This window comes from Glycine max, chromosome 11, assembly GCF_000004515.6.
Source record: "Glycine max cultivar Williams 82 chromosome 11, Glycine_max_v4.0, whole genome shotgun sequence".
In the NCBI taxonomy this organism is placed as follows: Eukaryota; Viridiplantae; Streptophyta; class Magnoliopsida; order Fabales; family Fabaceae; genus Glycine; species Glycine max.
The window spans coordinates 5,072,959-5,193,669 of NC_038247.2; the positions used below are offsets into that span (position 1 = coordinate 5,072,959).

At 32.2% G+C, this 120,711-nt stretch overlaps 12 protein-coding genes, 2 long non-coding RNA genes and 3 other non-coding genes across 29 annotated transcripts; 8 read left to right on the top strand and 9 right to left on the bottom strand.

Moving 5' to 3' along the window:
- The first annotated feature begins 5,042 nt into the window (after nucleotides 1-5,042).
- LOC100789515 (cytochrome P450 90B1) lies at nucleotides 5,043-10,009 on the top strand. Its single transcript, XM_003538803.5, has 8 exons — nucleotides 5,043-5,474; nucleotides 5,732-6,056; nucleotides 6,167-6,319; nucleotides 6,437-6,688; nucleotides 6,833-6,925; nucleotides 7,221-7,299; nucleotides 7,458-7,564; nucleotides 9,339-10,009. The coding sequence occupies exons 1-8, from the start codon at nucleotides 5,260-5,262 to the stop codon at nucleotides 9,582-9,584; spliced, it is 1,470 nt and encodes a 489-aa protein (XP_003538851.1). The 5' UTR covers nucleotides 5,043-5,259; the 3' UTR covers nucleotides 9,585-10,009.
- A 4,031-nt stretch (nucleotides 10,010-14,040) lies between these two features.
- LOC100818379 (succinate dehydrogenase [ubiquinone] flavoprotein subunit 1, mitochondrial) lies at nucleotides 14,041-20,948 on the top strand. Its single transcript, XM_003537534.5, has 16 exons — nucleotides 14,041-14,362; nucleotides 14,599-14,766; nucleotides 15,465-15,552; nucleotides 15,865-16,011; nucleotides 16,096-16,236; nucleotides 16,483-16,568; nucleotides 16,661-16,753; nucleotides 16,848-16,911; nucleotides 17,037-17,180; nucleotides 17,510-17,697; nucleotides 18,299-18,473; nucleotides 18,550-18,720; nucleotides 18,854-18,923; nucleotides 19,015-19,135; nucleotides 19,216-19,253; nucleotides 20,580-20,948. The coding sequence occupies exons 1-16, from the start codon at nucleotides 14,267-14,269 to the stop codon at nucleotides 20,680-20,682; spliced, it is 1,893 nt and encodes a 630-aa protein (XP_003537582.1). The 5' UTR covers nucleotides 14,041-14,266; the 3' UTR covers nucleotides 20,683-20,948.
- Nucleotides 20,949-25,131: 4,183 nt separating this feature from the next.
- On the bottom strand, nucleotides 25,132-26,062 carry LOC100819278 (uncharacterized). Its single transcript, XM_003537536.5, has 3 exons — nucleotides 25,699-26,062; nucleotides 25,491-25,597; nucleotides 25,132-25,354 (listed from the first exon to the last, which is right to left on the bottom strand). Exons 1-3 carry the CDS (start codon nucleotides 25,863-25,865, stop codon nucleotides 25,284-25,286), a joined length of 345 nt encoding a protein of 114 aa, XP_003537584.1. The 5' UTR covers nucleotides 25,866-26,062; the 3' UTR covers nucleotides 25,132-25,283.
- A 7,174-nt stretch (nucleotides 26,063-33,236) lies between these two features.
- On the top strand, nucleotides 33,237-34,736 carry LOC100819812 (uncharacterized). 2 transcript variants are annotated; one of them, XR_416670.4, is made up of 3 exons: nucleotides 33,343-33,526; nucleotides 33,619-33,665; nucleotides 33,763-34,736. It is a non-coding gene; the product is annotated as an uncharacterized lncRNA (long non-coding RNA). The 2 variants fall into 2 exon arrangements; XR_416669.3 differs by having other exon boundaries at nucleotides 33,237-33,526; nucleotides 33,619-34,736.
- A 5,568-nt stretch (nucleotides 34,737-40,304) lies between these two features.
- Nucleotides 40,305-44,005, bottom strand: LOC100305681 (uncharacterized). The gene is made up of 5 exons (NM_001248282.3): nucleotides 43,821-44,005; nucleotides 43,632-43,737; nucleotides 43,429-43,528; nucleotides 41,285-41,330; nucleotides 40,305-40,851 (listed from the first exon to the last, which is right to left on the bottom strand). The coding sequence occupies exons 1-5, from the start codon at nucleotides 43,930-43,932 to the stop codon at nucleotides 40,751-40,753; spliced, it is 465 nt and encodes a 154-aa protein (NP_001235211.1). The 5' UTR covers nucleotides 43,933-44,005; the 3' UTR covers nucleotides 40,305-40,750.
- Nucleotides 44,006-46,428: 2,423 nt separating this feature from the next.
- On the top strand, nucleotides 46,429-46,502 carry TRNAI-UAU (transfer RNA isoleucine (anticodon UAU)). Its single transcript has one exon. It is a non-coding gene; the product is annotated as a tRNA-Ile (tRNA).
- A 170-nt stretch (nucleotides 46,503-46,672) lies between these two features.
- On the top strand, nucleotides 46,673-53,598 carry LOC100775609 (vacuolar sorting protein 39). Its single transcript, XM_003537539.5, has 12 exons — nucleotides 46,673-47,200; nucleotides 47,577-47,788; nucleotides 47,905-48,036; nucleotides 48,265-48,408; nucleotides 48,598-48,710; nucleotides 49,702-50,128; nucleotides 50,520-50,843; nucleotides 51,409-51,630; nucleotides 51,853-52,095; nucleotides 52,171-52,614; nucleotides 52,782-52,880; nucleotides 53,120-53,598. The coding sequence occupies exons 1-12, from the start codon at nucleotides 46,795-46,797 to the stop codon at nucleotides 53,321-53,323; spliced, it is 2,970 nt and encodes a 989-aa protein (XP_003537587.1). The 5' UTR covers nucleotides 46,673-46,794; the 3' UTR covers nucleotides 53,324-53,598.
- Nucleotides 53,599-54,012: 414 nt separating this feature from the next.
- Nucleotides 54,013-54,188, bottom strand: MIR1520J (microRNA MIR1520j). Its single transcript, NR_048686.1, has one exon. It is a non-coding gene; the product is annotated as a microRNA MIR1520j (primary transcript).
- Nucleotides 54,189-55,053: 865 nt separating this feature from the next.
- Nucleotides 55,054-55,125, top strand: TRNAQ-CUG (transfer RNA glutamine (anticodon CUG)). The gene has a single exon. It is a non-coding gene; the product is annotated as a tRNA-Gln (tRNA).
- A 2,828-nt stretch (nucleotides 55,126-57,953) lies between these two features.
- Nucleotides 57,954-59,338, top strand: LOC100790046 (protein RADIALIS-like 1). The gene is made up of 2 exons (XM_006590624.4): nucleotides 57,954-58,234; nucleotides 59,194-59,338. The coding sequence occupies exons 1-2, from the start codon at nucleotides 57,954-57,956 to the stop codon at nucleotides 59,285-59,287; spliced, it is 375 nt and encodes a 124-aa protein (XP_006590687.1). The 3' UTR covers nucleotides 59,288-59,338.
- LOC121173018 (uncharacterized) lies at nucleotides 57,997-61,045 on the bottom strand. The gene is made up of 3 exons (XR_005887096.1): nucleotides 60,072-61,045; nucleotides 59,926-59,977; nucleotides 57,997-58,133 (listed from the first exon to the last, which is right to left on the bottom strand). It is a non-coding gene; the product is annotated as an uncharacterized lncRNA (long non-coding RNA).
- A 639-nt stretch (nucleotides 61,046-61,684) lies between these two features.
- LOC100305563 (ADP-ribosylation factor-like protein) lies at nucleotides 61,685-64,148 on the bottom strand. 2 transcript variants are annotated; one of them, NM_001250214.2, is made up of 5 exons: nucleotides 63,914-64,092; nucleotides 63,718-63,828; nucleotides 63,467-63,629; nucleotides 62,659-62,739; nucleotides 61,685-62,101 (listed from the first exon to the last, which is right to left on the bottom strand). In NM_001250214.2, exons 1-5 carry the CDS (start codon nucleotides 63,976-63,978, stop codon nucleotides 61,964-61,966), a joined length of 558 nt encoding a protein of 185 aa, NP_001237143.2. In that variant the 5' UTR covers nucleotides 63,979-64,092; the 3' UTR covers nucleotides 61,685-61,963. The 2 variants fall into 2 exon arrangements, with proteins under 2 accessions (NP_001237143.2, XP_014618955.1); XM_014763469.3 differs by having other exon boundaries at nucleotides 61,695-62,101; nucleotides 63,718-63,842; nucleotides 63,914-64,148.
- A 1,360-nt stretch (nucleotides 64,149-65,508) lies between these two features.
- On the bottom strand, nucleotides 65,509-73,548 carry LOC100776157 (nucleolar protein 6). Its single transcript, XM_003537540.5, has 26 exons — nucleotides 73,314-73,548; nucleotides 73,070-73,231; nucleotides 72,765-72,930; nucleotides 72,563-72,679; nucleotides 72,341-72,471; nucleotides 72,086-72,236; nucleotides 71,483-71,550; nucleotides 71,064-71,162; nucleotides 70,853-70,968; nucleotides 70,376-70,550; nucleotides 70,171-70,281; nucleotides 70,003-70,081; nucleotides 69,724-69,867; nucleotides 69,514-69,627; nucleotides 69,144-69,265; nucleotides 68,976-69,058; nucleotides 68,769-68,893; nucleotides 68,559-68,679; nucleotides 68,343-68,480; nucleotides 67,911-68,007; nucleotides 67,694-67,819; nucleotides 67,173-67,265; nucleotides 66,965-67,070; nucleotides 66,457-66,599; nucleotides 66,275-66,364; nucleotides 65,509-66,157 (listed from the first exon to the last, which is right to left on the bottom strand). The coding sequence occupies exons 1-26, from the start codon at nucleotides 73,470-73,472 to the stop codon at nucleotides 66,041-66,043; spliced, it is 3,153 nt and encodes a 1,050-aa protein (XP_003537588.1). The 5' UTR covers nucleotides 73,473-73,548; the 3' UTR covers nucleotides 65,509-66,040.
- A 6,230-nt stretch (nucleotides 73,549-79,778) lies between these two features.
- LOC100790571 (GATA transcription factor 18) lies at nucleotides 79,779-81,526 on the bottom strand. Its single transcript, XM_006590627.4, has 2 exons — nucleotides 80,655-81,526; nucleotides 79,779-80,505 (listed from the first exon to the last, which is right to left on the bottom strand). Exons 1-2 carry the CDS (start codon nucleotides 81,090-81,092, stop codon nucleotides 80,206-80,208), a joined length of 738 nt encoding a protein of 245 aa, XP_006590690.1. The 5' UTR covers nucleotides 81,093-81,526; the 3' UTR covers nucleotides 79,779-80,205.
- A 12,784-nt stretch (nucleotides 81,527-94,310) lies between these two features.
- LOC100777228 (uncharacterized) lies at nucleotides 94,311-101,810 on the bottom strand. 11 transcript variants are annotated; one of them, XM_041006399.1, is made up of 4 exons: nucleotides 101,505-101,810; nucleotides 100,863-100,972; nucleotides 100,147-100,746; nucleotides 94,311-94,758 (listed from the first exon to the last, which is right to left on the bottom strand). In XM_041006399.1, the coding sequence occupies exons 1-3, from the start codon at nucleotides 101,690-101,692 to the stop codon at nucleotides 100,154-100,156; spliced, it is 891 nt and encodes a 296-aa protein (XP_040862333.1). In that variant the 5' UTR covers nucleotides 101,693-101,810; the 3' UTR covers nucleotides 94,311-94,758; nucleotides 100,147-100,153. The 11 variants fall into 11 exon arrangements, with proteins under 11 accessions (XP_040862333.1, XP_040862331.1, XP_040862332.1 ...); XM_041006397.1 differs by lacking the exon at nucleotides 94,311-94,758 and adding an exon at nucleotides 99,053-99,083; XM_041006398.1 differs by lacking the exon at nucleotides 94,311-94,758 and adding an exon at nucleotides 99,053-99,191.
- LOC100776691 (zinc-finger homeodomain protein 6-like) lies at nucleotides 95,610-97,207 on the top strand. The gene has a single exon (NM_001317706.2). The coding sequence runs from the start codon at nucleotides 95,957-95,959 to the stop codon at nucleotides 96,965-96,967; it is 1,011 nt and encodes a 336-aa protein (NP_001304635.2). The 5' UTR covers nucleotides 95,610-95,956; the 3' UTR covers nucleotides 96,968-97,207.
- A 1,104-nt stretch (nucleotides 101,811-102,914) lies between the features above and the next one.
- LOC100777755 (ATPase family AAA domain-containing protein 3) lies at nucleotides 102,915-109,039 on the bottom strand. Its single transcript, XM_003537543.5, has 8 exons — nucleotides 108,607-109,039; nucleotides 108,420-108,515; nucleotides 107,875-107,985; nucleotides 107,061-107,370; nucleotides 106,019-106,109; nucleotides 104,820-105,162; nucleotides 104,318-104,466; nucleotides 102,915-103,815 (listed from the first exon to the last, which is right to left on the bottom strand). The coding sequence occupies exons 1-8, from the start codon at nucleotides 108,886-108,888 to the stop codon at nucleotides 103,302-103,304; spliced, it is 1,896 nt and encodes a 631-aa protein (XP_003537591.1). The 5' UTR covers nucleotides 108,889-109,039; the 3' UTR covers nucleotides 102,915-103,301.
- Nucleotides 109,040-120,711: the final 11,672 nt, after the last annotated feature.

Genomic DNA, 120,711 nt, shown 5'->3' on the forward strand with positions numbered 1-120,711 from the left:
GTCTGTAAACTATTTGACAAATTTTAACCATTATCTAAATTAATATTTTTTTCCCTCAATTGGGTCCTTAAATATGCATTTGCTTACTTATTGATCTTTTTATCGAACCATATATCGTTAGAAAATTTAACAATAGGAACATAATTAGTGCCTAAATATAGTATTGTCACTTCTAAAAGTTTGCAATAAGTATTCTCACATTTCCAAGTTAGTATTATTTTAACTTCTATAGGTTATAAACTCAATATTTTCAATCAGATTCTTCATCTAAAGTATTCTCACATCTACAAATCTACCTATCACAAATATTCTTTTACAAAACTCTTTAGACTTTGTCATACAACCTTTCTACAAACTCACAATTGATTCAAATAATTAATTTTGCGTAACAACAATTTAGAAGGACCTGATTAAAAAAAAACACCTTTTTAAGATACTAAATTTTTAAAAAATAGTTCAAATATCTAATTAAAAATTATTAATGAGTTCAAGAAGTTACGGAATAATTTAACCTAATATTTATTTTCTCTCTTTGATTATATTCTCATACATGATGCATCTTTTATATTTACTAGATGATAAAGTAAATATTAATAAAAAAAAATGAAGTAATATCAATCACTAGTGAAAAAAATCACCACTGAAGATTAAATATACATACTTAATAAATAACCAAAAGTTAGAACATTAGTTACTAATTTGCTCATTCATAATTAAGATTTACTTATTTACTTTCCTCTCACTCCATTAAAAGAATTTAATAAAATACACTTTACATATGTATATAACCAAGATATAATTATTTTGTAAAAAAAAAATATAATTACCCATAAAGACAAAACACAATACAGATTTTGTTTTTAAAAAAAAATCTGTTTTCATTTTTCATCAGAATTCGTAATTGATAAAGTACTTTTTTGAAACTTTAATCCAAACATAATATTAGTTATCCGCTTGATATAAATAACACAGACATATATAAGTAAGTATCACTTCAACTTCTTGACAGTTCTTGTCACCAGCTACCATACGCGCTGCAATGAGAATGAAAAACTAAGTTAGTAGTCTAGGATCTCTAATGAGATTTGAGAAACAATTTCTGGGGTCCATGCCCAACTGAATTATTTTCTGTGGGTTCCACGAGTGCCCATGAAATTAAATGTTATATGTTTCTACTATGTTACATGCAGATCAAAATTCATTGACGCCGACATATGATTAAGCCCGTGACTGGTGCTGTTTACACCATCGAATAGGTTCCGTGCAGTTTGGTTGGACCACATAGACAACCAACTATGTATATTTCGATATGTGTATCTCATACACTGCAAAAGAAAATATTATATACTATTGAATTGATCTCCATTAGTATAATTTTTATCTATCAATTCAATTATTAATATAAATATCACGTGTTTAACCATGTTAGTAAAACAATTCATTATGCTAACAAAAAAATTATCTATGTACTAATAGTTTAATTTGTGTTAAAAAAATAATTTAACATATTATAATTCATTAAGGTTATGTTTAATAAAGAGAAGTTGGTAGTCCAATGCTGAAAAGTTAACTTATTAAATTGGAAATATTTAATAAAATTATTAGTACTTAAAAAATGTTAAATAATAAAAAATAATAAAATTATAATTTATTTTAAAATATAATAAAAAATGATTAAATATATCAAGGTTACTAATATAAAAATAAGTAAAAAAATTAGAAATTAATGTTTTAAAAATATTACTTCCAATAATGTTTAAAAAAATATTAAAAGTTATTAAGAAGTTGTTAATTAAAAAAAATATTTATTAAACTATCAAATCAATTTTTTAATTAATAAAAAAGATTAAAAACTAATCGAAACATTTTTTTGAAGATAGCCTATATATTAATATATTACATCATTAGAATGGTTCCACAATGTATGTACTAATAGTTTAATTTCTGTTAGATAAATGTTATATGATAGAGACCGTTCTAACATTTAACATATTTGATCTATTATTAAGTGATATCTATCACTAGCATATACTTTTCCCGAGTGTACACCGTGATTTAAATATACTTTTCAATTCGTTCATGAAGTGTTTTTTTTGTGCTTGCAAACTTTTTTTTTTGCTTATTTATTTTATTTTTCGTCTTTAAAACATTTTAAATTAAATTTTAAACAATAAAAAATACTTTTAATAATAAAAAATTCTATTTAAAGTATTTTAAAAATAAAAATAAAACAAATATAATTTATAGAGATTAAAGCAACAAAATTATAATGATGAAAACAAAAATTGGAAGATAAAAAAATATTTAAACCTTTAAATATAACATTTTTCATATATTGTATTTATTTTTACAATTTATATGTTGATATTTTTATATAATTTTTTATTTACAATTGCTATGATTATTTACTTTTGTAATTTAGATACTATTTATGGTTTATATAATAATATATTTTCATGTAAAGTTTGTTTATTTGTATCACAGGCATTCTTATAAAATTAAAAAATAAATATACTTTCATATATTTTTTCTTATTATTGTGTAATTTAAATATTTATTTTAATTATTTGTATATTAACACTTTTTATGTAATGTTTCGATCCCGTATGATGTGTGTATTTATTCTTGAAATTTAATAAATAATAAATTTTAATGTAATAATTCTTTTTCTCCGCATTTCACACTTAATCATGAAATTTGTACGTGTATTTATCCGCGAGCACATGTGCTTTATGAAAATATTTAAAATAATGTAATTTTTTATAATAGAAAAAATATAAAATTTTCATTGTATAAAGAAATATCTAATAAAAAAACTTAGAATTTTGATATTATTCATCACAATAAATGAATGGTTTTAACATTTACGTTTTGAATAAATATTTTTTTAAGTACAACTTCTTCATTTTAAAATAGTTATTTAACTATTTTACCTTTTGTTAACATTTAAATTAATTCTATACACAATTTTGATACACCCCTTTTCTTATATTAGATCTTTAGCTAGTCACTCCAATTTTATTTTATTTTTATTCGCAAATTAATAATAGATTAATAAAAAGGCACAAGGGATGCCCAACCCATAACAGATTACAACGGAAGACCAAACCAAGAAGTGCTAGACTCCTCTACATCTACATATACAATGCTGATCAAATTTGAACCCTGACCCCTATAACTAGCCCTCTAATCTGTACGCAACTAAAACTTTCATCTTGTCTCAATATCGAAGCAATCAGCAGTAACACTAATATTTGGAAGATATCATTTTATTTTAAGTAGCTTTTCGTTAAAATTTGAATCAGAAATTTTTATACAGATTCTGTTATAATAAAATTGAATATGATTTTATTGATGGAATTACTTTTTAACTTTTTGCAGCAGAGAGGATTAATTTATGTTAGGTGTCATATTAAACTCAAATAAAAATATTAGCAATCTTTTAAGAATTTAAGTTTATGTTTTAAAAAATAATTGAAACAAATAATTATGGCAAAATTGTAAATTTAGTCTCCCTAGTTGTCTTCAATTTTGATTTTGATCTTTCTTTAAAATTATTCACACATTTTGTCTTCTTTTTCTATTTAATCATACAATCTTAGTCACCAAGTACATATTTAGAGACATTAACTATTACAAAGAAATGTTGATTATCATATGTCACGTTTTTGATTGGACGATGACTATTACATGGCATATTCTGTAGTCATCGTCCAATCAGAATGTGACACGTGACATTCCTATGTAACAATCAACATCTAAATCTAGACTTAAGGATCAATATTGCATGATTAGATAAAAAAAGGAACACAATGTATGAATAATTTTAAAGGAATACCAAAATTAAAAATTGAAGACGGGAACAAAAATATAATTTTGTTAATAATTATCACTTATAATAAAAGTGAAGAACTTAGCCAAGTCAAAGCCCTTCCCATTTTTGTCCGGGTATTTAAGCATAGAGGAGTGTTCGCAATATATTCCTCTTATTTGTTTCAATTATTTTTTAAAACATAAACTTAAATTCTTAAAAGATTGCTGATATTTTTATTTGAGTTTAATATGACACCTAACATCAATTAATCCTCTGTTGCAAAAATTTTAAAGTATTTTATCAATAAAATCATATACCACTTTCTATCAGTCTAAAAACATTGTTTGAAAAAAAAAATCAAACATACTCTTAATTCGTGATATATTTCCAAAAGAGCAACAAGTTTTCCTGTCTAACAAGCTAACAGAAGAAGATATCACTTTATAGTTTATACTTTCCATTCACCCAGCCATTTCAAAAGAAAGGGGAAGAAAGAAAAAAGGGAGAAAAAAAAAAGAAAAAAGAAAAAAAGATGAAGTAAGAAGGAAGCACAAAGGAAAAGACAAAGTATCGATTAATCCCTGCATGCCTGGAACCTCTCTCCGAAAATCAAAAAAAGAGAAGAAAAGTAACACTGCTTGGTAGTACTTAGTACTTAATAGGGTGGGTTTAGCCTAAAGTATAATGGAACAGAAGAAAGGTAGCACATGGATTTTTTTATTTGGTTAAATTAATAAGTTGTTGCCTATATTTTGATGATTCTGTTTAGTCCCTACAATTTACATTTTAATTCTTTTTAGTTCTTATAGTTTAAAAATATTATTTTTAGTTTATATAGTTTATATTTTAATTCTCTTTTAGTATTATACTTTGAAAAATACAGGACTATAAAGATTAAAAAAACTATTTTTAAAATTAGAGAGATTAAAAGAGAATTAAAATATAAATTATAGGGATTAAAAATCACTTTCAAATTATAAAGACTAAAAAAAATAAAAATTATGAAATTATAAAAAGCAAATAAGTAATTTAACTTTTTATTTATAAGAAAAGAAGAAATGATGAGGTTAATGAAATATAATTAATCAAACATAAACAAAATTAAAATTGTAAAGCTTACTGTTTTCCAAAGTGTAAAGCCAATTTGCTGGTTGCTACTTTCCGCTGTTTTCGGCTAAAGTCAGAAGAGAAGCTTATAAAAGCACCCTATTGGCTTCACGCTCTCATTAGCTCCGATTTCATTGAAAAACCGCCCTTCTTTGATAATTTTATTACGCCATAAAATGGAAGCTCCTTTTCAGCCCATGTTAAACCTTTTCTAGTTTTCTCTTTTCTTATACACACACAAACACACAACACAACACAAGTCACATTTTTTTGGCTTAAAACACAGAGAGAGAGAGAGAGGTTAGAAAGATCAGAATCGGACAGGCTAGCTTAGCTCCATGTCTGACTCACTCCTAACTTTCCATTCTCTTTCAACCATTCTTGCTCTTCTCCCAATCTTCATCTTCATTCTCATCAAAAGAAAGCAAAGCAAACCCAGGCTCAACCTTCCCCCAGGTAACATGGGTTGGCCATTTCTTGGTGAAACCATTGGCTATTTGAAGCCTTATTCTGCCACCACAATAGGGGAATTCATGGAGCAACACATAGCGAGGTAAAATAACTACCCACTCACCAACAGGAATTGGGTCTAGCGTAAGGGGCTAGTCTCCCGCATCCCGGTGAACTAAGGTTTAAATCCTTGCTGGAAGAGGTGTCCATATTTAATATCCGATGGTGTCTTGAATAGGATTGCCTCCGAAGGAAGAGACTTGTCTTGTCGGAAATATTAAAAAAAAAAACTACTCACTTAACACAATCTTGAGAGGGAACTCTATCACTCTAATTAACATGCCAAATGTTTGTTCTCAGGTATGGAACAATTTACAAGTCGAAACTGTTTGGGGAGCCAGCAATAGTGTCAGCAGATGCAGGACTCAACAGGTTCATTCTACAGAACGAAGGGAAATTGTTCGAGTGCAGCTATCCCAGAAGCATTGGTGGAATACTAGGAAAATGGTCCATGTTGGTCTTAGTTGGTGACATGCATAGAGACATGCGGGTTATATCGCTAAACTTTCTAAGCCACGCCAGGCTCAGAACACACCTCTTGAAAGAGGTGGAGAAGCAATCCCTCTTGGTTCTAAACACTTGGAACCAAAATTCCACATTCTCAGCCCAAGATGAAGCAAAGAAGGTACTTTTTTTTATTTCATATTTAATACACGAGTCAAGTAAAAAGAGCATAAAAGGGGTGTTTCATATTCATGTCACTTTCAAATTTCAATTGGCTTACATAAATCGCAGTTCACCTTCAATTTGATGGCCAAGCATATCATGAGCATGGATCCAGGGGATATAGAGACAGAGCATCTAAAGAAGGAGTACGTCACTTTCATGAAAGGGGTGGTATCCGCGCCATTAAATTTACCTGGAACTGCATACCGAAAGGCATTGAAGGTAACAACTAATAATAATTATTTAGAGAACTTTATTTATTTATTTATTTATTTTTTCTAATTTTAGTAGTGTTTTCTTTTTTAATATTGTCATGTGATATTTGTCCATGTTTTACAGTCTAGGTCCATTATACTAAAGTTCATAGAGGGGAAAATGGAAGAGAGAGTTAGAAGAATCCAAGAGGGGAATGAGAGTTTGGAGGAAGATGATCTTCTAAATTGGGTTTTGAAGAATTCAAATCTTTCAACCGAGCAAATTCTTGACTTGATTCTCAGCTTGCTCTTCGCTGGCCATGAAACTTCGTCGGTAGCCATAGCTCTAGCCATTTACTTCTTACCCGGTTGTCCTCAAGCTATACAACAGTTAAAGGTAAGCAAGTACAACCATGATGTCACGTGGAATATTATCTATTAACACTTTTCTGACCCTGTTCAGCTTCTTACACATATCCCCCTTGACTCAAAATTTTACTAGTCATAATTAGTTTTCTCATTTTTGCGAAAAAAATAATAGGAAGAACACAGAGAAATTGCCAGAGCCAAAAAGCAAGCAGGGGAAGTTGAACTCACTTGGGATGACTACAAACGAATGGAATTTACTCATTGTGTAAGTGGCATGATAATAAATGAATTATGGCGGTCTACTTGTCTTTTTTTCTATTTTATGTATAGTAATTGTTATTATTATTATTTGATGAATATGTTGGTAGTTAGCAATATTATATGGGATGATGAAGCCGTTTAAAGTGTTTACAACAGAACAGCATTATCAGTAGATTTGATGACACAAAATTATAAGGAATAAGGAAAAAATATAATATTTATGTAAAATAATTAGTTAGATTATGTGTGTAAGAATATAAAGTATTGTATTTATGAATTATTTGTTCCACTTTGTGAAGGTTGTGAACGAGACACTTAGGTTGGGAAATGTTGTGAGGTTTCTCCACAGGAAGGCTGTGAAAGATGTTAACTATAAAGGTATGTTTGGAGTGTATACAACGAGCAATTTTTTAGGTAGAAAGATGAAGAAAAAAATTATTTTGTGGAAAAAGAAAAAGAATAAGGAAAGATAAAAAAAAAAAAGGGGAATTAAAGTTGCCGGAAATCGAATTGAAAATGTTGTTTGTGTTTGAAAGGTTATGACATTCCATGTGGGTGGAAAGTCCTCCCGGTGATTGCAGCCGTGCATCTGGATCCTTCACTTTTTGACCAACCTCAACACTTCAATCCATGGAGATGGCAGGTCAGTTCTACTTATAACTATAGGCAGCACGCGTTGTATTATTATTATTATTATTATGCATCTTTTTTTTTTTCTTTCCTTAAAGCCAATGTCCAATATAAAATATTAATCTATTAGGAAAAGGAAAAAGAATAATAAGCAGAGGTCCCCAAGCACTTCGATTGGTCCTCTTGCAGTGGATCCCCACATGCAATCACTGCCTCACTGGCTTCCTTTCCTTGAAGGTGTGGTGTGAACAAAATTTAGTTGAATTTCGGGGTCCGGATTTTGCCCAAAATGTCACCCCGTAATAGTTACAATATGGTTTCTAGGTCGTGTAGCTCATTTAGCTTCGTGACTTATCTTCCTTTCCAGAACCGAACACAAACAAGTTTTTACGTTCGGCGCTTCTGAATCAGACGCAACATAACGTACACACGCCGTACGCTTTGACAAAACTGAAAATAATGCTTCATTTCATGCCATCCCTTTGATCACTCTAGTTGACTTGGTCCTATCTAGCTTACAGCCAATTAATACCTCCGTCCAAATTACCAAACGTAGCCTTATATATTAATTATTCATCACTAAACTAAGCACATGCTTCTAAAGTTCAAACCTAATAACTTATGGTAGCCCCCCACCCAACTAAATTATTCACGAAAGGTCAAGATTCAGATGATTAATTAATAAATTAATTAACGTATCACCTTAACAATGTTCATTGTTCAAGGAATGATTGGAGCTTATATTTCTTTTCAATTATTAATAACCTCTTTTTTTTATTAAAGAAAAACGTAGGACATGCTAGATATAGATATGCTAGTTTTTTGGGTACGCATTAATTGGCACCGTGAAGGTTTATTTTTCACTTGATTTAGTGATGGTAAGAAATCATTGTCCGGAATGGCGAATAATCAAAGGATGTGGCCTACATGCACAATGGAGGATCAAGTGGGTCCATTCCCATGCATCTCAAACAGTGGCGAGTGAAAATCTTCATCGTTTAAGGGTAGTGACAAGTTTCACGAATAGGAAGGTGATAAGGGGTGAAAGCGTGGTGGTAAGAGTTGGGGTAGTGCCAGCCACCAAGTATGTGTTTGAGAAGCAGTTGAATTTAACCTTAATGGACTTTCAGTAAAGGAACTAACATGTAATTACTTTGAAATTTTTGCATTAAAACGTTCAATTTTTCTGTTTGACGTGGTTACTAATAGTAATACCATTAGCAACGAATTAACGATGATGATGTGGTGGGTTGAGACTAGAGAAATGAGCAAGTGTCATGATCAGCGAAGGGGATGTTGTGAACAGTACGGACGTGGGTCCCAATGGATGCGATGATGATGAGCATGGCTCTTTTGTGAACGTGTGGGCAGGTCCTGAGGTTCTAGATCATTAAAGCCCATGTGGAAGTGGGCCTCACACGTGCACGTGCATATGTGCTTTTCTTTTTTCACAACCTGGTCCTGCCCTTTTCTCCCACATTTATTTATTTAATTAAAAGTAAGTAAAAGTAAAAATAGCGAACATGTATATATCCAAGTGGGGAAAGCGATGATCCAATTGAGGATAACAATATGATGGTGACTAGTACCGTAGCCCGCTACAGCACCAGAAATTAATCATCAATCTATCTAAAATTATTTATCCTTGGGTTTCTTGGATATATGTGTCCACGCTCTAAGATGTAATATATGTATCCTGCTACCTATTTTGTGATGTTATTATTTATCCTTGGGTTTCTTTTTCACATTTTAATCGGATGTTATTATTGATGTTGGTGGTGGTGCAGAACAATGGCAGTCATGGAAGTTGTCCAAGCAAGAACACAGCAAACAACAACTTTCTTCCGTTCGGAGGAGGACCACGATTATGTGCAGGATCAGAGTTAGCTAAGCTTGAAATGGCCGTTTTCATTCACCATCTCATTCTCAACTACCATTGGGAATTGGCTGATACCGATCAAGCTTTTGCCTACCCTTTTGTCGACTTCCCCAAAGGCCTACCCGTTAGAGTCCAAGCCCATTCTTTACTTTGAGAAAATCCACCCAATGCTTAGTTAGTTAGTTCACCCCAAATATGTAATAACTCCAAGCCTAGCCAATAATAGAGTTACACCTCAATCTAAATTAAACTACGTGAAGAATTTGAAGTTCCTCCAATGGCATTCCACACAAATTAAAAGTATTTCCGACTTTCTCGCGTACGAAGGGAAGACAAATATTAAGTACAATTGTACAAAGACAGGCAATTAGGACCACTTCCCTTTCTTCTTCTTCCGTTTCCTTCAATTCCCCCTCTAGGCTGTAGTAGATTTTTAATGCCTGTACCCCCACATTGTACATTTTTATATATTCCTCCCAAATGCCCACCACGAGTGAATTTTTATTCACCTTTATTTTCCCACTATTGTATTGTAATCTACCTTTCTTACTATCTATAATACGACTCCCAATTATCTCTTGTGTATAAATATCATTTACGTTCTGTTGCTTTCCTTCGCTCCTCCTTTACGCTAAGAGATTTGGTACACCACCGCGTATTGTGTGACTTATGTGCGAGCCGTGCTAGACACAATTATGGAATATGTTATTCACATTTGAATCCAACATCGTTTATCATTATATTCACACACACACACACACAGAGCTTGCAAATTGGTAGTATTTTAAAAACGAAGACCAAAGGTACTATTAATGCTGAATTCTTTTGTTTTATATTGTTTATTTTATCCGTTATTGGAGTCAAAGAAGGGGAGGTTTGCAATCTGGGAGGCAATTTAATTTGTTGTTGGGTAGCTAGTGGCTATAAATGTTGTAACGGGGTTTGGACAAACACGGCAGCCTTGGAAATTTAGTAGTACAATCATAAACAAGAAATAAGATCTGAACTTTATGCGAGAGGCGTCTGAGTAACGATTGCATTGGCATGGCACCAATTGCACGCTAGCTTTGACTTTGCTGTAACGTGATTAATTAAGTAGACAGCGAAATAGGAACTCGTCAAGGGCCCACTCCATTCATCAGCATTCAGAATGTCGGGCACTCACTCTGCTCCTCACCCTTTCTTTTCTTCCTTCTTTTTTAAGATTTTATTTATTTATTTATTGTTCACATCAATGCTGCTGGATTCATGAATCCTGTCGTATTTATATTCCATTTCAACTTTTTTATTTTTATAAAATTATTTACTTGGAGGACTTTAGTCATGTTCCATAATCAACTACCATAAACTCAAAAGTTGTGTGAACAAATTTAAGACGCACTTTTTTCTTTTTCTTGTTCTCTGTTATATCTATCATGAAGCATGCATTAATTAAAACATTAAAAGCCAAAAAATATTACTAGCGTTTACCAATTTTCGAAGGTTTTATAGAATGTCTGAATAAATCTTGTAATTATCGTTAAAAAAGAAAATGAAGAATCCTTATAATTTGGTATAAAATAGAAAGAAAAAAAAAATTAGCTCATTCGGTCTACATCATTTTGATAAGAGAATGCCAAAATGGTGCGAAAAACTTTCGTATGAATGTTTGACACGGAACAAGGTGTTCGTATAAGTTAAAAAAAGAAAAGTCAGGACTACGCACAATTAAACTTAAACACTTATAATTAATCATTGCTACCCCTAAAAATGATTATGATGTTTTACACAGATAAACTGCGTCGGCTGGATGGTGACTACTGACTACTAGAGGCCATGTACTACTATGTGTGAATGTGAATTCTGTAAATATATGTTGTGTGCGGTTAAAAAGTCAACGTTGAAGTCAGAAATGAGATTAAAATTTACTTAAATAGCAGGAATCTCCATGCATGAACAGTGCCATATTCTTGTCAGCTTATATTTGCCATGTAGCGTCAATAATGTTAGGTTAACTTTCGCTTTCTGATCGTATTGATTGATGTGTCTTCGTCCTCTATTTTCAATATCTATGGCATACGGAGCTGCACGTTATTACGGATCCAAATGGGGATTCTTCGAAAAATGATAAATACGTAGTTCTCGGTGTCATAGAAAAAGTTTGGAAGGAAAAAAAAGATAAAAGGAGGGGTTGATAGACTTAGTTAGGACACTATCAACCGTCTTCTTCAACTATATATAAAAAGCCAAAAATTGGCTGTTTCGTGCCTCTAACCTTTCAGGTTAAATAGTTATCAAGTTCAGAAAAGATCGACACTGTTTGTATTTTAACGAGGTCTACAAAAATATCCAGCCTAACAACAACAACAACGTGGATGGGGATGACCATCAATAATTATGCAACGAAGAAACTACTATTGCTTCCCTCAAAATAAAAAACAAATATTGAGTTCACCGACAAATCCAACCTCTCCTGGTCCCTGGATAATGAATCAAATTACAAATTACATACTTTGATATATCAGTTAGTTCTTTTCTGTTGACTTTCTAAACAGTTAGGATGCGTTTAGTATAACAGAATTCAACATACACACATTTTTATACATGTTTCGTGAGAAGTAAAAATTTAGGGTTTTTATTCAACTGCTGTTATCAAGTTTAAAATGAATATTTGCTTAATTTGCTTCACTCGCAATTTGTTGTGTATCATGTCCGATGAAATGCTACTCAATGCATCTAGTTTCACCAATTCATGAATCTACCTTTCTAATTAATTAACGAATTAGTATTATATCAGAGGGTTTGTGACTTTGTATATATTCCTATATGTTTAGTTGCAAAAACGCAGTGATATTATTAGCTTCGGTGAAGCACGACAAAGGTCCATAATACAAGGCGTAATTGGATAAGCGTTTTTGTTCTTGCCCACCCATAACCGCATAAGCGTTTATGAATTGACACCTAACAAGTTGTGGTGTTCTTTCCTTTGCGGTTCAATAATTCATGGACTTACATTAAGTGTAAAGGGACTTCTGGCCCCAACAAAATGGGAAAATAATTGGTGGAAACCTAAATACTAGCTAGATGATACCAAAGAGAAAGAAAAAAAAACATGAATGATAGATGTTATGATGCAATGTAAAGAGAGATGGAAAAAAAATAAAAGTGTTGATGAAATATGAGACATATGAGTGTTTATATATCCAGATGTGATTCAAGGATTCTTTAGATCTATATAGGATGGCAAAAACAAAATCTAGATGTGGTGTTGTAGATACCCCAAGCGGAAGATTAATAATTTAGTGACGGGCAATGAATTATTTTTGCAGAGAAAATGACTGTGTTCTAAAGTTCTCTGAATAATCTTTTGATTCAAAGTTTATATAGTTTTAAAATAAGTTCGTCGAAATACAAATGTGTTATTGTTAACTTAGGAGTCTAAAGAGTTTTTGATGATCTTTTTTGAATTTTTTTTTGCAAACAATACTTCCCCCTTAACATGCTATAAGTCTTTTTTCTTTTTTCTAGTTATTTTTACGGTAACAGGCCATAAGTCATTCAATAACAGTTTACACTTTTTTGTCTCAACTTATGAAAATAAGTAAAACATGAAAAATGGGTTTCGAGAGGCCTTTCTCTACTGGGCCTAGACCCTTAGCCTTTGTTAAAATACTGGACCCCCAGCCCACTTCAATTTCATGTTCCAATTTGACATTTAAAACAAAAAAACATTTATAATATACAACTTATTTTGGATTTTTTTTAAAAAATAGTTTAATTGATATATTGTTCTTTTAATAAATAAAAGTATTATTTATTTCACGAGAATAACCCCGTGACCACTTGCCAATGCAACTTGGAGCAAAACAACATAAAGGCACGACTTGAATTCAAGTTTTATGTATATAACCAGAATCTTTACAATCTTGTTGGGTGGTTGGGTGAAGGTGGTGTTGGACGTTTGACGGCCAGGGTTGTGGGTGAGGGAAGGGGGTGTTGACTACTACACAAAGAAGGGTAGTTTTATCCTTTAATTATTATTATTTGGTGGTGCAGGAACCAAAAAAGAGTGCATGAAGCAAAAACAGGGTGCAGGAAATAATTCCCCACTATCATAACTAAAACTACAAACCCATTAGCCATTTTGGTTGGGTTAATGCCTTTAACGTTACCACATAAAAAAGAAGGAAAATTCTTTCTTTACATTTGATCCAACGAGCTGTCTCATTTTAATTGATTTTGGGCCTTTGCCCGTGAAAATTATTCAGATTTCTGGGGCATTGCTATTGGCACCAGAACCCCCGATGACTGTTTAGACTTCCTACTTCTTCAAGAGCATTTTTTTTTACAAAAACATTCTTAACCTTATGAGTTTTGACACCTCTCATAATACAAGAAAAACTTGTTTTTATTGTGTTATTTTTGTTTTAATAAAATTAACACAACAAAAATAAGTTTCTACCATATTAAAAAAAAATAACACAGGAAATTTATTTTCATGTATCGAATAATATTAAATATTTTTATAATTTTGATATACCTGTAATTAAATTTTAACATTTTCACAAATAAACACACAGTTAGTTCTTAAAAATTGTAATTATAATGTAATGGTCTAACTATTATCACTTAATCAAAGTCAATTTAAATAGCTCCAGTGTTGCATTTGATCCACGTGTTCGCAATTGAAGCATCTCTCACCTTTCCCTTGGCGACGCCGTGAGAAACGAAAAGCGAACAAAAAAAAAACAGAGTGGGGTGGGAGGCACACGCACAAACGCAGAGTCAGAATCTCCAATCTTCAATCGGAGACAAAGCTAGCTCGAACGAACGAAGTAGAGTAGTGTGCTACGAAAAATGTGGCGGTGCATCGCACGTGGTCTCCGTGGACCTGCTTCCACCAGATCCACCTCCAATCACTCACTTGGATCTCAACTTTCTAGATTCTTCTCTGTATGACTCCTCTCTTTCTTAGATTTTCCATTTAATTGATAGTTAATCACTTCTCCTTTTGCTTTTACCTCGATTTCTTTTCATCTTTACCTTTTTGTATCTGTTAGATTAGATCTTTTTCCTGTCACTATATGTGGACGATGTTCTACTGAAGCTGAATCGTTTTACGTTTATTGCAAATTTTATGTGGATGATGTTTTTTACTTAAGCTGAATCGATTTTTCTGTGCTGTGTAGAGTGGGGCGAACTCCTCGTACACCGTGGTGGATCATACTTATGATGCTGTTGTCGTAGGAGCTGGTGGCGCGGGATTGAGAGCTGCTATTGGACTTTCAGAACACGGGTTCAATACTGCTTGTATTACCAAGCTCTTCCCAACTCGTTCACACACTGTTGCAGCTCAGGTATGGTATGAGGGCTTTGCTATCATCTTTTTTTTGGCTCGTTTCTTGTGCATATTGTGTATATGGACAGTTCTCTGTAACATTCGTATTGTGGCTATTTGTTCTGCTTTATGTTATTCCTTATTGGGTCTTTTGGTTGTTATACTTTGATGTAACTACTAACTAGTATCCATGTGTAAAAATTATTTCATTGTTAAGTGTAATTTATGAAGAAAAAAAAAGGAATCGTGAATGATTGCATGAAGGCTATTGAATGATGAGTTCAATCAGATGAAATCAACAGTAGCTTCCTTAGGTTTGTATTATAAATTTTCTTTTATGTAAGTCATAGTATGCTTTGTGACGTGATTTAACTACAGTCTTGGATCACATTCCCACTGTCACCACTTACATTCATAATTCATTCTTGTTTGACACTTCATTATTATTTTGGATACATGACATTTTAAACTTGGCTATATAATTATGTTGTGTATCAATGATGGACAACGATTTAATCTTTCATCTGCCAGGTTTGTGCTTTTAAAAAATCATTGAGATTACCCCATAGTGTATTGTTTTTTTCTGCTTGTACAGTTAGTCATGATGTAAACAGTATTGGATGGTGCACCAAAGTATATTAAGTTGACACTATCATGTCAAGCATCCCCCCTGAATATGCTGGCAACACTAATTCATGAGAATAAAATTCTGTATAGGGTGGTATAAATGCTGCTTTGGGAAATATGACTGAAGATGACTGGAGGTGGCACATGTATGACACTGTCAAGGGAAGTGATTGGCTAGGTATAAACTCACCAAATCTTTGAAATTTTACATCTCATATATCCCAAAAAATTTGATATATTCTAAGAGTTTGTTGTTAGTTGGTACAATATATAAGGCCTCTTTAGGGCTTTAGGGTCTTAAAATATGTCTACTTCTAATGGAGAAGATATGCCCTGGGTTTGTTTACCTGAAATTGAAAAATGAAATTTGGTACTTTTCTTTCTAAAGAAGCTTTAGGGCTTTTGCTGATAATCTAAGTCCTCTTTAGATGCCTGTGCTAGTTTTTTTTTTCTCTTGTTTATTAATTAATTCAAGCTCTATGGCCTACAGGAGACCAGGATGCCATCCAATATATGTGTAGGGAAGCACCAAAAGCAGTCATTGAGCTAGAGAATTACGGATTACCATTTTCCCGAACAGAGGATGGAAAAATATATCAACGTGCATTTGGCGGTCAAAGCTTAAACTATGGAAAAGGTTTATTCAGAACTGGTGTAAGTTGTTAGCCTTTTACTTTGAGAGTAAATTTAATCTTGACATCCTTTTGTTGCTATGATGTAGGTGGTCAAGCTTACCGATGTGCATGTGCTGCTGATCGAACTGGACATGCTTTATTGCACACTCTCTATGGCCAAGCTATGAGACATAATACCCAGTTTTTTGTGGAATATTTTGCATTGGATCTTGTAATGAATAGTGATGGTAAGTTGTTGCAGAAAACATCTTGACTACACTTAATTTGCAATCAATTAAACTAATTAAGTCTTAGCATTCATTGGCCTTGATGAGTAAATTTCCCATGTACTTCACATTACTTGATACAAATTGTAATTGTGTTATCTTTTCCAATGGTAATTGCTTTATTAAACAAGCATTCAATGGTAGAAAAAAATGTTTGTCTTGGTTGATGGTAAAGTTAACTATTTTCTTTCTATATTGGATATGTAGGCACTTGCCAAGGAGTGATTGCCTTGAATATGGAGGATGGAACACTACATCGTTTCAAAGCTGCTTCAACAATTTTGGCCACAGGGGTAACAATTTTCTTGTGGATGTTTGATGTTGATTTTTATTTTATTTTATTTCACTTATTTATGGATAGGTGAGATCTTCTATTCTGCTTCAGGGTTATGGTAGAGCATACTTCTCTGCAACCTCAGCACATACTTGCACTGGAGATGGCAATGCCATGGTTGCACGTGCTGGGATCCCTCTTGAGGTGTGCTTTTCCTTTTTGGTTGCTTTTCAATATTAAGATGATATCCATTGGCATTAGTCTTTTATCATTCACATGCTCACCATAAATTTTGTAGGATTTGGAGTTTGTACAATTTCACCCAACAGGTATATATGGAGCAGGTTGCCTTATCACAGAAGGTGTGTAGTTTAAGCTCTATTTGCTACTTTTGCATTCCTTTTTTTTCCACTTTACAAGCTCCTTGTCCAATTAAATTGGAATGCAGTGTTTTTCATTTTCTGATTTTTATTTTTGGAATCTTTAGGATCTCGTGGTGAAGGTGGAATTCTTAGGAATAGTGAGGGTGAGCGATTTATGGAACGATATGCCCCTACTGCAAAGGATCTTGCATCAAGAGATGTAGTTTCAAGAGCAATGACGATGGAGATTCGGGAAGGTCGTGGTGTAGGTATGGTGGCTTATGCTGATATATCCATGTCTTTGTAAAAAGTTATATTAACATATACGTTGTTTGATTGCTATTAGATCATAAGTAATTGTTGCAGCAGCGCTTAAATGAAAATCAGTGTTAATGCTGTATAACTTTTATGTAAAATTCTAGAGATAGTTTTTTTGTAAATCCTACAAATGAAATGAATCATCTGAACTAGATGAAAATCATGACCTCTCTATTCACTATATTGGAAATTGAAAAATATTCATTTATCGATTAAGTTGGACAATTGGATGTTTTCGTTTTTTAAGTAATCTTGTATTAACTTTGGAAATTATTTGCAGGACCCCTGAAAGATCACATCTATCTCCACTTGAATCACTTACCCCCAGATGTGCTCAAAGAGAGACTTCCTGGCATCTCTGAAACTGCTGCTATTTTTGCTGGTGTGGATGTTACAAAGGAACCCATTCCTGTTTTGCCAACTGTACATTATAACATGGGCGGTATTCCCACAAACCATTATGGAGAGGTATAGTTAAACAAGCAGTTTGAAATGAGACTTCCTATTGAAAGATTCAAAATATAAAAAGTAACGAAGAAGAGAAGAAAAACCTAGGATAATTAATCACACTGTAACTGTTGAATTTAAAGGGAGAGGAAGAGATAGAGGGAGATAGGGTGGTATTGCTTAAGTGAAATTGATTGGTTGTAGAGTACTTAGACTATGGGAACTATTTCCTAGGCAAAGAGTAAATGGGTGCTACTTCCTAAGAACTAATTTCTATTAAAACTGAATGCATTTAACGTGATGAGGGAACTCATTCAACATATGATACATGAACTGCACGTAATTCTAACATTATTTACGTGTATTGATTACTTGATGAATTAGTGCTCTGTGCTTACTTTTCTCCAATCTACAGTCTTTTGTCCTCTGTTCAGCTCTTCTCATACACAATATTTGAGTAAAAGCATGTTGGCACAAATAATAATTGCTTGGGTTTGTTTTGACAACAAAAGTATCAATATTGTCATTTCATTGAGTTATATCCCAAAGTAATTATCTAATATTATTCTATGAATAACAAAAAGAATACAAAATTATAATTTAATGTCATGTTGTTATGCAGGTGGTTACCATTAAAGGTGACAATCCAGATGCAGTGGTTCCTGGATTGATGGCTGCCGGGGAAACGGCCTGTGCATCAGTCCATGGTGCCAATAGGCTTGGTGCAAATTCACTTCTGGATATCGTTGTTTTTGGTAGAGCTTGTGCTAATAGAGTTGCAGAAATCCGTAGACCAGGCAAGATTCTTTTCCAGTTATTGAATTGTGTGCAGAGAAATTAGTTTTATAAAAGTGCCTGCCATCCATTTTGCAGGAGAGAAGCAAAAGCCTCTAGAGAAGGATGCTGGTCAGAGAACAATTGCATGGCTGGACAAATTGAGAAATTCAAATGGTTCATTGCCAACTTCGCAAATTCGGTTGAATATGCAACGAGTAATGCAAACCAATGCTGCTGTGTTCCGTACACAAGAAACATTAGAAGAAGGTAATCCATTTCTTGTTATGTATATTTTATCCTCCTACCAATTGCTTCCCCCCTGCCCCCTGACAAGATTGTGTTTAATTCTTGCTGATTCTGTAACTATCGTCTTACTCTGAACTTATCTGCTGCATTACAGGTTGTCAATTAATTGATAAAACATGGGAGAGCTTCCATGATGTCCAGGTGAAGGACCGCAGTTTAATCTGGTAATTCCTTTTTTTGTGAATGATGAATGTTCCTAATATTTCATGGATTCTGCATGTTTAGTTTTAAAGTTTATCGGTTACATGTTCACAGGAACTCTGACTTGATTGAGACTATTGAATTGGAAAATCTTTTGATAAATGCATGCATCACAATGTACTCTGCTGAAGCTAGGAAAGAGAGTAGAGGAGCTCATGCCCGTGAAGACTTCAAGGTCAGTTTTCCCTATCTCATTCAAATTTCATACCATTAACATGAATAGGGTACTTGACCATTTTATGTTGGATTCTGCAGGTTAGAGATGATGGAAGCTGGATGAAACACACTGTGGGGTAAGTCATGTTTCAGTATACAGTTATTTAGTTTGCTATTTACAAAAGCAGGCACTTAAGTAGTAGAGTTGAAGTGGAGCTTTTTATTTCTAGTAGGAACCTTGATCCTTTTAGGTAATTTGGTTTGATGGAATGGAATGGGAGTGAGTATGATTTATGAAACGGAAATGGAATATTTATTCCTATGCTTCGTTTGTATAGGAATGAGATGAAATGATGACTCTTTTCCAGTTTCATATCTGTTTTACATTTTTTTTTAAAAGACTAAGCAGGCGTGATTCAACCATATTTGGGCCGACCAAATTTCTGGGATTGGCTGGGCCTGAGTACAACTGAAGCTGAACTTGTGGATCAGATTGGTTGTACCATATTTTCATTACTTTGTATTGTGTTAATCTATATTCCTCATTCCATCATTTTTATAACGTAATAATTACTCTTAAAATTGTAAGAACTCCCTTAGAAATGGTCGTTGTAATAACTAACCATGCTAGTGGGAATGACCCATTCCTTTGATCCTCCAACCAAGCATGCTCTTGCTGTATTTAAGCTTTTTGTTTCTTAAGAGCTGGAGTGCTCTCGACTTTCATATTATGTTGGAGCATCCAAGTGGCTCATTAAGTTGACAAACTAGTGACTGGAACAAGATTGTCATTATCTTGTGTTTATATTGTATGGTTAAAAACATGATGATTTAGTCCCTCCAACTGATTCTTGGCTCCTTACTTGAATATCTTCGGTAACTGTTTAGTTTTGATGAGTAGTTATTGATCTATGCAGTTTAATAATTACCACTAATTTTTCAAGTGGTAAGATGAAACCCAAAATTGAGCATGCTTGTTTTTTTTTATGCCAAATTACTATTATTGTCTCTGATAGTAATCTTTTACTCAATGACAGTTAATTTAGAGACCTAAGAATCATGGTATTTTTGCAACCTATTAGAGTTGTTAACCTTAGAGCAACCATTTGATGTGAGGGAGATATGTTTATTTTGGTTATATTTCTGAATTCTGACCAACTATTGTAAGTTAAGAATGGAGGTGTGAGAATGATCAATACCTTATCACGTCCTTTCAACTAAGAGCTGTGTGAGCTTGAAATACAGATGACAAGGATCAATGTTTTTACCATGATCATATAAGGTTTGATTAATCGATTCACTATCAAGTAACCCACTATTCTAAAAGATAAAGTAGGTGGAGTCGGATAACATGGAGATGATTTTGATTAAGTTGAATTATTTACAATTATTCAATTGAGGAGAAAACACTTGTGATAGTAAGTTGATTATGTTAGCTAAAGCTTTTGTGCATTGACTTGCAGATTCTGGGAGAACGAGAAAGTCCGGTTGGACTACAGGCCAGTGCATTTGAATGTATTGGATGATGAGGTTGAATCATTCCCTCCCAAGGCTCGGGTGTATTAATATACTAGCTAATGGATGGATTAGACTTGTCTCAATGTTAAATGACAGGAAAAAAATGCAATAAAAGGACCTAGATGGGTGATTTTGATTTTTGATGATAATTGTTGCATTCATCATCAATGCTGATTGATATTCCTGGCATCCTCAAATAACAACACTCTGTATTTGCAGCAGAGAATAATAGCAACCCAGCAACACAGTTTCATTAACTGTTTGTATTTTGACAAGATTTTGCCTATTTATCATATGCACGTTTGTAGTTTTTATTTTCTAAATCCCTCATTCATTTTAAGTTTGTTTATCTAAAAAAGCACTGGATGGGAAAAGGAAAAATGGCTTTCCAAACTCACTTGTTCCGTTCAACCATGATCACAAAACTCTTACTTGTTACCGTTGTCATGTGCAACTGTTTAAATTGAGTATCTCCAATGAAAATTTCTTCATATACTTTTCGTGATTCACATAGTATTGTATTTTTTGTAATTCTCACGACACTTGTCATTATAAAAAATTTATATATAATTTTATTTCAATGATAAATTCTAAAAAATTTCAAAAAAACTCATTTTTATATTTTTTTTTTATTTTCACTTAATTATGGTGTTATCATGTGTCAAATAAATATTATTTTTTTATTGCTAAGAAATAGTTTTGTACAAAAGACATAAATCTTATTTTTAAGAAACTATCTCTATCACATAAATTCGTCCAATAGAAAAAAAGAAAATATATAAAAAATGATTGTTTTTACTTAAGAAATCCTTCAATAAAGTACTTTATGTAAGTATTTGAAGATCAGAAAAATAAATCTTAAAAAAGATTAGAAAAAAAAAGTATAGGACTGTTTGGATAAAAAGAATTATGAGTACTTATAATTATAAGAAAAAAATAAGAAGGAAAAATAAGTGTATTTTATAAATTAATTTGTTAATAAAATTATCTTATATTCATTTTTTGTAAAAGTTTATTTTTTAAGTTATATATTTTATAAGAGATTTTTTTTCTTATTTTTTGCTGTCATGTTTTATATTTGAATATTGTCACTAAAATCATGGATTGTGAACCAATCTGGAATCATAATCATAAACTAGAACACTGAGATGTGTTATCACATTGTCTTTAAAGATTCATCAACAGAATGCTTAAATCTTTTAAAATTTTACTGGCTCCTGATGACTATTATCGAACCTAGGAATTTAATAACTCAAATGAAGTCGGAGGAGTGTTTGAAAAGCTGGATGTCTCAATATGGATTTGGGCAAAAATCCAATTTTGCTTCTTTTATATGATTGTAAAAAATTAGTAACTTTAATTCATTGTTGTTAAGTTTTTAACAAAAATTGATAACATGGCATACTAACGATGACATGACAGTGACCTAATAATATATATATATATATATATATATATATATGAGATAATTAAATTTGAACCGTATAATTAGATATGAACGATTAAGATTTAATGTGTGATCATTTAAAAAGTCATTAAATTTTTTAAAAATTATATAATTTTTTGACATTAAATTTCAATCTTTTATTTATCATTGTATGATCTAACTTTAATTATTTTACTCTAATATAAAATATTTTTTCTTATAAGAGAATTATTTTTCGATCTCACTAAAAATGAGTGATGAGGAGGAAGAGTAATTCCAAAAGAGTTAAAGTAAATAATAAACATTTATTTTAAAAAAAATTAAAAAGTTAATTTCTCTCTTTCTCCCACTTATTCACTCTCTGTCTCCTCTCTAATTTTCTCCTACGTCTTCTGACTCTTCCCTTTTCTTTTCAAATTACAAACGGATACCACGGAGTCATGGGCAATATTAATATTCGTTTTAAGCTTTTAATGAAATCTTTTATATCAAAAGATCAAGAATTTGAAATCACACTTTTACATTGGAATATGAAAATCAACTCAAGAACATATCAAAAGGTCAATCGAAAGGTGTAAAAAAAAATGAAAATTGTTGTTTTAGTCCCTTCTCCAAGGTCCGCTTAAGCCAAATGGTTGGAAATGTTTAGGGTGTTTGCGGTTTGTTTGTTTTTGGTTTAATTTTTTTTATTGAAAAGTCATTTAAAATAAAATTAAAAACTATACGTGATTTAGTTTAATTTCTATTTAAAATAAAATTTAAATCAAATCAAACTAATAATTTGTGATTTGATTTGTTTTTACTAAAATATTATTTCATTAAAATTTATATACTTTCTTTCCATATTTTAAATAAAAATACATTAAAAAATTGTTGATAAAAATTTATAAATTTTATTAATATGTTAAATTTTCTATGATAAAAATCTAAAAAATTACATGTATTTTAAATCAAACATCTTAAAAAAATTATATGAAAAAAATAATATTTTATATAAGTTTTATATGTATAACATTATATCAATCAATTTTAAAAAAATCATCTAAACAAATGAAAAAAATTAATTTAATTTGATTTTCAATTTTTTAAGCAATTTTAAATTTTTATTTTGAATTTGATCACCCCTAAAAATGATCAGCTCAAAATCATGGCACATCCTCTCCGTGGCCACTTTGTTTCAACAATTTTTTTCTTTTTGAGGCTAAGAATGCTCAGAGTTCTTGGTGGCACAGTGAACCTGCCAAACGGTAATGTTCTGAACCATATGGACCTCGGCCCAACCCGAACTACTGACTTTCTAGACTTGTACAACCGATGCAACTGTTGGGAAGAGAGATGAATGGATTTTTTATTTTTCTAAAAAAAGGTTAAACAGCAATGTCCCTAAAATAAATTAACTAGAAAAAAAGGAAATGATGGGATTTTTGGTCCACTTTTTTTTTTTGTTTTTAGATTACTAACATACATACTTCAACTAAAAAAAGATAAAAATATATTAACAAATTCATAACATTCATCTAATCCTGACCGGTCCAAGTCTACCAAAAATTAGCGTGCATTCCAAAATCAGGTAATGTAAATATGTAATATAGAGAAAGTTCAACATAGGGGAGAAAGTCTGACATTAAAAAAAAGAAATTGAGGTTAGTTTTGTATCAAACTATTATGTCATCTACTATAACACCGTGTTATCTGTCATAGTAACATGTTAGTATTATGTGATCATCAATATTCGCGCAAATAAGTTTTGATAAAAATTAATGATAAATTAAAAATAAATTAAAATTATTAATTTTTTAAAATTGCTAAAGGTAAAATATATAATAAATTTTTTTAAAGACTAAATTTATACTGAAACATATATAGAGACGAAAATAGATTTAAGCTCAAGATTTTTTATTTGAAAGTAATTCACCGTCAAAATTCATTTTAAGATAGGCAAGACCGAATAAAAGAAAAAGTCTGTAAAGGCCACTATTAGGGAAACATCATTTTCTCCATTTCTTTCATCTCATAAAATTTTGAATAAATAAATAAAATAAAAATGATACAAACATTTATTTTCTCAAATTTTTTTACTAAGCTAAAAACATAGAATAATGTATAAAAATATGAAAACATATAAAACCAAGTACATGCGAAGCTTAAAAGAATAATTTGTAAAATGCTTAAAAACATATGAAACCAGCCAAGTAAAAATAGAAATATCCAATCACATATACAATAGTAGTTACATACATATTGCACTGGTTCAAGATATAGACACCAAATATGAAATATCTTACCACGAATGCACAAATTCGAATGCCCATATGCTAAAATTACCTATGGACATTTAAGCTTCTTAAACCTCAGCTTATGGTTCTTACTGATAAGAAAATATCTCTAGCTGTTCTGCTCTAATAATACTAAAATTTTCAGGAATTACTCAAATTTACAATAGAATTACTCAAACTTACTGATAAGAAAATATCTTTAGCTGTTCTTAAACCGAGTACATCTACGAAGCTTACAAGAATAATTTGTAAAATGCTTAAAAACATATGAAAGCAGCCAAGTAAAAATAGAAATTATTACTTCTCGATTTAATTAAATTATGATGCTATGAAGCATCATTCAAGTTCTGATACTTGATCATATCTGAAGGAACTTTGTTAAAAAAAAAACTGCCAATTTCACTGTGTGTTTTTACTTCGAAAAGACTATAATGAAAAATATTTTGGTGTGTAAGAAACTAAAAGGATCATTGCTACATATGAAACCGTGAAGGCTCCACAGAAAATAACGCTGATATATAGGTCAAATAAGCTTTGTTATTACGTTTAATTTAAACCAGCTAATAACATTTTAGCGATATGACGACTTGTTTTTTTACATTTATTTAATCTATTTTAAATTCTAACATTAATTATTCCTTGCTAAGGATGATTCTCCCTGAACAAAAACGTTTATGCTCACAAACAGAGCTGAGAAAATCAAGGACGATTAAAATTGAAAACTATATCATAAATTGAAGTTTTTCCGTGGTAGTATATGTAAACTCGCTGAATATCCATTTGCTATTAATAGTATGTAACAACGATCATGGTCCATTAATTTTTTTGTGTTAAAAACAAAAAAAAAAAAGAGCTGCAGGAAGGAAAAATCAACAAAAGGACGAGATATAGAACGAACGTTACATGCATAAACAACCCCTCCACATAACTAATAACCTAATTAAGCGTTAATTGGCGCTGGTCTGGTGCCTCGCTTTTTCCTTCTCCTTCACCTCACTTCCCTGCGTCTTGTCATAAGCTTCATGCATTTACATTACACATACCAAACAAACATATTAATATTTAGACATAGCCAATAAGACAAACAAATTAAACACAAAAAAGCAAGTATATATATATATATGTGTGTGTGTGTGTTTGACAAGCAAATTAACCTGGGTCCATCTCAGGCTTCGATTGGTTTCCACCATAAACTCCACCAAACCCTTCTTCGTCAGACCTCGTAGCGTACCCTTCCCCAAATGAATGAGACATCGTATCTCTTCACAACATTAATTAATATCAGTACATATAGAGTCAAATTAACCCACGAAATACACATACATGCATGCATATATTCCAATGAAATTAATTTGAACTCACCCTTGTTTATTTTCCTCAGTACTAGGCTTCTGAGTCTTGTCCATCTTACGAGCACTGTCAGTGCAGAATCTAACTGCGCAAGTTTCCCGACCAAGGTTGGAAGAGAGAGACCGTGCAGGGAATGAAACTTGTGGACAGGTTAAAACCGTTTTGATTGAGTGAAACATAATTTTTTCTATATATGTTGAGATCTTATAGAAGAGGCAGTGTGGTATAGGCTTATTAAGAGGCTGTGTGCATGGTAGTCCTGTAATTTCGACACGGGTTGAATTTGATCGCAACAATGCAAATCCTATTAATCCTCTGGTTCACTTGCTATACATGGTTCAGGAAAATGAAAATATCAAGTATCTCATGACGTGCCATCTGGTGTGTGTATTGGACGCTTGTCCTTCATTTAAACCCTTGCGTGTCACCTTGGGGCTGTTGATCTTTTTGCATGCAAATATAACTATTATTTCAATTGAACTTTAGTTTGAAGACTGTATCATCATGTGGAACAACTGAATAATCGCCACGTCCCGATCAGGTATAGCATCAGTGAAGGATATTAATTTTTATTTTTAGTACATTAGTACGTGTATCGCATATGACTCGTGAGTTGTCTAATTAATTTGAATTGCTCAACTTTTACCTTCACTAACATCGACTCTGACATAGCACACTTTGTCTAAGTTTTATTATTTTTTCCATCAAGTTGTTGGAAACAGTTCAAATTAATTCTTACTCCTTCAATATTTCAATGGAAAACTTTATAGTACGTGACTCTGAAAAATAATAAGGAAAAGATGAAGTACATGATGAAGAATAAGAGTCCATGCGCCGCGTTTAATCTAGATTGTCAAAGAAGGCGTAAGTTATAGGAATTTTTATCACTTGGTTGGATATGAAGTCAAAAAAAACTTTATAACTTTTCGTTTTTTTATAGGTAAGTCGTAAAAAATTCAACGATTATAATTTTTTAAAATTATTTTTATAAAATAGTAAATTTTTCATGACTTCAAATCTTGAGTAATTTTTTTTTCTTTTTAAAATAATTTTGAACAACTTTGAAGTCATCTTAATTATAATTTTATATTTTAATTTCTATTATTTTTTTCATGTTGTCATGTACGATAATTTTTTTTTTAAAGCAATGACTTCCAAGATTATTTTGATGATGATGTCAAAGAATCAAGAGTTAAGCAAATTTTAAAAAATCAGGAGTCAAAAAAGCTTCAAGAATCAAAAATAATCAAGTTTCAAGATTCAATTAAGTTTCAAGAACAATCAAGACTCAAGATTCAATAATGAAGAGAAGACTCAATCAAGATAAGTACTAAAAAAGTTTTTCAAAACATTGAGTAGTACAAAAAAAATTTCACAAAATCTTTTACCAAAGAGTTTTACTCTCTGGTAATCGATTACCAGAAGATAATAATCGATTATCAGTAGCTAACATTGTTTTTAAAACTGATTTACAAAGCTGTAATCGATTACCAATATTTTAAAACGTTAGATTTCAAATTTCAAGAGTCACAACTAGTGATAAAATATTTTCAAATCATTTTTAACTTGTGTAATCGATTATCAGTGTTTCTAAACGTTTTGATTTTCAAATTTAAACTTGAAGAGTCACATCTTTTGATGTGTAATCGATTACCAGTGACTGATTTTGAAAAATAAATTTCCAAAAGTCACAATTCTTAAAGTGATTTGTTTATGAAGAGTTTTTCAAAAGTCACAACTTTTTAAGTGACTAGTTTTCACAAAAATCATAATTCTTAAAGTGACTAGTTTTAAAGAAATTGTCAAGAGTTACAAACTTTAACTTGAGTCATCAAATGATTATAAATATGTGATCATGGCACGAATTTCATATACTGAAAAGACTGATTCCTTTCATGATTAACATATTTCTTTCATAGAGTTTTTGTTCAATACTTTCTCTTTCAAGAAAAATTCATTGTTCAAAAACTTGTGATACTCTTCTTCATTCACTTATTTCTCTTTCAAAAGATTCAAAGGACTAACCGCATGAGGATTCTTTTATTTCTTCTCTTCTCCCTCTTAACAAAAGATTTCAAAGGACTAACCGCCTGAAATATTTTTTTCCCTTTCCCTTTATACAAAAGATTTCAAATGACTAACCGCCTGAGACACCTTTTGTATCCCCCTCCAAGAGAATTTAAGGGACTAATCGCCTAAAAATTCTTTGTCCTAACACATTGGAGGGTACATCTCTTGTGGTACATCTACTTGGGTTGTTATACTGAGAACAAAAGAGGGTACATCTCTTGTGGATCAGTTTAAGTGAAAGGTATATTCACTTGGTTGTTCAAAGAGAACAAGGGATGGTACGTCCCTTGTGGATCTTTGGCTTGTAAAGGATTTTACAAGGTTGAAAGAAATCTCAAGAACCGTTGGTTTTTTTGGGACTGGATGTAGGCACGATTTGTGGCCAAACCAGTATAAATCTTGTGTTTATCTTCTTATTTCCCACACTCTATAAATTTCGTTGTGTACTTTTAATTGCCGCTTTTACTTTTGATTAAGTTATTGATTTTGTTCTTTACTTTCTTAACTTAGTAGTAAAAGCCTAGTTAAATATAGTAACATTAAGAATGATAATTTTTTAATTAGTCAAGACACAATAATAATTAATTCAACCCCCCCTTCTTAATTATTTCAATGCCACTTGATCCAACATTTTTTATATAAGCTTATTTTTTTCTTTTAACATATTTATTTTTAATACAATTAATATAAAAAATTGTATTTACACAAATAATAAATGTTGTTGTCTTTCTTTTATAATTTTATATTTCAGTGTTTTTATTACTCTATTTTTTTGTCATGCTCTTTGTATTTTTGATGTCATGTTATTATATATGACAAGGGTATGATATAAATTCATTTTTCCCTATTTTATTTAATATTTTTTACATTTGTGTTGTAAATTATTATTATTGGTTAAATTTAGAAATAAAAAAGAATCCAAATAGTATAAATTAATAATCTAAAAATAATTTCTTATTCATTTTATCTAATTATTATCGGTTAATAAAATATTAATTAAAAATAATAATGGTTAAGAATAAAATAAAAGTTGTTGGATTATAAAAGAATTAGTCGTTTTAATTATAATTATTATTTGAATGACTTTAAAGTCATAAATTATGAAAAAAATATTAATTGCAATTATTTTTAATTTTAAAAGAATAAAACAATGAAATATAAAATTATAATTAAAATAATTTTAAAATAAAAAATTAATCATGATTTTAAATTTCTAAAAAACTTACGACTTTATATAAATAATTAAAAAAACTAAAATTGTTAGATTTTTATGATTTTACTGTAAAAAAATCGAAGTCGCGATTTTTATGGCTTCATATCCAAAAATCGTAAATTTTTTACAATTTACCCATTTGAGAATTAATTCAAAAAATATTGCCATTTGATAAATTCCAAATGGAATTATCCATTTTGATGGAAACCCGTATAGGTTAAGATAAGCTTTCTTATTTATTATCTGTGTTTATTCTCGATGTCTCAGCCTAAAGTGGTTGGTTGAAGGTGTTTGGAAGTTGACATCTTTTAGTTTTATTGTGTGTATTTAAGCTGCTAAGGCTTATTTGCTTTTTTCTTTGTAAACATTTATAGCATCTATGGTGCGTTTAATATATTGTTGATTGCCCATAAAAAAAAAAAAACATAACTCGAGTATTATTTATTTTTTATAATAAATTATAAAAAAATTGAGTATATTTTATGTAAAGATTAATCGAGATTATAAATAGGTAATTTCAGACTGTCAAATAATTTCACGATGAAGGATTCTGACATTTTTAAGTTGACAAATGAAGACGTTGCTGTAATGACAAGATTATCACTAGATATTTTGGGTACATATAGTCCCTCTTCTGATTCAGTTGATAAAGCAATTTAGAGACAAGAGAGTCTGAAGTCTGAACTTCATTATGTTGAGATTGGTTAACGACCCCCCTATTTTGAGTATAAAGGGATTGAACTTGGTTTTCTGAATTTATGAAAAATCATAAGTTGTCCCTAATATAATTGTCTTGTAATTAGTTATGGTTTAAAAGTTAAAAACTAAATAAGTTGGCCAAAAATTAACCAATAATTCAAGCATGGAAGTCATAGAATAAAACATGTGAATTTTATTTTATATTTGATATATCTTAAAATTAGGGAAAGGGAGACACTCGGTGTCTCTCTAAAATTTTTAAATAGTAAAAAAATAGAAATTATACCGTTAATGAAAAAATGACAGAATAAAAAAGAATAATAATATAAAAATAATAGAAATCTAATGTAAGTTAAAAAAATTAAAATTTAAAAAGTGATTTTAAAATAAAATTATCCAATGAAATATATGCATGAAATGAAATAATTCTCATTCTTAATAATTATAAATAAAACAAAACAGAACATGGAATAAAAAAATAGTACATTTTAATTTTATATTTTACAAAATAGTATGTGTTACATACTAACCAGTAAACACCACTAATGAGTTGCGAGAGTCAGAGAGGACAAGGATAATTGCTCAATCTTGACTCATCCTCTGCCTCTCGTAAACTGGCATATTTTTACCTCGAATATATATTGACATATAATTGATCTATCAAAATATAATAAATACTGACAACATAATACGTCTAAAACATGCATAGAATTATGCTAAAATTCAGCAAAAAAAGGTCCAAAATCTCCGAGATTTGATGGAATCAGCACCTTTGAATATTTGACCCTGTATATGAGAATGATGTATGTTTTTGCCCATACTGCAGCCTTGACGAAAATAAATTGCATAGAATTGTTTCAATCCGCGTAAACAGGATTGAAAGTTAAATAGTTGAGATAAACCAAACTGTTGCTATGAAAACGAACAACGAAGAGATGGTCACACCAAAACTGGAGGAAGAGAATATTCGTGATACAATTAACACTTTCTATTAAATTGTGTGAAATTTATTTTATATTGACACACTCAAAGACGTAAATCTCATTCTTCTTTCAATGAATCTCATTTGTTATTTAATAAAGTTTACATGCATTTTATTCAATATTAAAAAATATGTTACCGGCATTCCTAATAAATCGAAAAAGAAAAATAGTATGACACACCATGCTAGAAGAAGTCCAATACAAAATTAAAGATTCTATTCGCCAATCGATGAAGCATAAATTTGGTGTTATTTTCAACAAAAATATCTCTCGAGTTCTTTGAAAGCAGAGTTGATGTATTCTACAAATATCAATATGGGATTTTCTAGAAAATTTATTGGAACTCCCTGTAGAATGGGTTAGATTCAAAGGAAGAACACTAGCCGCACTAGCCTGGAAACTAGAAAGAGTGATAAGCAAACTCGAAGATTCATTTTCTAACTGGGTTAGGAAAGAAGTGTTAATCAAAGTAATCCTTCAAGCTACTTCCTTTATATGCCATGTCTATCACTAAGTTTTCCAATATGTTATTATTTTATTTTTCGTTATGAATGCATGCGCAAATCGTCAACCAAGCAAGGTGAAAGAATTGAAGTATCCTAGAGCAATAAGGGTGAGATCATAAGATGAATTTATTTTCCAAATTACAATTTTCTGGAGCATTACGGGTGACAATTTGCTAAATGCCTTTTGTCTTGTTTGCTAAGTAACCCAAGAGACAATAGAATATACCTTCCTTATTTGTTCATGGAATAAGACGGCTAGTTTGCTTCATAGATCTGTATTCCATTTCCATCCATTTACGTGTGTGTGAACCTAATATGTTATCAATGATGGGAGAATATTCCAAGTATTCAAGGAGCAAGTTCTTAGCTTGCACTTTGGCCAATTTATAAAGATAGAAATACGATGTACATTCAGAAAAGAGAGCCGAACTATATAAGCTATGTTTGAATAAAGAGTAAATCACACTCAAATTTTCTGAAATTTTACGTAATTACGTATATATGACAAAACCCCACCTTCTTATAAATAAAATGATAATGGCTCACCTTATTTTTTCCCTAGATTATGCCGATCTATAAAACTATTGTGAGTGACAAGACTAAACTTTGGATTATGTCTGTAAATTTTGTTTGTTTGTAGTAAAATTGATTCCTTTCGGAGTTTCATTATTTTTACACGAGGAATATTGCATAATAATAATAATTTTTTTTCAAAAAATAATTTATATTGTAATACTATATTATTTTTAACTATTGACAAATTTTTAAATAAATCTTTATGTTAAGCCAGAGTTGCATAGCATTTTAATCTCATAAATTTAACATCTCATTTTATTTTCTATTTTTTATTATTTTAAAATGTATTTTTTAATTTAAACTTTAAATTTGTTTTGATTTAACAATTAATCCATTTTTAATCATATCTTCTCTTCTCTTTATTTGTTTATTTATTTTTTAACTACTTATCTTATTTTTAAATTAAATACTATATTTAAAAAAATTTCAATAGTTAAAAATAAGTTTATATCATCATACAATTGATAAGACAAGTAATGGAAGTTACTACTTGCACCTGCCGAAATACAAGTGTTTTTGCCACATCCCTCCTAAGTCGTAACCACCTAAATTTTGGCTTGACTCATCCTTATTTACCACTCCCTGTTTTGATCCATCTGTGAAAGATAAAATAAAAAGGTTATATTTTTTTTATTATTTAAAAGAGTTGCATAATTGAAATCAAAATATTTTATACATTGTTTCTATCGAGAAAAAAATCCATTATCTATGTCTATCCATATATTTTATACATTGTTTCTATTGAGAAAAAAATCCATTATATATTTATTAAAAACGATACTCGATATTTTGTCTAGAAAAAAAAGAATTATAATTATCTCTATAATAATATCTATAAAAACGGAAGTAAAATATTTATCTAAAAAATGTTATTATCTATTTGTCTTTGCTGTAAAAACGGATAAAGTTTGTCTAAAAAATATTATTATCTTTATAATGAAAACAATAAAGGGAGAACAAAATATTTTGTGAAAAAATAATACTTAAATATTATTATCTCTAAAATTATATTTCACCAAATAAAAAATCACCATAATATTAAAATATTATTTATTCTAAAGCTGGGATAATTTTATTATTATTTTTTATTAAATATAAAATATTACAAAATAACCTTATTTTTAATAAAATACCAAATAAACTTAACTATATTGCATCATTAATTGAGTAAATATTTTATTTAATAAATATTTAATAATAAATTAAAATATAAACGACCAACAAAATCTCTCGACCAAGTCAGTCAACAATATATATTGATATTTATTTTGTTACAAAAAATATTTATATTTATCTAGGACGTACAGATAACGATAAGTCGATAACGCAATGCGACGCGACTTTGTGCGTAAGGACCACGCAACGTTGAATTGTTGGAACCTGGAAGCCAGCGCGTCATTGCCGCCCTTGTACCATACCGCCATTACGCTACTCCTATTTTACCAAAATACCCCTCCATTATTGCAAAGGAAGCAGATAACAAACAGCTTTGCCCCACCGATAAATGAGCCGCACCTAACGTTACACGTCACCAAATCCTCACCGTCAACACAAGCAATCTCAACCGTCCGTGTTCCCAGAAACCCATTATAAAATAAAGCATAGGGTTCGTTTCTTTCTCTCATTCAGCGCCTCCGCGGCTTCAACCTTGTAGTTATTCTCTTTCTTCTTTTTTAGCTATCCCTCTCTTGAAAAATCTAGATCTCGTTCTTCCTTGATCTACGTTACGCTTTTAGTGACCGGATCTGTATGGATCTGAACCAGATCTACACGCCGATGGTGGTTTTGGCCTGGTACGATAAATCTTCCATCGGAGTTTTGCTCTGTATAGGTTCGATTCATCGTTATTAGCGTCTTGATATTGTTATTTTCATTTGTCATATAGGTCTTTCATAGATCTGATGCATGGAGGCTCAGATCTACTGTACAGAGGTGTGCGATTCATGTTCGTCTCTCTTTTGGAATCTGTTTCGTAGAAAGTCGTTTGGTCTTCCATGTCGCATGGCTCTTGAGGTATTTTTTTTTGCAGATACTGTAGATAATCGATGAGAAGAACGCAGATCCAGCCGCTTCCGCTTGTTCGATCGCTACAGACGCTTGTATCGGATTATTCATGATTGATTCATAAGCAGCATGTCTTCCTCCGGCTATAGTTGTTGCAGATCTCGGATGTTGTAAAATTAGTGTATGATGTGAAGCTATGGGCTGGAAAATGTGGATGTAGGAGATTTCGGGACGAAAGGCCTCAAAACGCTTCGTCGTTTGTGGTTACTGAGTCCTGAGTGATCTTGTCATCCGACCTTTGCCATGACAGGTGCGCTTGCTTGGCAGGTCAAAATATGTTAATAAAAAAAGTTTTATTGGTTTAGGGAGAGATCGCACGGGAGTTGCCCGGGGTCTCTCTCTCGTGTGGTGTGTGGTGTTTGCTGTGCTCTCCTTTTCGTTATGCCTTTTATTATTACCTATCTGTCGCTCCACTCCGTATTACGACTCTGGATCAGAGGGATACATCAGAGGATTCGCTCCAACTCCTATCGAATAAGGTATTATCTGTCAATTTACATTGGAAAGGGTTAGGATATTCAATTTTACATAATTAAAGATAAAATCAACGATAGCTATAGTTTTAAAATTAACCATCGATTTAGTTGCAACTGGAACACAGGTTTCTTTCAATGAAATAATATTAATATCAATTTAATAAGCTGGTAATGTAAAATACTGCTAATGTTAATATGAAGTTTGGATGGTCTTATTGGCAGAAGATGCTAGGTGGTGTTCATCAATATTCTGAAAGGTAAAACGATTTTGGTTTTTAATGATAATATAACCATGAATCTAACATCAGATATTGAACGCTACACATCAAAAATAAATCGAGCCAACGCATTTAATTGTAAGTGTCTTCATATTACCTGTGTTCTGTCACATCTTTTTGCATAATATTGGCACTAAGTCTTTTTTGATAGAAATTGTGAAGATGTACTGTTATCATTGTATCAACTATATTGTGCCCTTCTTTTTTTATTTGATTTGGCAAACACGGCTACTTTTCTCCAAATAAGATGGATCATTTGTATTGCCGGCTTTGTGCACAATTATCTACTTGTAAGAAGTCCAATTTCGGGCAACAACGTTTGTAATGCAGAAATAGGTCATTAGCATTGTAAATCTCCAGGCGATAAATGGAATATCAAATGGAAGACGCCGCATAGCTTCTGGTGTGACAATATCATTGTGTTGGGCAAAGCATTTTCGAAGAAATTACGTGGATTTAGGAAGATTCTGATTATTCTTCTACATCTACAATTATTAAGGTGAAGATAATTTCGGCTCTTTACAAGTAAAGAATGAAATTTTCATATGGTAGATTTAGTTGATCAATATAATTATTGTTTTAATTTAATTCCTTGAATTAATTTAATTATTGTTCTTCGACACTTTATTCAGTATATTATTAATTTTTTTAGAACCAGAATTAGTTTATTGCACTATTTTTTTAGTCATTCACATTTGTACATTTATTCGGTATACATTAATTTATCAGTATACATTAATACAAAGGGATTTTTAGAAGTTAGTTTTTCCCTTGCTGGAAATTCTTGTTGAGAACCCCAGCAAACAGCCAACCCCAATATCTTCTATTTGACCTTTCCTATTTTCAAGGTTTCACTTGTGGTTCGAGTTCAATTTGCAATTCAATTGATAAGTTTCTGTTATCTGCTATTGAGGATGACTAACGGTTTTGTAATACAGGAAGTTTAGACGTGGTTCAGCGAACACATTAAAAAAATCGTGTTTTTATTTTATATTTATACTGTATCTACAGTTTTTATGTATTTCAGAAATTCAGTATACGTAGTTTTTTATTAAGTTATTTTAGTTATTCTTTATGTATACATAATTTTATGTATTTATATCTACTGATGTTTATATTGTTCCGAGACGCATGGATAATTGGAAAATCATGGCAGTTGTCGGTTTAGATGTTAATTGAGCCAAACCAAAATATATTATCAGCCCAGTAAAGTAGTTTTAATCTTTTTTGGTCCCCTCTTAATTGTTACTTTTTCTAGTAATTCCCTTTTTTATATGAATTATGTATATTAATTTTTTAAAATTGAAGAATAAGAAATACTCTTGGTACATGATAAACTACATAATTGAATTGGTTTTATTATTTAAGTAGTTAGGAATTTTTTAAATAGGCCCAGCCTCCCTACCCATCTAAGTCTCAACTTCCATTTTTGTTTCTGTTTATTTTATAATTGGGATGAAAGGATCAACTATCATAATTAAATTGCGTTGATAATTTGTTATATGCAGCGTATAAGTTATTTTGTTGTTGAATTTGAGTGTTTTTTCCTGGGTTATTTTAGTCTTCTGAACATTATTACAATTGCAATATTATTAGGTTTGGTTGAGTGGAATAGTTTGAATTAAATTAGTATAAAAGACGTAATCCTAATCTCACTAATTTTTTGAATTTTTATTTTTAATTATGCCACAGTTTAGTGAGGTAGTTAATGATTAACTTTCTTATATTAAACTTCCTATAGTGTGTAGGCGATAGTCGTGGACGTGTGACTTTGCAGTATATCTATGTAGTAGATCTTTATTGTTATTCAAATTAATATTATCATACGGTGCGCATGTCAACTTACGGAGACTTCAAGGATATAGAATTCATGGTTAGTTGTTATTTATTAAATGTTGTAATTATTATCGTTGATAGATCTGTTAGCTCAAAATGGTAGAGCGATCAGAGTATTTTGTTGATTGATTTGACAATATATGCTCTGGTAGGATGGTGGTTCGAATCCACCCAGATCTGCATCTTGAAAAGTAGTATAAAAATTGTATTATGGTAAGTAATTTAACATGGTTTGAAAGAAGGTAATCTTAATTATGTAAGATTATTCTTTTTAAATCGAAATGTTGTTCGTATGAATAACTTTTTGGATTTAGATTTTATAAATTTTGAATTTGAACTTGCGAAATTTGAAGATGATTTTTTTCTTTAAAAAAATAAGAGCTTCACCAAGTGTAGTTTGATAAGAGAAAAGATATGGAAAATTTGGATTCACATGTTTGATTTATTTTAACATAATATTTCAGAAGTATTTTTCGGATGTTTTCATCTCTTTACTGCAAAAAAGGTAGGGAATTCAAGTTTAAAGTATGTTTTTATACAATTTATCCTCAGTCAAGGTTAATCTTTGTCCAAAAATATCATTTATGTATCTTTTTATTTTTTTTAATTTTTAAAGTTGTAAAAAAATCTCCTTATTTATTTTTTCGAATCTTTATCTTTGTATAATCTAGTAATTGTCAAATAACCTCAACGATTCCTATATGATGAATCATCTATTTTTTTTATAAATTCAAAAATATTTTTATGATTATATTTTTTTTAACGTAAAACAATTAACTTTTTATACCTTTATATATCATTATCATTATGTTACAATATAATGATAATTATAATACATACTACAACCTATTTTCTTGATTACTTTATCATAATGATAGTTTATTATAACATAGTTATTATCTAATTATGTTAACGTATAGTACACTTTTAATATATTAATTAATTTTAACAGAATAAATATATTTGGATTAATATTGTAATTCAACATCTAATATGATAGTAAGCCATTATAATAATTCAATAAAGTAAAATATTGTCATAATTAGATCTAGGGGAATGTTAATATAAGGTGCATTAGCATTTAACATGAAAAAAATTAGATTATAAAACTATTAATTATTGTTTTTTAAAATTTAATTTAAAGATATTATGATATTTTATTATTTAATTTAAAAAAATATATTTTTCCTATTTTTTCCACGATTCTTTCATATATATGAAAAATATTTTATATTTTTTTAAGTTAAATGGTAAAATAATGTCCTTTTGAAATAAAAAAATTAATAATTTTTTAGAACAATTTTTTGTTATGTTAAATGTTAATCTACTCAAATGTGAATAGATATAATGGGGTTTCAATAACCTCAATCATGATCCAATTAAGTAATAATTGCATCCAAGTAAGGGTTTTAAGTATGAAGTTGGGAGTCGAATCTAAATTTGTGTATTTGGAAAATTATTTATTGAAATCACTAAATAATATTTTATAATTATGTTTTATGAAGGTTCATAGAATAATATTTTAATTGGCTTGTATTTTTAATTAATGTTTTTATTCATTAATTTTTTATAATTAAATAAAATACAATTAACAAGTACATGTAAGAGTAATTAGGTACCAAGTGGACAAAAATGCAAGTATAAACTTACTACCTACTTAGTACAATGTCAAGTATTATTGTTTAAATGCAAGTACGAAATCAAGTACTATAAAACCCTGTCTTTATCTATTGTAATTTTTAAAATCCATTGTCTGCTCCAATTTTCCAATACTATGTTATAAAGATTAGTATAAGTTTACACACTCGGTACATATGTTAAGGACAACGAGAAACACACACTCTATATACCACCCATTTAGGGGTGTATGGAGTGCACAAAAGAGAGAGAAGAAAAAAGTAACAAGTGTGATAAGTCATATTACTAAAATCTTAAATGGTTAGACTAATTTACCACAAAACATAACAGATATTTGTTCATTAATTTCTTTTCTAGAATCATGGAATTATCAATCTTGAGAGTGTTTACATCTATAGGACAAACCAGACATACAAAAGCAAAGATGAATTCCAAACATAAATTTACAAAAAAACAGAACAGCTGATTACAAAACCTTCTCAGTTTTCACGTTTTAGCCTTGAAAACACAAAAACCAGAGAAAAACCCAGTCGAACAGAATTGCCTCCGAAGAAGGATAAGCAAAGAAGAAAAACACATCACCATCCCTGAATTGGCCACCGTCTATCTGGATCGGGAAGCCAAGAGGAGCGTTTCTTCTCCTTCTTTACCACTGTCTCGGCCACCTTATTAGGCTCTCCGTGAGGAGTGGAAACTCTTCTGAAGGAGAAAACCTTACCAAGAAGCCCCACAGTACTCCTTTTATGATTCTTCTGCTTATCACTGAAATCATATTCCCCACTTAGCCTTAACGATTGTGAGAGTCTCTCATAGCCAGCGATTTTGGCACATTCCGAAATCACAGATTCAGATGAAAGCAGTATGTGGTGTGACCTTGACAACCTGAAGCTTCTGTTAAATTCCATCAACCTTAAACTTGAGGTTTATTCTGGTCGTGTTTTTTCCTTTTGCTTTCTGGTTCCAAGTTGGTTGTGTTCGTGAAATTATGGTATTTGGTGAATGGTGAATGGTGAATGGTGAATGATGAATGATGCGGGTGTAATTAGTTGGGTCAACTTTGGATGGACATTATTCAATTGCTGCGTGATGGGGTTACTCGAGTGTGACATTAGTGTTTGCAAAACCATAATATAATATATTTCGATGTTTATCTCTCTATATCGCTCTGTCTTACCTTAGAATTGTTGTTTTTGACTTTTCTCCGCGTAGTGGAATTCAATGATCAAAATCAAACTTCGTAAGGTCGTGTCAGCGAAAGCAAAGGCAAGTCAAAGGAGAATGAATGATTGGGCTGGATCATAGAGGTGGTGAGACGTGAGTCTTGCCTTCAGAGTTCAGACTTCAGACCCTTGGTCTGAACATTTCATAAAAATGAATCTGTTGTCTTAAATAAATTTTAGTCTAAAAAAATAGTGTGTTTTTTTAATTTTGTTTCTTATTAAAATTTATCCATTTTTAATCTCTAAAAAATAATAAATTATATACTTTAGTGAGACACTAAAAATATCTCATTTTTGTTAAATGTAAGAATTGAAAATAAATAAAATTTTATAAAAACTAAAAGCTAAAATATCATTTTCAGAAACAAAAAATACATTCAAATATTTTTTTACGTGAATTCTGAAAAATGATCTTGGTAATAAATATATATATAAAAAACTAATGATTGAATGGATAATTGGACATTGTAATGTAACAGGGAGCAATAATTTTTAATCTATCCCTGTCTAATAAAATAAATCTACATTTGCAGTCTTCATTATTTTTCTTAGGAGGAAAACCCAGAATTAGCAGGAGAATGATTCCTCGTATCAAAATGCAAAGATGATTTATTCTTTTGTTTGGTAAGTTCCTCATATATATTGCGTGTTCGATTAAAGCTCTAAGTATACTAGATTAAGGTGCAAGACCAAGTAATCTGATGGAAGAAAATTAGGATTACAGACATTAAAATGTTAGTATCTCCTCTCCACTCTTAACACTCTTCCATCAAGAGCTCACTTGTAACAGTTGTATGAGGAAAAAATCATGTTCACGCCTCCACAATTGGTGAGATGATAAAAGCTACGGTAGTTGGTAGAAGAATATTCTTTATTACTTTTGACTTCGACGTAAATTGCAACAGACTGCAACTGATCAGATATCTACAACACGGACTCAACTAAAAAAATGAAACACGATGCGCCATAGAACTGCAAATATAATTATCATTTGTCACACACAAGAAATGATGCTTACTTTCCCACCTAAACTCACTAAGAAGAGAAATGAATGAAAAAAAAATTAAGAAAAAATATTTGAATTAAAGTACTATGGAGGTGTGAGACCCCACCATTTTTTGAAAATTTCTCCTTGAATAGTAACATTTTCTTGGCGACCAAACCATTGCTAAACCGGATGACATGAACTATGAGTGTAAGGACCGGGTCAGCCCCTAAGCAGACTGACTCAGCACATTCTCTAGTGAAAGGTACAAAAAAATATGGCATCATGATGTCTAACTTGATTTACATACATACCACATGCTAAACACAACGTAAAGTGGGTAAGGAGAGGGAAGATACATCCTCTGAAAATCAAAGAGCTTCAAAGAGATAAAGCTTCTTGAAAGGTAAATCCCGTCCAACTAATTTCCAATATCTCCATACATATTGACTACTTTTTATAGCATCGTAAATGGAAAATGCTCTGTACAATAGTTTATTATGAAGGCATATCTGCTAGTTCACAGTTCATTGGAGTAGAGGCACTCATCCACAAGCTGGCGGAGGTTGGGATTCTCCAAGGCAGCAGCGACTCTTTCTTTATCATTTAACTGCTTATTGACTGCACGAGGAAGATTTGCAGTATTTTTAGAAGCTCATATTGCAGGAAGAAAAGAATCCAAAGGAAAGTGTAGTTTCCCATTGAGGTAGAGGGGCAAAGTGAAAGGGTGTCATGAATAGGTGAGCATACTAGTTTTGGAGGGTATATGATCATATAAATTTTTTAGTTTTGTTTGAGATGGTGTCTCTCCTGATGTTAAAGCTGCTGAAAACAGAAAGTAAAAAAGTGGAAGAAAGGAGAGGGAAAAGGCTTAATCTTAGGAACGGATCCTCTTGTACAGGACTAGTCGAGTTCAATTTCTCTCTTTAAAGACATTAAATAGACTCTCGTACTTGATAAACATTCAATACACCCTGCCCCCAAATTTAAATAGACCATGTCATGTCAAATTTTAACATAAGAGAATCTGTTTTAACCATGGTTCAAATTTCACCTGATTCTTCGTCGGCATGAGATCCAGGAGAAACCTTGATGTCCACCTGCAAAGAGATATTTGAATAATGGATCAGATAATCATCGGCCAGGAAACCCTGCAGGGGAAAGGGGAACTAACACACCACCAACCATAGTTATTAATCCCAAATAGTGGGAAACCCTGCAGAAGCTATAGCGGATAGTGGGATGACTACTATTCTAACCAATTAGAATAGAAAAAAATGAAGGATAAAACTTAGAAGAGAGCACAAGACCGTGAGATGAAAGACCAAAACGATACAGAGACAGAACAAAGCAAGGCAGTAAAGGTCACAGTTGGCTAGAAACAACAACAGGTTTGCCAGAAAATGGCCGCAGAGCTTTCAGACTGTTTTAAATCCCAAATAGTGTGTGGCCAGCCCCAAAAACACAATCGTGGGATAGTGGATAGCAAGATAGTTGCTATTTTGAAATTTTCTATACAGTTTATATATACTATATACATATAGACTCTCTAAAATGATAAAAATTGAGAAGTCCCAAAGTTAGATTCCCAAAAAGCCCTAACTTCTCTGCTCAGAGGGTTTTTTTCGGAATCAAACATATATTGCCATTATCTCGTCTGCTATGACTGCTATTTGGTCAGCTACAGCTAGTATGCTACTGCGGCCACTGTTGCAGCTAGGGACGCTTCACTCTGCTATTCCACTATAGTGCATTATTTAAAACCCTGGACTCAAGGATGATCATAAACCACGGATAGCAGAGGCTGCAGGGGTTGGAGATGGCCACCTGTCACAGCTGGCCAGAAACTGCTGGGTGTTCCTCATAAGGAAAAGTAGGTGCTTCTTTATAAGTCATAACAGAGTGCACACAAGTAACAGATAAAGTGAAGTTCCAGTTCTGATTCAAAGGAGGGAGCAAAATGCCCAATGGACTACCCTAAAACAGCCCTAAACAATTCCATTTTATGGTTAAAATAGGTTTTTTGCAACCAATTCCAATAATGCCCACTCCAGCCGTGATTTTGTTCGCTATTATAGCCGTGACAACCACAACTTCAAAATGAAACGCTAACCAGTATATCCAAACGCATTTAACAAGCTTGAATCTAATTCACGTAATGATAATCTTCATTTCTTTATACATGTCTCACAAGCATCACATCCCCAAGAGTCATAAGGGTAACTACTCTGATTCTTGTGGAGTAAAATTCTTGTCAATACGCATAACAGAAATAGACCTTGGTCCGATGATTTATACATAAAGGACATGAAAAATAGACAATACCATCTTTAACTTATATATTTTGATTGATTAATATCTTACATAGGGAATAGAAAGAAAAAATAGACGACTTTTTCCTGGAAATCCGCATAGGAAAAATACACACTTCCCTTTTTTTCTATCAAAACAATCACAATCCCTTCCCTTCCCACATTCCACCACATTGAACATGGATCCCAATTCATTGCATTCACACAGTTATGAATCAGTACCATTGGATGAAAATCGGACAGTTCAAATATTAGATGAGTATTTTATATCTGATATATGAGCCAACTGATCTTCATCCAATATTGACTGACAAGTTACAATGTGAATGGTTCAAATCTCGGATACATATTTTAAGTTTGATTTAGCACGATAAAATATGACTCATCCACTCTTCATCCAACAATTTCATTTGACTGACTTCGTAAATGCGTCAAATACCTGCCTGCAAGGAATCTAGATCCATAATCCATTGAACACCACAAATAAGAACTAACAGAGAGACACGTGAATCCTTGATTCCAGGGAAAGACATTGGAACCTTGTGATGGGAGGAAATTCGCTGAGACTGAAATAAAAAATAAAAAAAAACTCCTACCACCAAAATAGGAAGTTACACCCAACAAGAACTATATCGCGCTCTCTCCATTTTTCCCCCCCTCCAAATTCTTCTCTCGCATTATTCACACCTTTACACGTTATCAAATCGGCTATAAAATCCTAGCCAGCAGCTCATAAGCCTCAAAACTAAACAAACAAAAATGTGGTTTAAGTCTTAAAACAAGCTATGCAATCAGCAAACGAGAAACCTCTCTAACTAGTATAGGTTAGTACTTGAGGAAAGCAAAAGCATGCAGGAAAAAAAAAAAGTAATAAGAGGGAACAAACTTTGAAATGAGGAGGGAAGTAGTGCTTCAGTTTAACTCTGAGACAAAGACCAATAACCGTGGCCATGCTACAGTGCTGTACGGTCGGCGTAAAAGTTATCCTAAACAAAACAAATGAATGCAAATTAAGAAGTGAGGTAAAACATTTTCAATGAAACGCTAATACTACGAGAATAGCGAGAAATTAAAAAAGTTGAAACTAACAGAATTCGGCCTAATTTGTCATCAACGGTGATTGATTCCTCGGAGAGAACACTGAGCTGTTCCAAGGAATAAGGATGTTCGGGATCCCGAATATCCCTCACGAAATTTGTCAAAGCCAAGTCAAGGATCTCAACAAGTTCAAGTAAAAAATAAAAATAAAAATAGCGGAGTAGTTAGTAAAAAGGATATCATAGATATCGAGAGGATCAACGGCGTCGTCGGCGTGAGGATCATCGGAACGAGCGATTCGCTCTTTCTTGGCGTGAACCACAGGGTTCGCATTGATCAGACCCAGCGTCATCCCTTTCCTTTCTTTCCACTGTCTCTCTCGCACGCGCAAAACTCACTGGCCTTCTCTTCGCTTTCTCTATTTATTTTTCTTATCTTATGTACTAATAAATAAACAATCAATTAAGTACTTTGAGATCAAGTATCACTCTCTCTGCTAATTCTAAATAGTTCTTAAATAAGTAGTTTATAAAGTTAGAAATTATGTTATCTCTAAGGATTAAGAAGTCTTTGAATTAGTCCATCGGTATTAGTGAAGTATATCAACTTCAAAGTTAAATTGACGAATAGTAAAAAAAAAAACTTCGTAACCCAGAGGCTCTTCGTTATGCAAAGGTATGGGAGAGGGATGTTGTACGCAGCCTTACCCTTGCATATGCAAAGAGATTGTTTCCGGATTTGAACCCATGACCAACAAGTCACCAAGGCACAATTTTAACGCACTAGGGCTTGCCCTCAAATTGACGAATATTCAAAATACTTTAGAAATTATTTATATAATTTTATTAGTTTAACAGTTATTTAGTATAAAAACTAAATTGATAGTTTATTCATTTATCTTATATGTTGTTTACATCCACACATATACTTGCCAACACCATTGCAAAATGCCAAAATGCATCAATCTATTTTAGAGAATCCTTTTGAAGGTTAAGATATTACTTTAATTAAACCACACACGCCACCACCAAGATGCAAATTGCATGTAACAAATTATTATAATATTTCAAATGCTTACAATTTTTTTCTGGTGGGATTGTCTAATTTATTCCAAATAAAGTTAAGTTAAACATTTTCATCACACTTAATTAGTGTAATTAACATCCTTCATTCAAAAGTATGCCAGAGAATTACCCCCCCCCACACACACACATATATATATATATATCACACATAGAGAGAGCATAAAGCAATTAAAAAATATGTATTCCTTTTATTAGAAAGAAATAAAGGAAAATAAAAAATAACAAACATGTATGCCCACACAAAGAGACAAATAGAGAATAGAACAAATAGAAGTTACTAATTCTTGTTTAGTTTATAAAAAATGAATGAGACAAATACAAGTTACCAATCCTTGATTTGGTTTAAGAGAGATAGATACATACATAGAGAAAGAAGATGAAGCAAATAAAAGATACTAACACTTTTGTTTAGTTTTTTTAAAAGAAAATAAAATAGACCGAAAAAAATAAGATAAAAAAACTCAAGTTTTTGTTGTTTTTTATGTAAAAGATGGGGAGGATATTTTTTTAGACCCACACGCTCAAACAAGAAAATCCTCCCTTACCGAGGAGAAAGTAAGGGGAAATATTTTGTTTTAATTTTCTTAAAAATAAATAATAATTTTAACATGAATAAATTTATATTAAGAAAAGTAGTATAATGAAAGAATGAATTTAATCTATGAGTTGTGGTGTGGGCGTGTGGCCATTTCCAAACAAGAAGGTTGGTGCACTTGTCTAAATGATGGTCATTCAGTGAGTTTACTGTTTAGCTTTGGGAATGCAACGCCTTTTAGAATGGGAAAGTGGCATAGGTCCTGCACCATGGGAAACTTTTATCAGCATTTGGATACATCTGTTACTTAATGAATCACTTTCTTTCCCTAGCCTCAATTGTAGGGGATTCCTTTTTACAAACAGAGGACCCCACGTTGTGAGATTAGTGTTGGACAATAAGGTCATTATGCCTTTTCCCATTGACATTTTGTGAGCAGTGTCAATGTCGTAAACCTCGTCTTTAATCACCATCTCCGCCATCAACCGTTGCATGCCACTTTAAAGGATCAATTACTATTTCCCAATTTCAAACAAAAATTATAACTAGTAACCCTTGTAGTAGTGAATATCGAAGACCAGGAGCATGGAGTGCGAGATCCAAAAATTTGAACCTTGTATTCTATTATGCAGATTCCGTTCAAGCTGGCAGCATCGACAGCACTGGTGTTTCTCCCCATGACAACTCTGTTCCTCTATTGGTCTATGTTTTTCCTCTTTTTTGTTAAAAAAACAAAAATCAATTTTGTTCCATTTTATGTTGGAAATTGAATTTTACATATGACCCATTTGGTGATTCTTCTTCTTGATGGTTATGCTTTTGTTGAATATGAAACTCAAAGGGAGATGCAATGAGCATATATAGGGCTACAACATGTTAAAGCTTTGTTTTATTTTAGCTTAGAAAAGAAGAGCCACACCTTGTTATTTTTAAGCATGCACGACATCAGGTGAAAGAAAAATGACTTATTTTAGTCTTACATTTTTTTGTCTTCTTTTCTATATTTGTGTTCATGGAGTACAATTAATATTTTCTAAAAAACAATTCTCTATGGTTAAGACCTGGAAAAGAAGGCAATCCATCAAGCAACAGATAAATCCAAAGGCTAAGAAAAATTTCCCACGGTGCAGGACCTATGCCACTTTGCCATGCTAGAAGGCCTGTTGGGAATGCATAAAAAAAAAAAAAATAGAGTTAGCAAGTAGAGACTATAACTTGTTTTTATTAAGGTCCCGTAGCTCAGTTGGTCAGAGCGTTGGTCTTATGAGCCGAAAGTCGCGGGTTCGAGCCCCGCCGGGACCATTTAGTTAAAGTATCAATAGTCATTTTATTTAATTCTTTTCAATGATTTCCTTCTCCTTATTTCCCCCCAAAAGAATGTAATAAAAACTTTTTTAACAATCATAAAATATCTGAACAACACTAGGATTATTTAATTTACTATTATACCACTAAAATTGAATGGGTAAACGTGTAAACATAAGCAAAAATGTTATGTAAACATCATGTCTTCCTTTGCAAAAGGCAAGTTGAAGAAGCCTGAACGTTATGTAAAAAAAGAAGAAAAGAAAGGTGTGGTTGAGGGAGTGAGGAAATGGTGCACAGCGCGTACGATTGTCTGGAACTGGTGCGCGAGTGCCCAGCCAAGATCGAATCCATCGAATCCTACGATTCGAAGCTTCTCGTGGGCTGCTCCGATGGATCGCTCCGAATATTCGCCCCGGAAACGGAATCTTCCTCCTCCAACGGGTCCAAGTCCTACGCGTTGGAGAAGAACCTCGCCGGGTTCGCGAAGAAGTCCGTGCTCTCAATGGCGGTGGTGGAGTCACGAGAGTTCCTCATCTCGCTCTCCGAATCCATCGCCTTCCACAGACTCCCTTCCTTCGAGACCATCGCGGTCATCACCAAGGCCAAGGGCGCCAACGTCTTCTGCTGGGACCACCGCCGTGGATTCCTCTGCTTCGCCAGGCAGAAGCGCGTTTGCATCTTCCGACACGACGGTAACGCTGATTCGTTCCTTCTTCCGTGGCGTTTCTCCATTGTTGTTGTTGCGATCAATTCTAATTGAAATTGAGTGCGTGTTCGTATTCCGGTTAAATTATCCAAAATCATGTTGAAATACCAGTTCATTTTTTAGGTTAATGTTCAGGTGATTAGTTTCACGTTAAGAAATTGATTCTGAATTGAAAATCAATTTTGAGCTGAAGTAACTTAAAGTGACTTGTGTGTTATTTTATAATGAATTATACTACTAACCAACTTGCTTTTGGAATAAGATATTTAAGCATAAATCACTTTGCTTCACAATCAATTAACCAAAATTAATTTTGTAAAATCAACCTTGCAAATGCTCACACAAACACACGTGAGGTGCAGGTGGCAGGGGATTTGTGGAGGTGAAAGATTTTGGTGTGGCGGATACGGTGAAGTCCATGTGTTGGTGCGGTGAGAATATATGTTTGGGGATTAGAAGAGAATATGTGATTCTGAATGCTACAAATGGAGCTTTGTCTGAGGTTTTTACTTCTGGAAGACTAGCGCCTCCTCTGGTTGTTTCTCTTCCCTCCGGAGAGCTTCTTCTTGGAAAGGTATTTTTCTTTTCTATGAATGTCTGTTGATATGATACATTGTGCGTTATCTTAATGTTCGAGTCAATTCTTCAGTTAGATGAGGTAATTTGTTTTGTTGGTGCATTTTTTTTCAGGAGAATATTGGGGTTTTTGTGGACCAAAATGGGAAGCTTCTTCCTGAAGGTAGGATTTGTTGGTCAGAAGCTCCTTTGGAAGTTGTAATTCAGAAGCCGTATGCTATAGCTTTGTTGCCCAGATTTGTGGAGGTAACTGACTGTTTGAAATAATTTCCTGTTTTTTTTTGTTGTTGTCAATCTTAGAACATGATTTTGGACTTAACTTAACCCCAAAAGCTAGCTCATAGGGTGAGGGCTGCCCTCCACTTATATACTTTATCTTGGCACTATCTCTGGCCAATGCGAGACTTGGGTCTTTTCCAATAGTCAAGAGGTTGTGGATTGATTGATGCACTTTGTTTTGGTTGCATTTTGCAGATTCGGTCCCTCCGAGCTCCTTATCCTCTGATACAGACAGTTGTTCTTCGAAATGTTCGCCACCTTTGCCAGAGCAATGATTCCGTGATACTTGCTTTGGATAATTCTATTCATGGGCTCTACCCTGTTCCCCTTGGAGCCCAGGTATTGCTAATATTGTTGAATGATTGATGTCTTTTTGATGTGGCACCTGTTTCTGGATTCTAATGAAAATGGCATAGCAGTGAATCACATCGCTTCTTTTTGCATTACATCATCAAATTCTGCATTTGATTTTGTGTCGTGTTGCTAAACTTAAATCAGAAGTTAAGGATTTTGATATTTACATTACAGATAGTCCAGTTAACAGCTTCTGGCAACTTTGAGGAGGCCTTGTCATTGTGCAAGCTTCTTCCACCTGAAGATTCAAGTCTCCGTGCTGCAAAGGAGGGTTCAATTCATATAAGGTTATATGTCATTATGAGATTCTTCCTTTTTAAAAAACAAAGTAGACATATTACCCCTATTAAGTTGAACACATTTGATCTTAAGTTCATCTTAATTCTGAGCCGTGAGCACTGATTAGCTGGTGGTTTAAGTTTGTATTGATTCCAAACTCTTACATATTAATTGCTGAATGTCTTGAAACTTGTAGGATTCAATAGTTATGATTGAAATAAATCAGCACTCACAGTGGAGGTCTGGACTAACTGTTGACCTGGAATTTTATCAATATGATCATGATAGCAAATGTAACCAAAAATAGAAAATGTCTAATGCTTGTTATATTTGTTACTAAGTGTTCCTTGTATAAGAGCTTATTAAACTTTGTAGCTGTGGCTAATAGAAGTTTTACTGAGTGATCCTTGTTATCATGTTTATAAACTTATTAAACCGTGGCTAATTTGTTTTACCCAATATACTAGCAATATGTTATCTTCTTTTCATTGATGATTAAAGGACATAAAATGATAACAAAAAGTCTTGGATTATGTATCATACAATTGTACTGTGGTCTGTACAATGTACTGGGGAATGGGGATTCCTATATTTTAGAATTTATATCCCAAACTATATGTTATTCATAACCATTTTGATCATTGCACATAATTGTCCTATTATGTTCATAACAATATTTGTGTCATTAAGTAGTTATAATCAAAATCTTTGCACTGATAATTAAGATACAAGACTAGGTGTGTAAAACTCATTTCAGTGACAAGTTCTGTCCCCAGAATATCAGTATAGATATTGATGTTGCTACTGGGTTCCTATGAGTTGGATAATGATGCCTACATTAATGATAAGGTTAACTATTTTGGGTGGAAGATTTTGCCTTTCATGCATTTATATTTAGTAATCAGTAGTGTTTCTAAATTACATCAGCTCAACATATTAATCATTACTTAATATTTTTCCAGAAATGCTTTTAAATGTGATTGTATCATGTTGTTACAGATATGCTCACTATCTTTTTGACAATGGGAGCTATGAAGAGGCTATGGAACATTTTCTGGCATCTCAAATAGAAATAACCTATGTGCTTTCCCTGTATCCATCCATTATCCTTCCAAAGACAACTATTGTTTATGATCCGGAGAAGTTGGACATTTATGGGGACGCTTCATATCTCTCCAGAGCTTCTTCAGGCGTGTCAGATGATATGGAACCCTCATCAACATCTCATATGCCAGAATCTGATGAGAATGCAGCACTTGAATCCAAAAAAATGAACCATAATATGCTTATGGCTCTCATAAAATATTTACAGAAGAAGAGATTTAGTTTTATTGAGAAGGCCACTGCAGAAGGAACTGAAGAAGTCGTTTTTGATGCAGTCGGGGATAACTTTGCATCTTACAATAGGCTTAAGAAAACAAACAAGGTAAAATAAACTAGTTTTGTTTTATTTTTTGTTTTCAGCACATTGAATATATCTGCAATGTGTGATAACAATGATTTTGGGGGGTAAAATTTACAACTAACGCCTTTCAATGGTAAGTCAACTAGGTGAGTGTTATGCCATGTCTATATGAAGGTTTATTTTGTGGGGGTGCATGGATGATACTATCAAGTGTGAGAGCATAAAAAGATTAGCTCTTTGTATGCTCTTATTTGATATGGCCCCCCTTCCCAACAACACACATTCAGGATTGATGGTGTAGCTGTGGGAATATTGATGTCCTTAATTTGTTTTGAAATATCAGAACAGGTAATAATAATTTATCTCTGTTGTTACTGAGGTTATCATTTTGAAATCTATTGTTTGCTGTCAGGGGCGTGGTAATGTACCTGTTAGTTCAGGAGCTCGGGAGATGGCTTCAATGTTGGATACTGCTCTACTCGAAGCTTTGCTTCTAACTGGACAGTCTTCAGTGGCTTTAGAATTACTGAGAGGAGTTAACTACTGTGATTTGAAAATATGTGAGGAAATACTTCGAAAAGGCAACCATCATGTTGCTTTATTAGAACTTTACAAGCACAACTCATTGCACCGGGAGGCTCTTGAACTTCTTCACAAATTGGTGGATGAGTTGAAATCTAGCCAGTCTGAAATTACACAAAGATTCAAACCTGAGGATATTGTGGAGTACCTCAAGGTAATTTTCTGTTTGGTTAAAAATTAACCACTCATTTTTTCCTTCAAATTTTCAAAAGTTTGTGAATTTATGATGTTTAAATTTTTTACTGCCTCAAAAACTAACTGATACAGATGGTGCTTAGGATTTAGAAAGCAGTAGTGTCTGAAATATGAGATTCTATGAGACACTAAGTCCTCACTCCACAGAAGTTGTTGATGTATTTATTGGGGGTATTATTAACATTAGGTTCTAGCATTACTGGAGATTATATGAAGGTACTATTGTTTTGCATTATTTGATAGTCTAATATCAGTTGACACTTCGTCATTAAACAAATGAACTTTTTGGTTCTGTGGCACTGATATGCCAACAGAAAATGTTTGAGGTTTTTCCTTTATTGGTTTATTGACTTAATTCTGTTCTTTTCTTCTGCATGTAGCTATACTGGAAAATGTTGTCTGTGTGTAGTCACAAATTATTTGGAAAATTAATATCTTCATTACATGTGGATTTTAAGTATGCTTCCAAATTGAAAATTTTGTTTCTGATTCTTAATTTTTAATTTGGTGGATTTCTAATGCAGCCACTATGTGGGACAGACCCCATACTTGTTCTAGAGTTCTCAATGCTTGTTCTTGAAAGCTGTCCATCTCAAACTATAGACCTCTTTCTGTCCGGAAATATTCCAGCAGATATGGTGAGCTCATATTTGAAGAAGCATTCTCCAAACATGCAAGCTAGGTACTTGGAGCTCATGCTTGCAATGAATGAGAATGCAGTATCTGGCAATTTGCAGAATGAAATGGTGAGGACTTCTTGCATTTTATTCCTAGGCATTAAGGAATTAACCTATCCTACTACCTTTTCTTTTGGCCGGGGAGGGGGCTTGGTCGAGTGATTTCTTGAAAATAGCTCTTAAAAAAATTGGTAAAGCATTATTCTGATGCTGTTTAATTGTCAGCATGTTTTATATATAATTAATAATATGAGAAAATTCTGTATTTATTTACAGTATTTTGCAATGTAGGTGCACATCTATCTTTCTGAAGTACTCGATTGGCATGCTGATTTAAGTGCTCAACAAAAATGGGATGAGAAAGATCATTCCCCAACAAGGAAAAAATTATTGACTGCCTTAGAGAGTATAGCAGGATACAATCCAGAGGCTTTGCTAAAACGTCTTCCACCAGATGCTTTGTATGAAGAGCATGCTATATTGTTGGGGAAAATGAACCGACATGAACTGGCATTATCTTTGTATGTTCTTAAGGTATATCAAATATAAATCATTGTTTTAAACTATTGAATATTACAGAAATAAACAAGTGTTACTATTCATTTGTAGCTTAATGCTCCAGAATTGGCATTGTCTTATTGTGATCGGGTCTATGAGTCTATGCATCAGCCATCTGCAAAAAATTCCAGCAACATATACCTTGTGCTTTTGCAAATTTATTTGAATCCTCGAAGGACCACAGCAGGTTTCGAAAATAGAATTACAAATCTATTATCCCCACAGAATAAGACTATTCCAAAACTCACTCCTACACCATCCATAAAAAGCAGAGGCCGAGGGTCAAAGAAAATTGCTGCAATAGAGGGTGCAGAGGACACAAAAGTTAGTTTAAGCAGCACTGACAGTGGCAGGAGTGATGGTGATGCAGATGAATATAATGATGGTAGTCCTACTATCATGCTTGATGAGATCCTTGATTTGTTGAGCCGCAGGTGGGATAGAATAAATGGAGCTCAGGCCCTTAAACTTTTACCAAAAGAGACAAAATTACAGGTATCCACTACTTGTTGGGGCACCATAGCTAAAAAATACACCAACTGTTTTTACTGGTCTAACTTTTGCTCATAGGAGTTTTGTTCTGTTAGGAGAAAGTTATATTTTGTCAAATAACATTTTTTTAGTTTCTTCAATTTGGTAAGAAATGTGTCTATAATCTGCAGGACCTACTTTCATTTCTTGGACCCCTTCTGAGAAAATCTAGTGAAATGTACCGAAATTGTTCGGTGATAAAGAGCTTGAGACAAAGTGAGAACCTTCAGGTAAGCACATATCTGCTAATATTTTAGGGGGGATTTGTAGAATTGAGGCTGGTGTGGAGACTTAATAATCTCTTGTTTCTGAATGGATTTATTGTACATCATCACAACTTCGTACCATCTAGTACTTGTACTGTAGGATGCAACATGGCACAGCCAATGAGCCTCACTTTTGCATATTCAGATACTTTTGTTTTGTTAGAATCTAGCTATAGTAGCATGATTCGATTTGTTTTGCACAGGTGAAAGATGAACTCTATAGTCAGAGGAAAGAAGTTGTGAAGATAACTGGTGATAGCATGTGTTCTCTGTGCCATAAGAAAATAGGGACAAGTGTTTTTGCTGTCTACCCAAATGGTAGCACTCTCGTGCACTTTGTCTGTTTCAGAGATTCTCAAAATATGAAAGCAGTGGGCAAAGGGTCTCAATTGAGGAAGCGATTATGAAGCTGAAATGCCATACCAATTGGTGGTCCAGTTGTCTTGTTTTAGCGTGCTTTTACCCACGGTACCTGTTGGTAGGTGTGGATTATGATGAAAGTGGCACCGTAATTTATCTTCAGAGGTCTCTCTTTTTCTTTTTTTGCTTTTTTGCCCAGTCAATTCGTGTGAAAAGTGAGATTTGATATGTGAAGAGCGTGATGTGTCTATCTTTTTCTTTTTTGTGATGTAAATATTGGCAAAACTTGCCACAAGTAAAATAAGACTACACGAAATTTACATTTTTTTTTTTTTTATAGAAAATGGCAAGCTATAGTCATGGAGAAGAGAGTGCATCCCACTATGTTGCCACTCATTTCTAAACCACTCTCAGCAAGCCATAAACATATTGGTTAAAAAGAAGGAAACAAAAGACATGGGAGGACTATACCAAAACCCATGAACAAGGATCAATCAACAAAACTTGTAGATAATCCACTAAGGATTGGCTGGAATTCTTTAAATTAATATGTTTAAATATGTTGGTAAATCATGATGTTTAATTTACTAGGCAAAATTACAAATTTTGTCTTATATTTTATCTCCAATTTCGGATTGTCTTCTGATAAAATTATTCACGAATTTTATCCTTGTATTTAATCAAATCATGCAATGTTGGTCTCTCAACCCATAATTGAATGTTGACTGTTACAAAGGAATGTTGATTGTCATGTGTCACGTTCTTATTGGATGATGACGATCACGTGTTATGTTATGATTGGTTAGTGAAAATAATAATGCATTTCATCTTTCATGGAGTTGATATCCAATCATAACATGGTACGTGACAATCATCATTCAATAAGAACGTGACATGTGACAGTCAACATTCGTTTGCAACAATCAACGTCTAATTGTGGGTTGGAGGACCAACATTGCGTGATTTGATTAAATACGAGAACAAAATTCATGAATTATTTTACCGGAGGACAAAATTTGAAATTAGAGATAAAATGGAGGACCAAAAATGTAATTTTGCCAATTTACTAATACGTTTTTTGTTCTTTTTGCAAACATGTATACATTTTGTTTTAGGTCAGATTATAATTCAATGAAAAGTTCAAACAGTAATATCTTGATTTAGCAATTTTAACACTCAAAGTTGGCCACTTTTAAATTCCAATCGAGTTATCTCACCTCTAAAACCAAAATTTGAATGTACTTTATTTTGGTTAATTTTTTTCTAAATCTTAACCTTTTATTTGAGATTAAAATATAGGTAGTAGTAACTAAGGAGGTCTAGCTGAGTCTGTTGAATAGGGTGTGTGAATATTGTCAATTTTTTATACGTTTTTTTTACTCTTACTAATTAAAAAAATCTTAAAGTAATATTATGACTTTATCATATTTAGAGAGTTTAACTCAAAATTATTTTTTAGGTGGTACATTTTCATGACTCAAGTATCACATTGAACTTCTTATTTTCATTCAATGTGAGATTCATAATATTGTTACTCTCTTTAATATTTTGTTTGAATTATAAATGAAAAAGAGAGGAAAGAAAAAAAAAGATACAAGTAAAAGTAAAAAATATATATATTTAGAATCTTATTTTTGCATATCTCTTTTTCATATTTAAGGTTAATCAAATATAATGTTATTCTAGAAAAATAATGAATAAAATAGGAAATCAATTTTTTTTTAAAAAAGAAAAACATTTAATTGAATTAAATGTTAGCATTTTCTTAATGTCCAAAGGTCCCATGGTCTAGTGGTTAGGACATTGGACTCTGAATCCAGTAACCCGAGTTCAAATCTCGGTGGGACCTAGTTTTTCTTTTATTTTCTCATTTTCATTCTAAATCGCACAAGGTTTGTAAACTATCATTTTCGATTCTACTTTAACAAAGCTCTTATATAATTAATGGACAAAATTTTATTCATTTCAGAATATATATATATATATATATATATATATATATATATATATATATATTATTAAAAACATTACTTTTTATTAATTAAAAAAAGTATTACTTACACCATATAAAAAACAGATACTTGTATAATCTTTTGTCAAAAGAGCGCATATGTAAAATCCATTGAACAAATTGGTCGTTGGTGTCTCTGATCATGAAACGTGGGGTGAAGAAATTTCAGTAACCTCATTTTGCGACTTTGTTAGTGTTATACTTGTAGTTGGAATGTCACTGCATAATTCGTTGATTTGGATTGATGCGGACGCAGTTCAGACAGCGAGAATCAATCGAGATTTAATTAAATTTTGTTGAAGGAACGTTCTGGTACCTAATACACTTATTAAGAATATTAATAGGATAGTCAGTTTTATTTGTTTGAAGGTTAATTTATTAATAAATGTATTTTTGAAAGATGAAAATATAAAGTTTAATTTTTGAAATTGTAAAAAGTGGAGCAAATATATTGGGTTATTAAATTCTGTCCATCACTTAATAAAATAAGGTACATGACGCATGAAAATAAATTTATCATCGAAATGATTTATCAACGTGACCGTACTGATTAGATTAGATCAAAATGTTAGTAAAATATCTTTTTTATTGTTGGACAAAAAATGTTAATGTTTTTTATTAGAGAAAAATGATCAGTAATTTATTTTGGACTTAATTATCAATATATTTCATTGGATCAAAATATCAATAAGTTATTATTATTAGACAAAAATATTAGTAATTTTTTATTGGACCTAAATATATTGACAAATGTAATTTAAAACAAACATAATAATAACGATAATATTAATAATCAATCATAATTTATGTGTCATAATATAAATTATTTAAAATAAATATTGTATTAATTTATCAAAATAAATATTGTAACTTGTATTAATCATTATAATTTTTTTTCAAATTATAATAATTATTCATAATCTACTATAAATAAAAAAAAATAAATATATCTCATATATTCAACTTCATCAATTTTATTAACATTGACTAACATATTCATTCCTATGTCACGTATATCATGATATAAAATTTAATGATGGAATATATTTATTATAATTTTTATATTGCAGGAATTAAATTATATATTTTTATGTTACATTTATTACTAAATTACAATATGCACGGATAAAGGTGGCTGTTTATTTATATTAATATTAATATTAATACTGGTGCATACACGTGTCTGCACGTTGTTGAGTACTTTAATCCACGTGTTATCTATCGCATCCTATGTTTCTCTTCAATCGAGAACGAAATTGCTGGAAAAGCTAAAGGCTAGTATCTAGCATCTACGGCTTCAACATCTCACGTCCTTCTTTTTCGGTCATATCACGGCAACGCAATTTCCATAAAGAGCGAGAGAGAGGAAAATCAGAAAATTGTACCTATGTATGAGAAGAGAATTAAAATAAAAGAATAGTCTGCATAAGCTAAACGCCTAAACGGCACATTCTGAATTGCACTAGTTGTAGAGTCAGATGAAGTGCCTGTTTCCGGATTGAAGACACTATCATAAGATTTGTATAAGATTTCAATAGCTTATATAATCTACCCTTACTTAACCAAAATGTGAGTAATTTGTGGGTCTAATCTCATTTGATAAGACAAAATAAACAATGAAACTCACTTGATGACTTGTATCATTGGAGAAAAAACTTACTTAGTTATATAAAGTTTTTTTTTTAAAAAAAAAAACTATAATGAGATCTTTACATTTTTTCAATCATTTATTAGGTAAAGATATTTATCAGTTTTGTCAAAATATGATTAATCTTTTTCACTGAAATTTTAGTAGGATTTATCTTTTCAAACTATGTTTTTATTATCATATAAAGAGTTTAAACTTGAGATTTTACTTAGCAAATCCAAAACTAATTTTACTTGTATTGACATATAATACTGGCATAAAGAGATCTATATAAAAATAATAAATAATAAATTTATTTAACTCCAATGAGTTGCACTAAGGCAGATGTTCTTAATAGCTTTTGCATAAAAGTCTTAATAAAGAAATATTTATTTAACTTTTATATTAAATATTTTTATTAAAAACGTGTATAAAATATTTTATTATAATATAATAAATGTTCTATTTTCATTTTCTTGCCCGCTGGACATTTATTAGCAAACATCGATACTTCTAGTTCTCTAGTTCATTTCAGTTCACTAGATTCGTCTTTTTGGTGTGCGAAATATCACATGCCACTAACCACAGGAACAAACATTGGACATAGTGACCGTAATCCTTATCTAACATTAAGCCTTCAGGAAAGAAAGCGGAAGAATACTTGAAAATGAAGCAACTGATTAATCTTCAGAACTTGAATCCTTTCATTAATCTCCCTGCTGCACAATCATCATATTATATAACAACAGTATTAATAACTTGTACTTTTGTTTGACAACTTGCAAACTTTCCATATATAGTTTAAATGGAGCACCAATTACTAGTTTCGCAGTGTCATTTCTTGAATCTAGTGTTCCTTATAATATTCATCAGCAACTTCCTACTCCCTTGTGTTTCACACCAGTCTTCTACAGTTCTAACCCATTGCTTTCTCACTCATTTAACTTCCCCTTTTTGCAGTCAAAGATTCTTCCTAATTTAGTGACTATATGTCCACAGGATTTTCCCTTTGTTCCAATCTGAAATCATTTTTGTAGCAATGACAACCAGCACACTTTCTTCTCCTGACACCAGTCTTAGATGGACAAGTGAGAAGAACAAACTGTTTGAGAATGCCTTGGCTATATATGACAAGGATACCCCTGAGCGTTGGAACAACATAGCCATGTTTGTTGGAGGCACAACTGAAGTTCAAGTCAAGAGACAATATGAGATACTCCTAGAGGACATCAAAAACATTGAGTCAGGCAAGGTTCCCCTACCTGCTTACACTAGAAATGCTGGATGTAGCAAACTAAACATTAGCAGTGCAGAACAAAGGTAACATATATGATTCCCCCTTTAGCATTATTATGGAAACAATTCTTTTATTCTCCCATAAGTAGAATTGTTCTTCTCTCAATGATACTATTTCCAATATGTATGACTTCACTGATTCATGTTATGCCCCATTTTTCAAATCACGGTTTATCCTCTAGCTAAAAACTGATCAATACCACAATATGATGCCCTCGCTGATGCTGATTTATGTTACTTCCTAAAAGTGATCAATGGCTATTAATCCTCTAGCTGCCTAGTAGGGCCTGGTGGTGATACTCATCTCCAAAGAGAATAATATTTTACGAGAATTATAACAAGAAAGTCTAGGACAGTTAGTACAAGTTGGCTGTCTACCCAACCTCTTAAACTACATCAAAAACTGAAGCCATGTGCATATAGTTTGAAAGCAAATAGCACCGGTTACTTCACTCTGACTAGTGCATATTGTTAGAAATATAGGTGATGTTTTGATAAATTTATTAGTAAATAGGAGAAGAAATAAGAAGATAAAGTAAATTAAGTTTTCCCACAAGGTAAAATTAACTTTTGAAGAAACTAAATCGGAAAGTTTTATAAATTAGTTATGTATAAATTAATTTTAACTTAATGGAAGAAACTTAATTCATTTTACCTTATTATTTTATAAACTAGTTTGTTAATTTTCACGTTGTATATAAGCCAAGTAGGTATTTTGATGTAATTATCTTTCTCATTTCAATCGATTCAAATTCACTGATTTTCTCTCTTCTCTTTTGGACTCAACCATGTTTACTAACATGTATAGTGTACAAACAAAACCACAACCGGAAACTATTTACACTTAGTGTAATTCTAATGAATATCTTATTGACTAGATTTAAGACCAATATACTTCATGATGATGTTTAATGCATACCTAAACGGAAGAGGGAGGCTGTGTTCACTAACTGTAATTTTTTTGGGTTACAAATTATGTACAGGCTGAGGGATTTAAAACTCTGGAGGAAGAATGACTTTCAAAGTGAAGAAGAACACCATTTTTCGAGAACTCATTTTAGCATCGACCATCAGTAACTTTTGTTTTTCCTCAGAATTCTCTGTAATAAATTTCTTTGATGCTTACCATTCATAATGACATCTCTTTTTTTTATATATAAGGATAGATAAAAGGCTTAAACTATATAAGCTTTGCTGCAAGCCTGCAAATTCTTATTTTGGCAAATTGAGCATTAACCACAAACTACTTGTATGAGGACTGAAACAGGATCGAAATATCAAGTAAATAACAGAGAAATTAATGTTGACTTCAGTTTAGCATGCTAACTACGGAGCTACAAATTCAAATTCTACAATCACATGCAACCATAAAGCAAAGTCCTACTTGACTTCAATGATAGTTGGATAAGCCTCTCCACAAGTACTTGCAGGAGAAGAAAATCAGAAAAAGTGAAATATGTTTCTTCTATACCTAACACATTGTTAAGTATGTTTAAGTCGTAAACAATTGCAGGCAATCCATACATTATGAAAGAAAAATTCAATCAAATGACAAAACGAATGCATTGCAAATCTATTATGCTGTAGTAAAGAAAAATCAAGCGTTCTAAGGCCGTAACATATCTTATAAACTCTTCTAACACTCTACTGATGATGATGGAATCGAGAAAGCCTTTTTTAGTTCTTTGTAGATGACTGAAGGGGTACATACTCACCTTCATTTGTGCTGTCACCATTTTTCCCAAAAATCTTTGATGCATCTAATATCTGTTTCAATCAAGATATAATTTATCACCCACAACAGTGTGAACATCATAAACAGAAACCTCATTTGATGCATATATCCACAGCAGAAATTTACCTTTTGAATTGTGTTTCTCAAGCATCTCTTGTGTTCATCCGAAGAAGCGTGTATAAATTCATGAAAGTGATTTCTTAAATTAGACACAAAGCTCCCGTTCCCAGACTTCTTTCTTTGGCAGAATGAGACTCTTGATGCTGGTCGTTTCTCATTGTTGGAATCCATTCTAAGCCAGCACCGAGCACAAATAATGTATTTTGTTTAAAACTGATCTTGAATGTAACTCACTATATATTTCATTTTTGGGTAATTTTATATAACTCAACAGCTAACACATGCTTTCACTGAAGATTAACTATAGCTTGACCAATATGGGCCAATTATAACAAAAATTGATTAAAAGAGGCAAAGTTCATTCATTATAATGAACTGAATTGATTGATAGTAGTTGTTAAAGTTGGGAACTAAATTTGTTTATATATTGATTTTTAAAGTTGGGAACTAAATTGATAGATATTCTTTTTATTACAATTCACAAAAAAAAAAAAAAAACACTTAGATAATTGTTAACATTACTGTTTTTATGAGTACCCGAAAAAATATAAGTGGACGAGGATAAATAAATAAACGAATTCTTCCCATGCAATAAAAAATCATTGTAATTATTAACGACTACGTCAAGCGCCTAAGCCTATACAGTAGTAGTATCTGTATAAAAGAATCTTAAGGAAAAAACAGTGACAACTTAACTTTGGGCGAACAAATTTGAGGAAAGGGAAAAGCAATGAGCGACCACTTGGCTGCAACAATAGAAATCGTTTCGGGCGAGACAAGACACCAACGGCGTCGTATACCAGATTTCCGCATACAACATTCAACTTTAGGACGTGCCCTTCTTAATTTACAACAGCCCAAGGCCCAATTTTTAATTTTTTATAATAACTTTTTGACAATAAATTTATTTTTTAAATGTTAATAAAATAAGATTATTACAATAACAGTTAAAGTTAAAGTTAAAATCAACCATTTTAAATAATTCGTGGCGGTAATTCGTGTGAAAATGCACTTTAGCATGCAACTATACAAACGACATTTCTTTAAAAACAGACAAAAGAGCAATGTTGAATATGTTAAAAAATATTGAAGAACTAAATTGAACATTTAAAAGGAGACAAAAAAAAAAATTAAGAAAATTTAACTCAATAGATAAAGTGTAACAGTGCGTGAATTATTATAAATTCTAATTAAGTTTGATTCTTATGCATCAAAAATAAAGAAGAAAGACCAAATTCAATAAATTAAATAAAGAAATGACTTAAAAAGTAATATAACCTTAAGTTTAACATAATTTTTATTTTATTTTTTAAGAAATATATTTGACCCCATAAAAATATACTGGCTCATCCTTGAATAATACCAGAAAAACCTAGTACCCCTTGAGGTTGAGACGTGGAACTCTTCAGCAAATTAAGCAGGTGTAACATTAAAAGTTAAAACATTTTTTAAAAAAAAATTAATTCCTCAACTTCATTTATTTTCACAAAGAAAAAAAAGCTTAGAACTAACAGTCCGCTGTCTACGTGCTTAAAATGTCCACAGGTGTTCCTTATGCACATGTGCTTCTGTTCATGAACTTAATTTGATTAAAAATACGTACTTCACACAGTCATATTCCTCCAAGTGTTCATAATCAAGTCTTCCCAATTCTCATATATAATTGATAGGTAAGTAACTCGCAAGTAATCCAATATCTTGCCGCTTCAAAATCCAATATCAATTTTACATGCACCCCCATCACCCCACCCACCAAAAAGAAAAAAAAAAGAAGAAAAAACACCTTGAACATATCAGTGAGGCAGTGAATCCATAATGTCTTCCAAAGGCAGCATACTGGGTTTGAGAATTCTCTTGTAAGTTGGGACACATTTCATGGAAGATGGCACAAACAAGCATCAGTCAAGCATGTAGATTCTAGAGGCTATGTCCTGAACCAACCAATCAAATCCCTCAAGCAGACCCTCACCAGTGTATGCACTACAGCCAACTATCTGCCAATGCCGAGATTTATCCATGGCTTCCAAGTTCAGCACCTGCATGGTTGGAGCATATTATAAACCTAACAACTTAGAAACAAGTGTAACTCAAGTTACTTGTGGTTTCAGGTTCTTGGGATTGGAACAGTTTAAAAATTTCTTTCTCCAATATTTAGCTCCACTGTGTTTACTGAAAATAAATAGAATTCAACTTTCGCTACTACTAATAAAGAAGTACAATATATATATATATATATATATATATATATATATATATATATATATTTCTTGAGCACTTCAAGTAAATCAGAACCATGAATTCCTAAAATCAGTTTGAATTTGTTGAATCAGCTAGGTTGCTTCTCTTGAAGGTATTCAGGGTTTCCACATAAAGTCAAATGTATCCAGTTTAAGGACAAGGTGCCCTATAAAATTACTAAATGATTCATGGACACCTCTCTTCTATTTGACACCTAGTCAGAGAAAGAGAGAGGAGTGTAGGTGTCTTAGGTGATATAATGTGATAAGGAAAGGTAGAGAAAAATGATAAGTGTTAATGAGATATTTGTAGTGGAGAGTGATTCATATATGATTACTAATAAAATAAAGCTCACCTTAGCTATTTCTTCAGGAGTAAGGGCACCTTTTATGTCCTGTTTATTTGCAAGTATCAGTAAAGATGCTCCGGATAGCCTCTGTTAGATGAAGAATAAAAACATTGTTAACACCAACTGTAAACAAACACCCACATGGATAAAAAGCAAAAGACAACCATGTAAGCATTCCAAAACAGTAACAACGAGCAACAACTACAGTTAACTTTCTTAATACTTCAACAAATATTTATTCAAAGTGTCAATGGAGCAAGTGCTCATTGCTATTGCTTTGGCACTACTACTACTACTACTGCAAATAAACCTTTCAAGAGGCAAAAGCATTGGATCAAGACCAAAAATCTCAAACCATTTACTCAATGCAAAGCATTAAGTTTAGATAATATTAGCACAAAGCATCAACAGAACCTGATGCCGATCAAACAAGAGAGTGATAAATCGGTTTGTCTTCCAAAAGCATGACTGACTATACAAGGGTGCATTTGGGTAAATAACATAATTAGGCATTTGCCAAATAAAAAAGTGCTTAGTGCTTGCATATGATTACAATGTAAGCACTTATGTATATGCTTCTTTATAATTGACGAGGAAATAACATTAAATTGTAAGTTCTAAGCTGTTTTCAAAAGCTATTCTAAGAGCTCATTAAAATAAACTGAAAACTGTATATAGAGCGTATCATATCCTATTTCATAAACTCTCTTAAACACTTACTCCGAACCCTCCCTTAGTTATCAAAACCGGTTACATTATTGTAAACAACTTGTTTATTAAGAAGCAATAAACATTTGAATTGAACAAATTTAACCTCTTCCTTGAGAAGGTTATCGAGCTCGAATTTGCAATCATCCAACCTTCTGAGATCTGAACTGTCAACCACCCAAACCAAACCATCTGTTTGCTCAAAGTAGTTTCTCCAGTAAGATCTTATTGTTTTCTGGCCCCCAACATCCCATATATTTAGGGTATACCTAACAATGTCAAAGAGAAACCATCAAGTAAAATAACAAGCAAACTAGTTTCAAGCTATGTGATTGGGTTGTGAAAAGTGAGAATTACTTTTGGTAAGTTATGGTTTTGATGTTGAAGCCGAGCGTGGGACTGATGACGCTTGTGTCCTCTCCGTTTATCTTTAGAACGATTGTGGTTTTCCCAGAATTGTCCAATCCGCTGCAGAACAACAACTGATTCAAGATATCAATGTATTATGAATGGAGAGAATCAAAGAGAAATTGGAATTGAAGAAAAAACTTACACCATTAGAATTCGCATTTCCTTCTCTTTCCGCTTGATTTTCCTTATGATGCTCAGAAGACCCATTTGGCTCCCAAAACTCTTCGACTCGACTTCGAACGTAAAATGCTTTTCTTTTTCTGAATCTTCGATTTAATTCGACAGTGATAAATCGCTGATAAATATGTCCAACGTTAGAGTGGTTACTGTGAGCACTTTGCATCGTATTTTATTTTATCATTAGGGTAAAGAAAAGAAAGTATAGACATTGAGAAAATCGGGATGCTTTTTTCTTTTTCATTGTGACAGTGATATCGTTTTATGCAAAAAATTGATTTTTTTTCCTTTCAAAAGGTATTTTTAATTTAAATATGTTTTAAAATTATGATGATTAAATAAACTTTTTTAAATAAGCAACAACTAAAGAAAATACTTTTAGTGTTTTTCACAAGTTGAAAAGATAGTTTCTAAAAAGATGCTTTAAAAATACTTCCATAACTTTTTTTCTACTTATCCTACACACCTTTAATTATAAAAAGAAATTACGTTACGACAAAAAAAATTGATCATTAAAATAAATTGAGAATATAAAATAATATATAATATAAACATTATCTAAAAGGGGAAAATTATGAATATATGAAATTATTAAGTCACGTGAAAAATTGTGTGAAGATAGAAAACTTCACAGAACCATAAACTCAAATAAATTTATTGGTGTAGAAGTAACTGTTAGAAATACCTTGTAACCAACAAAAAAATGTTAGAAATACGTTGCTTGTAAATTACTAATCAATTGCTCATAAAAAAAATACTGATCAATTAATTTAATATTTACTATTAGTCATCATTTATTTTGGTTGGAAGAGAGGATTAGCGATCATTATTCTAATATAAGAGATGTACATAGTCAAAAATTTGTTTACAACAATACACAATTTTTTTAGTATATGAAACTAACGCCATTGTATCTCTGTTGATTTATTTTTTAAGAAATCAACTTCAAGTGTTTTGTAGAACTGCTAAGAAATGCAGATTGATTTTGAAAATTTTGATCCTAATCTAATTTTGACCGAATCTGGTTCAAAAAAAATACCTAAAATTTAAGTTTAACAACATTAAAAGAAAATATGGATTTAAACATTCTCGCGACGTTTGATAGGAAATAAATTTTTAAACGCTTCCTCAATCTTGAATTCAAACATTTAATAACAAACTTGTCTCCAATTCCTAAAGATCTAAAATTAAAAATTCAAATTTTTTAAAGAAAATGGGGTAATGAACTGACTCATTTGACTTGCAACAAGCAAAGAACCAAACAGGGCTAGTAATTTTTTAGCTTGCTATCAAATTATCCTGACTGCAAAATTTTATCGATGCGCAATGCACACACACCTATCAAACAATCCTTTTTGTTTTCAGTGACACTAACACAGCTGATTCTTATGATACGAAATATCAAACAATCCGAGACGAAGTTAATAAACATTTAACATTGCGACAACTATATTGAATTGGCCAATATTAAGCTTTAGCTTCCACTAGTATCGGACTATCAGTAGTATGCACGAATAAACCAAAGGAGAGAAAAAAAAAACACATCAGTAAGTTTCAAAATTGAGTTACAGCGACAAGTCACTGCATTCCTGAAGATGAAAATAATCAGTTCAAAACCTTAATGTACTGGCAAACTTCAGACGGACAAAAGCCCTAAAGATGCAGAGTTCTAAAGTTTTCAGCTTAAAACAGCATTACCGCAATACAATAACTACACCACCTATGCACGGGCAAAAAATCTTTGACATCTTGAATGTGTATCAAGGGTATCAAGACATTCGATTGAAATATCTCGTGTATATAGTAGGCCATATTTTCAGCTTCTTCACTAATAAGAATCGGGAACTTTTTCTTCGTCCTTGTTGGGCTGTTTGTGGAGTTGGAAGGCAATAATATACAAGAATATACATAAACATCAATCTACAGTAATTCTTTTCCCTCAACAATATGGTACTCTACTCTTGTGCTCTACTACATTGATCCTGTATTGGACTGATTCCTCCATGCTAATAAATTTTCTAATTGATAAATTAGCTAGTTACTGGGGCAAAACTCTTTCAATATACTTATTGATAAGATGACCAAAACAACATTAATTCATGAGCTTTGGGGGCTTGAGAAAGTATATACTCCTCACAAATCCTTTCCCAACTTCCCCCACCGCTTTTAACACCTTGCAGGGGTCAACTACATCCTCGCGCTTCCGCTTCTTTAAAGAAGAAAGGAAAAGACAGTGATCAGAAGATCCATTTGCCAAGATTTGTAAATTAAGAATTTATAATATACTTTGCAAAAAAACCCACTAATATAAACGCCAATTCTATACCTTGGAAGGATATGACTCTCCCCATGTTAGGCCGATAACATCACCTCCCAGATAATCATGCCATACTTGGAATGTGGTTGAGAATTCTTGCTGCAAATGATAGTATCTAATGAGCAAAGAGGATATTGTGCAAAGGGAAAACAACATTATATTCAACATCAAATCATTCTCACTGTACATGCCTTTAAATCTCTGATAAAGCACTTTGATGGATCAAAATCTACCAGCAACTTATTTTTAAGTTCCTCTGGCCTGCCCTTCAAATCTTTAGGCAACAAAAAGGGTTGGAAACACTTGCTGGCGTGTCCTTCTGCAACATGTGTTCCTGCCAACAATGCAAATGAGAATATCATTTGATTAATTAAGCACAACTCATTAAAGGGAAGTAAATAAAGTAAAATATTAAAATATCAAACTATCAATAATTAGTGTTCTTTAACATTAGTTGAATTAATTTCTTAGTCAAATGAAGTTTGAACCAATGTCATCCTGCATTTGTCTGTTTCATAATAGGTCTAGAACATTTTATATGATGGCATCGCACTTGACCACACACAGAAAAATCTGTTATGACTATGAAATAATGTAACTGGTTTGCTACAAATATAACTACCAACTAATTATATACCCCTTACCCTTGAATCATTTAAGGGAGGTTTAATTAAGTAAACTACCAGCTACTAATTGTACCATGATTAACTTCTGATGGGAAGAGAAGCCTTTGGGGATACGGTAGTTTGTCCTTGTGGAGAATAACTACTGCATCATAATTGTTTAAAGGAGTTCTAAAAAGACACTGCCAGCAAGAATAGAAAAATTCATTATGTCTCTCAAAAGACATCTCTTCTAAAATTAAAGGTTGAAATGAGTAAATAACTGAAAAATGTGCTCCACTCACCTCCCACCTATATGGACCAATCTCTTCCTGAAATGTGAGTTTTGCCAACAAATTGGCACTGCTTCGGGCATATGCAACTAACCTTTTAAGTTCCTGGTAAAAATTATAAATATTGATGAATAATCACAACAAAATTAACATGTCATTATAAATTAGCAAACACTTGAAGCATATGCAACAGAATCGTTGGAGGAAACAGTGCTAAAATGCAGACATGAAGGTTAAAACATCACCAGATCAGAAAACTTATGTATGAAAAACTTAAGGGTAATACTAACTGTGGAAATTTCCTATATATTATCAGCACAGTCAACTTTCACTAAACCCCAACTACTTAGGACATTCTTGCAGGAAATTTATTTTTATTTAACCCAAGCTATATTATATTATTGTAAAAAACATTCCTTGAATTATGTGACAACAAACTGGAGGTGTAAGGAATGCAATGAAGAAACATTAGGTCTCAGGCATTACGAATCTAAGAAGACTAAAAATTAATACGAATTTAAAGGGAAACTAACCATTCCACTAGGTGATAATCCAGTCCAAGCCTCAGATTCTTTATCATAAACTGTAGCTAAGAACATTGCTGGTCCTACACTTTGTCCATTTTCTCCCTGACCTTTTCTTTTTAGCAAAAAGTTGTCCTGAAAATCAAAACAAAATATAATTGCAAAGACGTCCAACACCAACATCATCAAGTTTTTATCTAATCATGTACTCAGACACACAACTTACATTTATTTCTTTCTCATCACTTGGACTCAAGTCATGATTTATGTCAACAACCAGCGGAGAGAAAGTCCAATCATAGTGTGAGAGTAACCGCAGGAATCTGTCAATGAAATCAATAAGCATAAGATGATATTATAATATTTAAATGCAGCAATCTGATATTTAAATGCTGAGTCTGAAGAGAATTTGATAGAAGCCAGAGAAATATGAGAAGGGGTAGAAAGGGGCTCAATGTAGAGGATCATGACTAGGCTAGAAATGTGAGAGAATGCCGCATATCTTAATACAGGTCTGATTTAAGCAATAATATTGTATTTTACAGTGAATTGACAGTATGTTATGCAATTTTGAAGCAATCACTGCTTAAGTAGTCATTTCATCTTGTCAAAATTACGATTGCTTGATTAGATGAGTAACAATGATTAGGAAACTCACCTCAAAAACCCAGTGATCCGTGAGCAGGGAACATCATAAGGCAAAGGATTAAGAAAAAGATATGCAACCAATAGCTCAACAGCCTCCTCTAACAGGCAAGCTGAAAATAGATGTGAAGCAGCCCATCGTTTTGCAAGTCTAGACATATAAAAGGTCTACATGAGTTACAAATTACAAATGGAATATAGCTGAGTGCAGAAATCTTCAAATATTTACCTAACTACTGGTCCAAATATTGGATAACGACTTTGTAATCCATTGATCATGTTAGCATGCTGACTATGGATAAAAAGTTTCTTGTCAGCAGAAGGAATCCGCTTAGCTTGATCACTCCCAACTGCATGTTAAAATGGTTTGATAAGTGAAATTAAGAAGCTAAATCTCCAATTAAATCATCATAATCTTATATGAAATGGAAGTACATACTTTCCTTGTTGAGCAAACTAAGGCCCCTCTCATGCAAAATTTTTAGACGAAATAAATATCCAGACATTAACACGTCCACATTATCCTCAGTGGCAGTACATGTCATCCCCCACATCTTTTGAAGACTGCCATGATAACATTATGATATCACATTAAATATTGAAAAAGAATAAGATCCTGAAATGAATAAAGAATCTATATCCCTACCTTACTCCAATTTGGATAAGGAAACTACATTTTGTTTTTTCAATTGCGATTTCATCCATTGGCCAGTTCCCAGAACCTTCCAGCTGTAAAGGGCAGAGAAGTTAGCTCTTCATAAATTGTCTGTAAAAACTTCAGGACACTGAGCATCACTGGTGCATGAAGCCATACCTGAATCATAACTTCCAGTGGTTGAATGCATGACGGAACTAACTTATTCAGTCTGAGAGATTCATTTTTTTCATTTGCTAGAAGATGAGGTTCAGGAGGGAAGACTGATGTAAACCTGAAAGCTGTAAATGACAATAAGCACAGAACATTGATAGAGCTCAAGCTTAAATAAGATTCAACATGTACAACTTAAACACCCTTATACTTAATTAGTTATTTTTTTTCTTTTTTGCAAAAAAACTGAGTTATTAATAAACAATAAAAACACACTAGTCAGCATTGACATGGATCACTTGAAAAATGGTACAAGGAAATCTATAAGGAGTCTATATTTGAATAAATAAAATATTTGTCCAAGAAGGTAAAATACCAGAGTCTAAAGGCTGTACACTAGACACCTTCAAAGGGAGGTCTTCAATAAGACGCAAACGCTTTGATAAAACATCAAATGCCCCAAGCAAACTTCCAGAGTATGATATAGGATCTGTAGATTAATCATTTCAAAAGCACCACAGCAGTTAATAAGATAAGCATATAGCATACGAGACCAAAAAAAGGAAGAATTCACAAAGTTTGTTACCTCCAGCTCCGTGAAGCAAAGAGAAATCAAGTTGATCCACAACAACTACAATATTTTCCTTGGATAGAGAAAGATGCCGACTAAGTACATGATCAATTATTCTTTTTAAAACAAGATGCCTTGCCCATTGTTCACTTTCCCACACTACAATTTTTTTTAGGGAAAATATCATCACCATTTTAGTAGTCATCAAGATACTTTATCTCAGCCAATAAATAAGACAAGACAGAGATAGACAAACTAGATAAAAAAAATGAATTGTAACAATATATGCCTTACCCGTGCTTTCTGCAATTCTACCATCTTTAAATCTTCTAAGATCTGCTTTTTCTCCCCAAAACTTTCGAAATTCAAGAGCCTGCTTCAAATCATCAGTGAAAATCATGGGTCACAGCAACCCAAATTTGAAAACAAAATGAAAAAGTGGGTATGGGCAGAAGAATATACCTCTTCTTTACTTTCAGCATTTGGGCCAATATCAACCATCCTAAATGCTTTCTCCAAAGAACTCACTGAAAATCCTACGAACAAGGGCACTTTATCAAGTACCGACAAGCCCTGAAGTTGTGAACTCAGTTAGAAACAGAACAGAAGACCCAAAGCATGAAGCACATTTTAAATGAGATACTGAAATTCATGCTTGAAATCATACATCATCCACACTCCACTGGCAATGTGTATTTCTCCATGTAACTTGAATGAATTGTGCTCTATCATTCAACCCTTTAGATAAAATACCATGTATTTTATCCTCATATGATCTCCAGCACTCATCGTCCAAACAAAATCCAGATGCAAATACCTCCTTCTTTCCTTTCAAATTTATTCTATAAGAACAAAACATCAGATAACATAAACTTACAGCTTTTATAACAGGAAGCAAGTCATCATGAAAATTATTCAAGGACAGAATAGCCCATCATAAAATAAAGTATCTGGATAGACAAGTATCTATCATCCAGAAGAAAAGTAAAAGCAGAAGAGAAAAATAATGTACATATGACAGTATAAACAACAGAGTAAAGCACACTGAAAATTTCAAGACGTAGTAGGGAAGAAAGTAACACTATGCAAGAGGCAAAGCTCTCAAACATTGCCAATGACAAACAAACATTAAACGAATCATTACCTCATACAATAGTCATATTTAACAGCATAGTCAATCTTGGTCATAAAAACTTCCTCAAATCCACAATCTCTACACTTTTCCATGCACCTAAGTGTCAAAGTAGCCTCATTTTGAAGCTGAATATAGAAGAGCCAAAAATAAGTATATAATCAAAATGAGTACTGCAATATTAATAATATTAAAAAAAGCACGATGTGCTGGCCATGAGTACCCGAGTAAAACCAATCCTAGACATTCGAAAGGCCAAATTGAATCCTCCAGATGGATGACATATGACAACTGGAAATGACTCTTTAAGTTGCATCCTTTGCTGCAAATGGGAATAGTGAACACACCATATTGCAAGAGAAAAAAATAAACAGCAAACAATGTAATGAACATAACATATTGTGTGATTTATTTAAAAATTTGCACCAATCTAGTGTGGGTTAAGTTCAGCTTATTTTGAAACAATAGCTTTTTTTAGAGTTTTTTGAAAGTGCTTTAAAAAAAGCAATTATTATTTCAAACAACCACCAAATCAACAAAACAAAAGAACAAAGAATAAATGAAACATGAATGCAAATGATACACAAAATAGAATTACAAAACTAAAAAATAATTAAACAAAAAAAGAGTAGAGATCAGGACCTCTTTTGTAATATTGCTCTGGCCTTCCTTTGGAAAGTAGAGACCTCGGCTCCACAGCTCTGAGGTGGCTGCAAAACCAATAGCATTAATAAATACCTATTTATTATTGGAATACATGTTAAATCCCCATTCCCAGTCTATGCTAATTTTTACATCAGTGGCCAACTGCCTACAAGTTCACTAAGAAATTGAAAATGGAAGCAAAGTTTTTTTTCCTTTTGATGCAAAATAAAAGGTTTTTATTACAGAACTTGTTAACCAAATACACTACAGAAGAGACAATGATAATGCATTGAGAATACAAGAAAATAAAAGTCAAACACAGTAGTTTTCCATAGCATTTTTGTTAAAAGAAAAATATTTTAAACTCTTATAAGAGAGCTAAAAAATGTTTCCTGCAGCATTTTATAAAAAAAATGGATTCGTATCACACGCACAACATATTACACAACAATTAATGCTGGCTAAGTATATATGTGTTGACAGCCATAATTCGCCAACATGAGCAGCTTTACTCTCACAACAGACCAAGCTTAGTACACTAACATGACAGAAGAGCTGAACAAAATGAACTGTACTGCAATGGAAAGTCTATACACATACCAATAAAGTTCAACGTGATGCGAATTATTTCAGTTGCTTTCATTGAATTGCTAATATGTTGCTTAGAAGCAAGATATGCCAAAATGACAGAAATCAAAAACCCATTCAGGCAATCGTGAACATATATTGAACTTCTTTGTCGAGCCCAAACCTAAATCAATGAAGACAATCAATGGTTTCAGTGTTCCATTGTACGATTATTATCATTCATTGAATCTCACACATAAATACCCCCGAAAAAATCATATATCAAACCTTAAGCAGGATTAAAGCCTCTTTTAGTTCCTTCCATCCAAGATAATAGTTGTTGATAAACTCTGCATCCTCTATAAACATGTCTTCCAAAATACTAGAATTGTACTTTGGTGTAGCCTGAAGAGAAGTCCCTTCATAATATCAACAATCAATCATCAGTACTCTGTATCAAAAGAAGCAACAGCCTTGGAGAAACAGAATAAAGGTATTGTAAACACACACCATTACTCAAATTATGAATGTTGTTGCGTTTCAGGTTCAACTTTGCAGTGCTAAATATAGCCTTAGCTGATGGAATAATTCTTACAAAAAAACCAGGAACTTCAACAAGCTTAGCAGCTGCAATTATTTTCGTTGTTAGCATCACCAACATTATTTCAAAAGGCATTAGAATTAAATTTCGAAGCTAACACAGAGTGCAAACCTGGATACACAACGAGCAGGGGTTTTCTGGCCTCATTCTGCAGAGTGGACCATTCAACCCTATCAATAGATGGAGACTTCTCCAAATACTTCTTCACCAAGCAGAGATAGAGACACCTCTTGGCATGATATCTGTAATTCAAATAATCCTTCTCATGGAAGCATTCCTAACAAAACGCGAAAACAGGTAACTAAAAAAAGTTAAACGATCGAAGCGCAAGTCTCACATTGATAAATTAAATTAAACATTAAAAAATATATATAAGTTTGGTTATCGTTCTTCTTCTTTTTTTCCGATGATAGTACCTTAGGTAACCTGATAATAAGATCGACATTAACTTCAGGCTTCGCGAGACTCTGTATGGAGCAACTTCCACCAATCTTAACAAACGCGGGCTTCTTAAACTTGAACTCGACCTTATCTGCGCCAATGTCCGTAACAAAGCGCGATGCTAAATCAGCAGTTACCTGCGAATTCACGCGCATTGAGAAGGATCAGTGTTGAATGCACCGAAAAGCAAAGCATAGGGAAAACGGATAGAAGAGTGACCTTGAAATCGTTGGGGATTTTGTCGATGGAGGTTTTAATGGCGGAAACGGTGTCGTCGACGAGCTTGGAGAACTGATGTGAGTGGTCTACGGTGACCTCCTTCAATAGCTCGGTCAACTTTAGCTCTGTTGAGTCCTTGGCAATAGCGTCGGAGTCCATGGTTGTGACTTGTGAGTGTGGTGGAGACGCGGCAGAATGAATAACGGCTTGTTTGGGTTTAGGGTTTATGGGAGAACGATGGCGGTTGACGTGTTAAATAGTACTAAGTGACTGTGCAAATCTTTTGAATATGGATTAGTTTATTTTATAATCAAAGTTTTTATTTTTGTCTATTTTTGAGAAAAATAAATTTTTTAAATAATAATATTTATTAATCGTAGATTGTTTAAATAATCTTTATTTAAAAACAGCAAATATTTATTTAAAAAGTCATAGTTTACTGATAAAAAAATTCAATCATAGTTTAGTAGATTGGATTTTTTTTATCACTGAGGTATGTAAATCTATATATATATATATTTTATACTATTTTATAACTTGATCAAATTACATTGACGTAATTTAACTAATTATTATATAATTTGATATAAAATATATTTTTATCAATTTAAAAATTAAATAATTTATATTTTAATATATTTTTTAAAATTATATAACATTAATTTGAATATGTATGAATGAAGTAATAAATAATTTTTTAGTACTATAAAATTTTGTATATGAAATTTTTAATTCAATAACGGATTTAAAAAATATTATTAATTAAAAATTATTAAATGATATAATAATTGAATAAGATTAGATTGATCTAATTTGATCTCTTAATATATACTCCAAATCTATATAGTAAATATAGATTGATCCTGTGGTTTATAATATCTTTAACAAATATGATGATTTTAGCATATTTTATGATTGTCTAATTAACTATAATCAATCAATTAGATTATTTGATTATTTTATTTTTTTAACTATTTATAAAAAATTATTAACAAAATCATATTTTCTACAGTGTTTTTACCTAATAAAGACTATATTTACTTTTCTCTACTTATAGTATACAATTTTTTATGACATGCATATATATATATATATATATATATATATATATATATATATATATATATATATATATATATATATATTAACGATTCATTAGAATCATACAAGTTGATGTTGTTTTTACAAGCTCAGAGAAAGAGAATTAACAATTAGAATGTAATAAAATTGGTTAGGTTAAAATTATAAATAATTATCATTTTATCATATATGTTTTATTTTCCATTTTATATTATCAATAAATATATTCTGATATTTTCTTAACAATTAGTTCTTTTTTTTTTTTGCAAAACTTTAACATCTATGAGAAAATAGAATGTGAAATGGGTTAACATTAATTGATTACAACATTATTTATTTGATAAATTTTTTTGAAGATTTAATGATTATATTAAATTTTAATTTTTAAATATTTTAATATCAACCACCTATTATTTTTAATCAAAATTTAATAATTATTATTAATTATTTTCACATTCTTACGTAAAAAAGTGTTATCACAAAAATATTATATATATATATATATATATATATATATATATATTATTTTCTATTATTTGGTGGCAGAAAATAGATAAAGGATGGGAAAAAAATTATTAATCATTATAAGAAAATTAATTAATGGAGACTTAGTTACATTTGAAGGTCATTATCACTCATTCCCAATAATGTATTTTATAGGGATCAAATTTGTATTTTTTTCATAAATTCAAATTATTTACCAACTGATCTACATTCATTAGATACTTTAGGTTTGAAGTTTGAAATATATATATATATATAGAGAGAGAGAGAGAGAGAGATAAATTTTAGGTGGAGGGGATGGTGTCCAATAGTGAAAGTTTTTGTGCTCGGGTAACATTTATAAGTAAGTGTACTTATACTGCAAGATAGAGATGAATGAGAATTCAAAACATGCAACCTGCAATCTCCGGAACTCAATCTTGCTCCACTCAACCAAACCCCTTTTAATAAAGAGGGAAAAAGTTGAATTGTCTAACAAAATAGAAGAAAAAAAAGTTATATAATATGTTTTTTCTCTTCATAAAATAAAAGACTCACGTAAGGGGTATATTAAGTGAAAGAAATAACTCAGTAGATTAAATAGGATATCTGAGTTATACATATTTTTTATTTATATAAATAAAAAAATGAAAGAGAGAATATTGGAGAGTTTGCTAAATTTTTCTATTGTTGGACAGAAGGTTTAAATTCATTTATCATACTTTTTTTAGGAGTATTGCTTTTTATATCTCCTCACTTACTATTCAAAACCCCCAAAAGTATTTACCTTTTGAAAAATCCAAACTTTTTCCACCTTCACCCTCCCTCTCTTCTTCTCTTTGCACCCTCTTTTTTTTTCTCTAGCCTTCAGCTCCTGCCTTCCTCCCCTCCGCCGATCACTATCTTTTCCCCTCCCCCCCTCCTTGCACCATCCCCTCCCTACAATATCCCCCTTTCTCTCATTTTTCTCTTTAGAGTCATTTTAGACCATCTTGATATTTCATTTTTTCACCTTTTCCATATTTTTATTGAAACTAATTTTCGTGACCTAAAAGGCTAAAATCTACATTATGGAAAATAGTTTGTGTAATATTGTCAATTTCAGCTAAAAGGGTATTTTGTAAATCATAAAAAAACATAAAAAGTTAGGTCGTGCAAAGAGTAAAAAAGTTTATGTAAGTAGCCTTTCCTTAAGATAAGAGACTTTAAGCCCAACCCATTAGTATCAACATAGGAGGGAAAGGAGAGAACACAAACAATGTGAGATCGTGTGGCCTTCACAAAGGAAAATTTACATTATAATTTTTTTGGTGGTTGTTTTTAAAAAATTTAAAACTCACGACGAAAAATCATCCCAAATAAGACCTTAGTGCATCACCCTTTGTCTGTCCTAAAGTCCAACAAATGAAGGAAAAACTTATTTCATGCAAAGACATGCTAATTTAGATGGATTATTGAAAATACAAACATAATAACTTTATCATGTAAAGCAAATTCAAGTAATTAGAATTTTTTCAATGCATACATCGAAGCAAAAAAAAAAGGGAGAGTGATGAGTGATTTTCTTACAGTAAAAACCTTACTCATCTATGTATGAAGAAGAAAAGAAAATCCATGGCAATGAACCATTCAAGTCAAGTTGATTGGTAAAATAAAATAAGATCATTGTGTCAACAACCAAATATTTGAAACTACTCTAGTAAGGAAATAAATTACGGGAAATCAAGTTGGTCAAATAGTTCAACTCGAGCACCATGATCACTTCTGATGTTTGGCCACCCAACCATGGTAGTAATACTACTATGAGGTTAAGTGTTCCTCCGTACCATTCAAAAGTCTATCGCGTGTTTGATTTTTCATTTTCACAACTTTAAACATTTATTTATGCATTCCAAAGCCAGAAACGAAAAGGTAATTATATTGTTGGATTGGAAAAAACTTGAGTTACGTTGAACCCAACATTTTTTTTTTCAAACACGCCCCTAGTCATTGTTAAAAAGAAAAGAAGTTAAAAAAGGCATCAATGGTATGATATCAAGCATTAAAAGTTTAATTTCCAAAATAAATCAATAATAATATGAGGTACTTGTTAGATAAAGAGCCAATTAAATGAAATGGATAACCAGGGAGAAATTTAAACATGTTGCAATTGAGTTTCATGAAGCATGCAACAATCAACCAAATAAGATTCTCATGAAAGAGGAAGATTTTTATGATGTAAATTAAAATACATTCTTATCTTTCGTTTCTGATAATATTTTACACAATACAAACATACTCTTGACATTATCAACGGACATGAATCCTAAAAAAGCATGATTTCCTATGACGGAAAAAAATCGTACACTAAATGCCCCTTAAAAGATATCATTTCAACCCAAAACTTTAATACTAGCACATTTAATTTCCAACTCTTAACTAATTCATTATTCAAATACAAAATAATTATAACAAATTTTCAAATTAAATTAATAACACGTTGGAAAATCATCATTTTGAGAAATTGGTTATCAGTAAGATAAAATCATCATGTTAAAAAGATCAATAGATTGGTAAATACTCTGGGTTGAGTATTTCCATAAATAAAAAAAATATGATTAAATTTTCCGGAAGATGAAAGTAAGAAATTATTAAATTAATCCTGCACCAACAATGCAGCAGCTGCTTATTTATTTCATGCTTTTAATCGTTTGATACCTTCATAAGCTAGTGTTTTATATAATAAAATTCCTTCACTCCAGCTAGGTAGAGTTAATAGTAATCTGACACACTAACAAGGTGATTTTAATAGTAAAACACTCATCCTGGTTGGCCAACAAATTGTTAACAACCAATAAGCCTTTTAAAAAAAGCCAATATAGAATTGATAAGTATATATCCCGTATATATTACGGATATATTTATGCAAAAATCTATAAAAAAAAATTAATTGTGGAAAAATATTATAATTTTAAAAAAATATAGAAAGGATTTTTTTAACTTAGAAATCTAAAAAAATCCACATAATTGTATTTTAATTTAACGAATTTAGAAAGAGTTTAATCAATAGTTATATGATAATAGTGTAAAATGATTTTATATTGTTATTTAAATACAAATTATTATTGAAATGACTTTAAGATAATTATTATAAAAATAAATAAATTTATTATATATAATAATTTATGATTGAATGTCTATGTAAAATTATTTTTCATTATGAACGCATAATTTTTTTTTTCATTTACGAATATGTTTTTATATTTAAAATGAATAAATGTAAGTAACAATTAAAGAAATTAAAAAAAAACAAAAAAAAGTTATTGAATTAAATAATCAGAAAAAAGATTATACACTTACAATATAAAAAATTTATAATTACGTGATGATCAATGTGAATACATATGAATTAAACTCTTAAATAATTAATTGACATATTAATTTGATTTAATTTACGAAACATAAGTATACTGTATACACGTCCTAACATAAGAAAAGACATAATTTCATGAAAATAAAAGTATAACGTCACTTCATAAAAATATTAAAAATGAAAGACACAAATTTAAGGTTTAAGGTTGGATTTGTCGATTCCGTTAACTTTGGTGATTTTAATTCTTCTTGCATGACTAAAAAGATGTACCGGCAATCATGTTAGGTTTTGTGATGAAAAGCTCAGTTCCAGCCGTTGCAACATAAACTTCATTGGACGATTAGATTCAATGCGATATTCGAAGAAGATAAAGATTACTAGTATCTCACTGCTAAGCAAAAGAGATACATTACAATAAAACTAGGGGAAAGCAAAAGGTAAACGCTAATAATTGCCGTACTGGTTAATAGTAATAAATAAAAAAATACTAGCTAACTTCTGTATCTTTTTAATAATAATAAATAAAAACAGTTTTTACTAACTTCTTTAATATAAAACTGCACTTTTACCGAGGGATCTTGGTGAGTGGTTGTGGGTGAATATTGAAAATAATTCTTTAGTCCTGTGTTAATTTTCTACGGATGAAAAAAAATTGTTTTTTAATTTTTAATCAATATTTTTGAAATATTGACTAACCTTTGTCATTATTCTTTTATAAATATTTCACCAATAGATTTCACTACAACGTGATTTTTAGTAAAAAAAAAATTATTAGACATCATTAAAAAATCAAAAGAAAAAAAAATAAAGTATGTACTCCTTAAATATAAGGGATTAACAATTAATATAAGGGTCTCCTTAAATGACTTAAAAATTGACAAAATATTTATTTTTTTAATAAAAAATCATGTTGATTTTTTTTTGGTATTGAAATGTGTTAAAAAAATATGATGAAAATATACTAACATTCCGTTAGAAAGAAAGTAAAAATAATAATAAAAAATAACAATAAATTAACGTGTGAATCACATTTTTATAATCTATTTTAATTTAAATTTTTTATCCCAATTTACATTTTTTTAATATATTTTTTTTCATTCCACCAAACTGACTCTAACAGGGTAGACTAATAGAGATTTGGGTGTTAAAAAATAGGATTTACTCTAAAAGACATTATTTCAGTTTTCCTGTTCTGAGCCTCAGTGTACGGTTCAGGGAGAACCGAGATCCAACGTTGACACATTGGACCATTAGATCTGCTTCAAACGAATTAAATGTCTGCAATGGCGGAGCATAGAAGGAGCCAAGGGGGCCATCCTCCCCCTCCCCCAATTTTTTTTTTAAAAATATAATTTATGGGTAATTAATTGATATATTTATTGTTCATAAACATAAATTATGTCTGTGCTGTAGAAATCAGAAAAAAAAAAAACCACCGTAAAATTTCAGACTCTGCAAACAGTTTGTTCATAGGAGGTATAATGGTCACGAGTCATGGCACACCTGCAAAAGCTCAACTAATTATAATAATAATAAATAATGTCTTTGCATTTAATTGATTCAAACGGTCCATATATGTGATGGTCAACAACAACTATATACTATATATAAACTGAGAGGGAAAGTGAGGCAACAAAAAAGTAGGTTTATATATGTAACTGAAAGAGAAAGTTAAAGAAATAAGTCCAAAGAAAAAGCAAGCTAAGATTATAGAATTTATCCCATTCTCTTACCATCTTATGCAAGAGGGAGAGAGAAGAGAAGGAAGCAAACAAAATGGAAAAGCTAAAAAGTGAAAAAAAAAAACATAATATCGACGAGACCATCATAACATAACCATCGCAATCAAAAACATCATCGTAAAACGTTGACGTATAACTGCCTGTGTGCTTGCTTGTTGGTCTTGACCGTCTAGGTAGCTCCTTTTGTAATCTTGTGTCATTATTATTATCATTATGCTTTTTTTTCAACGTTCGTTCATCTCGTGAAGTCGTGAACCAGGCTCGTTCTGTCCGTGACGTTGAGTCTCCACGAGAGGAACGGAATGCCGTTATCGGCGGCGTCTCTATCGGCGTCATCCACGAAACGGAACTCGTTCCCCATCCCCGGCGAGAAGCACTGCATCTTCTGACTCTGCTGGTGTGCGTACCACGAGTTATTGTACACCTGCGCCGATTCCATAACGCCACCGGAAGCCGCCGATGCCGGCGTGGCGGCGGCCGCACTCGCTCTTCTCTCCTCCTTCTTGAATCTAATCCCACACGCATTGCACAGTGACTGCAATTCAATTCACACACATTGAGAACACTAATTAAAGTATATTACATGAGAAAACTTAGTTGATGATTAAATTTCTTGACTCTCAAATGAATTACAATTAGTTCATACATACGCTAAATTATAAAATATAGTAGTTATTTACGTACCTTGGGGCCACGGGGGCCATTTCTCCAGAGAGGAGTAGAAGTGGTATCACAATTGGCGCAGCGGCGAGCGAGGAGAGGGTCGGTGGTGTTGGTGGTTCGGGAGGACTTGGAATGGGATTGAGGGTTGTTGTGTTTGGATTGTAGTAAGTCCCAGCAGAAGTTAGAGACGGAACGGCGTTCGTGGCGGCTTCGTTTTTCTTCGTCTTCGGAGAAGCGGGTGGAAGGGGTACCGAGGGAGAGGGTGCAGTCAACGGAAGAAGAGGAAGAGGGAGTGAAGGAAGAATAGTCATAAATGTTGTCGGAATCATCGTAGGGTGGTGGTTTGTGGTTGGGCATGGAGAAGAACATGGCGAAGGAGCTGGTGGTTTGGCTGTGAAACATACCACATGTGCAGGGTCCCATCACGTGCCCCTGGGAACCACTGCAACAGCGATGCATCCTTTTCTTCTTTTTTTTTATTTTATCTTATCGACGTTGATCAATAGCGAAAACGGTTGCTTTGTTGGTGTGAAGGATTGAGGGTGGTGAGGGAAGAATGAATTAATAGAGGGAGTGTTAGAGAGTGAGAGAGAAAGAAGATGATGTGGGTTGGAGATTTAAAGCAGGGGAAGTACACCGTGGGGGAGGAATTGTAATAATAAAACGTTAGAAAAAAATGTAACGGAGGGAGGGAGGGAGGGGGGGCTTGGAAGAAAGAGCTGAATGGTACGGAGTTGGGGGGAGAAATGAGAAGGGGGGTGTTGTCTGGTAGCTTTGTGAGCTAATAAGATGTCGAAATACCAGTCAGCACCTGCAGTCCACGTTGTCGTTAATGCAAATGGAGGGATATATATAGTTAGTTCGAGAGAGAGAGAGAGAAGTAAAAGGATATGAGAGTTATAATAATTATAAAGAGGTGAGCAGAGAGAGAGGGACCCAGTGGATGTGTTATAGGAGAGAGAAAAATTAATCAAGTCTGGGAGACTGAATCATGCAGTCAGGGAGTGAGTGTGGGTGTAGGGTATAACTTAGAAGCAATAGTGTTGGGTTTCTATGTGTGGCACTGTTTGTGACTTTATGCAAGATTTGGCATTGCGTAGTTTCGATATATAGCAATATGTGAGGTGGAATTGGAGCGAGAAGAGAAAAGAAAAGAAAAGAAAGAGAGAGGGTAGTTTTGGTTTTGATTTTGGTTTTGTTTGAGTCATTGGGTAATGGGTAGTCAAAAGAGCCCACGTGACCAGCGGGAACAGTCTTCCATGGATCTGCCTTTTCCGATCACGAGGTTTTAGTGTCTCAAACCCAATATCCGTATCTCTGCCTCTCTGCCTCTGCCACTGCCACCCTCCCAAGGAAAATGGAATAGTTTCCCACTCCCTCTTACTCTCACGCTCCTTTTCCTTCCCTCCTCAACCACGCTCTAATCCCAATATTACTAACCATACACTACTCTATACTGGTAATACCTGCATCCTTGCACTTGCTAATCCAATACTATATTAATTCACAAAACTCACAACTCTCATATTCCATACGGAGAATATAATTATTTTTCTCTCTTCAATTACTTCCCTTGTGAAACATTCAATTATATAATACTATAATGTATTCTGCTTAATGTGAAAGTTGTTGATAATGTCCTAAAATACTTATCCATGTTATATGTACACAATCTTTCAAAATATAATAAGTATTTTTTTTCTTCATAAATCAAGGTATTGGACCAGGCACGATATCTCAATTATAATAACACAACAGAGATTGGAGGAGAAGAGACCAGTTTCAAATATTAGGTCAAATTAAAAGGTTTTCATAGATAATTATATGAGAAATATATTATTCGGATAATTAAAACATTAACTTAGAAGACATTGGAATTAAAATGTGAAAGTTGTGACAAGTTCACAACTTCACTAACCCACATTTTGGTTGGGTGATTAAGGAGAGAAAAAAAATAAAAACATAATGATTTATTTTTTGTAAAAAATAATTATTAATTAATATCTTACATTTGTATTAAAACATGAACATTGTGGACAACTCCACTAATCAACAAGAAGCTTGACAATTTCATATAATTATTATTTATGAGAATCATGAATAACATAGTATGATTTTGAATCATTTAATAATTTCTTTATCAGAAGCACAAATCAAAAAAATTTAAAAATTAAAATGTGAACATCATAGATAATTCCACTTTGGATGAAGATCAAATCAAATAACAATCATATTAAACTCTAGAATGTTGTAGGCATCTCCACCAATCCACAAGAAGATCAAGCCAATAAAATGTTGAGATTAAAACGTGAACGTTGTGGCTATCTCCGCTAATTAATCCACAGGACCAAGCCAAGAAACATTATTATGGCCAACTCTACTAACTCACAAGACCAAGCCTAAAAAATGTTGGAATTAAAACGTGAACTTGTGACCAGCTCCACTAACGGACAAGATTAAGCCAAAAAAGGTTTGGGATTAAAATGCAAACGTTGCGCCCAACTCATAACCCTCGAGACCAAGCCTAAAGACTGTTCAAATTAAAACATGAACGTCATGGCCAGTTCTACTAATCCACATTTTTCGGATGAAGAGCAAGCCAAGAAAGAAAACAATTTTTTTTGGATAAAGCGCAAACTAAAATTGAAATTAAATTACTATCCAAAAATAGTTTATTTTGGATAAAGCTCAAAGCAAAATTGAAAATAAATTACTATCCAAAAACAGTTTATTAAACTGTAAAACAAGTTTCTTTAAAATTCATTGCGGGAACATACTGCATTAGACACTTAATTAGACCAATCTCATGGAAACTACACCATACCTTTTGTTTGTTTGAAACCTCATAAAATACATCATTGTATAAAACAGTTGAATGCTAGCTAAACCTAGTCAATAATGTTCGTGCAATGTTACTCTATATATAAGCTCACGAACATATATTGAATTTTTGGTGTTATGTTGAACAATTTATTTATTTATTGAAGCGGGGTGGGGGGCCACGCACATAAATGAGGGTGGGATATGTGAAAATTGTGGGTGGTGTCTAATGTCCAAGGGAAGATATATTTTCAACAGAACAATGACCACTCCTCCAATGACTCCCACTCCGTTAGTCGTTATAGGGCGTCCAATCCATCAAATCTGCAGCCAACAACAACAACAGCCACAACAAGCAGTTTTTTGGCTGCCGTACCGTGCGAATCACGTGAATCCAAAACAAAAGCCAAGCTCGTCATCATAGTAACCTCATGCCCCGAATCCACACCCATTGCTTTTGCTTATGCCACAACAGTAGAAGTTGTAGTGGTCGAAGAGAAGATCCCTCATATTTTGATTGATTTTTGGATCACCACCAAAGGGGGAGAGAGAAAGCTATTCAAATGGATACTCAGCAATCATCAAAGCAAAGCAATCTTGCTAAGCTAACCGCAAGTATTTTTTTTATTATAATAAATATTAGTCATTTAAATGATAATTTTTGTTAACAAAGAGAATTGAATATATAGTTTTTTTTCTCACTTAACCATTAAATCCATCTTATATAAATGCTAACCACAATGTGTGTATTGTGCGAGAGAGAGAAGAGACTTCTTTGGGTCAAAGGTAGATAGAATAGAAGCCATTGCAAAAAGAAAAAAAAGAGAAAAGAAAAAAGGTCAGAAAAAAAAAAAAACAAAATCCAAAACTAGAGTTTTGTTTTAATCAAAAAGAAAAGAAAAAAACAGACAGCTACCCCACATCATCATACCCAAACAAACAAACTCCTCTGGAACATGGATGAAAAGATTCAAAAACATTCACTGAGAGTGAGAATCAGATCGCATAGAGATTGATGAAGCCACAGTTCGACAAACGGGACGACCACACCACCGCTTTCCAAAAGATGCTCTCTCTATATTTTGCTTTGTAAACTACGAGCAAAATACTACTTATTGGATTAGAAAATTTTTTAGAACCCAGATCTGTCAAATAGAATATATTCCCCAGGGGAGTATCAACACTCGAATCCAAGTTTCAAATCATGTGAAAGGCTAAAAAAAAGAGAGAGAGAGAGAGAGAGAAAGAAGGAAATAGCATTGTCCAATTTTGAAATGATTGGAATAAGGGTACTTCAAAGACCAAACGTAGCAGCAACACACAAGGGAAGAGACATTGAATATAGTCTTTAATCTCGTGATCATCTGCAAAAGGAGTTCAAACCATGATTCCATGTTTACGTACACAACTGATAATATTTTCTAACGCGAAGCCTGAAAAAAGAAAAAAAAAAAGAGGGTTACGAAAAAAGGTCATGCAACATCCATATTCTATAGGATCCAACGCTACGTTGCCATCGCTTGTGTCCCACTTCTAACTTGGCACATAACAGGTACCACACGTCGGTGAGTGTTGCAATTAATTCAGCTCACTATTTTTTTCTTCTTCTGAGTTTAAAGAGAGTGTTAATTAAACTCTGAATTTTTTTGTGATTAATTTCTATTCAGGTTATTACTACTATATAGTATATCCATGTGGATGCCCCGAAGAACAAACTGGCAAAAAAAAAAAAGGCCAAAATCAGTTTTAATTGTATCTAGTCGTATTGAACTAATGAATTAAAAGTTTTGTCGTTTTGTACCAAGTTATGATATATAAATATAAGATATTGGAAAAGAAAACATTAACATTATAAATAAGTAGGAATTTACGAACAAAGATAATTTGAGTAAAAATTACGAATGTATATTAATTAAAGTCACTTAAAAAATCTAAAAAACGAAATAAAAGGAGTCATGAATGTAATATTTACATTTATGGTATAGCTTACTATTTTATAGTAAATTATCTTGGTTTTATATGTGTGTGTTTGTTATCTCTAGGCCTCATAATATCGCATCTTTATATTACACATCAGTAGTTATATATATAGAATAAAAAATTAATTAAGTATTTTCGCAATTTAGCCAAAATCATAGATTTAATTTTGTTACAATGGATATTTTTGCAAATAAAATTGATATAAACCCTATCGGATTTATTAGGACAAAATCTGTATTTCTTTATCAGATAATAAAACGTAATTACTTTAGCTTTTTTTCTTTTTGGAATTTGAAGGAATATTTGATATATAGACATCACTCGCTTAACATTGTTTCGAAAATTGAAAATGTGAATAGCAAGCAAGGGATCAATTAATCAATATACCCACTTGACATAAAGTATTTCATGATTAATTAAAAAATAACAAACTTCTTTGATGAACTTTTTTACATAATTACTTCCAAACATGAACGACAAATGAGAATATAATAATAAATTTTAAAAATGGAAAGATAAAGAAATGTTCTTTTAAGACGCATACAATATATACAGTGGTTATAAGACCACCTTTGACCACTTGACCAAAAGGTTAGACCTCCATAGAGGGGACAATTAGATGTTACAGAATGTAGTCTCAGATGTTATATATATGATACTGACAAGAAGTTAACTTTCTTAGGTAGGACGGCTTATTAGTGGGATTTCTCCTACAATACGGTTCCCTTTTTCTATATGTTGGTCCTTTGCCTCCCACTTTAGATTTTGTTCCTTCTTTTCCTCCTTCTCTTATATATTCCAATTCTACTAAGTTAATTCTTCTATGTTGCTACTTTGAAACCTTATATACCAAGTTCTGCCAAAGAAGATCCCGTCAACACAAAATCACTGGACCAATCCGATCCCAATCCACCAAGCCAAAAGGTTCCTCTCTGGTCTCCATGGATCAAATTTTAAACACAAAAAGGAAAAAAATAAAATAAAATCCCAAACCCCCAGGTGAGAGAAAGCAGACATTCCAGTTGTATCTTGTTGCTTTTGAGGAATGTAATTTTATTCGTTCCCAAAGTTTATTTTACTAATAATTGTGTTATATATGCACTATTGAATCTATTCACTTGCCATATAATATTCTAATAAAATACAGTATCAAAGTGTGGCTCCAGGTAATAGGCATTGTTGAACACATTTGCATGCATGCAATGCAAGCAACTTGTTCCACGACACCCACGTGGCATCTTGGTGGATGATATTATTATTATTGATTATTGAATTGATTGATTTTAGGATTTTTTTGTCGGATTAGGCGTTAGATACGATTTTAGCAATTTTCATATAGTTTTTCAATTCGGCACTACGTTGGGAAATTGAAACAGTAGAGTAGGTGAGTCCCACCAAATCCAACGAGCCACGTAATATCATGATTAAGCAGAGCATTGCATGTAAGACCGTGCAAAACTGCGGTTATGAGGCGGTGACCAGTAACGGCTCAGACCCCGTAATGCACACGCACGCTCTCGTTTTTGGTTTGAACTCTGATCTTTGAAAAATCAATATACGATGAATCGCAGGTTACTTGGGGCCAGCGGATTGAATTACTGTACTATTTCTAGAGATCCTTTTGATAATTAATTAGCTATATGGTGTATACTACATAAAGATTAAAGATAAGTAATATTTTTACGAGAGATAAAGAGTAATGTTATATTATATTCCCGGATCTTTTTTATTAGTTTTAATTAACTAATTATTTGAAATCAAGAAAAGTAATTAATAAAGTTTTTTTAAGAAAATAATATAGTTAATAATTTAGAATCCTTCCACCATTCGGTTACGTTAAAATGTGAAGGAAAAAAATATTTCGTATGAGTTTCGAATGAAAAAATGTTTCTTTTGGATTTAGAAGAAAAATTGAAGAATGATAACTATTGTATGTTTTTTTTATATTTTTCAATCAATTAAAAATCATGTTATATAATTTTCAACATATAAAAAAATGTTAAGTATGTTTTTTAAGTAATTATTATAAAAATTAATAATTTTTTTAACTAAAATTAATAAACTTATCATATATAATAATTTATAATTAAATAATAATTTACAAATATCGTACACTATTAATCCATTTGAATTAAATTCTTATATTATTAAGAAGAAGAAAAAACACAAAAAGTAGAACTATCACTCCCTTTGTACATATACTTCACCATGATTCGGACTCCATTTAAGTTAGGCTTGCAGCCCAAATCCACAGCATACTGCATTTAGTCTTGGGCATTTGCTTGGGGAGCTTAGCGTTTTTGCTGGGACACCCAAGAGATTTTCGAATTGCTAAGAATATCATAAATAATAGATTTCATTTTTCATTTCTGCAGTATCTTTTTTTCCATAAAATCTCACTTCCTTAGTACAATTTTCTCCCATTAGCTTTTGTTAGTGTCGTATTTCGAGCATTTGTTGTCTCTGACGGTGTACGTGTGTTATTTATGAATATACAGTGAAGTTTGATCATTTTTCATCGTCGGAGAAAAAGAAGTGCATAACTTTTTTTAAAAAAAGATATGGATTGACAATTCATATGGTTCAGACGGATTACTGATTCGTATAGTCTTACGGATTGTTAATCCATATGTTTCATACGGATTGCTGATCTGTAAAATTAAAAAAAAAATTATAAATGTATTTTTTTTAATTTGTTTTGTAGTGTAATTTTTTTTGTAATAGTTTTAGCAATTTTATAAATATGGATTATAAATTTTAATTTTTTTTAAAAAAAAACTCATACAGATTGTTGATCCGTATGAGTCATATAGATTATCAATCCATATGAATCATACGGATTATCGTATGAGTTTAAAAAACAAAAAAAACTCATATGGATTGTCAATCCTTATGAATCATATGAATCGTCAATTCGTATGAGTCATACGGATCGTCGATCCGTATTTAACAAAAGGGTGAATGACATTTTAGCCCTTTCACCTGTGTTGCTGGACGTCCAACAAAAATGCTGAATGTCTAAAGCAACTGCCTTAGTCTTGCTGCTTGTGCCGGGGCTTCGCTTTGCATTGGAATGTCTACAAATAGTAGGCATGCAACCCATTACTCAATTCTTGTAGGAAGTTGCTATATCCACTCCCTTCTCAGATTTTCCCCAAACTACCCTTAAAATACACTCCCCTGTCTCTTTCTTTCCCAATTTAATTATTTTCCAAAATATGTACACCCCCTTCCATATAACTTTTTCAACAACCAAAGGACATGGCAGCACAAAACTAAGTCCAATATGGCTTGCGCATCTGCATAATTTAATTATCCCTTGATCATGGTTGTGACTCTCGAACAAAGCAACATGTTTTTGCTATTCATGGTAGATGTGGCATAACTCTTCAAAGAGGTGCCTATATGGTCAGATATAAATAATTGATTCACATGAATTTGGAGCTATGTCGGTTTAAGATGGAAAGGATGTAGGTGTTGCGTAATGAGCTAAAATGAAGGGTATCTCAAAGCCCAACACCATAGAAGATTCTTTTATTTTGTATATGGTCCCTAGCAGAGTAATCCACCGTCGTTTACCTCGTCGCAGGTGAATCCCTTGCCAGAAACATAATGAGAAGTCAAAGCCCTAACCAATCATAGAAAGAAGAAATAATCCCATTGTTGTTTGCTAACAAAAAAAATAATTAAATTGGAGAGAAAGAGTTATGCGGAAGGTGGAGAGTGTGTACATTTTTTGAAAAATAAATTGGGGGAGAAAGAGACACAGGAGTGTGTTTTATAGGCTAGTTTGGGAAAAATATTAGAGAAAGGAGAGTGGATATAGTAATTACCTTGTATACTCTAAATGGACAACGTTAGTTGGGTTTTTCAACCAACCAATTTTTCTTTTTCTTTGTTAATGGTTATTCAACAAACCTGATGATCGAATTGTGACACTTGCAAAGCTGGCTCACAAGGACGATTATACTGGTTCATTGAATCAGTGGAACTAAGTATGAAGCTCATGCACTCCTATAGATAAATAGATAGTACCTGGTTCTTTTAATTTTATTTTGGCACCACTGTTTTTTTTTTTTAAAAAAATGGCACTGCCTTATTTTTTAAACTGCTATTACAAAATTATCTTTGTTCAATTCTGAAATAATTTTATAAATTATTTTTTGGAAATTTCATTCTGAAATATACAAAAATTCTGAAAATTTAATTTTGAAAGTGACTTAAATATTTTTCAAAAATTGAATTCTAGAATGTATTAAATTATTTTGTAGAAATTCAATTCCAAAAATTATTTACAATTATTTCAGACATTTAATTTCCAAAATTTAAAAACTCTTTCAGAATTTAAATTCTGGAAATGATTTGTATATAATTTAAAAAATTAAATTTCCAAAAATAATTATAAACTACTCTGAAATTAAAATTTGAATAATGACATACGCATCTTATTTTAATAGATATAGTTTTAAAATAATAGTTAAGAAAAGAAATGATGCCACATAAAAAAAAAGGAAATAAAGAAAGCAGTACCCCTTACTTTTGGGATACTTTTCATTGCAAATTTTCTGGCCTCGTGAGACGGCCCATCACTGTTTCTTGGGCCTTAGTGGAAGCAGATTTATGCTCAATGGGTTTTGTAACATGGCTATTGTTTTTGCGGGGCCCGTAGAAAAATCTTTCTTAGTCTTCCGTTTTGTAGTGTAAATAATTAAAATTAAAATAGTGTATTAAGGGTACGTTATTCTATTCTTTAATTTTTTTCAGCAGTAAAAGCAAAAATAGAAAAGGCTGGATCCTATACTAAAAGGAAAATACGAAAGAGAAAAAGAAAAGAACCTCTCTCAACACGAAAAAAAAAGAGACAAAAGGGAGGATCATATGGCATCAGCCGCTTTGTATTAACCCACATAGTAATATATGCACCAGTTCGCAACCAGACAAGAACTAGACGACAAAACACGATGCATCCTTCTTAAAAAAGTTTTGTTCTTTTTCTTTCTAATAATCACGCGCATTAAACATAATGCAAACAAGAAAACAGTGATGTTAATATTAATAACACATTCGTTTTAACGTATTTTTTATTCATTAAAATTTATTAAAAATCATACAAAATTATGGTCTACTTTCTTATTTAATTAATGAAACTTACTAATAATTTTAACTAGTAAAAAAGTCTGGCCTTTAAAAATATATATTAGAAACGTGTGTTACTAAAACTCTTCGTGCAAACAAATCCCGAGTCCTGATCCCTGTTCAGAGATTTTCCTGTTACAATTTGCAGGACGATGGCTAACTGGAGTTAATTATATACTAAAACCAATATATGGCCTCACCAAACAAATTCCTTGGAAAGGTAATTGAGCACGGAAATTAGACAAGGTTCTTAAATATACTTAAGCTAGTTATGAGATAATACATTAAGAAATAAAATAATAAAGAACAACTAAATGAAGTTTTAAATTAATATAAAATAATTGTTATATTTATTTAAAGTTAAAAACGATAATAATTAATTTAAAAACCCAATAAATATATTATGGAGCCAAAGAAATAAATTGAAACTCTTTAGTGTGGGTTTAAACTATATATCGCTAATTTCATATTAGAGGTGGATCAAACCAACACTGACAATGACATTCAAAATAGCATGGGTCTAACCATATATGGCTGCCTAATAATTAACAAGTGATTACTGATTAGTATGACCATTTCAAATTCCTATAAAAAAAATGACCATTTCAAATTAATTGCAACTTAGTGTCAACTTGACTAACGGTAAAACAAATATTTATTTAGTATTGGCTTAAAAGGTGACTCAAAATGGTTCAATTCATTAAGTTTTAGCATCAGCTGGTTAATGTTAATATGTAACTAACGATCTAGTGCTAGATTGACGTTGACTTAACCAACACTAAGTCTAAATATATGACACATGCTAGACCCATCTTACACAATTTTTTTCTTCATACATTTTCTCCTACTGTATCCATTGTGGTCGCTGCCAATTTCGGTGATCATCGTTGCCGCACGGTTGCATCCACCACTGCATCGCCCATTGTAGCACCCTTGTTGCTCGCACTGCTCCCTTTATGGCGGTGCTACCACCACCATGCCACCACTGTCCTCGTTCATCATAGATGTGCCATCACTATATACCTAGGGCACCACTGTACTTCCATATTTGTTTCGCTATGGTATAATGATATATATTTAATATTCTTATTTCTCACAATAACTAATTGTCATTTGACACACACACCGATTTTTTTTTTAATCTGAATCAATCTTACTCCGTTTCAATCACTGTGCTATGTCGAGTTATGATCGTATTCGGTAAAAAAAAAAGTAGGAAAAAATGCTGTTATTTTTAGTTAATTGCACAAGTGGTTATATACTCTTTTTGAGAAGTGACAATTATTTTAGTTCCCTAATTCCTTTTATATAAACAAGTACGATAAGATATGATTCCTTCGTGTTTGAGTTGATGTTACGTGATATTATATTCATTTTATGCTTATATCATGGAAAACGCTAGAGATACATTCCTCACATTAAAATAACAATAATAATAACTTTACTTCTCTACCATAGATTTCTATATATGATGACTTTCAAATCAATGATAAAAAAACACGTACACTTTTCTCCCTGAACAGAGTTATGGCATGGCATGCAATGTCATTATGATATTCCAAAAAGATTTTTTCAATCTCTTGAAATCTATACATCTTAGAGAGAAAGGGATATCTTTTTATGAGTAGAGAGAAAGCTGAGATATATGATATATAAAGAAAAAAAACAAAAAATAATTAATTATAAATATAATAAGCGGGGTAATGGGGGGAAACATAAAAGAATTAAGATAGATACAAAAAATTAGAGTATGACAAAATAAGACAGGATTGTATGTTATTTGAGGTAATGAGAATGACTAGTCAAAATGTGATATTGACCGATTTTCTGTTGCTATTTTTTTCCTTTTATTAAAAGGTATTTAAATATAATCACTAGAAATTCAAGTTCCCGGTCTGGATTAATTATGCTTAACTATCCTGTATTGACAGTATTGTACTCTGGTCAGATTTTGGAATTTTGTTTACAAACATATATAATATACTAGTTAGGTGGGTTGTTTTGAGATCACTTTGTCTGAAAAAAAAAACTGAACCTTGTAGTTATTTTATCGGAAGAATTTTATTGAAATGTTTTATAGCGTACTAGAATTAACATATTTTATGTTTGATAAACTAAAAGTAAAATGCTGTAGAACCCCCCTCCCAAAAAAAAAAAAAAAATCTAATAGCATCAACAAGTTGACAGATTTTTCTTATTCCAGTTCACTCGATCAGTAGATTTTATGGCATATATAATTTCCCCTCATGTTACGAATCATTGACAATGATGTTTCATGGGGTCTAATTAGAATTCAAATACGGATTATGTTTGTAGGAAATTTTAAAAATAACTCTACGTTAAATTCATGAATGTAAAAATAAATAATGACGTTTATTTGTAAGAAATTAGATAGAAAAATAATTCAAACTTACGACAAAATTGGACTCCAAATACATGCGCGCTCAAACGCGACATAGTATAAACCAAATAGGGCCAGACCTAATACAGTCCCTAATCATATGTATAGAATGAATAATCTAAATTCAACTCCCTCTAATTGAAGTTTCGAACAGTAATTGAGACGTTGAAAGCATATATGGACACAATACATATTTTTATATTCGTTTTTTTAATCACATTTATAATTTATATAATTACAGTATTTTTTTACCAAAAAAATAAGTAATAATATTTATAACCAAAATTATAATATTTTTTAGTAATAACTCATTATTAATTTTAGAATTATATTTGGTGCACTTTGAGTAATAAGAATAATTAATTATTTTTAAAAAAATTGAAATGTAATGATATTCATAGAAAGGAATGAGTAAATTAAATTTACTCTTTATTGCCAAACTTAAATTTATTATTTTAGTTCTGCTCTTTTAATTAAGATCTACAAACACAAAGTTTGATTGTTTAAATAGTGAATGTAGTATTATATTTTTTTCCTTAAAAAAATATTTTTATATTTTCTTTTCTGACAAAAAGTTTAACCAATATTAATAATAATTTTTTAGGAGAACCAATATTAATAATAATAGTTCATCAAAATAAAGATAATTAGATGTTGGCAATTGGTATGCGAACTGGACCATCCTAGTCTTTGTATTCCCATATTTATGTGTATGTTTAATAGGTTCACATACGCATCGGAGTTTTATGGGCAGATTTCTGGACCAACTCATTTTTTCTTTTGGGAACAAAAGTTGATTTGTGGTTTGACTTACTAAATAGTTTATAGGCTGTCCTTAATGATTTCTGATTTTAAATTTAGTTTTTTTATTTTGATGTGGACAAGTGGGTTGATATGTGAATATTGTAGACCAGATTATTTAATTGCAGATTTCGCAAATTAACCACACAGATTCATGGATTCATGGTTAAACAAACCAAAGTTTAGTTCAAGTCTACTCTTGAGAGTACTTGCGCAATCCAATATATCTGCGAGATTGGCGCCTGTATCCACCTCTAATAACAACACAAAATATTAGAGAAGGTTACAAAATTTTCTTTTGATATGATTCCAGCTGTGTTTTCATTTACTTTTGGTACATCGCATATAATTTACAAACTTTAACTTTTGCATTAATTTGTTTAAAGGCAAATCATAAATGTGGATCGATAATGTAATGTAGAACCTAATGCAAGTGTATCTGCTCCAACGCCCACAACTGAGCGGACCCTAGTTGTTCATATAAATAATGTCCATATAATATTGTTCTTCAGTTCAACCTATTAACTATTCCATCCTTATTTTCATCAAAATAATGAATTGGCTTTGTTTGAGTAATTAAGTACAGTAACATATAATCGACAGTTCAAAGACCAAGACGGTAATGAACAAATAAAGCATGGTTTAAACGAGAGAAAAGTCAAATAATAGAGTTGCCCGGTTTGGCCGAGACTCTCTCTCTCTTTTTTTTTTTTTTTGTATAGTGGCCAACGCGATTCTGTACTGGAAAGTAAACAAGCACAAATTGATGCCTGAAAGAGAAATGTGAAAGAAGATGCTAACAAAGGTAGTAGCAAATAAGCATCGTGAAAGAAGCAAGGTGGTAAGTAAGTAAAGCATGTCATTGGTCCAAGGGAAGAGTGGGTTGCAGACAACACAACACAAAGAGCCTCGAGGAGAGAGAGAGAGAATCTGACACACACGATAACAAGACAAGTGCTGTGTAGTGGCCCAGCAAGCATTCACTCCCTTAAAAAAGAAAGGTAGCCTTTAATTACTCTCAATATCATTATACTATATCTTAAATAAATAAAAATAACCATCCTACCTTAATTTAATTTGAGTTATCACTTATCACTATCATTTGCACGTCTTAGTCTATAAACTTATAGTATATAAGGCTAATGGTAGGATATGATCTCTCTCCTTAATTAGTCTCTCCCTTGTAATTTGTACAAATATGCTGGTTTGGGACACACATTCATTTGGAGTAAGGTTGGAGAGAGTGAGTGAGAAGGGCAATAATTGAAAACTGGACCAGGGTGCAGGCTGTGGGAGAGGACCAACATGACCTTGTCGGTTGTTCTGCAAGACAAATTCTTGCAGTACTAGTCAGTAGTCACCACTCCTTCTGAGTGTGCAAAACAACCTCTTCCCCTGTTCCTTTCCTACTTGGTTTTTATGGATCTGGATGGCTGGTAGGAAACAACACCCTTCTAGGCCCTCTTCCACACCACCTTTCTCAAAATCCCACATTACATGTCTTTCTTAATCAATCTTAACTCTTAAAACAATTTACTCTCTCCACTCTCTTTGTGTCTCCCAAGGTGCTGTGTTGTGTTGCTTGGTGCAATTAAAGCTTTCTACTTTCTACCTCAAATCTCTATAGCCTAATATTCTACCCGCTGAGGTGAGTCTTATATTTTATTTTATCTCCAAGGGACCCCGCTAGTAGTCTCATTTCCATTGAATATGAATTTCTACCAATTTTTTTTTTATCCTTTTCTCTTTGTTTTTTCCCTAAGAAAAAAATAATAATTAAACTATTCCTATTCCGTCGCTATAGTGGTGCTATATATACAGTTAAATCACTCATTCACTTCTGAGAATAGGATTGAGTAGTGAAAATTGGTTGGTGGGTTAGCACCCAGAACGTCAATATCAGAATAAGGAAAGAATAATTGTGGGCGTGCTAGTAATTATAAGTGTTTGGTTGAGTCTAGTCTTGGATTAGATGGGATAAATATGAATTAGCTAGGGTTGAGGAGAGACTAGAGGAAGATCCACAAGCATAATTAAAGCAGAAAATGAGGAAGATGATGATGATGGCTTAAGATAGATTTATTACAGCGATCGAGTCATAATTAGAGAGAGAGAGAGCATAGAAGGTTGAAATCAAACCTAGCTTGCTAGATCTTGGCCACACCACAGACATCAGCAAACCTTGATGGCAATGAGAGGGCAACAAGATAAGGAAATAGAGATACCAACCACAACCACTTTAGGTTACAACCTTCCCAACCGAGATTCTTCTTCTTCCTCTTCCAAGCTCTCTTCTCCAACTGTTGGTGAAAGAAGTAGCAGTGATCATGATCAACAGCATCATCAACCAACTCATCAAACTCGCACATTAATCTTCAACGAAACACCTCACCATAATCTCTATCCACCACCACCACCTCCTCCTCCTGCTCTTGCACCTCATCGACCCACGTCAGATCCAGATCTAAGCACCCCAATTGCTCCCACATCGAATCCCTCAAGAACAGCGCCGCCTCAAACGACAACAACAACAACCTCGACGCCGTCGATCAGGTACCGAGAATGTCTTCGGAACCACGCGGCGAGCATGGGGAGCCACGTGGTGGATGGCTGCGGCGAGTTCATGGCAAGTGGGGAAGAAGGCACGCCAGAATCACTAAGATGCGCAGCATGCGAGTGCCACCGCAACTTCCACAGAAAAGAAGTTGAAGGAGAATTACGACCGCAACCACAACCACAACCGCAAACACATGTTCCAAATTACCACAGCTACTACACCAACAAGCACAACGGTCACCTTCACTACCCTACACCCTCTTCATCTTCCCTCCATCATAGATTGGTTACACCAACAAGCTTGGTCTCCCCAGTGATGATGGCCTTTGGGGGCCCAGCTGAGTCATCAAGTGAAGATCTCAACATGTTTCAGTCCAACACTGGAGGAGCACAGTTAATATCAGTGCAGCAGCATGCACCACTACTCTCTTCCAGCAAGAAGAGGTTCAGGACTAAGTTCTCTCAGCACCAGAAGGATAGGATGATGGAGTTTGCTGACAAGATTGATTGGAAGATCCACAAACACAATGAGCAGGAGGTACAGCAGTTTTGTTCTCAAGTGGGTGTCAAGAGACAGGTTTTTAAGGTTTGGATGCACAATAACAAGCAAACAACTAGTAGTAAGAAGCAGCAAATGTAAGCCTAGCCTACAAAACTCTTTCTTCTTTTTTCTAGACTTCCTTGTTGTTTGGAAAGAAATAAAAATAAAAAGAAACATCAGATTAATTTTTAAGTGAATAATAATTGTAGATTTAGATGTGCATATATATTATTCAAGCAGAGGAAGCTAGCTAGCTATAGCTAGATAGATACATTAATTTTGACAGCAGCTATAACTTCCCATTTTAATTATCTCATACTAGTATGTATGCTCCTTCATATGAACATATAGGCTACAAAGAAAATTTGCACTGATTTTGCTGGTGCAGAAAAATATGTACGGATTAATTAATTCTCAGCTTCTCACCTCTTTCTCTCTTTTGGCGTGACTAGCTAGCAATTTTCACCCTTGGGGCAAGACTCTAGAGAGAGAGAGAGAAACAAAAAAAGAAAAGAAAAGGAGAGAGATGAGGATGACTTTTGGTCGTTGTGATGAACTGGGATATTGGTGTACGTTGTTTGTGATGAGGAGGTACACTCACACACTTATGCTAGCTGTAACAATATTTCATGCATAATACTTTGGACGAACTTTTCTAATTTAATTATGGAAGTGTTGGTTCGTGAACCTGTTCACTTCTTTGCTAATCAATTAATGTAGAAGGATCCCACACTCAACGAGTCATGACCCAATTAACCACAATTTTGTCCTCTCATAGACATTGAATGCATAGGACACCGGCCGACACATGAATTAGCAGACAATACCCGTTCTTTTCTCAACTTGCCTTTTTGATAATATGCATGTATAATGTGCATCCTATATTGTCTCTACACGAATGAACCAGGAAGATGTAGCCAAATGATGACAAATAAAAAACGAGAGACGAGGGTTTCGGATATACAAATTTCACCCTTCAGGTGTTCTTTTTTCCTCCCCCCCTCTTTCGTACTTGTCAATCATATTAGCTAGGCACATGGTGAAACTGTGAAAGTAAAGTTCTCTCGTACGCAAAAAGGGAAAACCCCTATCTATATGAAATATGTTGAGAGCTATGAAGCCTGAGTCTCGCAACAATTATTGAGTGAAACTCGGGGGTAGTAAGCTGAATCAATTTTTAAACCTTCAGAATTATGTACTACGTTAAAATCTGCATATATAAAGTCCTGGTTTATGGCAAACAATTATTTTCTTCCTCTTCGTTTACGATTTCAAAGAGCTGACTACCTTCGAAAGTAAGTTGAAGAAGATTTGCAATCATTGAATGGATATAATATGAAAGCATGTGTGTCCGGTAGATCGATGCCCTAGTTTGAGCCATCTTAGAGTATATAGAATTTATTTTTGGGTAACATCTTTACTCCTAGTGTTTGAGGCATTGTTTAAAAAGTATATTGTTTTTCTTGCTTAAGATGGCATTTAAGTTTAAACAAGTTCCACATTTTCTAAGTTTTACTTACTGGGAACAAACTTTAGATTTTTTTTTTGTTGGTGAAAAAAATTGCAGATATTTTCGTGGACAACTGATAAAAAAGAAAATTTTAATTAGTAATACATTAAAAAATGTAAAAGTTCTTCAATTCTAGATTGTCAAAGCTAGAATTAAAATATAATATATATATATATATATATATATCATAATTACATAAAAAATGCTACTTTTTTCCGTTGATAAATACATCAAAATAAAAATTAAACTCAAGATTAAAATAAGCAAAAATATTCGGCACACCACTTCTTGTCAATAGTATTTGCACTCACGTCTGCGCAACTTGTATTAATTTCATGGTTTATTCATGGTTCCAGCTAGTTTTATGCATACTCAAAGATAGCATAGATTGTTCATTGATCAAACCGAAATTTCTATAGGCTAAACTAAACGGAATAATTGAACCAAAGAAAAATTCATATACTGAACGAATTGCTACCATTATACACCGTAGCGGGATTTAATGCTGTTATGCCTCTATAGGGAGGCAAAAGCAAGTCGAAGACGATGATAACAAGAATTTCAAAGAACCACGAAGAAAAAAATTCACGGAAAATAGCTGTATGAGGATAAGGGTTAAAAATGGTTAAGGAGAAGGCTTTTGCACTAAGCGCAATGTAATCATGGTGATTTTATAAGAGCGCTAAATGCTAATATATTGAAAAACTGCAATCAAACATGAAAGCTTTTGTCATGAATCCGATAGGGTATATAATCTTTCATAAGATTCAATCGAAGTGCTCAAATTTTCGTGTACCTCCACAGTCCACAACTCTGTATATGAGCCACAAATATAAGCAACTAGCTAGCACATCTATAAATAATAATACACTACGCTCAACAAAGTACGCTACATACACAAGCTGTGTTCATACCAAAAAGAATAGCTTTACCATACGCATGGTTCACATTTAGTTAGTTAATCCAACGGCGTAGACTAAATTTAATTTGTCACATGATTCGGTGCTTAATTACAGTAAGATTACATAAGAGTTTCTTGTATGATAATATGCTATGCTCGGGATCATTCCCATGCTTTCGTGCAAGTTGATCTTCCCACTTAGTAGGACAATTTCCAACTTGTAGCAATGTGTTGTGTTCCGGCAAAAGTTGCTATCTTAAATTATAAAGTTTTTCTGTTTAGTATTAATGAGTAAATGACTAATGAACGGGCATTTGGACTTATGGACCACCATAAATCAGACCACTAAAAAAATGCAGAAGAAATACTACTCATCATTATAAGTGAGGGGATTACCTTTTATTAAACCATACACCTTTTAGATGTTCATGCTCTTCTTGTAACAAAAATAACTAGTAAAGGGGCCCAACAATTTATACCAATCGTGAGAGGATCCACTAACTGCAAAATGTTATAATTACACATACATATAGCCTACTATATATAAGCTGCAAAGTCCCTACAACATTATGGGGCAGCACCCTGTATATGAATCTACCTGGCATCGTGATAGATCATAGAAGAACCTAACCGTGGGACCTTTCAGGCTCTCTCCTATCATTATGGAGAATAGATTTGTACGTAATGACTTTTTCATAATGTCTAACAAGTATTTTTTGCATCTCTATTAAAGAGAAAAGCATACAAGAACGTGTAAAAGACTAACACATTACAAGAGATTAAAGCACAATATAAACGATAACTTGTGGAAACTAGAGCTAAAAACTAATAGAGGTTGTCATAGTTAAGAATAAGCGGTAAACTAACCATGCGCTTATACGTTTGGGGTGTTCCTCATCTTAGCTCCTAAATCACCTGTTGCATCCGAAGCCTTCTCCTTTGCAGCCTCGTACTTAGCTTTGGCCTCTTCAGTCATGGTATTCTTTGCTGATACATATGCTTCACCCACTTCACGTTTAGCCTGGTCAAAAGTTTCGGCTACTTTGTCCCTTCCATGTTCCATTTTCACGCCCATGTTATTTTTAGCATCATTATTGGCCTTATCTCCTCCACAACCCATGGCTCCTTTCACTTTATGCCTAACATCACTTGCCTTGTCCTTGGCATCATAGAATTTCTCTGATGCTGTATCTGAAGCAATGTTTATTTTTTGCTTACCCTGGTCATAGGCATTGGCTGCTATATCTTTTCCATATTCCATGGACTCAGCCGTGTTATCTTTGGCATTGTGAGCCATACTTGAAGCCTTATCTGAAGCTGTGTTCATTTTTTGCTTAGCATCCTCGTAGGTATCTCCCATTGTGTGTTTTGCATTGTTAATGCTATCTGTTGGCATTTTGATGACCTTAGCACCTGAAACTGCTTCCTTAGCATCCGTAGCCTTTTGAGAAGCATAGTCCGAGGCTCCTAAACAAACAAATCAAAGATACTAACATTTGCTTGAATTTGATACCAAATTTTAATCGAGAGGTACATGAAATTAAAAAAGATTATGGTAAAGAATGAACAAATATATACGTTACCTGATGCTGCAGATTTCACTCTCTCCGTGGCCCTTGAAGCAGCATCTTCAGCTTGATACTTCATGTTTTGAGTCGCTTGTTTTTCATGATCCTCTTCGGCCCCGAAACTTCTGCCACAATAATTGTGAACTAATGAACAAAATGACAACATTTAAGATTTGGCCATATAAATGCACAAGAACAAGCAACTTAGGCGTGACAAAGCGAAATTCTGGTGAAGCATGATAAATTAAATAGAATTTTGTGGAAAGTTGGAAACATTTGCTCAAATTTTCCTCATCAATCCCATCATCCACAGGTATATGACATCGCCCACATATTACATGCTTAATAGCCTTAAAAAGAATGCCCACTTTCAAATTAATATGATTATTATATGCTTATAATTTTGTTTTGTTTCTTTGTATCCTCCCTCTCATATAACTCCTATTGGAGACATTACCCACATTAAACATGGTTCGGGGGGACTAATTTCTTCCGCTTAGCACATCCACGTTGGTTCTTATAATTAAAAAGATTGCTCCCTTACAAACATGGTGTTAACCAAGCATGCATGGTGGACTTGCGTCACCAAAATTTATTAACAATGGAATATCATTAATTATGTGAGATTGGATAATTAAGAGTGAAAAAGAAAAATACTTGGAGAACTTGTCTTGAGCCCAATCAGCCCAAGAGCGGGTCTCTTCCTCGACATCATGCACGGCTTTTGCTGCAAAATGTTTGGCCTCCTCTCCATCTTCAACTACATCATCACCCCAAGGCCTGCATGTCCCCACGCACACTGCGAGAAACACCATCACCAACAATAGAAACTTTGTGCTTCCCATTTCCTTCTCTCTCTCCCTCTCTCTGTCTCTGTGTCCGTATTTTCTCAAGGAAAACGATTTTCTTTTTGACCGTGTAGATGGATCGTGTGATACGAGAAGAGAATGGAAAGGAAGACAGAGTAGTGGGTGTTAATATATGCAGCGCAGCATGAACTCCACGTGGTATTTTAGAGAAACGTGGCGAAATTTACAAGGTTTTGTTGTTAGGAAGAACGCCCTAGCTTTTGGACACGTGTTGAAGGGGCGTGGAGGCGCACCCGCATGACCCGCTTCACGACCAATCTTGATGGCTTTAACGGGTTTTGCTCCACCCTGTTGGAGAACTAAGCTAGGGTAAAACAAGAATTTCTTTTAGGGTGCATAACATCAAATATTATCACTACTTTTTTAATCACTTATGCATGTAATCAGTAAATTCACGATACTATTTTTTCTTTTATCTTTATGTCACATAAACCATCTTATCTCTTTGTGAGTATACCTTTTTTGTGCTGAACTTTTATATCAATGGAATTTCTCTTTTTTTTTTCCTTTCTAAAAGGACCTATTGTGTGAACTATAATTAGTGGAGGGACAGGAGAAAGCAAAATTGACATACACAATAGTTGTGTAGATTGAATCTACTAAATGTATGTAGCTAATTCTTACATAAATTAACATGGAACAAAAGCTCAATTCACTCATGTATTCCCTCAGTAAATAATTCACGTCTCTGGATAAAAATAATTAATTTAATTAATTATATTAAATATGTCAATTATTTATATTTTAATTTTTTTTCTATCAACTTAATTACTTTTTATTAATATTTAAAGAGATTAATTAAATAAAAACATGTAGAAAAAAATAATAATTAATACATCTAAAAATTAAAAAATAATCTTATAAAAAATAGATAAATTTGTGAAAAAGATCTCATAATTAAAGAGAGTAACGAAAATCTTATAGGAGAAGTGTTAAACCCATTATACGTGTCCAAAAGTAAACGAAACCCCGGCCCAAAGAGGATGGGATTCTGGCAATTAAATTTAGGCTTAATTTCTCATCCATGTAATTTAGCGTTTTTCATTTTTTCTGTCCTAATAATTTTTTTCTAAACTCGTATAAGATAATTAGATAATAAAATAATCTCCGAAAGTGTTAGATTGCAGAGACAAAAAAACTTAAATAGATAACAAGATAATAATCATATTTAAGAAAAAAAATATTTAGCATATTCAAATTTGGTAGAATCTTCATTGGAATTTAGAAGAAATAAAATTCGCAAAAAAAAATAAAAAAAATTACAACTTTGAGCATATTCTATAAATTTATTAATAAATGTAATTTGACTTCTATGCTCTCAAAAACCTGGCTTCTTGCTCTATAGGATGAGGTGAAAAGGTTCTGATATGCTGCTTCCAAGTAATTAAAGGCTAAAGCCCCTCCTCCTATATTCCTAACAAAGTAATAATTAATAAAGCCGAAGTATCCTGCAAATTTGGCTCACAAAATGCATCTAGGTGTAGCTTTTTCAACGAATCTGCCTCATCGGCCACATGGCCCAAATAACATGACAAAAACACTAACATAGCAGGTCAAAATGGGGATGCAAATAAAATGCTCAAATTTATATTTGGCAAGGCTGGCCACCTTCAGCTGCTAGTTTTAATCGTTGATGATGTTCCACGACCTTGTAATCTACAATTTCTCTAAACAACTGGGCATCCAAGATGCAGTCTGGGCGCCCATAAACAGCAGCTTGGACGCTGGCCATGAGTTTGGCGATCTCGCGGCCAGAAAATCCCTCTGTTTTCTTGGCAGCCTCTCTGAAAACATCTTCAGATAAATCTTTTATGGTAATCTTCTGAGGTTGCTTCTTCAGGAAGAAACCCCCCTTGGAGCCATTATTGTCATCACATAAATATTTGTTCAAATAGAGCTTCAACAACTTTAGACGCTCTTCCTCTCCTGGAAGTGGGAATTCAATTACTTCATCAATGCGATCAGTAACTGCACTATCAAGATCACCAGGCCTGTTTGTCGCCAGGACAAGTACTATGTCTCTAGACTGATCACCAGTTCTGAAGAGCAATGCATTTAGAGCACTTCGTTGAGCTTCACTCATGTGGGAGCTGTTACGCCTGCATTGAATAAAAAATTATCACGGAAAAATTGTTACGCCTGCATTGAATAAAAAATTATCACGGAAAAATTGTTATATAAGAGATATCATTAATATCTAACTTATCACACCAATTGTTTCTGCAATATACCGGGTAAAAATTGCAATCTTTCCAAGTTACAGGCAATAAGGTAAAACAAATACAGACACACTCCATAAAAGTGTTATTGATTCATCTATGTATCTAATCTCTGAATATGCGAAGTTAAAGACCCTTCGTGATTCTAAATATCAAAATTTATTAAAAACACAATATAAATCAAATATAAACAGTTAGCATTTGTGTAAAAGTATAAAGATATTATATGTATACTGTTGTAACTTGTAATACAACAGTTACATTTCTCACATTATATAAACTACAAAACAAAATAATTTTGGCTACCCTGCTACGTAGTAGTAATTTAAATTAGTTTTTTATAGCAGTCTTCAAAATATATTTTAAACGCTCCAAAACTTACTCGCAAAGGAAAGCATCCGCCTCATCAATAAAAAGCAATAGGCCTTTTCTTGATTTCTTGGCCCAATCAAATATATCATGAATTTTGGTAACAGCCTGTGCGCCAAGAGGTGCAACATCTCCTCCAGTCATCATGGCATAATGCAAACCCTTCACATAAAAATTGAAAGAGTCAGCCGTAGTTAAAGATACCTTTTTAAACAAATTCAGCAAACAGCATGAACAATTAGCCATAAAATAATATCCAAGGAAATTTCATGACTAGCTCATGGAAAATGGTTACAAGAATACAAGATAAACCAAACCCACTTGTAGTATAAATATAAAACAGAATTTGGGCATGAAAATAATAAATTTTAATTCATTTGTTCATACATCACAAATAATACATCCAGAAACTTATGTCACGTTGTCAGTAAAAAACAACTTAACAGATCATGTAAAAGTAGAACAAGTCAGATATATGAAAATCAAAATGTGTATAAAGGAACTAATCATTATACCGATCTTCTAGCTAATTCCTTTGCAACCATCGTTTTACCAGTGCCAGGAGGCCCATAAAAAAGCATGTTACGAAATGGTGCCTGATGGGATTTGGTATTTGATGTTGCACGTGCAAGATGCTCTATTCTTCTCTGCAATGATGGATGAAGGATTACATTTCCAAGACCATTTTTACTCCCAATAGGCTTTTCTGCCCCAGCCAAAGTACTATTACACAGCACTTTGTTTTTGGCTTGAGAAATGATCTCTGACCCAGGAAACTTTGCCATAGATGACTCCCGGATCAGCGATGGCTGCCCCAAAATCCGATTAATATAGCCCCAGGTGACTTTACTACCTTCTCTGTAGAAATAGAAAGTACAACACAAAATGATCAGATATTCATTTAAAAAAGAAAGAAAGAAAAAGGCAGAATTGTGATGAATACAAATTTGAAAAATTAGGTTAGAACCCAGTGCATATTTGATCAAGAGAACACAAATTCACCAAGAGTTGACCCTACCCACTGAACTTACCTGTTAATTAACTAAAGGAAGGAAAACATGCAAGAATTTGCAAGTGATTTAAACTGGTTTATCACCAAGAGTTTTCAGGACTACCGACTACATATAAGAATTTGTAAGTGATGCAAGAATCAAGACAATACATTTCAAATTAATAAAGGATTGAAGTGGCTTATCATTGAAAAGGGAGGTGGAAGCATCATAGATTCATAGTAATAAAAACTTTGATTTTATTTGTAATCATGTTTTCTTCTCCTTTTTTTCCTTCGGGCTGGGAATGGAAGGATTGACAATTGACGTGGGACTGGGAGATGGATGCTAAGTAGTGGGTACTTCTGTAGCATAAGATACAAAAATAATATCTTACTATTCTCTTTCCTTAAATTCCTGGATTCCAGATTTATACTTATAGTTGCCAAAGATGATATGGATGTTATCAATGAGCCCCCATACATTTGCTTAGTATCCAATAGTACCATAAAACAGCTATTATACATCTAGATTATGCATTTTGGATACAACTATCATGCAATCAGTCTTACCACTTCCACAATCTTTTTGTATGGATAAAGTACATTAACAAGCATTACAATAGTGACATACATGAGATGATTGTAATTTGTATATCCAAACAGACTTTGAACTTGGTAACATTAATTCAAAATCAAATGCATAATAAAGAACAGCATATGTACCTAGTCGTATATATTCCTGCAGCTAGTGCAGTAGCTCCTCCAACAGTCATAAGCAATTTGTCCCTATCAGTCAATAAGGCCCTTAGACCACCTGTATATTGTAAGAAGTCAGCTGATATCATTTCCAAACACAAAGACCAACTCATCATCTACAAATGAAAACAGTGGATAAAAACAAGGATACCATGATAAAGAAGATGTAGTGAGATGGAACAATACAACCTAGCAACATTTTGCTGTGTCCCACATATTGACAACCAGAGAAACAAAAACTCAAAAATCACTACATTTTCTTAAACAAATGTGCAAAAATATCTTTGGTAATATAAAACTTGACCTTTAGAGTTTCCCCAAAAAGTTCAGAAGCGTACATCTAGAGCAGTACTTACATTTGTAAGAAGCTATGAGCTCTATGATATCATGCAACCATGAATGCTGCCGTGTGAGATAAGAACTAGACATAAGCTTGCACACAAGCAAGCTTAAAAACTCAGGCTGCAAATTTATCCAAGTAAAAGGATTAACAATTCTGGGAACCATTACTGGCATGAACTTTCCCATTATCGTTTGTAAGGGATAATGCAATATTACTACAAGTTGCTATCCGTTCTCTGTCAGGGAAAGTACAGAAAATATACTGTGGATGCAGACACATAAATGTAAGGATGTGACTTGTGTCATGCATTTTGGTTTCAAACAATACATACAAATCATACAACATGGCAGTTTATTCTTGTGTAAGGATTTTACTTTGGCAAAAAATTATCAATAGCAACAAGCTAATAAGCCTTTCAGCTAAAAATGGCTACTGTTGCACAAAGCTTTATGATGAACTTACCAACCAAAATTTGGTATATCCATATCAATATTAATCACATTTACAAAAAGGAAAACAGATATTGACATGATGAAAGTGAAACTGCATAAAAATTTATCCATAAATATGAGTAAGTAGCACAAGACAATCAAAATCCACAATGATCCTCATATAAAAGCAAAAAGTATATTCTGAAGACAACAGATGCGCTTATCAGTTGCATACCTTCAATATGACTAAAGGTTGTGTTAATTGCAGCAAGCCATTTATCTCTTTCACCTTGCATTCGTTCTATAAGCATTCTCCTGTTATGATCCTCGGTCAATTTTGCTTCATGGGCTCGGCCTTCAGCCTCCGCCATTGCCTTAACTCTAATAGTTTCTCTTTCAATTTCAGCTCTCTCTCTCTCAGTCTGACGCTGCTGAGATTGAATCTGTTCTTCAGTAGCCTGTCTTGCCTGCTCCTTTCTGAAAGAAGACTGCTCTTGCATCTTGACCAATTCAACATTATGTTGCCTTTGGGCTTCATGATCTGTCTGAGAATGGCAATTTATGGATAACTATTCTATGTAAAACATTTAAATCTTACAAAACATCAAAGATGGTTTAATTTGAAGAGGCTCAAGCCATCTGAATATTCACAAACAGTAAGACCATTCTATGGAAATTTCATCATAAATCCTATTGCTTCAGGGTTTTGAACAAGACAGGTAGGGGGATAAATATCAGAAGTCGTCAAGAAAATCATTAGCTAAGATCATACATTTCTTTAAAAAAAATTGGAAGAACTAAAAGAAGATAGGTTTGTTAGCAAAAGTATATCCAGTGCCTAGGACCAAAGAGCAAAAAGGAATTTACTGACCATAAGTTTAAGCTCAAACTCAGCTTCATTTTGCATATATATTTCCTAATTACATCCATAACTCTCATCATGACTTTTTGCTCTGGCAGAAAAGTTATTTCTAGAGGCTAGTTTAAATGCCAAAGCTATCTAAATTCACAAATTAAATAAAAGAGTATATTTTTTATGTAGTCTGCACCTGCATTCTTTTCCTTGCCAACTCATCTTCATATCGCAACACCTGGGCCTGTCTCTGGGCTTGGTCTTGTATTAGATTGCGCTGTTCTTCAGCCATTTTACGCTGCCTTTCCTGCAATAAAATTTATTTGACAAATCAGAGCGAGATAAAAATTTTAAAATCTACACCAAAATGATTCTTCTGTGATGATAGGTGCTTAGAAGCACATAGATTTACAATACTCTCGATTCATTGTTATACATTTATAACCAACAGAGGGAAAATAACGATGATAACAACTACAATAATACAGCATAGGGATAGCTTTCGAAATGAGAAAACAGCAAACAAAATAAAATATTGACAAAATTTCCAGCCAGCCCAGTGGTAGTTGCGTATTGCATGTGTAAGCCCGAGCTTTATGGAAGAGTGTACCAGGTCCTTAATAATCTAGTTTGACCTATTTGGTAGCACAACATATAACGCAAAAGTTGAAACGATTAAAGAATATCATGAGCTACACACATGATATCGAAGTTTTATATCAATATAAAAATACCACTTACAATATCTCCTTGAGATTGAATAAGTTCGTAATGAACTTTCTCAGCATCTAATTCAGCGAGGCGAGTTTCCTCCTGTTTTCGCATTAAATCGAACAGCTGGAAAACAAAAATGAAATAATCAGAAAACTAAAATCCTTCCCGACACAAAGAACACTGAGTTCGTTAGAACCAAAAATAAAACACAAACCTGCTTGGAGTAGGGAGAACTATTGATTTCACGGAGTGCTTTGGCTCCTCTTTCTAAGGATTCCGGGTCGAAGCCACCCGATTTGTTAGGTTCATCGGGCGGCGGAGGCTCGGACTTGGAGTCGGAGGTCTGGTTCGGCGGCGAGGGTTCATTGGAAGGTTTAGAGGAGAAGAAAGGGAGTCGGAAGTAAGAATCGGCGTAGGCACGATCGGAGAAGGCGGACATGGAAACCACCGCGGCGGAAGTTACCGCCACGCATGAGGTTAACTTTGAAGCAGCCATGGCTTAGAATGCGCCTTCGAAATGGATCATGGAGAAGCTTCGTGTGGCGCGAGCTAAAACCCTCTGCTAGGGTTTAAACGGGAATGGAAAGGTTGAGGAAAGCACTGCGTTGCGTGGAGAGCAATTCAAACGCTTAAACGACTGCCGTTTATTGTCCAACACTGAAATAGATAAAATGACTTACGGGTGCGTGGCGGTGGGCTTTTGGCCCAGTGGATCATCCCATTATATTTAACCTTGTATTAATTTGTATTTTTTGTCCGTTTGGTACTGAACAAAACAAAATTTCAAGTTAGAGGATAACGTTTTATTTTGTGCAACATAGAAAAAATAATGTAAAATTGATTGAAATATCCTTTTTATTTTAATCATCTGAATTTGAGAATGCTATCATGAAGATGACAATTACACTCACAAGGATATAGAATCGGGAGAAAAAATTTTAACTGCTGCAACCCAGCCAATTAAGTAGTAGTTAGAATGATAAAAAATGGCATGAGTTCTGGTTTAGTGGCTCTGAATTTTTCTCAAAATAGAGACTCGTTTCCTTTTCAACGTCAACAAGGAAAAAGAACAAGAATGAAGAGAATTAATGAAATTCTGTTAACTTATGGAGGGTTGCAACATTTAACTTATCAAGAACATATGGAGGGATAAATATGATTTTGGATGATAAATTTTTTCGTTTATATAATTGAAGTCCAGTTTCTCTCGTGTTGAAATTCTGGGCTTATAAGTGAACTCCAATTTCGTTGCTGCATCTTTTTTTTTTATCATTATGTTACTTTGCTGCGAATAAAGGCATGAGAAAAAAAAAAAGAATAATCGCCATAGACATTTATGTTACTGCAACAATAATTTCGTGCAGAAGTTTTGTACAAGCAGTTGACAAACACTAACGAAAGTGGGAGACATGCACATGTTAGGGGGTAATTTTGTATTTATCATTTATTATCCATGGCAAAAGGTTTTCCTTTGATTCAGTGGGTAACAAGTTTTTATTTGTTCTGTCTTGTACACTCTTCTTTTTCTGTCTCGAGCACTTTTTAAATCAAATGTGTAACAAATGATTTTGTTTTGTGTTTCTTTTAATCGATTCTGTGTTGTGTTGTAGCTTACGTTTTAGGAAATCGGATCCTTGGTGAATATGTTATTGATTTTAAGTCATTTTAATGAGATTTTTTCTTCTAATTACATTTTTACTATAAGATTTAAATACAAAATCTTAAATGGTTATAGCATTTTCTTTTTAAAAAAATTTAATTATATATTTTATAACTTAACTATCATGTTTTGTAATTTTCATCAAATTTATCAATTCCTTAAATATATAAGGGATGTGTTGAGATGTCCTTAAAATAATGACATTGTTTTATCACTATTTTTTAAACGACATCATTTTGTTATTTACATGATAATAAAATGTGAAAAAATTAAAAAAATATAATAACAAAATACACAAAAAAATATAAAATATGGGGGTAAAATGCATGGAAAAAATTGGTGATAAAATTTGTGAAACCCAAATAAACTTTAAAAAAAGGTACATTTGAAGAATAAAAAAAAGAAATATCAATAAATAGATGTATTGATGTGCTAATAGTCTCGCCTTGAATAATATCGATACAATCTTGAAAATTTCTTAATGAATAATTTTATTTTATGTGCAAGTGTATTAAGTCGTGTTTATTTTAGAATTAATACAATCAATGTTAATAATTGATATTAAAAGAAATAATTTTTTAAAAATAATTTGTATTTAAAATTATAGTTTTAAAATTGTGTTTTAAAAAATAATTTTATTTTAATGATAAATTAAAATTACTTTAAAATCTAAATATATTTACATTTTCAAATTTTTATGAAACTCATACTCTAAATTACTTTTAACGAGTTATAAATTTAATTTTTACTTTTTTAAAAATTATTTCTATTAACGGTACGTGGATATATATTTAAAAAAGAAAAATTGACAAACATGCTAAATTTATAATGCAAACTCCTTATTTGACAAACAGTCACATATTTAACAACACGACCTAGAAAATAACACATATTTTACGTAGAAAGCAAAGTCCTTTATTAGGACTTGCTATGATGATACATTTATTTATAAGGGACACTCCACGCTACTGAGTTTGCTAATCTTGGATTGATTTTGATTTCTAGATCATCAAGAACCTGTCAAGCATGAAAAGAATTTTTTTAAAAAAAAAAACTTGTAAGTTATCTGTTCAGCAATCGGACATTATAGGATTACTTCAATCTACATATAATATAAAGTTCACAAATTTTACATAATTCATGACAGTAATTTTATATGTTTCTCTCTCTCTCTCTCTCTCTTTTCACATCCGATTACTTACATATGATATCTAGATTCATGCGTGCAAAAATTTTATCTGAATATTTTGATACATATTTTAAAATTTTAACATATATGATTAACCTAAAATTTAAATTTACTCATATATATGCGCCTAATACAGTGTCAACAAAGTTTGAGAGAGCAACTGTACTTCTTTTACCTAATAAAAAATGAGTTGATGATTTTTTGTCGCTGAATGTGTGTTCATAAAATAATTGAAAAGAGCTATGTACTGCAATTTGATGTTGTTATGCTATTTGTACTTTCTAGTTTTATACTTTTCTGGGTATTACATTTAGATACCAACGGTATAATTTTTTTTTATGTATGTAATGTATTTGTACTTTATATCGTTCTTTTATTATACATGGGTTTGGCAACTTTGGTCAACATACTAAACCACCTGGATAACGACAGTTCACGATTCTGTTCGAATCAGATTTATATATGCAATATATGCTTTCTTTCGATCTCCCTGAGTTTTTTTTTTTTTTTTATCAATTTGATGGTTGGTTAAATACAATTGGCATCTAGTGTGAAAATTATCTGGTTCATAATAACATGTCAAGTATCAATCCATTTGATTACCTTTTTAATCTTAGTCCACAGTCAGGAAGTATTAGTGCATGCATCCCTATTTTTAGATATATGAAGATAGAAAAAAGGGACAACTCTACAAATACGACACACATATATGAACCAAAGGGTACCCAATGAGAATATATGATTTTTTTCGTTCATGTCTATTTTTAGATATATGAACCAAAGGGTACCCAAGGAAGGGACAAACATCGGTTAATCTTTCAAAATCATCTCTATTTTTAGATATATGATTTTTTTTTAATCTGCAAAATATATGATATAAATTAATATAAGAGTACAAAGGGTACCCAATGAGAATTATATCAAGCCATCAGATATACATATTCCTGAGATTACTATATATGAGGATAGAAAAAGAGACAATTCAAATACACAAATATGGTTACTCAATATATATATATATATATATATATATATATATACCCTCCCAAGGAAGAGACAAAGATTTTGGAAAAAAATAGATTTAGTGAGAAATAGGAATGCAAGAAAACATGAACATAATTGTCACATCACACATATCATGTTAATGTTACAAATACTTTTAGTCATAGGGGCTTAATTAATAGTTTTTAAAATTACAAGAATCTAACTAAGAATCTAATTAATGACATGATAAGTATTTAAAGTAGATTTCAATTAATTATATAGAATATACGGACTGTGTAAATGTTTGATGGTCATATAATTGAAAATTGAACATTTTATAATAATTATTTTAAAAATATATTAAAGAAAATTTCTAATTAGTTGATAATATATTAAAAAAATTGCACTACCTATATCAAATTTAGACTTTCGTTAATTTTGACTATTCACAACAAAATTAAATAGTTAATATTTATCCTTTTATTCTTACATATAGATATTTTATATTTTAATTTGTCTATAATTCCTAATTTCTAATATAAGACAAACTTAACTGAATCATGTTAGCCTAATAATTTCTCATTGAATTACATGAACTTTGATCACGTTTAATTAGTATTCATCATCTTTGATATTTCATATTTGCATACTCTAATTCTCATAACTTTATTACCTTTTTTTCCTATCATATTACCTATCACATTCATCACTTTATTTCTTTTTACTTCTATTTCCATCTTTATTTCACAAAAATGTATAGAAAGGGTTATAAAAAAATATTTTCCTTTTACATTTTAACAAAGAAGACGTTTGGTCACATGAAAATGACATTTGAGAGTAGAAGTGTCAATTTACACTTTTCCGTATTATTTTATGTACCAAAACTTTTTAGATTGGATTAGGACTTAAAAGGTTTGGATAATTGAATGAATATATAAATTCAAATTTTATTTTCAAAACAAGGAATGAAATGACATTGCTTTGATTGTTTCTCAAATGCTGCTTGCAAAATTATATATGTACTTATGTAGTATGGAACAAAATTATATAAATAGTAAAAATCATTTTAAAAATCTTTTCTTTTTTTATGAATAAAATCATAAAAAAAGAGGTCAAAAGATCCAAATTTTGGGAATAACGACTCCATACCTGCATAGTTAGGTAATGGGATTTGTCCACGCTCAATGCGCTTGATATCTTCTTTGAGGATTTCATAGTGTCTTTTAACATCCTCTACGGATTTTCCCACTACTCTTGCCACATTCTGCCACCTGTCAGGGGTTTCCCTATCATATATAGCAAGGGCCTCTTCAAATAGTTTGTTTTGCCTTGGAGTCCAAGATGATGCCATCTATAGATAAAAATTAACCCTGACTTCTCTTGGTGTGTCTACTTAGAAGCAATCTTGAGCTAGGGGACTATTACAAGCTGCCAAGAAGAAAAATGAAAGATTAGGTGGCTTTAATCCACAAAAGGGAAATAAGAGAAAATGATGGTTGCTTTAGAGAAGGTAGATTATTACTCTAATAAGTCAAGGGATGGTATGGGAAAGAGATTAGCAAGATTGTTCTTTATAAATAGGAGGAAAAGTACTTGGTGGGGTTGAGGGTGTTTGCCGAATATATCTTCTCAAAGGACAAAAGATATTGTGACCCGTTCTCTTTGGAGCCAAAAGATAGCAAATCAGAACAATGGACAACAAGTGGAAGAAAGAGGAGAATCAAGATCAAATTAAGGGCACTCCTTTAATTTGTTTTTAGCAAAGATACTCTTTCATTATGTCACTGCGCGCAATTTTAAATTTCCATTTATGTTGTTATTTACGTATATAAATACCTCGTAAAATATTATATAAACAGCAGCGAGTTCACCTTTAAAGTCATAAAATCTTGACATTACGGAAATAACTATTAGTATTTATTGCATGTTCAAGTGGAACAACTTACGGAACGGTACCTTATAGCTGAAATAATCACAATATTTTAATGATCGAGAATTCAGGGTAGCGCGTTAAAAGGATTTTAGCTGTGGAGTATGAAGCAAGTTTTTCTACTATATATGGAATAAATTCTTATATTAGTCCTCAAAACTCAATAATTTAGATATTTTAATATATCTGATATCCGATACTAATTTACTATATATTGTATGCAACGTCGGAATGGTAAGGATGTAGCTGTGTGAGCTGGTGGTTCATTGAGTGGGATCGGGTCAATTACAAACTCGACGTAGGGCATAGTCCATAGCAAGTCACACTAAAAAAACATAGGTTCAATTTGAGCTTTTGAAATGAGGCATAAACTCAATAAAACCTAGTTTTGTGAGCAAAGCCTAAATCAGGCTTAAAAGACTAGAATTTAAATTTTGAGGTCAACATTTCACCAAGCAATTTTTTTTTCTGATACTTCATCAAGTAAGTTGTAGGCTCAATATGGATCATGAAAGCAAGTCACGCAAAAAACACCCAAGTTCAATTCAAACTTTAAAAAAGACACTCAAGCTCTGTAAAAGTTTAATTTATATGAGGTTTCTTCGAGCTAAGTCTAGGTCGATTATGATCAAATCAGCTTTAAAAAAACTTAAATTTAACCAGTGCAGAAAACAATAAAATTTAAAATTTAAATCCTATATTTCATTAAACAGGTTTTAGCTAAAGTAAGTCACAAACATTTTAAAATGTCTAGTAAAAGGTTACCGAATCAAGTTAGTTTTTTTTTTAAGAATCAAGATGCACTTGATCCTAAATATTTGAGTAAATGATAGTTTTCTTTTTTTTTTACTGAAAGAGTAAATAGTACTTTTCCTCCCCTAATAATTGTTGTTTTGATACCCTCAATAACTAATATGGATGATACTATGAATATGTTGAAATAGTTGGCACATAACAGAAAGAGATATTATAAACTCGACGTATATAAAAGTTAAGTGAAAGGAAACTTACGTTTCTGTCAAATATGCTTTTCATTTGGCTCAATCGTAATGCACCAATGACATTGTTTTGTTGTGGCAGTGCAGCTCTTTTTCATACAGAGACATTAGATATATGGGTATAGACTAGTATATGACTCGAGAATCATTTGCTCTTGCTTCAATCTTTCCCACATTATGGGTGCGTTTGTTTGTGCGGAAAAGGGGAAAAAATAAGAGAAAAAATTTTAAATTTAGTATGAATTTCACACTTTTATAATCTATTTTAATTTAAAATTTTAGTCTTAATATTTTTTTTATTTAAATATTTTTCCTGTAATTTATGATTTTGTTTTATTTTTTCCTTACAAAATTTATTTTTCATTTTAGTCCTTATAAATTTTTTGTTTATCTTTAAAGCATTTTATATAACATTTTGAACAATAATAAATATTTTGAGCAATGATAAAAATATCATTTAAAATGCTTAAAGGACGAAAAAAATAAATTTATAAGAACTAAAATGGAAAATAAAATTATAAGGATAAAAATAAAAAAAAATGTTAAATTACATGAACGAAAAAATATTTGTTCTATTTTTTATTTTTTGCTATTCTATTGAACGATACCTATAAGATATAGATATAATGAATTTTAAAATACTTGAGAGTTTGTGAAAAATATATGTGATGTAGAAAAAAAAATGAATATGCTAAATATATATAGGGTTCAATTGGACCAAGATAAGGAATAAAATATAAACAAAATTAAATATTTGATCTAAGCATTTTTTAAAATAAAAAAATCAAATGTTTCTATTTTAAAATCGAGATATCAAAATTGCGGATTGAATATGAAAATCAAAATTGCATTTAACCCTTAATATTTAAAACATTTTTTCACGTTAATGTGAACAAGATTTTTATAGTTATACTTTTTTAAATACACTTATTGTTATTTTGTAAATTTTAATTAAACATTAAATATCTATAAATTCATTTTTTTATCACTACCTAGGGCACCAGCGTTGATGTGGCATTGCTTTGATTAGATTTTTATAGTTATACTTTTTTAAATACACTTATTGTTATTTTGTAAAGTTTAATTAAACATTTAATATCTATAAATTCATTTTTTTTTTATCAATTTGATGTATTTATTTGTAATTCAAAATTCAAAATTAAATGATGAAGGGCGTGTTATTAATTTTTTTTTTGTAATTTATCCTTGCATTTTAATTAAAAAAATAAAAGGCTAAATCATTTGAATTGATATTATGATTACTATTTTTACTAACATTTTATTGGTAAAATAAAAAAAATGACTTATCAATTTATATAATTAGGAGAATTTATTGTAATAAAAGGCTTAAACATTTTTTTCTATTTTTTTTATAAAATTAGTGTGAAATCTATGAAATGGGTAATATGCATCCCAGTTATGTTGACACCAATGCAAAACTCCCAAAAGATCACACCAAATAACATTAAAGAAGGGGGAAAAAAGGAGGAATAAGTAGATGGAGGACTAGGTTAAAACCCAATCAACAAACTAACAAAATTTGCAATTGGGAAGTGTTGCCCTATTATGAAGGACCTTGCCGCTAAAAAAACTTGGGGTATGATCCCACCAAGAGTGGCTAATCCTAGAATCAACACCATGATTAGCTAGAAGGTTAGCGCAAATGTTCTCCTCTTTAAAGATATGAGAGTAAACCAAAATTATATCTTTACAAAAAAATAGACACTTTTTCTAATCAATGACAAAGTTGCAAATGGACTAATGTGGACTTCTTGAAAGCTTGAATCACTAAATTGGAGTCACATTTAATCTATAATTTTCCCTCTTGTTAGCAAGAGCAGCCTTAAAGCCAAAATAACTACAAAAAGTCTATGTAAGAAAAACACTCTAAATGCCAATATAGGAAGAGAACAAACATGAATCCAAGGGGGCAAGTAGGAACCTCGACCCTCCTTAGAATCTTTTGTGTATAAGTGAGAAAAAAAAATTAAAATTAAAAAAATCAATAAAAATTATATATAAAATAAGTTTTTAACTTGATATTTACTTAAAGAAATTATAATAGTAGAATATATCTCTAATTTTACCCATAAAATTAATAATAAATATTTTCCAATTTTATTATTTATTAAAAATTAAATATTTAAAAAATTATTTAAAAGAGATACTCATGTATTCGTCCCTACTCTCTAGAAGAGAAGCAACCAATCAAAACCCGACTGTCATCTCTTCAAATTCCATTACTTAGGGCGTGACCACCTACCGGCACAACCCTTTTCTATTTTATTTATATTACTTAGTTATTTTTTTAGGTAAATTTATTTTTTCTAGAGTAACATGTTAAATTAAGATTTAATTATATTTTAAGTTCCTCAATCCATTTTTAATCATTCAAATAAAAATTTGAATGTTTTATTTTTGCTTAAGATTTGAAAAAATCCTTTTAAATATTTCTTCTCAAATAAAAATTTACATTTTAATTCATCAAATTTTGACGGAGGAACTAAAAAAAAAAAGAGATTGAAAAAAATTAAGAGAATAAAAAATATAATTTTTTATTTGGAGTATCAAAAAGAATAAATTCTCCAACTTATGAAACTAAAAACAGAATTAAGCCTTAAATTTGCGCTCTAGTTTTCTCCCGCTATAATTTTTTTTTTCTCTTATAAGATTGTAACTCTTGAAAGTTGCCGCTCCCGCCCTTGAATTTACTTTGTTCTGGGACAAACTTTCTGGTTTCCGTTGCACCGTTCTCCAGAGTTCAGAATCAGATCTATGATGCTCTTAATTCACCACTTCACTGCCTTCAAATGCCCTAAAACCAAAAGAGCATTAGCCTTTGGTTTCAGATGCGCCATATGGCTTTGTCGCACGCTTAGTCAGAGTCAAGAATCATTGAGGTAAGGTAACCATTTTCTTAATGCGCATAATAATCTATGAAAAAATTGTTCCGTGCTGCGTAAGCTTTGATCATTCTCATCAATTCTTGTTCGGTTCGTTATTGTTTTCATTTCTTTGTTTCCATCTGTGCTTCATAATTAATCACTCACTGCGCTTTCACTAGTGTTTTCCCCACTTTGCCGATGTACACTTTTACTTTTCCGTTCTAACAGACTCGATTCTGTTTTTCCACAACACTCCAAAATTGATCATCCAAACATTAGGTGTCCCTGGCTATATTAGTCCTCTGAATATTTTTTTATACAATTAATTTTCGATAGTGACAGATTAATATTGAACCTACCATTTTTTTTTTTAAGGAGTTGAAACTACCACTTGAATCAATATATTATTCTTCATTGGTATAGAAATCAATTGATATTAATTTACATACAATATAATTTTGAAAATACATGAAATCGATGAAGATAGGAACTGGTGCGTATCACGGATATTGTGTTTAGTACTCAATGTTGATGGATTATGATTATGAATCATTTAGAGGCTTATAGTCATATGAAAGTTAGTAATCAAGTGACGCATCTGAACATTTAATTTAATGAAATTGATTAGAGTTCTGAACTGAAGAACAGATGCAGTTCAAGGTTTCAGGTTTCAGAGATTGATACTACACAATAGATTATTAATTATGCAGATAGTAATATTATAAGCTTCAGAAGATTCAATTATTGAATCCCCTATTTGATATTTGTTAGAGAGAAATGAAACCGTTCATACTCTAGCCTTTACTTAATAGTTTAAGCTTTACGGAGAGTTCGACCTAGAAATGTTATCCTAGCCTTGCTAGTCGCCTCTATGACCAAGTGGTCACATTTTAGGAGAAATTATCCTTAATTTCACCAGCACTTACTAATTGTTTGCTCTGGCAACCGTAGGACAGTTATTAAGTTAGCCAGAAACGTATACTGGGATAGAATTGGCATCATGAATGACTAGAAGTAAAATGCGCAGGGTACGGCCTATAAGGAGACAACAAATGCCAAGTCATTTTCAAAAAAGGAAAACAATGCCTATAAGGGTATAGATTACGCATTTTTTACAAAGGAATTTGGAATATCTGCTCGTAGACTGTTTATTCATGTATCAGGAAAGGTGGTGCATTATATCTTATCTATTCATTACCAATGCCTGAGGTGTCAGGAATACTGTTTGTTTTGTATGGATCTGATACTTGACCATGTTCAATTCGTCAGACATATTCTTTGAGGATCTCATACTGCCTTTTAACCTCCTTACAGATTTTCTTTGCCACCAATCTTCTGTTTCCCTGCCATATTAAAAACCAGAGGGATCATTCAAATAGTTTGTTTTGACTTCGTTTCCATGATGCCATCTGAAGAAAGAAGTTGACATTTGAAGAAACTTAAGCAATGGTTATTTTAACTGGCAACAAAGTATGGCGGGAGAAGGATTTCTAGAAAAATGAAAGAGTGACTTCATTGAATATCACCAGCAGTAAATAGTAGGAAAAGGATGGTTGTTTCAGTCAAGGGGTGTTGTGGTAAAGGTAGGATCAAGCTAGCTCCATAGAAGTAGTGTTGGTAGGCCTATTGGTTAAGACTGTAGGATTTTCAAAAAGAGTCGAACAAGAAGAACAACTGTTCCCCTTAGGAACCACAATACGAACCAGGACAAAGGACAAGTGGAATATGAGATATGCGATCAAAAGTCATTCATGGGCCACCACCTAATAGCTCAAGGTTTTAGGAGAGGTGATCCTCACAGTTTTAACCATAGATATTCCTTCATTTTGTCATTGGCAAGTTAGGCTTGTTGTATAAGATGATAGTCGGTGGATTACCAATGCCAAAACACATACTGGTAATTAGTTTATCCTTGAGATTCTTACAGTAACATCACTGAAATTATGGAGTGTCCTGTGTTAAAGTGGTACAACCTACAAAATAAATTGCCAGCTTTGCTGCGCTGGCATGAATTAGGACCGGTTTTTAGGGAAAATTTATGGTTATCTCATTTTTAAAGAATCTTGATCTAGGATATATTTGTTCCAATGAGATTTGACTTTATCTATTAGGTTGGATTAGTGATATTTCTTTTCAACTTGCTCTTGTTATATGCCATAGTCATATATACCTTCCTGTTTAAGATCCTTCTTTTTGGAGATTTTATTACCTAGCTGCATCAATGGAACATTAGACTTTGTGTTTTGCGTGATTAGTCAGCTAAATGTGTCTATCTTCCATGTATAATTGGACTGTTAATTTACGGAATTGTACTGGCAATCATACTTATTAAATCCTTGTCTACTATGCATAATTACTGCATATCCACATGCATGCAAAAGGGGTTGTTTCTGACTTTCTTTCATGCTCCATTTCCAAGTAATTTTACACCTATTCTCTAGCGTCCGTTTGACAGTAAAATTGCCTTGACATGCACTCAATGCTTGTCGGACACTCTCCAGGACATGTCTAAACTCTATAATAAAAATTACTTTTTTGGTTTGGACTCACGCTATAAATGCATCTTTGCATGGAACTGCTGCGTTAAATTTGTTGGAAAATAGAGTAATTATGTTAGTAGAGTAGTTATTAAACATCATTCATTCATGTACTTTGTGGTTCGTAATATCTTTT

Coding starts and splice junctions, on each gene's coding strand:
- LOC100776157 (XM_003537540.5), bottom strand. CDS start 73,472: ATGGACTCCGACGCTATTGCCAAGGACTCAACAGAGCTAAAGTTGACC. Junction 72,931..73,069: donor TTATTATCAGGTTACCTAAG/GTACTATCATCG, acceptor GCGTTTTGTTAG/GAATGCTTCCATGAGAAGGA. Junction 68,008..68,342: donor CGGATCACTGGGTTTTTGAG/GTGAGTTTCCTA, acceptor TTTCATTGACAG/ATTCCTGCGGTTACTCTCAC.
- LOC100776691 (NM_001317706.2), top strand. CDS start 95,957: ATGGCAATGAGAGGGCAACAAGATAAGGAAATAGAGATACCAACCACA.
- LOC100305681 (NM_001248282.3), bottom strand. CDS start 43,932: ATGACGCTGGGTCTGATCAATGCGAACCCTGTGGTTCACGCCAAGAAA. Junction 43,738..43,820: donor TGATCCTCTCGATATCTATG/ATATCCTTTTTA, acceptor TGGCTTTGACAA/ATTTCGTGAGGGATATTCGG. Junction 40,852..41,284: donor TCATGCCGACGAAGAATCAG/GTGAAATTTGAA, acceptor TTCCTCGTGCAG/TCAATAAGCAGTTAAATGAT.
- LOC100790046 (XM_006590624.4), top strand. CDS start 57,954: ATGACAACCAGCACACTTTCTTCTCCTGACACCAGTCTTAGATGGACA. Junction 58,235..59,193: donor ATTAGCAGTGCAGAACAAAG/GTAACATATATG, acceptor AATTATGTACAG/GCTGAGGGATTTAAAACTCT.
- LOC100819278 (XM_003537536.5), bottom strand. CDS start 25,865: ATGTTTCACTCAATCAAAACGGTTTTAACCTGTCCACAAGTTTCATTC. Junction 25,598..25,698: donor ACTGAGGAAAATAAACAAGG/GTGAGTTCAAAT, acceptor AATGTTGTGAAG/AGATACGATGTCTCATTCAT. Junction 25,355..25,490: donor GAAGCCTGAGATGGACCCAG/GTTAATTTGCTT, acceptor AAATGCATGAAG/CTTATGACAAGACGCAGGGA.
- LOC100789515 (XM_003538803.5), top strand. CDS start 5,260: ATGTCTGACTCACTCCTAACTTTCCATTCTCTTTCAACCATTCTTGCT. Junction 5,475..5,731: donor ATGGAGCAACACATAGCGAG/GTAAAATAACTA, acceptor GTTTGTTCTCAG/GTATGGAACAATTTACAAGT. Junction 7,565..9,338: donor TCAATCCATGGAGATGGCAG/GTCAGTTCTACT, acceptor GTGGTGGTGCAG/AACAATGGCAGTCATGGAAG.
- LOC100305563 (XM_014763469.3), bottom strand. CDS start 64,114: ATGCAAAGTGCTCACAGTAACCACTCTAACGTTGGACATATTTATCAG. Junction 63,843..63,913: donor GAAATGCGAATTCTAATGGT/GTAAGTTTTTTC, acceptor ATCTTGAATCAG/TTGTTGTTCTGCAGCGGATT. Junction 62,740..63,466: donor ATAACCTTCTCAAGGAAGAG/GTTAAATTTGTT, acceptor TTCATCTAACAG/AGGCTATCCGGAGCATCTTT.
- LOC100818379 (XM_003537534.5), top strand. CDS start 14,267: ATGTGGCGGTGCATCGCACGTGGTCTCCGTGGACCTGCTTCCACCAGA. Junction 14,767..15,464: donor CACACACTGTTGCAGCTCAG/GTATGGTATGAG, acceptor AATTCTGTATAG/GGTGGTATAAATGCTGCTTT. Junction 18,474..18,549: donor TGCAGAAATCCGTAGACCAG/GCAAGATTCTTT, acceptor TCCATTTTGCAG/GAGAGAAGCAAAAGCCTCTA.
- LOC100777228 (XM_041006399.1), bottom strand. CDS start 101,692: ATGGGAAGCACAAAGTTTCTATTGTTGGTGATGGTGTTTCTCGCAGTG. Junction 100,973..101,504: donor GCTCAAGACAAGTTCTCCAA/GTATTTTTCTTT, acceptor TTATTGTGGCAG/AAGTTTCGGGGCCGAAGAGG. Junction 100,747..100,862: donor AGTGAAATCTGCAGCATCAG/GTAACGTATATA, acceptor TTGTTTGTTTAG/GAGCCTCGGACTATGCTTCT.
- LOC100790571 (XM_006590627.4), bottom strand. CDS start 81,092: ATGCATCGCTGTTGCAGTGGTTCCCAGGGGCACGTGATGGGACCCTGC. Junction 80,506..80,654: donor ATGGCCCCCGTGGCCCCAAG/GTACGTAAATAA, acceptor ATTGAATTGCAG/TCACTGTGCAATGCGTGTGG.
- LOC100775609 (XM_003537539.5), top strand. CDS start 46,795: ATGGTGCACAGCGCGTACGATTGTCTGGAACTGGTGCGCGAGTGCCCA. Junction 47,789..47,904: donor GAGAGCTTCTTCTTGGAAAG/GTATTTTTCTTT, acceptor ATTTTTTTTCAG/GAGAATATTGGGGTTTTTGT. Junction 48,711..49,701: donor GAGGGTTCAATTCATATAAG/GTTATATGTCAT, acceptor ATGTTGTTACAG/ATATGCTCACTATCTTTTTG.
- LOC100777755 (XM_003537543.5), bottom strand. CDS start 108,888: ATGGCTGCTTCAAAGTTAACCTCATGCGTGGCGGTAACTTCCGCCGCG. Junction 107,986..108,419: donor TTCAATCTCAAGGAGATATT/GTAAGTGGTATT, acceptor ATTTTATTGCAG/GAAAGGCAGCGTAAAATGGC. Junction 105,163..106,018: donor GCAGGAATATATACGACTAG/GTACATATGCTG, acceptor CTATTTCTACAG/AGAAGGTAGTAAAGTCACCT.